Source organism: Microcaecilia unicolor, chromosome 5 (genome assembly GCF_901765095.1).
Source record: "Microcaecilia unicolor chromosome 5, aMicUni1.1, whole genome shotgun sequence".
Classification (NCBI taxonomy): Eukaryota; Metazoa; Chordata; class Amphibia; order Gymnophiona; family Siphonopidae; genus Microcaecilia; species Microcaecilia unicolor.
Window position 1 is genome coordinate 84148432 of NC_044035.1, and position 144179 is coordinate 84292610.

The 144179-nt window shown below is 43.6% G+C and overlaps 1 protein-coding gene across 1 annotated transcript; it reads right to left on the reverse strand.

Moving 5' to 3' along the window:
* Positions 1–32014: 32014 nt before the first annotated feature.
* FAS (Fas cell surface death receptor) lies at positions 32015–101403 on the reverse strand. Its single transcript, XM_030204825.1, has 9 exons — positions 101337–101403; positions 52062–52227; positions 44937–45074; positions 40171–40285; positions 38911–38972; positions 36180–36245; positions 36012–36079; positions 35891–35912; positions 32015–33359 (listed from the first exon to the last, which is right to left on the reverse strand). The coding sequence occupies exons 1-9, from the start codon at positions 101397–101399 to the stop codon at positions 32998–33000; spliced, it is 1062 nt and encodes a 353-aa protein (XP_030060685.1). The 5' UTR covers positions 101400–101403; the 3' UTR covers positions 32015–32997.
* Between the last annotated feature and the right edge of the window lie 42776 nt (positions 101404–144179).

The window sequence follows — 144179 nt, forward strand, 5'->3', positions numbered from 1 at the left end:
TGGCTCCTATGTGGCTAGCCTTTGTAAAAACAGAAAGTGATTTCACAGGTCATTTTCATCTGACCAGTAATCTAAAGAAGAGTTAAAAGTAAGAGGAGCACAGACCTAAGGGAAGTCTACCAAGGAAGACTCAGATGGAGCCTCCCAAAAGAATTCAAGCTGCAGCCAACTGACCAGTTTTTGACTGGCCTGGGCAATTTTTCAAAGAGGAAGCTGGCAGTCAGCATGACAGAAAACCAGCCAATTTAAGAGCTAGTTTTCTGACAGCTGCCAATTACTCCCTAGTCTCTCCCCACTCCCCCCAAGGCCCATTATCTCTCCCTCCCTCTCCTTCCCCCCCCCCCCCCCACCCCCCTGGTGCTGGTGATCCCTGGCAACAAAGGCAAGTTTGAAGGACCCAGGAAGGGCGAGAGGAAGAGGGAGAGATGCTGGACCACTGGATCCAGCAGTCCAGCATCTCTCCCTCTTCCTCTTTCCCTTCCTGGGTCCTTCAAACTTGCCTTTGTTGCCAGGGATCACCAGCAGCAATTAATACACACTGCCTCCAGTCAGCCCCAAGGCCTTGCCTCTGCTTTGTCATGCCTCCTCTGACTCAATTTCCTGTTTCTGCATGGGTACGACATGGCTCAGAATGCTGAGAGCTGACAAGTGTGTGAACCAAGCAGCTCGCTGGCTCACAGCGCAGTGAGCATGGAAATGTATGCTGATGAGGTTATTCCCTATTCCTCACCGATGCACAGTGGACAGCACACCAAACAAGGGCACTCTTACCACTGTAAACCCTATGCCAGTTCAGAGGGTGTGAAAGGCAGGAGAAGCTTGTTTTCCCTTCACTCTCACCAAAACTGTACGCACTGTCATAGAATTATGTCAGACAGATCCCTAAAGAGGTGAGGGAAGGCAATGTGGAAGCACAAACTGAGCTCAGGTATTGTTCTGCTGGTGCTGCTATTTCACCTCTGAGCTAATGTATTAATAATAGTTTAAACTGGGGTTTACATGCAAAGCGGAGTAAGCTTCCCATCATGTAAAGAGCCCATTATTACGCTCTGGTGGGTGCTGCATTACTTATTGTGTTGATGCACTTTTTTTTTTTTTTTTGCAATGTCTTAAGCTTTTGGCAGAGACCATGTACAAATCCCGGCAGGAAAGGCTTGCCTTACCTAGAATTGTGTAACTCAGAGCTGGGCAACCATCACCTCTTCCTCCTCCTTCCCTCCTCCTCCATTAACATTGAGCATTAGGGAGCTGTGTTGCCCTGCTGTTGTGGTGGTATTTTTCCTGCACTGTTCACTGCAGTACTGGAGTTTTGAACATCTGTGCCTCAGTTACTCACTCTGCCCTGCACTTTTCAATGCTTCACTTTTTTTTTTCTGTATCCCAGATCCTGAACTTCACATCATGCATCTGATGAAATGGAAGCTGGTTTTTGAAAGATCATGTCTCAATAAATTGGCTAATTTATATGGTGTCACCTGACTCTGACATTTTTGTTGCACATAGACAAAGCGGTTGATGAGAAAGCCACCCATTAGAACCACTGACTGCATGACTTCCAACATGAGCATTCTGCAAATAATTAGCACTGGGATGCAGCAATCTATTAGCATGCAAATTACTGCCACATTAAAACTGCAGCAATAATCCATTGCAAAAATGTCCCCCTTCTTGTTAGTGCATGAGTGGTGACTAGCTAACCACTGACAGGAAAGGAGACATTAAAATAAAAATCTCCAGGTCTGCATCACCATAATTCTCTAGTATCTAATAGCACCCCCCCCCCCCCCCCCCATCCCTTGACCTGACCTCCCCTGAATTAAAAATAAATATTCTCTGGGGTCTAGCGACACCCCAACTTCTCCAACCCCTCCCTCAACTTAAATAAAACTTTCCTAGTATCCAGTGGTACCCCTCACCCCACTGACCTGAGCCCTGACACCCCCACACACCAGGGTACAAATTATATTGCAGTGATAGGGTGCATTGAATTGGTGGAGGTGTAGCATTATATGTTAAGGAGGGCCTTGACTCAAATAGACTAAAAATTCTGCAGGACACAAAACACATCTTGGAATCCCTACGGATAGTAATTCCATGTGTAGAGGGGAAAAGGTTAGTGATAGGAGTGTACTACCATCCACGTAGCCAGGATGAACAGACAGATGCAGAAACGTTATCAGCAATTAGGGAGGCTAACAAACTGGGGAACACAATAATAATGGGTGATTTCAATTACCCTTATGTTCACTGGGTAAAAGGAACATCAGAGTATACTAGGGAGGTAAAATTCCTTGATGAAATCAGGAACTGCTTTATGGAGCAGCTGGTTAAGGAACCAACAAGAGGGAGAACAATTCTAGACCTAGTCCTTAGTGGTGCGCATGATATGGTGCAGGAGGTAATGTTGCTGGGGCCCAGGGGCATAGCTAGGTGGGGCCATAGGGGCATGGACCCCCACAAATTAAGCCCTGGCCCCCTCTATTTTTGACCCCCCCCCCCGCCACTGACCCTCCCCCACCACTTTGGATCCCCCTCCCGTCGCCGACCCTCCCCCGTCGCCACCAGGTACCTTTGCTGGCGGGGGTCCCCAACCCCCGCCAGCCAAAGTCTTCTTCAGCGCCGGTCAAGTCCTGCGCCTTCGCTGATGATCTGTTTCTGACTCCTGACATCTATGCACGTCCTGCACGGGGCTACATATAGGACGTGCACGCAGGACGTCAGGAGTTATAAACAGATCATCAGCAAAGGGGTCAGAGTCGACCGGCGCTGAAGACTTCAGCTGGCAGGGGTTGGGGACCCCCGCCAGCAAAGGTACCTGGCGTTGACAGGGGAGGGTCGGTGGCGGCGGCGGGAGGGGGGTCCAAAGTGGCGGGGAGGTTCAAAGTGCGGGGGGGGGGCGGCGTCTGGGGGAGGCAAGCTAAACTGTGTCCCCCCCCCCACCTCGGGCTCTGGACCCCCCTCCTGTCGAGGTTTGCCTATGCCCCTGCTGGGGCCACTTAATAGTGATCATAAAATTATCAATTTGATATAATCTCTGGCGTAAACACACACAGGAAATCCAATACATTAGCATTTAACTTTCAAAAAGGAGATTATAATAAAACTAGTGGAACCCAGCCCGTTTCCTCAACAATGAAACAGGCCCTAGAAAGGCTCTCGTAAGCAATTTTTTGTTTCTCCCCTGCCCTCCCCTCCCCTCCATGTCCAGCGATTCTTCCCTTCCCTCCCCTCCCCTCCCATCCCATCCCCTCCATGTCCAGCGATTCTCCTCTTCCCTGCCCTCCCATCCGTGTCCCGCGATTCTGTTCTCTCCTGTCCTCTCCTCCCATCCCATCCCATCCATGTCCATCGATTCTGCTCTGCTCTGCCCTGCCCTCCCCTCAATGTGTCGTGATTCTCTCTTCCTTTGTACCTCATCATTTTCTGGCTGGCCTGGCTGGCTTCCCTTCCGTTGGTAACATCCTGACATCAGCTCGCCTCCAGCGTTCCCTTACCTCTCACTGTTCCGCCCTCTGACGTCATTACATTTTGACGCGAGGGCGGGGCAGTGAGGGGGAATGGAACAAATCTGTCATTCACCCAGGAGTGCATGGTTCAATGTGGAGTATCCTCAAAGGATACTGTTGAAATAGGACATTTAGGGAATCCGAATAGACAGGTTTATTTATTTATTTGGATTTTGCTCACACCTTTTTCAGTAGTAGCTCAAGATAAGTTACCTTCAGGTACACCAGGAGCCTTCAGAAATGGGGCACAGTTCTATTTATTGAAAAAATAGGTATTCCAGTATAGGCCCGACACGGGCCATGTTTCAGCGCACAGCGCCTGCGTCAGAGCTTAGTCCATGTGTTGAGGTCATGAAATACTTCTATTTCCAAACAAAGAATGTGTGTTGTCAGACAGTTATGGATGTAAGCCCCACTCCTGGCACCACCCCTAACCCTGCCCCCTTTAGCCTCCCCAAACAGTTGGGCCACTGTCCGCCTATGACCATTGCTACCTACTATGATACTTGGTTAAATCTGTTCTTGCTTTTTCAGATGACACTTTGCATACTACACTTGATCTTAGCCAAAACGCCGAGAAGCGATAGACGACACTTTGGAAAGTACCTTCCTCATAAAACCATAATTCATGTGCTGTAACACTTTCAAAGAATTACTTTATGTTATCCTGAGATTTATATGACTATTCTGGATTCCCTTTTTTTATTGTACAAATTAAAGTCTGACTAGAGGTAAACTTTCAGTTCTTGTTTCTCATTCCTTTGGTGGGTTCTGCTTGTTGTTTGTGTAGGCAGTTTTGTTAGAAACAGAGCCATGCAAGTATTCCTTTCTCCTGCTCTTACATGCTGAAATGTTTTTCTTCCGATAAAGATGTGATACTTGAATTACAAAAGCCCCTTAATATGCAGTGAAAGTGGTTTTGGACAAATCCTGTGGGCATGTAATAACGTATTATTTCTATGGTTTATTTGTTGTACTTTCCCTGAGATTTCCATTTTAACTTTCTTTTCTATAATTTCATTTCTTTCATCACAGTGGCGTAGCCACAGGTGGGCCTGGGTGGGCCAGGGCCCACCCACTTAGGGCTCAGGCCCACCCAACAGTAGCACACGTTTAGCAGTAGCTGGTGGGGATCCCAAGCTCCACCAGCTGAAGACTTCCTCCTGATGGTAACAAAAATGTTACTGTCCACGATACCAGCACCTACGCATGCTTGGTGGGGGGGGGGGGGGAGAACACTTGGTGCCCACCCACTTCTTGCCTAGGCCCACCCAAAATCTGTTGTCTGGCTACGCCCCTGTTTCATCACTTCCCAGATGGCAAAAACTTGCAAACCTTGTACTGAATATGTTGAGCACAATAGCAATTGGTTAGAGATTAATGGAATACTGCTGTTTCCGTTTCAGAATCCAGAACTTACCTTCACTTTTTAATATGTCACATGTATTTCAGATGTAGAAATCCAAGATAGGGCTACTCAGTGGTAGGTGAGATACTGATGGCGACAGAGCAGGAAAGAAACTTTAGGGTGATATCTAATGATTTCACAGTAAATGCTTGTGCCTCATGGGTTGCCAGATGGGAAAAAATTTCCCAGCCGAAAAGAAGCCCAAGGATAGCTCAAGCTGCCCAGTGGCTATCTGAGAAGTGTGGGGGGTGGAGGAGAGAGGTCCCAACCATTCAAGCGCGCTTGCTCTGCCTCCTCTCTTCTTCCCACGTGGATGGCTGGCTGGCCTCCTCCACGTGTGGTGCTGCTGCTGCTCAGTTGGCCGGCCCTCGTTCTGCCTCACCTTTCTACTCCTGTGCCTGACTCGTGTGCCTGACGAATATGATGATGATGATGACATCACGAGACTCACCTACAACATTCTCTCCTATTGGAGCCCTAGAATGGCATTGGACAATGAGAGAAGCTATTGGAGCTCCAGAATGAGGCTTGAAATGCAGAGGGAGATAGAGCTGGAATCGAAAAGAACATCCTTGTTTGAATATTGCCCCAAAATCCGCACACATGCTAAAAGTGGCGCAAACACCCACAACCAACGAGGAATTATCTACAACCAGCTTTAAAAACCAGCCCAAGTGGGTAGGAAAACAGCTGACCTGACAACCCCTTAATTGTAGGCAGCTAGGCATGTAACTGATTTGTATTCTATAACTATTGTGCGTAACTCCAAGGCATTCCGCTTATCAACCTATGTTACTCCCATGTCTACACTCCCTAGAAGTTGTGCACAATTGATTTTGGGTGTGCAACTTCTAGAATACTAACTAAGGGCAGTTGCATGCCTAATTGGTACCAAATAGCACCAATTAAGGTCATATATGGCTATTGCTTGTTGATAAAGAAAAAGGAGGAGGTGGAGTCCGTATGAAGATGAGGTCCAAAATACACAAAAAAGTAGGGAAGGATCGCCAAAATATTAGTGAAAAGAAGGATCCCCAGAATTAAAAGTATAAAAGTTAAGAGGCTAATAATAAGACTCGACACGGTGCCATGTTTTGGCAATCAAATGCCTACGTCAGGAGTCTGTATATTTACAAACATACATAGAAAACATAATGTTACAAATAATGTAACAACCAAAAGAATAACATGGATTGACCAAAGTAACCACCCCCAGACCAGTGTATCCCAAGGTTACTTATCTTCTCATGACTCCCCATAGTATGGCCTGTAGATGCTGTTCTTACAGAGCCCAATCTAATATTTCAGCAGTGCTTTTTTGTAGGAAAAAAGGTACCGGTACTCATTATGGGTGGGGCCACCACCTAAGGCTCCGCCCCTATAATAGCCACACCCATGCTAGCTACACCCCATTGGTGCATATAAATAGGCATCATTGAAAATATTATACCAGAATAGGAGAAAAAAATAACTTGAATTTTTTCATTATAAATAATTTCTGTAAAATATTACAGCTGCAGTATACCCAGTGCAAAATAAGATAGCAGATGTAAATTCTCAAATTGGACATATTGGTGACTTTGTTTTTTCTGATCATGTCGGTCCCAGTCTCTGATTCTGCTGCTCTCTATCTGTTCCCTTAACTCCGTTTCCAGGGATTCCTTTCCATTTATTTCTTTACTTTCCTCCTTTCCTCTTCATTTCTTGCTCTACATCCATAGGTAAAAGCTGGATCCTCTGCAGACTTGACTGGAAGAGGTATAGAGTGGATCCAGTTTTTGCCTATTTTCTCCATCCATGTGCACTTTTCCTCCTCTTTTCCCTTTCCCTTATCTTCGTCAGTATGCATCTCCTTCCTATTCTTCTCTCCCCTCCATCCATATGCATCTCCTGTCCTTCCTCTCTCTTCCCTCTCATCCATCCATGTCCAGCATTTCTCCTCTCTCCTTCCCTCCATCCATGTTCATCTCACTTCCTCTCTCTTCCCTCCCCTCCATCCATATCCAGCATTTCAACTCTCTCCCCTCCATCCGTGTCCAGAATTTCTCGTCTCCCCTAAATTCATGTGCATCTCCTCCTCTGTCTTCCCTCCCCTCCATCCATGTACAGCATTTCTCCTCTCCCCTCCCTCCATCCATGTTCATCTCACTTCCTCTCTCTTCCCTCCCCTCCATCCATATCCAGCATTTCAACTCTCTCCCCTCCATCCGTGTCCAGAATTTCTCGTCTCCCCTAAATTCATGTGCATCTCCTCCTCTGTCTTCCCTCCCCTCCATCCATGTACAGCATTTCTCCTCTCCTCTCCCTCCATCCATGTTCATCTCACTTCCTCTCTCTTTCCTCCTCTCCATCCATGTCCAGCATTTCAACTCTCTCCCCTCCCCACCATCCATGTGCATCTCCTTCCTCTGTCTTCCCTCTCCTCCATCCAAGGCCAGCATTTCTCCTCTCCCCCTCCATCCGTGTGCATCTCCTTCCTCTGTCTTTCCTTCCCTCCAACATTTCTCTTCCCTGCCCTCCACTCCATCCATGTCCAGCATTTCACCTCTCTCCCCTCCCCTCCATCCATGTGCATCTCCTTCCTGTCTTCCCTCTCCTCCATCCATGTCCAGCATTTCTCCTGCCCTCCCCTCCATCCATCCATGTCCAGCAACTCTCTTCTCTCCCCTGCCCTCCCCTCCATGTCCAGCAATTCTCCTTTGCCCCTATTCTTCCCTTCCATCCATGTCCAGCGATTCTCCTCTCTTCCCTGCCCTCCCCTCCCATTCCTGTCCAGTGATTCTCCTCTCTCCCCTGCCCTCCCATCCCATCCATGTCCAGCATTTCTCCTCTCTCCTCTCCATCCATGTGCATCTCCTTCCTGTCTTCCCTCTCCTCCATCCATGTCCAGCATTTATCCTGCCCTCGCCTCCATTCATCCATGTCCAACAACTCTCCTCTCTCCCCTGCCCTCCCATCCCATCCATGTCCAGGATTCTCCTCTGCCCTCCCCTCCCATCCATGTCCAGCGATTCTCCTTTGCCCCTATCCTTCCCTCCCATCCATGCCCAGCGATTCTCCTTTGCCCCTATCCTTCCCTCCCATCCATGTTCACCGATTCTCTGCCCTCCCCTCCATGTCCAGTGATTCTCCCTTCCTCCCTATCCTCCCTCTCCCTTCCATGTCCTGTGACTCGCTCCAGCCTCCACCTGCCCCAGAGATTGTTCCAACCCCATCCCCACCTGCCGGTCCTCAGCTCACCAACTTTACGTTCTGCCCCCTGCAAATCTAATATTTACCGAAGTTGCAGAGCGAACCGGCAGTAGTGAAGACAGCAAGCAGGCAGGCTCACCTCCTCGTCGCTTCCCTGCCCTCTCAGCACAGCTCAGGCTCAGCGTCCCGCCTTCATTGTTTCCCTGCCCTCTCAGCGTCCCGCTGTCCTCTGATGTAATTTCCTTTCCATGAGGGCAGGACGCTGAGAGGGCAGAGAAGTGACAAAGGCGGGACGCTGAGCCTGAGCTGTGCTGAGAGGGCAGGGAAGCGATGAGGACTCAGGCAAGCCTGCCTGCTTGCTGTCTTCACTACCGCACCGGTTCGCGCTGCGACTTCGGTAAATATTAGATTTGCTTGCAGGGGGCAGAACGGAAAGTTGGTGAGCCAGCCCTCAGAAAAAAAAGGTGCTAGTACACTGTACCGGTGCGTACCGGCACAAAAAAAGCAATGCATTTCGGCTAACCAACTATCTACATTTCTCATACTCCAAATCTCCAACATCTTTTGCCAAGATCTTCTGGAACTTCTCATTATAGTTTAGCCAGGTCTACCCACCACATGTACACTCTCAAGAATACTGGAAAACAAAATATTAAAAACCAGAAGCTATTTCTGAATTGCTTAGGAACTTTAAATTTCCTCTTTTTATTATCATCTTTACTTTCTTCATCAACAACATCCTGATCATAGGCTAAAGCAAAAAACAAATCCATATATTTATCCTGTACAATCTTTCTCTTTAATTTTTGTGGAATTTGAATATCTAAAGGGATGACAACACTAAATATGTGACCTTGCCTAGAATATCTCTGCATCTGACTGAACACTCATCACATCCAAATCTGAGTTGTAGGAAAAGAGTGATTCAGAAGAATGTAAAGACTCTGAAAACTCCCATACTTGCATAGGATCCAGCCCCTCCCCCCATGTACACATGCCTTTCTTCCTGTTCTAGTTGCTTTACAATCCTCAATGAATTATGCAAAACAATTCTAGAACACAGATCCCTTTTGCTTTCAATCCCCCCCCCCCCCTCAACCTCCCGTCTCCCACTAAAATTCTAAAACACTGCAAGGTAAAAAACCTGCCAAAGCTTGCAACCCTTTTGACAGACCCCCAAGTCATGAGCCTCAAGCCTCATCTATCATTACCTTTCACACTCAAAATTTTCCTCCAATCCCAATCTCCTTCAGAATCTGCCTCTTACTTCCTGGTGGATCAGCCTGGTTATGTGCCCATCACACACATGCACATACTTATGCCCTCATGGGGGCTTATTTTGAATCACCATCCTATTTGGAGGGTCTTTTGTGATTGGCTCTAGAAAATCAAGAGTGGGGGGAATGGGTAAGTAGAAAAGGTTGTTTACCCTTTCAGTAGTACTGCGACCAGGGAACATGCCATGAAACTGACAAGAAGCATATTTTAAACAAATCAAAGTTGTTGTTGTATTTTAATCAATGCGCAATCAAGCTCTGGAATTCAGTGCCAGAGGATGTGGTCAAGATTTAAAAAAAAAAAAAAAAAAGGGGGTTCAGACAAATTCTTAGAAGAAAAGTTCATGCAGCTTTAAGGTGGACTTGGGGGAAATTCACTGCTTATTCTTGGGAGTAAGCAGCATGGAATCTATCCAGTTTCATGCTAGTTATCTGTGACCTGGATTGGCCACTGCACTGTCAGAGACTAGATGCTGGGACTGATGGAACTTTAGTCTAACTCATTATGGACTATCTTATGTTACTAGGTTTCATACCATTGGCCTTGAAGATAAATTTCTCCCACCCCCCGATCAGTGAACAATGTAAGTCCAGACTTGGTCTAGCATCAAGTTCTTAATGTTGAGTAGTAGTTATAATCAGATACCATATACAAGTTTTACAGTGAATGGTACAACTTATCTTCTGGAGAAGAAGCTTAAAATATTGGGTATTATATTTGACAACTATCTCATTTTTGAAGCTCAAGTAAAAGCCCTCTCTTTTAAAGTGTTTAGGGCATTATGGAGATGAAGGAGAGTACAATCTAATTTCACACCTGAAGTATTTCAGATTGTTGTTCAGGCTTTGATTTTAAAACACTTACCCCTCCCCCCCCCCTGTTTACTAAGCAGCAACGCCGACACAGCCCATTCAAAGAACTAGCGCACCACCAGCCGCTAGTGCAGCATAGTAAACAGAGGGGTTAGACTACTGTAACGTGGTTTATGCATGTTGTCATAAGTATTTACTAAGAAGGTTACAAACACTGCAGCACGTCTAATCTGTCAGGCATCGAGATTTGATCAGGCTTTTGCCACGCTTAGCAAAGTTCAGTAGATGGAGAGCAAGGCCGGTGTTGGGCAGACTTCTATGGTCTATGCCCTGAGTGTGGCCAGACAGATTTGGATGGGCTGAAGTGAGGCTTCAATGACAACTTCAATAGTTGGAGAACAAGGCCAATACCAGGCAGACTTCTACTGTCTGTGCCCTCATTGTGGTCGAACAGCAAAAAGAAGCACCAAGAGCCTTCAAAATCGGGACACAATTTCTTTAATTGTATAACTTGAATGTCAATTCTTCCCTTAATAACCCGACATGGGCCATGTTTCAGCGCTAAGCGCCGCATCAGGGAACCAAAAAGTTGTGACATCTAAGGAGCAGCAGAATTTGCTGCGTTCGGCACCTAACCCTTACCGTTCAGTGAATCCAGACTGCCCCAATTTGACTGCCCCTATCGGACCGACTGTTCACTTATCTATTAGATTGTAAGCTCTTTGAGCAGGGACTGTCTCTCTTTGTTAAATTGTACAGCGCTGCGTAACCCTAGTAGCGCTCTAGAAATGTTAAGTAGTAGTAAGTAGTATATGCCATAGAAATACACTTTGTCATTTGGTAAAACTAAAGCAAGGACGATCCTTCTTGCTCGAGATCAAAAGTCAAAACCCAGATTATGGCCAGACAGATTTGGATGGGCTGGAGTGGGGCTTCGATGACAGCTTCAGTAGTTGGAGAACAAGGCCAATACTAGGCAGACTTCTATGGTCTGTGCCCTAAAAATGGCAAGGGCAAATCAAGATCAAGTACACATATGTAATACCATATCATACCTTATGTTATGAGTGGGTTGGGCAGACTGGATGGACTGTATGGGTCTTCATCTGCCACCACCTACTATGTTACTATCGGGCTCATTTTCGAAAGAGGACGTCCATCTTTCGACATAAATCGGAAGATGGATGTCCTTCTCCCAGAGACGTCCAAATCGGTATAATCGAAACCCGATTTTGGACGTCTCCAACTGCATTCCGTTGCAAGGACGTCCAAAGTTCAAGGGGCGTTTTGGAGGCGTAGTGAAGGCAGGACTTGGACGTCTTTGACCCATAATCAAAAACCCCCCCCCCAAGGATGTCCCTGACGAACACTAGGATGTTTTCACCCGGACGTGTTTTTTTAACAAGTAAGGCACAAAAAGCTGCCCAAAATGACCAGATGACCACCGGAGAAAATCAGGGTTGACCTCCTGCTATTCCCCCAGTGGTCACTAACCCCCTCCCACCCTCAAAGAACATGTTTAAAAATATGTCGTGCCAGCCTCAGATGTCATACTCAGGTCCATGACAGTGCATGCAGGTCCCAGGAGAGGTTTTAGTGGGTGCAGTGCACTTCAGACAGGCAGACCCAGGCCCATACACCCCCCGCAACCTGTTACATTTGTGGAGGAAGCAGCGAGCTCTCCAAAACCCACCACACACCTACTGTACCTATATGTAGATGCTCCCTTCACCCATAAGGGCTATGGTAGTGGTGTACAGTTGTGGGTAGTGGGTTTTGGGGGGGTTTGGGGGGCTCAGCACACAAGGTAAGGGAGCTAGGTTCCTGGGAGCATTTTATGAAGTCCACTGAAGTGCCCCCTAGGGTGCCCAGTTGGTGTCCTGGCATGTCAGGGGGACCAGTGCACTACAAATGCTGGCTCCTCCCACATCCCAAATGGCTTGCATTTGGACGTTTTTGATATTGACGTCTTTGGTTTCGAAAATCGCTGAACGTCAGAAATGTCCATGTCTAGGGACGTCCAAATCTAGGGATGTTCAAATTTAAGGATTTGGACGTCTCTGACGGTATTTTCGCAACGAAAGATGGACATCCATCTTTTTTCAAAAATACGGGCTTCCCCTCCCCTGGATTTCGCCGTTTTGCAAGGACGTCCAAATCACAACTTGGACGTTTCTTTCGAAAATACCCCTCTACGTTACACTGGGCTACCAAAAGAGGCTAGGGTGATATTTAAAATTTGTACTACTGTGTTTCTGATTTTACACGGTCAAGCTTCTGAATATATGTTGCTTGGTTAGTATTTTAGCGAAAAATTATGATACTTCTTCTAAACATTACTTAATGCTGCAGTACCCTAATACAGCAAAAATCAGGTACAAGAGGCAATTTGCCACATCATTTTTATTCTTGGTGGTTAGGACTTGGAATGAACTGCCTGTGCTGCTGAGACATATGCACAACTTAATTGGCTTAGGAGTTCTTTTACCAAGCTGTGGTAAAAAGGGCCTTGCAGTAGTGATGGGGGCCATTTTTGCCATGTGCCAGGGCCAATTTTACCACAATGAAGCTCCTAAAAAAAGACATGGCCACGCCGTAAGATTACTCTTACCGCGTGGCCGCGTGGCCATGTGGGGGGGGGGGGGCACTTACCGCCACCCATTGAAGTGGCAGTAAGGGCTCCCGCAGCAACCTGGTGGTAACTAGGCAGTGATTACTGCTGGGTTAGTGCCGTGCTAGAAATTATGCCATTATTTTTCATAGCGCCAGAAATGGCGTGATATATAGAATTTAGCCCATGATGGATTACAAACAGTTCTGAAAATATCTGTGGTAAAAAGGGTCCTAACACATGGGAGAAGCAGTTCCTGCCATTACTGCAGGGACCTTTTTCCTGCAGCTTTGTAAAAGGACCCCTTAGTTCTTTTTGAGCCAGCACTATCTTGATTTTGTGCTTTGCTCTCAGAGGTGCAGATTGATTGAAAAATAGACTGTGAAATGATATTCTAGAAGATATCAGGAGAGAGCATTTACACAGCAGCTCTCTACTGCCCCCATCTTTTATTTTTCTATTTTGTTCTTAAGGTTTATATTTCTTCTGTTATCTCTCACATTAGGATTAAGCCTTTGATCTTGACATTCAAATCTTTACATCAGATGGGTCCGTTCAGGTAAGAGAGCAGTAATTAAGAGTATCGCTATATTGAATTGTATACTCTTGACTTAATGTAAGCCGCATTGCGCCTGCTTATGTGGGAAAATGTGGGGTAAAAATGCACCAAATAAATAAATACATTTACAAAGTCAAGCGTTTGGCTTCCAAGGTGGTAATTATTTGGCAGTACCTTTGTTAAAATCTATAAGATTATCTAGGACCTGGACTTGTTCATCATCATTAAGTGCAGGTCCACTGTGGTGGAACAGGCTTCCAGAAAATGTACAGCAATGGCCTGAGCTTCTGGCTTCTAGACATCCCTTAAAAATTTCAGTTCTGCCTAGGCTTCAGAATCTTTCTATACTTTACCACCACCAGTTGTTGCGTTATTAGTCCGGTTATATTTCAGTGAATTGATTCAGGTTTTTATTTTGTAATTATCATGCCTTATTGTGTTTATTTACCATCATACCATGATCGTTCTGAACACTTCTGAAGTATACTGTAGGATACAACACTGAATAAATGTTGCCTTAATAACAAGGGCAAATCAATATCTTCACTGATGTTGGGTTGCACAGGAGCACCTCAAATTTGAAATCGCTCCTTGTGTGACATGCCCCATAATGACATGCCTTGCCACTGTGCCACAGCCACTGCAGGGGAGACCATGGATGGGGAGTGGCTTTTGCACCCATCTCCCTGGCACCCTGTGAAGCCTCACCTCCTACACAGTCCTTGGGATGGCCCTGGATTTGCAGCTCATGATTAAAAAAAAAGTGCTTTAGTAAGAATAAAGTACCTGTAATAGAAATTGTAAACTGCATAATCACCTCAGAAATCACTTGCGGCATTATCAGGTGCTGAAAATACATAAATAAATGTTCATATTATAGCACGGCCGTACTGAGGGCCGTGGAAGCAGTGAGGATAGCCTGTCAGCGAGCCCCAGGTAAAACACTATCTTGCAAGCCAGATCATTTAATAGAACAGAATATAACTGGGGCTGTGAATATTGTATCTTCTAAGGGGGGAGGGAGGAGGAGAAAGATGGGTACAGATCATTGTGGACTGAGGAACAGAGTGCGGTGAAACAAAGTCATTTCGTGGCAAATTGTAAGGGGTTGCTGAGAGGACGACCTCAGGGAAAGCGAGAGCAGCCCAGGAAGGAGCTAAAGAGGCAGGCACACATCCCTTATAGGCGGGAAGCTCACCCCCTGGTGGGTAAGAGATTGATTAGAATGAGGATTAAGGCTAGGGACTACCATCCCCACAATGCACCTGACCCACTACAGGACTCACAGGAAGTGGAGGGGGAGGGGCAGGATTGGGAGATGGTTTCCAATTAGGGGGATGAGGAGCAGCTGAGAGAGCCCTGGGTGGAGGAGGAAGAGATGGAATAGGATAAAATGGAGGAGGCAGAAGGGAATAAGGAGGAGAGTACGAAGGTGTCTGCATTCGCCCAGGCTGCCGGTGCTAAGGTGAGGTGTTTACTGGCTGCTGTATTTCCTCAACTGATTAAAATTGGAAGGAGAGAATTGAGGCAGCTGGGAAAGAATCTGTGGCAGCGAGTAACCCAGAGCATTAAGGGAGCAGGAAAGTAAAACTGTATGTTGGAATGAACTTTTGAGCAGCAGGACAACTGGTAGCTACCTGAAGAGGGATAAGGTGGCATTAGAGTGTGATGAACTATATTCAGCAAGGTTTGAGAGAAACCTCAATTGGGTATTGTGAATGTGAACAAATGTCAATGACTTGAGATGAGGCAGTATCAAGTGCTATGGAAATGGTGATAACTGAGCTGTGGAAAATAAAAGAAAAATCCTTTTTTATGAATGATGGGAGTTTCTGGTCAGTTGGAATGCCGCTTAAGTGCAACCTCAGGGAGCGCCTAAACTGAGGGAGGCATGGATGTCTGAGGCAGGTGCCAGAGGAAACAAGAGCCTGCATTGAAACATTCCCGCTAAGCAGGGTCAACCCAGGCTGAGGAGTGAAAGAGAGACCTGCTGACAAGAGGGAAGTTTCAGTTCATGAGTGGCAAAAATTGCTTCCTGTCAATTATATCCTCTTCTTGTCCACAGCACAGTGGGTGGAACAGGGGTGCAGGAGGCATGCTGCACAGGACATAATTCCAGCTCAGTACAATCCTGAAAATTGTGCATAATAAGAAAGGTAACCAGAAAACAGGGAACTATTCATGACGGAAATTGTAAGCCACATTGAGCCTGCAAATAGGCTCAATGCAATAAATAAATTACATTTTTTCAAATTAGTGATGTAGCTTCCTTCTCTCTGTGACTACCTTTCACCATGTTTACAAAATAGATTTGCCCATTTCCAGAGTCATTTTATAAAGCTTTTTCTAAGGTAAAAGTAGAGGTAGTAGCAAGAAAGCACAAATGTTTACACAACCTGCCTGCAGGCACCTTTGGGGATGTAGTCTGGGTAGGCATGGATAAAGTCACAAAGTACACATGCACATTACACGTGCATACATTTTCACCAACTCTTAAGCGGGTGCAAATCTACACAGGTGCATTTTTACCCACGATGTCTGCAGGTTTTAAGTGGTTGTTTCATAAAGACACATAGCTGCCTAAGTGGTCTTTAGAAATAGCCCCAAAATAGGTATCTACTTTGACTTCTTATGTCAGCGACTGTTAATAAAAGTATCCTTTTTATTAGCACACCTGGAAGATGAAGTGATTACTGGCAAACATTAGTCATTTTTCAAGTGGGAAAAAAAAAAATCCATCATTCTTTAGCCTACACACTGTGATTAGGGGAATTACCAGTAGTCTCATTCATTCCTGTGTGTGGGTTAAAGTGTGGGTGGGGTTATACTGAGATGGGCAGAAACACAAGACCTCTGGCTAAGAAGCTGACCGCACCTCAGTGCTTTGGGGAGGAGCAGAAGAGGCTGACATTTAGATGGGGTGAGACAAAACAAAAGGAAGAAAGGGTGGGGGGAAGAAAATTGCTTTCAGAAATCATATTCAAACACTTTTCTTCTCACAAGACAGATGTTTGTTTAAAGTGGAAATACACCAGCAAGAGGTCTTCTTGTTACTTAATGTAAGGCTTGTGACATTTTGCTGTAAAATAACCACCTGATGTCTTGACACTTATGTTAACTATCAAGTACTGCATGAATAAAGGAAGCTAATGGCACAGGGGTCCTTTTACTAAGCCACGTAAGCGTCTACACTCCAAAATGGAGTTACCGCATGGCTACTGTGTAGCCCTTGCAGTATTTTTGGCGTGTGTCCACTACACGTGCCCCCAAAATGTTTTTTTTTAATTTTTTTGGCACATGTCAGCTACGTGCACCAAGTGGCATTTGTCGCGCATAGGTCATTACTGCCCAGTTACTGCATGAGACTTTACCGCTAGGTCAGTGGCTGGTAGTAAGGTCTCAGACCCAAAATGGGCATACGGCAATTTTGATTTTGTCGCACATCCAGTTTCAGCAAAAAATTTTTTAAAAAGGGGCTTTTTTGCAGGCGCGCTGAAAAATGAATTGGCGCACGCCCAAAACACTACCGCAAGCCATTTTTCAGCGCACCTGAGTAAAAGGACCACCATAATTTATTAGTAAAGCAACAGGTTAGTTGATAAGGGCTGTCATACCTTCTGCATGTGAACAATAGGAATCCTAACAATTCAAATGAACTTTCTCAGAAAATATCCAAATACAGAAAGTTTACAAAGTTTTTCACATATTAAAGAAATACTTACAAACTTAACACAATTTAATTTTATTATATATCAAAAAGACAGCATGTATTAAAAAGTGCACAACCCCCTTAAATTCACATAGATGCTACCATAGTCCATATATTCAATTATTATTCTTGATACCATGTACTAGCTCATTATTTGTTCATGGATTATTTATATAAATCCAAATATGTCTCTCATACTGAGGTCTTTCTCTTCCTCACTAGTGCATTGTTGTCATCCATTTATGAGCTTTACCAAATCTGTTAATGGCATGATCCTCTGTTCTTCCAGACTATTCTGCATACTCACAGAGGTAGCTAGCTAGAAAGCTGCATTTTACTGTCAAAAAAAACAAGCCAAACAAAAAAGGGAAACTTCCGACTCATATTTCAAATGATTATGGAAATTGTGTGGTGTCAGGTGCCTGGAGTGTGTGAAAGTCAGACCAGCCTTACCTCAGACTGAAATTTCCCCGTGTGGTTTTTATGACATGCTGTGAAGAAGGTGTGACTGTCTCTCCTTACAAAAGCTGTTCAACCTGTTTACCATTCACTTATTGTCATGAAAAGGAAAGTTTCATCACCCTAGGGAGCAAACTTAATTGTCCTAGCTCAGTACCTGGCTTTCTGCCAGGGGTGGGCTTATATTTCTAGTCTGAAACTAAATTATACATATTCTCCCAAATTCATCTGACAGATGGGTAAGCAGCAAACAAGATCATCGAGCCTCTCTTTATGTCTCTTATTAGACGATCATTGACATATTAGTAAAATTGGTGCTCCTGTGGTGAATGGTCCCTATTGCTACTGTAGGCTGTGAAATTCTACACACTGTTTCAGTGTGCTAGAGAACTCCCCACAAACTCTGCCAATCACAAGAATTGTGTTTGCAGTGATATTACCTTTCACTATGAGACACAAAGCTCTGATGATCCCCTTTCTTTGGGGAGGGAGGGGTTAGGGAGTCTAGTACTAAAATTAAAGGAAGGGTCTTTTGGTATAAACAGGGTAGGCTCAAGGGATTATGGTGCCTTGAGCCAACTTCAGTGGTGCCCCCTGCGGGTCTGCCCCCCCCCCCATTCCAGAGTCTCTTCCTACTCCCATTCTGGTCTCTCTCTCTCTTCAGCTGCCTCCCTCGCTGTGGCTCCAGCATCACATCCTCTCCTCTCGCCCCCGCAGCCCTGTAAACGTTACCCTTCCCGGGACTTCCCGAAGCTGCATCCGTCCTCCTCTGATGTTCATGCTGCTCCTACCAGCAAGCAGTGTAACATTTACAAGACTGTGGGAGAGAAGGGAGGGAGAGAGAGAGAAGGGGAGCGATACGGAACCCATGGGAAAGGGGGGGGGGGGGTGAAGAGAAATCTTAACCTTTGGAACAGGTGAAGCACTGGCAGTGAGGTCAGAGGCTGGGGCTTTCTCTTCTCAACACCTTCAATGGTGCCCCTGGCCAGGAGAAAACTTTTCAGCATTACAGACTATCATTTCCTTCTGTGCATCTCATTAACACCCATGTAAACATAGTTCAATAGTTTGCTAGCATCTTTACAGTACATTTTAACACCTGCTCTCGAGCCCTCTGAACAGAATAATTTGAATACAAACCTGGCATTAATTGCACATTTACGCTCACGGTAGCTTTCGGCATCAGAACCTCAGTAAACCATAAAAAAAATAGTTAACAAAAAATATATATAGGCGTCAGGTTCTGGGTAATCGTTATCAATAGTTCTCCAGAAGATTATATTTTTTATATCAAAATTTTTACCTTTAACAACAGTATAAATACAATACGAGCCTTAAAATCATCAATCTTCATAACTCATTCAACCCACATTAACATACTTCACACTCATTCATTTCATAGTCAAATCACAACCTGCTCTCCATAGGACTGCTAGTACTTCTGTAGCATAACTCATACAAGCTAATTTTGCAATTTCATCTGCTCACAGTGTCTTCTATCAATATTCGCTGGCTCATAGACTTCCTTAGGCTGTAAAAGTTCTTTCAAAGGATGAGGAGATAATGTTCTCAATGAAATATTTCAGCACTTAAATAATCTCTTATTCCCTTGTATTTTTTCACCCGATGGCACTCTTGCCTTTATATATTCAGTGGTGAAAATATTCCACTTTCAGGTGATAACACAATCCTAGTCCTCAAAGAGAACGCAGGGATGGATCTCAGCTCCAATCATCGATTGTCTTTAGGCATCCCGACTGCATCTTTCACATAATCTTTCAAACGCCTGAATTACTCTGCTTGTTCCCCAATACGAAACCGTATTTCAATATCTTCATCAGGAGGAACAAAGTATCCTTCTACAAATGAAGGCACATATTTAACAATACCGAAACCTATACCAAATGTAATTTCAAACAGGTTACAGAAAAGCATAAATCATAGGCTGCTTACCGAGGGGGACCCTTGTCCAAATCTTGCCCCCTTCACTTCCGGTTAAACTACCAGAATACCCAGATTTATATAGGCTGGACCTGTTCCCTTAATTAGTATTTATTAAAAACCTACCGGAGAAATTACCACTCAAGCTCCAAGTTTAAACCAGGGGGAGCCACTATGCGCCATGAAAAGATTAATCTTTGTTCCTGCATTCTCAATGCTTCACTGATCTCCAGTGGTTAGCCAGAAGGCAATTTTTGGGTGGGCCAACAGGTTGGATAGATGGGCACTAGAGAAACACCTGCCACCTGATATGCCCTGCCCACGCCCCTACTCCTCCTACCGCACACCTACCCCACTCCCAATAACTTCAATGGGAGTAGCAGTGTTAGCCTCAGTGGCTGCAGGCCACATTGAGAGCTAGGGGAAATATAAGAGGGTGCACTCTTCATCCTCCACTGAGCCACGGTGCTCCAACACACATATGCTTCCCCCAAATATGCCCTAAATATTACAGCGGGGCACTAAAATATCAATACATCTATCCAGAAAACTGAACAAGCCAAAGTACTATAGAATACTACATAGAAAATTCATGCTAACAGAATACATTGGTCACACACACAGAACACAAATGCCAATTACAGAATAAGTGACCACAAACCATAAACAAATTAAATTGAAATCCCAAGAGGTCAGACCTTGCATGTAGCGCAGCACAGAGAAATACAAAGAGATGCATTTTCGCCTATACTGTGCAAAATATGGTAATACATGCAAGAGACAGTGTTAGGAGAGGTACAACTAGGGCAACTGCTTTTGGCCCCCTAGCCAGAGAGAACCCCAGACCAGCTGAAGAAGGTGCAGCCTGTTAGTAAGCTTTTGTGTACCCTCCTAAATTTCTGTCTTGGACCCCAGCCATAACTAGCAGGATGTACATTTCAAATCTGACATATTCTAGCCACAAAATAGAAAAATAAAACTTTTCTACCTTTTGTTGTCTGCTCATTTTATTTTTCAGTTCATGTTGGTCCCAGGCTCTAGTTTCTACATCCTTCTGTCTCCTCGTAACTCACTCACCCAGTACAGATGCACCATATGGGAGGGGAAGGGGGACTCGTATCACATTCCCTTGACAGAACAAATTTTTTTGGTAGAAGAGCCAGTGGCGTAGCCAAGGGTGGGCTCAGGTGGGCCTAGGCCCACCCATTTTGTGCTCAGGCCCACCCAGTAGCAGTACACTTATGATGAGGCTGGCAGGAATTCCCAAGCCCCACCAGCCGAAAACTCCCAACTCTCTCCTTCATACCTTGTAAAGAGCAGATCTTCGCCTGCAGCGAGCAGCAACTGATACATGCTGTGGAGCTAACAAAAGTAGTGTGTATTAGTTGCTGCTCGCTGCTAGTGAAAATCTGCTATTTAAAAGGTATGCGGGGGTAGGGGGACTGCTTGAGAGACCATATGGTATGCAGGCGAGAGAGGAAGAGACCAAATCACTTGTGGGAGAAGGCGGAGTTCTTTTGCCCACCCATCTTGGGCCCAGGCCCACCCAAAATTGGGTGTCTGACTACACCCCTGAAAGAGCAAATATTATAAATAAAAAAAAAAGCTAAAAGAATGCTCATCTCATTAGTTCAGAGCAGAAATCTGGTGAGAATTCATAAAGGTAGTTGTTAATCTTTAACTTTCACAAGCAGTAGCAGCATGATTTCCAATTCGTTTTACCGATAATTAGTAAGTTAAAAAAATAATATCTAGAAAAACGCTTTTAGATTTTTTCCCTCCCATATTTACCATGATTAAATGCCCGTTTCTCTTTCCATGCCGCTGAAACCTGCCCTTTTTATCGCTTCCTAACAAGGGACGAGAAGCCCACAATCTCTTCCCGTTTTTCCTTCTTCCCCGCTTTCCCACGCGAGCTTACATGCTCTGCATCTCTCTCCACCACCCCTGCGTCCCACCGCGGCTGCAAAACAAAATGAAAATGTGCATGCAAACCTTGGTTCCTGCAGCATTCTTTTCTTCACCCGTCGCCGGCAGCACTGCCATTCATACAGGCAGCTCCGCTCCCCTCTGCCGCGTCCATCCGGTCCTATGTAAACAGGAAGTGCATCAGAGAGGGCCGGATGGACGCGGCAAAGGGGAGCGGAGCTGCCTGTGTGAATGGCAGTGTTGCCGGCGACGGGTGAAGAAAAGAATGCTGCAGTGACCAAGGCAGCGCTGGCGGGGAGGACAAGAATTTCTCGGCAGGCAAGTTGAACGCTCCTGGACTGCCGGAGCCACGGGAGAAAAGGCAGCAATATGCGAGGGTGGGCGGGCCTGGAGGAAAAGTGGCTAGGCCTGGGCCTGTCCAGGCCTGCCTGTGGCTACGCCCCTGCTGATATCACCCCACGTCTCAAAGGCACATGTATTAATGCTGTAAATCATAAATCATCTATTGAATGATTTGCTTCCTGCCAATGGGCCACTAATGGGGCTTCCATTCGCTGATTTCTTATGCTACTTAAATGTTCAGCTATATGCTGTTTCAACTTTTTTCTCATTTGTCCTATATAATATAGCTGACATGGGCATATAATACAATACACCACCCGCTGCATCTCACATGTAGTGCTATATCTAAAGAAAAATTTTTTTGTTGTACCTGGAATAAATACATAATCAGTAGTCATTGAGTACATACAACTGCCACAAGGGGAGTGCATCCCGTTGGACTTATCAAGTTGAGGTCGCTTCAAAAGCTCCCCAATGTTAGCGCTACACTTGGGCGCTCATGTAATGCAGCATAAACTGCTAGCACATCCCAATGTTTATGAACTATTTTAGCAATAACACCCAGCCTGGCTTACACTAGCTGTGCTTGTATTTCCATCAGCCTCACCATCGTAGGCAGCACTGGCCATGGCCTCTCCATTCCATTCCAACCATATTCCTTTTCATGGTTAATCCTGCTGTGTCCTCTCTGACTCACCCAAACTATGAAAGAGTGACCCACAATTCACACCTCATTCAATAGTGCCCCATAGTTATTAATGTAGGGGTAGTAAAGGATTGCTTTGTTTGTCAGGGCAACAGGATGCCTAGGCTGAGGATTTCCATATTCCACTCCTCTGAATAGTGGCCCTGGGCAATCCCCAGTGAGTGAACATGGCCAAGACTGAACTTATTGTTTTCCCACCCAAACCCACTTCTCCTCTCCCTTCACTCTCTATCTCAGTTGATAACACCCTCATCATCCCCGTCTCATCTGCCCGCAACCTCGGTGACATCTTCGACTCCTCCCTCTCCTTCTCTGTGCATATCCAGCAGATAGCCAAGACCTGTCGCTTCTTCCTCTACATTAGCAAAATTCGCCCCTTCCTCTCTGAGCACACCACCCGAACTCTCATTCACTCTCTCATTACCTCTCGCCTTGACTACTGCAACCTACTCCTCACCGGCCTCCCACTTAGCCACCTATCCCCCCTTCAGTCCATCCAGAATTCTGCCGCACATCTTATCTTCCGCCTTGACCGATATACTCATATCACCCCTCTCCTCAAGTCACTTCACTGGCTTCCGATCAGATACCGCATACAGTTCAAGCTTCTCCTACTAACCTACAAATGCACTTGATCTGCAGCCCCTCCTTACCTCTCTACCCTCATCTCCCCTTACATCCCTACCCGTAACCTCCGCTCTCAAGACAAATCCCTCCTTTCAGTACCCTTCTCCACCACCGCCAACTCTAGGCTCTGCCCTTTCTGCCTCGCCTCACCCCATGCTTGGAACAAACTCCCTGAGCCCATACGCCAGGCCCCCTCCCTACCCATCTTCAAATCATTGCTCAAAGCCCACCTCTTCAATGTCGCTTTCGGCACCTAATCACAACACCTCTACTCAGGAAATCTAGACTACCACAACTTGACATTGCGTCCTTTAGATTGTAAGCTCTTCTGAGCAGGGACCGTCCTTAGTTATTAATTTGTACAGCGCTGTGTAACCCTAGTAGCGCTCTAGAAATGTTAAGTAGTAGTAGTAGTTGTGTCAGATGTCGCACCTATACAGAAGGAACATATTCCAAAAGCTCCCAGCTCAAGCCCCCTGAAACTAATCTCCATCTTGAATACTGCCATGAACTGGAACCTAGTAATAGGAGATCCATCTTTGTGTACCAACATATCCCCATCCCCCACCAGTGTCTGATTGCCATGTAAGCCCGAACATGGGTTACTGAGCAGGTGATTAGCAGGGATGACCTCTGCATCACATATACCTCTTTACCCTCCTGATCTATTTTGGACACGTATCTTTATCTTCATTTTGTCACCTATAATAACCATATTACCCACAAACAATCCCACTGAACCTGCCTCTCTTCAAACAAATCCAGTTTTAATCGGAATCAATAAAGGCTGCTAGAACCCTGCCATGACCAATATGAACACAAAGCAAACAAAAGATGAATAAACGCCAATATTTAACTTACAGGCGTTAACTCCTTAATGATCAGTAATTCTCAGAAGTTTAAAACCTGTGCTAGCTGAACCCCTGTGGGTACATATCTGGTAACATTAGGTGACATCAAAAAAGCCATTCAGTATGAAAAATGTAAAATCTAAATAGTATCCTAGAAAAGAAATCAACAGCAGCCCATAGGTCATGACTCTTCATTTTCTTAAAAATACTAGAACAGAAAACTTAGTCATGTTCCAAGGCTTGTATTACTCTCAGTCCCTGTAGTATAATAAGTAAAATATCTATATATTCCATCTTTGCTTATACCCTTTACTGTCAGTTAAAATGTTCTATTACATATTGTATTGACATTGTAAGTAGTATACTATGCCATATTTTGTATCGTTATTTGAATATTTTTACTGCTGTAATTGCCTATTGCTGAAGTTTGGTTTATTCTTACTGTACACTGCCTTCAGCGAATTCCTTCAAAAAAAGCAGTAAATAAATCAAAATAAATAAATTCTAATAAAAATGCTGCCATCCTAGCCCCTTGTCTATTAAGTCTCACTTTTGCCTAGTTGCTGGAACCACAGCACTGTGGACTACACAGAGATCTTCCTCCCACTGGCAGATAAACACTGCCATCTGGTGGTCATTTAATCCAAGACTGTATGAAGTGGCATTTGCATTTGTAGCTACGAAATAGCATAGTTTGAAACTTCTGAGCAGTAGCAACATAGGAAATGATGGTAGATAAAGACCAGTATGGTGGGTGGTATCTGCCACTCTGTACAGGTTACACCTTGCTATGCCTTTATTTAGAGTTGTACCTGTCACTCTGTGTAGGTTACCCCCTCTATGCCTTTGTTATGGGAGGGATGTATCTGCCATTCCGCGCAGGTTACCCCCTCTATGCCTTTGATAAGGGGTGTGTCTGCTGTTTTGTGCAGGTTACCCCCCCCCCCCCCCACCCACCCATGCCTTTGTTTAGGGTTGACTCTGTCAAGGCTTCGGTCTCCGTTACTGACCTCTCTGACATCTTTCAGAATTATTCATAACTCAACTGCCTTAAAAAATACAGTTTTATTCATTCACTTGCTCATGTTGATAAATTAATGCAGAAGCAGCAGATATTTCCCTGTCCAAGACAATGGAGGCTGAAGTGGTTTGCCCCAGGCCACAAGATACATTAGTGAATAAAGCAGAAGTTGAGCCCTGCCCTCTGTGGTGTTTAGCCAGTTACTTTAACCACTAAGCCACTTCACCATGCCGTCTCTGGGTTTTTAAGGCATGCTACAGGAAATGATACATGTCCACTGACCCTGCCTCTTATATACAATGAACTTGTGTAATTCTGGTTAGGGTTTTAGGATGTCAAATTTATTTAAAAATACATTTCTGGAGATTCAGCGTCTTTTTAAAAACTTTTCATTTAAATACAGAAAGGAAAACAACATTGTTTATTTTGCATATTCAAGTAGCTTGGCAATACAGCTGACCAAGATGTGATCTGAGTACATTAACAAATAGGCCACAAAAAACAAAAACCAGACAGAAGAAATTAAAGCATTACCTATATTACAGTATATGAAGTCAAATGACAGAACCTTAGAAATAGATTCAAAATCTGCTACAGTAGACTAGCTTTCTATATAGGCAATTTCTATAGTCTGAGGGGGAGCCTTTCAAAAAAAAAAAAAAAAGCTATTGTAAACCAGACCATAAAAATGTGTAGGCCCAAAAGTGAAGTTAACTGGAAAATTCAAAACATAGAAACATGATGGCAGATGGGGGTCAAATGGCCCATCCTCAGCAACCACTCTCTCCTCCTTTCCCTAAGTGATCCCATGTGCCTGTTCCACGCTTTCTTAAAAATCACAGACCTTTTCTTGACCACCTCCATTGGGAGGCCATTCCATGTGCCCACCACCCTTTCTGTGCAAAAATATTTCCTTACATTACTCCTGAGCCTATAACCTCTTAACTTCATCATATGCCCTCTCATTCCAGAATTTCCCTTCATTTGAAAAAGGCTCAACTCCTGTACATTAATGCCACAGAGGAATTTAAACATCTCCATCATATCCCCTCTCTCCCGCCTTTCTTCCAGGTATACATATTGAGATCTATAAGTCCGTCCCCATACATTTTATGACAGAGACCACTGACCAACTTTGTAGCTGCCCTCTGGACCAACTCCATTCTGTTTTTGTCGGTGCAGTCTCCAGAATTGCACACAGTATTCTAAATGGGACCTCACCACAGACTTATACAAGGGCACTATCACCTCTTTTTTCCTGCTGGCCATTCCTCTCCCCAGGCACCCGAGCATCCTTCTGGCTTTGACCGTCGCTTTTTCTACCTGTTTGGTCATCTTAAGATCATCAGATACAATCACCCGCAAGACCCACTCTTCTTTGAATACAGAAGTACTTCACCCCCTATACTGTATCATTCCCTTGAAGTTTTGTAACCCAAGTGCATGACCCTGCACTTTTTTTTTAGCATTAAATCTGAGTTGCCAATTTCTGGACCATTCTTCAAGCTTCATTAGATCGCTCCTCGTGTTATCCACCCTCTCTGGTGTTATCCACCCTATTACAGAGTTTGCTATCGTCTTCAAAGAGACATACCTTACCAGACAGTCCTTCTGCAATATCACTCACAAAGATGTTAAAGGCGGTATATTAAGTGTGGAATAAACATAAACTTCAACCTAATTAACTTTGAGCTGGCTAAACCGATTCATCTCTTTAAAAATCTGCCATGAAACCAAAGAAAGGACAGCAGTTTCTCTAACATTAATGAGAAGTGCTAACTTTGAAATCATGGGTCTTCATATCCACTAAATAAATATGGATTTCCAATTACGTATTAACCATCTAACCCAGTGACAGAGACCAAGAGAAGGGTCTTCATACATCTGGTCTACAGCACATAAATAACAGGACAAACTTTTATCACTGTGTAATGATATTTTCAGAGGATGGACCAAGATTTATTTATTTTTGTTACATTTGTACCCCGCGCTTTCCCACTCATGGCAGGCTCAATGCGGCTTACATGGGGCAATGGAGGGTTAAGTGACTTGCCCAGAGTCACAAGGAGCTGCCTGTGCCTAAAGTGGGAATTGAACTCAGTTCCTCAGGACCAAAGTCCACCACCCTAACCACTAGGCCACTCTTCCACATATAAATGTATATGAAAAATGGTTTTTACCTCTTGTGTTTGGCTGATGGCTTAATCAAGAGAAAAGTAGCTGTTAGGCTTCTGAAGAATAGAAAAAAACAATAAGATTAAGGCATTTAAAAGTGTATATCTAGACAAACCTGAATGTATCAAACTTAACGTGCAGTGAAACTGTAGTGGTTGATGCCAAAGTTTTGAAAGAAAACAAATCAACGTGTCTGTAAATAAAACGCTGAAAAGTATGGCTGACATTAATTTATGAAAGAGAAACGATGGTGACAGTCTTACCAAAGTATGTGACGGTCTTTGAGTCACGTTTTAATACTGCGAAGACATATGCCTAAATGTATTGGAATAGACGCAAATGTGCCTTGGAGCCGAAACACGGCCGTGTAGGGACGATTTTCTAGCTGCTATATTAAAGACCCCCTGACACCCTCCTCCAGCCGTCCCCCCTCTTTTTTGCTCTATTGTCTACAGTAGTTAATAGGTTTACAACGGCAGAGGTATAGATTTGTAGTTTATAGAAGAGATATATATAGCACCAGGGGCGTAGCCAGGCCTCGGCGTGAGGGGGGGCCAGAGCCTGAGGTGAGAGGGCACTGTTTAGCCACCTCCCCCCCGCCATTTTGGACACCCCCCTGCTGCCGCAACCGCAACCCCCCCCCCCCCCCCCCCGCCACTGCTGCCCACCCACCCCATGCCCCGCCGCCACATCAGGCACCCTGCCCGCCGGCGGGGCTCCTCTCCTGTTTGACCCTTGAATAGTCCCATGTATTTGAACAGATAGGAAGGTAGGTGGCAGAATTAGTCCTTTGTTCTTTACAGTTTCCCTGAGTCAGCAGCTGGCATATTCACTGCAGGCACACGCATTACCTACAGGCAAAGGTTTTTTGCCTGAAACCTGCTGAGTTATGTGGCATTCCAATGTATCAGCCTTCTATGTTTGTTTTATCAAAAATCCGTCTCATTACCTAGAGGAATTTTTTTTCCAGTAAACTGGGAAAATAACTTGTGTAATTAGTAGTTTACAAAATATATTTATGACACGGCAAACTTTTGAAAAATTCAATAAAGAATCTTTTGAAATAAAAAAAAAAAGAAAGATAACAGCCCCAAGGAAAAGTACTGCAAGTAATGTGTTCACAGGAGCCAATTTATGTTCTTGTTAGGGCCCTGAGGGTGGGCCTCTATGAGGGCAGGGCCTTCAGGCCTCAGCCAAGAAATGTAAAGACCTCAGATTGTAGGTTACCTGGGAAAGAGAATACCATGGTTCTAAGCAGATATGGCTGAGTCAGATAAAGAGTTTGTTTGTTCACCTACTTAAGGAACCAAGGAGGCTTGGGAGTGTGGAGTCTTCAGTAGTGTTTCTCTTCAAAGCTAAATGCCCCGCTGTTATCACATACAGCAAAAAGGATTACCTAAAAATTAGGCTTGTGTCATAAATACACAGGGGGCAAGCCTCTTTCAGTTGAAAGGAAACAATGGATTGTTTGCAGCACTTACTCAGGGACAGATGCACTAAGGTCCTCGGAAGACCCCTTCCCTTACCGATTCCATAGCGAATCGGTAGGGAACGGCCATGCATCAAGGAAAGGGAATGCAAATGAGCTGCTCGTTGTAGCTTACTTGCATTCTCTACTCCCTCGTAAGCGGTCGAGCATGCGCAGAGCAGCAAAGCGTTATGCTGGCTGCTCTGCGCATGCCAAGGACGTCCTTTATGGAGGTCCTTCACTCAAAAAACAAAAAAAAAAGGACATCCCTGACCAGCAGGAAACTTGTCAGCAGCCTGAAACCTCAGAAGAGAAACAGTGCGGAAAAGAGCCCCAGTTAATTTAAGTGCTACTGCTCTTAACATTTCCATTGTTTACTGTTTTGCATGTTAAAGGCAGGCTTACATCAGGCAATTAGAAAGGACTTCTCTGAAGAAAAAAAAAATCCAAGTGCTTGTCAGGGACCTCTAACGAGAGCTGGACATCTTCCTGCAGCTTTTGTGATGGGCGTCCTTCTTGGAAGTGTTTTTCTTACCTGCAATTAGGAAGGACTTCTCTGAAGAAAAAAAAAAAAAAAAAAAGGACGTCCCTGTTTTTCTTACCTGCCTGAACTGACCACAACCACAGTTCTCTCAAAAGTCCCCTCCAAGGTTGTTTTCATCTTGCACCCCCCCCCCACCCCCAGGATCGGGACATGCAAGGACCAGTGTTGCCATATAAAAAAAAAAATTCCCACCCAAAACAGCCCAAAACCCGCACACACCCCACCCCCGCTGTCATCACCCCCGCCCCTGCCGTTATCAACCCCACCCCTTCCGTCATCACCCCCGCCCCCGCCGTCATCATCCCCGCCCCTTCCGTCATCACCCCCACCGTCATCAACCCCGCCCCTACCGTCATCGCCCCGCCCAATACGTCACCTCGCCCCGCCCAATGTCACCAAACCCCGCCTCTGTCGCCGCTAGCCCCACCCCCCGCCGGCCGAAAAACCACCCAAAACCCGCGCGAAAAAAAAAACAAGCCCAAAAAACTGCAACCCGCCACGGGCAAAAGTTTCCCGCGGCGGGTTGCGGAAAACCGCCCATCTGGCAACCCTGGCAAGGACTTCCAAATCAAAACTGATACTGGTAACAGCTAAATGCGCTGTGATTGGCTGAGAGAGACCTGGAGGGAGGGACATCCAAAAGTTTTGATTTGGACGTCCTCACACGTCCCGATCTTGTGTGGTGGGGGCACAAGCTGAAAACAACTTTGGAGGGGCCTGTGGAAAGAACTGTGGTTGTGGTCAATTTAGGCAGGTAAGAAAAACAGGGACGTCCTTTTTTTTTTTTCTTCAGAGAAGTCCTTCCTAATTGCAGAGAAAAACACATCCAAGAAGGACACCCATCACAAAAGCTGCAGGAAGATGTCCAGCTCATGTTAGCACTTGGACGTGGCTAGGCAGTGAAGGACGTCCATAGAGGATGTCCCTGACGAGCACTTGGATGTTTTTTTTCCTGATTTTTTTTCTTACATTTACAGAAGTTTTTAGAGGCTGCGCAGCCCCAACGAGAGGTACAGACCTCCCATTAGATTTTTCACGGTTAGACAATCGGAAAACGGTATCTTTCGAAAATCTCCGAAAACATTCTTCTTCAACAAGGCCTACAATGAGCACCTATAACCTCACTAAGCCACCTCACCAAACAACTTAATTATGAAAGCTCACCTTATACAACTATCCTAATAACTCCCTTCCTCGATCGCTACACATTACTAACTGTATCTGATATCCTGATATGACAATGTCAATAAATCTATGTAAGCCACATTGAGCCTGCAAATAGGTGGGAGAATATGGGATACAAATGCAATAAATAAATACAATGTGATTTATACACATTGGGGTACTAATTTCCTCATCTGCATTCCGTTTTTGTTAGCTGCTACCGTGATCAGAAAATGGCTCGGAGAAGCATTTAATGCATGCCACGGTTTACTACCTGCTCGTTAAGTTTAGTGCATCTGGTCCTCAGTCTGCATAAGTTCCTAGAGTTAAAGCAGGTGTATATTGGTCTTTTTCTCTTGATGTGATCTTTTTCTGTGGACATCTATGTAAATTCTGGGATCTAGTATGAGAAAGAATCTCTGCAGTGTTTTCTTTACAAGAAGACCTCTAAATAATCATACTACGATCTTCTGCAGTGTTTTCTTTACAAGAAGACCTCTAAATAATCATACTACGATCTTCTGCACTTGGACAAGCTACTACTCAGGAACATGCCAAGTAGTTCAATATAATGATACCTCTTGCCATATTTAACATCCTCTCACACTGGAACGGTGATGCAGAACTTTCTATGTACGAATGGTGGGGGCAATTTTGTCTCATGAGGAAATACTAAGAGGCTTCTGAATGTAAAAGGCATACATATGGCTTTGGTGAGAGACAACCGTTAGACAACTTCTGTAAGGAGTATAGTGTGGTTACTGATAGAATACAAAATCTTCATTAAATGAAGTGATTCTGGATTATTTTTGAACAATATTGATTATTTTGTTTTATGGTGTTCTCTGCTATAAAAATCTCAATAAAATGATTGAAGAAAAAAAAAAAAGCTATGGAATTAGAGGGCATAGGATGAAGGTGAAATCTAAGGAAATACTTCTTTATGGAAAGAGTGGTGGATGTGTGGAACAGTCTTCCAGTGGAGATGGTGGAGACTAGTGGAATAGCTAGGATAGAATGGGCCCCAGGCAGAACAATTACGATGGGCCCCTATAACGCCATCTCTCCCAAGGTACTGGGGACTGTTTGGGGGAGGGGGAACCTTTAGAGCTCCAGGACCCAAACCTTGTCAAAAACAACACATTCCAGACCTCTATAGAAAACCTGTCACAATAAAGCAGAACTATGTCCAAGATTCAAATAGAAACAACTCTACCTTTCAAAAGGCAACACCCTATAATACTTCCTGCAGGTAAAACAGAACAAGTTAGTCTGCTACAGATCCCTACACAGAAACTAAACACTGGCAGAATATTTCACAGAGACTACATGCTAGCAGAATATCGCATCTTGGTCATATGTGCAAAACGCAGACAGACACTGAACAAATAGGAAACAAGGGACCACTGACAGGAATAGAACTGGAAAGTCAGACTCTCCATATGTACAGTGATACTACACAAAAATAAATTGAAAAGCAAGATATCAGAGATGCACAATTCCCAAAGCAGGCAATTAAATATGGAAGGGGCATTTCAATATGATGTCTAAATCCAATTTTGGACATTTTGGGAAAACCGTCCAAAAATCCAGTAGCAAACATGGCCATTTTCAAATCAGAAAAAATGTCCAACTTTTTGTCTCGAAAATGGTCATTTGCTAGATGTTTTTGTGCTCAGTATGTCTATCTTTTTTTCCTGCCAGTAGGAGATTGTAGCCACAAGTGGAGCTACATGGGTGGTGGCAGGTAGGCAGGCCAAAGCCAGGCTTAGCTCTAATCTGAATCCTTTTTGTCTAGGTTATTTGTTTGAGCTAATGGTGCAATTGTTATGAACATTTTTCTTTTTGTTGTCCATACTTGAACCACTAACTATTTAGACTTATGCTGATGGATGAGGAGCTTTGATTTGGACTGTTTTGGGATCTGCAAGGACTCGGACTAAGTTTACTCCAAGTTATGGCGATGGCCCATCCGACATTTGGTCTGTGCTTACCGGTGGACGGTGTGCACAACTGGAGACTTGGCCCAAGCAGACGGGTGGGCGGCGAAATGAGAGGAAACTTGGCCTATGTCCCAAAGTTTCAAGTATTGGAAATGCTTTCCTGGCATCTCAGCAGTCCTTTAGAGGCCACAAGGACAAATTCAGTCCACAAGATGGAGTTGCAGGTCTTGTTTTCAAGCTGTAAGCAAAGCCCTTATGGCTTATTTAGCTCCTATTTATCAGGGTCACTCAAAGGTAGAGCTCCACTGCTACGCCCTGGAAATCCACTGGCTTCGGGGCAGTTTTTATAACTAAGAAGCCATGCAGTGTCACATTAAAGGAAGAGGTATTAATTAAAATTAGGTTCTATCTACTGTGTAAACATTAACTAGATGATGGCACCTTTGGCAACAGAGATGCCACCTCTAGACCAGCATTAATTCTTAGGCTCTTTTTGGCCAATATCTAAGGCTTTAGTTAAGAGATGATAACAGTTCTTCCTTGACCTTCTGAATGAAAAAGAGCCAGTAATACATTCCCAATTATTGAATACAACTGATAAAGGTCCAACTATGGGAACTGGGATGGAAAACAATCCATATGACTAAACAAAATTGCATTTCAAATGTAGCCTATTTATAATTTCATACTACCTTGAAATGCATAATTAAAATTTCTGTTTTGTATCTCCTGCTTCCGGATTGTGCATTTCTTCAAAACTCTTCTTCCATGTTCTGGAGCTCCCTTTCATTTCTGTCCTCAAATGGTATACTGGAAGAATCCACATTCTCTTGACCACTGGAAATAGATACAGTTCCTTTGATATCATCGACAAGAATATTTAATTTTAATGTTCTCAAATTGCTGATTAATGTGCGATATGCTCCTGTCTTTCCATGGCTCTGATACCACCTCTCCAGTAATTTGAACTTCTGCTCCTCTTCTTGGTTTTGATTGTTATTAAGAATTGCATCTATCTCGGGTTCTCTGAAGCCATTCTTTCGAACAAATTTCAGCATCTCTTCCTTCTTGAATTTCTCAGATATCTCAGAGAGATGAGGTTGTAAGTCAACATCTATAGAAAGAAAAGACACAAATACTGTTATACACATGCATGACACCAGTGTCTCATCTGCTTCAAGTGTAAATAGCTGCCTGCCTTCCAAAAACAACAGATGCTATTTTTGTATCAACTTTTCAAACTCAACTCAGAACCAGCTATTCAAAATCAAGAAAAAGCTGTACAGCATACTGCGTTTTATTAACATCTGTTTTGAAATTAGAAACCATACAGATTTCACCAATTATACAGATTCACAAATTTCCCTAAACACAAAAAGGTGAGCTTTTAGCATGAGTTGAGCATCCAACCTATCCAGCTGAACTTTGGACAGCTACATTTAAGGCAGTTGTCAGCCCAAATCTGAAAATTACCCTAAATGTAGATGGTCAAAACTTGCCTTTTTTTTGTTCCGTACTTAGGTCAATCACGTAGCTGCCTTGTGCTGAAAACTATCCAAGGAAGGATAACTTTGTAGCAGACCACAGGTACGTACATGAGGAATAATAAGAGCCAATATTCAAAGCAATTGAACCGGCCAGAGACAGTTCCCGTCCGGTGAAATTGCTTGTTTGGGGCTAACCACTCATATTTAGTGGCACTTAACCGGTTAGCGCGCTGAAAATGTCCAGTTAGCGCTCAACTCAGAACCGGCTATTCTAAGGGCATTCCAGAAGTGGAGTCAGCACTTGGCCGGTTAAGTAACCGCATAAATATGATTGCATAACAGTCAGTTCTATCTTTATGCGGTTCACTGTAGCTGGTTAAGTGCGGAATATCGCACTTAGCTGGCTATAGTTTCACTGGCTTTGGAAACCCAAAAATTCAGGGGTCCTTTTACTAAGGTGCACTGAAAAATGGCCTGCGGTAGTATAGGTGCTTGTTTTGGGCACACGAAGATCCATATTTCAGATCACCTTCAAAAAAATGCCTGTTTAAAATTTTTGCTGATAATGGATGGGCGGCAAAATCAAAATTGGCGCGCATCCATTTTGGGTCTGAGACCTTACCGCCAGCTATTGACCTAGAGATAAAGTTTCATGTGGTAACCAGGCGGTAATGACCTACGTGCGTCAAATGCCTCTTGGCGCGTGTCCTATATGTGCATCCGAAAATAAAATGTATCTTTCGGCTTCGCATATCGGACTTGTGCCAAAAATGAAACTGGCACAAGAGCCACATGGTAGCCGGGCAGTAACTCCATTTCGGCGTGCATTGGGTGCATGTAGATGCTTATGTGGCTTAGTAAAAGGGGCCCGAGTATAACGTGCCAGTTGATTAGCGCTTCTATGCCCAATCTCCACCTACTCCCAGAAATATATATTTTTTTAAATTAGTAATGTGCAGGTTAGCGTGTATAAACAGGAAAAATACTGCAAAAAGCATTTATGCAGTAACTTGTTTCTGCATATTAACCGCACATTAATGGCTTAACGCCCTTTAGTAAAAGGTCCCCTTATGATTAAAATAAAATGGCATCAAAAATCCAAGGGCATCAATTTATTTTGAGGTTGAAAAGGTAGCCAAGATGTTGCAACTCAAAGCCGAAAGCTAAAAGGAAGTATATAATAAGGCATTCTTTCTATGCATTTTTTCTTTGAAATCTAGTATTTTACAGCAATGGCAAATGTCCAAACATCATTTACCCAGTAAATTGGTACTCTGAAACCCAGTTCTTACCTGGCTTCAAATATCCATGAAGGATGAACAGCACATGTACTTCTAAGCAAGTAACAGGTTGGCAGTTTCAAAGCTGTGAACAGTCCCTCAAATTCTATAAATGACGTCTTAAGTAGTGCACACTAATTTGGCAACACGGTCAAATAATGTGTGCACAACTTAGTTGATTAACAAGACATTTACACAAACAACTTTGGTGTATTCTATAACGTGGTGTGCGTAAATTCTAATGTGCACAGTTGAAAAGGGGGCGTGGCCATGGGCTTGGAATGGGCAGCTTGTGGGCATTTCAGAAAACTATGCGCACTATTATAGAATACACCCAATCTGCGCCTAACTTAGGTGCAGGTATTTAGGCCTGCTTTTAGGTGGCCTAAATGGGTGCACCTAAACCTTAGGTGCAAGAATGGTGCATGAGCGTATTCTATAAACAACATCTAACTTTAGGCGTAGTTTATAGAATCCCGCTAGCCGCATGGTTTTATGGCGCCAAGTTTTAAAGGTGCCGTATACAGAATTTCCCCCACTAGTTCAAGGAAAAAAGTAACCACAGAAAAACGCAGGTGCAAATTCTGTGGCTACATTTTCTCAGGATAGTTTTCAAAAAGAAAAAGTATTTTTGTATTTTTCAATTAAAAACCGGCATAAAGAACTTTAGTAAAAGTCCCCACTGACTTTGCATTCATGTGGGTACTTCTGAAATCTTTCCCCAATATGTCTGGCTTCTCCTATATTTATTTTCTTTTCCTTTTAAATTTGACATTCTTCACTTTCCAAGTTCTCTCAATCGCCTCAGAATGTGACAACATCTTTAACTGAATATGATCAGAAACGTTATGAGAAGATACATAGATGCAATTTCATACCATCAGGCAGAAGCTCAACTTCCTAAGGAAAGAGAGAGAACATATCAGAGAATCAGTAATGGCAAAATACTATGGGTGCATTGTGCACAAACTTCTGATGGCAGAATGATAAACTATTTACTTCTGGATTTGTATCATTTCTGTGTCTGGAGGTGTCTTCTGTAATACTGTGTTTATTCCTGTAAATACCTGTGAAACAATGCAAAACACATGGTTTCACAAACTGTGTTTCTGCTACTCTGTCCACTCATAACTAAGACACCAGATACCATGCAAAAATTGAACTTACAGATAACGCCAAGGATTATTACTATGAGGATCACAGGCACAGCTATCCAACCCAAGTTTCTTCCTTCTGTAAAACAAAGTGTCGCTTGTTTTTATTCAAGAACAACATGTTCACTTAAGATTCCAAAAGTCTTCTCATCCTTGCACTTTTTTCACATTCTGTTGTCCAAAAAACAATACAATTCAAAATACGATAGCAGGAGTTTGTTTCACTAATCTACACAACATACTCTACACTTTCTACATAAAAGAATAATGAATGAAACAACCTAAAAAGTCATTTTAATTTATTGCACTGTACTTCGTTCTGAAATATGTACGTAAGTGAATAATCAACCAGAATGATAAACTACACTAATTAAGAATAAGAAAGCAAAAAGCCCTGACTACACAAGTCTTCACACCCTTGACTCTAAATTTGCTGGAAGGTATTTTCAGATCAGTAACAGCCAGGAATGGTTTAGGTGTAGCCTCCAATGTCTGAAGCAGAAACAGGAAAAAAAGTCTCTATGGAAATCCAAGGAACACCAGGCGAAGAGGATGACACAATGACTTCCACATGAGGAGTAGTGACTCAAAGTAACTTTATTAAAGCACAAGGATGAGACCCGACATGGGGCTGTGTTTCAGCAGGTACAGTCACTGCTTCAGGAATCACAAAAAAAACTATACATAAAAAATGCATAAAATACATATATATTGAAAATGTCAATCAAATCAAAGTCATACAACATAATTAAAAAACAATATTGTTACTTTAAGTCACTACTCCTCATGTGGACGTCATCGTGTCATCGTCTACTTCTCTGGTGTTCCTTAGGTGTAGCCTCCATCAGCTTTTGCTCATTCTTCTTGGCAGAATTGCTCAAGCTCTTTCACGTTTTTGGACCAATGATTGAAAACGTTGTAAAGTGAGTTAAGCCACTGATTCCCATGGCTTATACCGCTACTGAGGTCCTATTCCTCCATTATAATATAGTATAAATAGTGTGGGTGTATATGTATAAAGATTTAAACTAAAAATATCAAAAGGGAACTGGTTCCATTCAATAACTGTACTTATAAATACAGAACACAGTTATCAATATATAAATCAGAGTTCTTCCAGACAAGGAGGAAAACGCCTCAAAACAAGCCCCTCCCACAGATGTAAATGGGATAAGGGCTACAAATTCATCATCACAGGCGCTCCAAAAACCTCCTAATTTTAAAATATTTTTTGAAAAAGTTTTTTTTCTTAATACTAAACAACAAAAGTGCTCTGCCAGGTAAGCTGTAAAGTTTTACTTAACTTCGGCAGGCTGCAAACTGTCTCCTCCCAGACCGTGATTCAACTGTGGTCAACGGGTCCCGTTTCACATTGCGCTGCTTCAGGACCACAGCAATTCAATCAACCAATTCAACGGTCATATGTCCACCTCGCTTGTCCGGTGATTGTGATTAGGAGGTTTTTGGAGCGCCTGTGATGATGAATTTGTAGCCCTTATCCCATTTACATCTGTGGGAGGGGCTTGTTTTTGAGGCGTTTTCCTCCTTGTCTGGAAGAACTCTGACTTATATATTGATAACTGTGTTCTGTATTTATATGTATAAAGATTTGTCATTATTTTAAAAATTACAAAAAAGAAAAAGTTCTTTCTTGTCCCTCACTGAGGTGTGTGGTTGGTTCTCTTTTTTAAGTTTGGGGACATTTTCATTCTCCTGTTGTATGATTTTGAGCAGTTTAACACCAGCCATAGAGCTGGCATAACTGCTAACATGTAAATGTGTTAAAGATGCATATTTACTGTCTAGGTTATGCTGCTGCTGGTTATGCCAGTCCTGCCCCTCAGAAAAAAGAATTCCACATGAAAAAGAGCACAAGACCAGTAGAGCCAGAAGCAGTGCAGCCTACACAGCAGCTATGCACCTTTATATCATTTTTTTGTTTCACCAGGAAGCAGTGAAGCTGGGGGGGAGGGGGAAGGTAAGGAAGACGCTAGACCAAGGGAGATAAGTGAAGAGAGGGAAGGAAGCTGCTTGACCAGTAAAGGGGAGAGGAGAAAAACAAGATGCTGGACCAGAATGGGTCCTGCACTCAGGGTCTCTTTTATCTATGTGCCTTCTGTAAATCCATTTGTGCCCAATGTTCCCATAATAAGCCACCATATGGGAACGTTGGGCACTAATGGGTTAAGTTGGGCCTGGGACAGCTGCCCCTTTGACCATACGTAAAAGTGACCCTGACTTAAGCCTTGCCTGTCCACTGCTCTAGTCTGTACTTACGTGTTGCCTGATCTTTTTGTTTTCCTGCTACTCTCTTGATCACGAGTCCCTGTTGCTTCTTGTTTTTTTTTTTTTTATCCAGACTTGGCTTTTGCTATGGCCTGCTCTGGTTTCCAAAGCGACCATCCTTTAAGCAGCCATCCTTTTGTGAGTGTGTTCAGTTGTAACTGCCTTCGTGACAACATTTTTATTGTGTCCGATACCGCACCAAGTGCCAACCTTCTGCAGCCAGATCTCGGTGGCCGCCAGCAGCCAACAGCACCTGAGGAGGAGGACAGTTGCTTCAGGGTGACAACCACATTGTCCTCATTTGGGTGCTCGGGGTCTCCTATACTTTGACTTTCTTGCCTTATCCCTGAGCTTTGGTCAGTTCCTCATCCCAGAGTCTCTCTTCCTACTGATGAAAATCATCTCCTGCTTTTATCATGTCATATACCAGCAGAAGCAAAGCAAAGTGGAAAAGTTACCTTTAACTTTACAGACAGTATTGTGGGTAGGTGTGCATTCATGTTCAACTCCATTTTCACATCTTGGAGAAAAATGTAAAAGATATATATATATATATTTAGAAAAGATTATCTTCTGTTAAGAAATTCTGAATTATAGCTATCCATTTTTAGAATATATAGAATAAATAGTTGCAAATATTTTTCCAACAGTTTATGTGCACCAGAATTCCATTTCTTGGCAGAAGTAAACTCTAAGTAATAATCAGTTATGTACTCAAATCTCAGACCACTATGAGTTGACAAGCTGCCCTTGTAAAAGTTTTGTGTGTCAGTAATTAGGTAATACCTATAGTACCTTACCTTGTGCAACTACTGAAAAGGCATGAGCTAAATACAAGAAATAAATACTCTGTAAGAAAAACAAGTATTAAACAAAGATGGTTCAAAATACATAAAGGAAAATTGTATAACTGGGCATGTGCATTTACCCTTTGAACATGTGAATTTAGAGCAGGAGGTTCTCAACCCAATCCTGTAGACACACCTAGCCAATCAAGTTTTCAGGATACCCACAATGAATATGCATGAGATAAATCTGTATACAATGGAGGCAATGCATGCATATTTATCTCACCCTTAAGAAAAGTCCCTCTCTAACTTGCCTGGCCCACCTTAAGAGCACTGATCCCGCCCCTGGAGAGGTGGAGTCAATACCTAGACGTTTAAGAGCATGCTAATCTTTTGTGCATGCTAAAAACGCTAATGTGCCCTTTTGTGTTGCATAGTAAACAGGGCCCCAAGTTTCAATGCTACATAATCTGGAACTCCTTCTCTCACAGAAATGCATTTGGACATATTTTTTGATGGGAGGTGGGGATTATTTCTTTTTGTCTCATTTTCCAAACTTGTATCTTTTTACTGGTTTTTTTTTCCCCTCATGCCAAGTTTCATCCCACTCCGTTAAGTTTTCCAAGAATTAATTTGACCCCAGACAGACAAACCAACATTCTTAATTCCTTTTGTATAAGTTTTTCAACTTCCATTAGGTTGGAAATAAAAAGTAAATAAAGATAAGTGGATAACCCTGAAACCCATGCCTGACAATATTCAGAAGTTTACTACAACTTTAATATTAAAAGCAGATGAGCATTTGTTTGGAAAGTTCCCTTTCTGGAATCCACTGGAAGTAAACTGAATCTATATCCTCCTTATGAGCTTCCTATGTAATAAATAGACGGCTATATGTGTTTAGCGCTTAAAACTGCAGTTCTTACTTACTTATCACATGGTTGACAGTGTCTATGACATTCCGCAGTGGAGTTGCAGAAATAGCTCTTCATACATTGGCATTTTGTATTCTGAACTTCAGTACAGTTTTCGAACACTTCCAAGCCTGAAATGCAAAATCAATAGTACGGAATCTTTAATTAGTTCCGAAGCAATTGTTGTAATAACGGGCCTCCTTTGGACATATTCAAATGAAGTTATATATTCACTGGCTGCTGGTGAATGTATAACCTCACTCTCCGTGTATTTTTCTTTTTAAAGATCAAACAAATAGCAACTGACCAAATGACCCAATGCTATCCATATAATATGGGCCCAGATTTGGAGTGGAGCAAAGGCAGGCTTTGAAATGATCTGAGTATATTCAGCTACCTTCTGGATAGTGCCAGTGCAGATAATACAAAATTATTCAAAGTTGTTAAATCACAGGCAAGCTGTGAGAAATTGCAGGAGAACCATACAAAACAGAGACAACAGCAGATGAAATTTAATGTGCACAAGTGAATGAAACGGGCGCTAGCAAGGTTTCGTGCCCCCCCTCCCTCCCTACCTCCCTCTCTCCCTCCCTCTCTCCCTGTCTGCCGTCCGAGTTCCAGCCCCCCTCCCCTCCGAGTTCCATGGCCTCCTCCCTCCCTCTGTCCCTCTCTGTCGTCCGAGTTCCAGCCCCCCTCCCTCCCTCCGTCTCCTCCGAGTTCCAGGCCCCCCTCCCCTTCGTGTTGCAGGGGCCCCCCTCCCCTGCTCTTCAAATTACACGGCCCCCTCCCCTTCAAGCTGCAAGACACCCCCTGCCCTTCAAGTTGCAAGATGCCCCCCTCCCAAGTTGCAGGACGCCCCCCCCCCTCCTTCCCTCCACTCCCCTCCGAGTTCCACGTCCCCCTCCCCCCCGGCCTCCTTCCCTCGAAGTGTAAGCAGGACCTGTCCTCCGGCAGCCCCTCGCCTTTTGATATTAGAAATTCACTACCATATACAGATGAGGAGGTGGGTGTATAATTCTCGCTGAATTAATACACGAATCAGTGAGTGACACCACTGAGGTTTGTGGTATAGTTAGTGACTTTGGGATATCAGTTGTTTTGATATTTAGAGTATTAAAGTAAGCACATAAATTAAGATAATTTATAATCCATATGCATACTTCATGATTCTGCCTGTGTTCTACCCAAACTGCGACCCAGCAAGGCCTACAGTAAAAATACACAAATCCATAAGAGCAATTTAAATACTTATATTGCCACACACACACACAAAAATTACTTTATAAAAATTACCCCCTAGGAGTCACCACCCAGGAAAAGGATCTAGGCATCATCAAGGACAATACATTGAAATCCTTCACTCAAGGTACAGTGTTGGTCATAAGTACATAAGTAATGCCACACTGGGAAAAGACCAAGGGTCCATCGAGCCCAGCATCCTGTCAATGACAGCGGCCAATCCAGGCCAAGGGCACCTGGCAAGCTTCCCAAACGTACAAACATTCTATACATGTTATTCCCGGAATTGTAGATTGTTCCCAAGTCCATTTAGTAGCGGTTTATGGACTTGTCCTTTAGGAAACCATCTAACCCCTTTTTAAACTCTGCCAAGCTAACCGCCTTCACCACGTTCTCCGGCAACAAATTCCAGAGTTTAATTATGCATTGGGTGAAGAAACATTTTCTCCGATTTATTTTAAATTTACTACACTGTAGTTTCATCGCATGCCCCCTAGTCCTAGTATTTTTGGAAAGCGTGAACAGACGCTTCACATCCACCTGTTCCACTCCACTCATTATTTTATATACCTCTATCATGTCTCCCCTCAGCCGTCTCTTCTCCAAGCTGAAAAGCCCTAGCCTCCTTAGTATTTCTTCATAGGGAAGTCGTCCCATCCCCACTATCATTTTAGTCGCCCTTCGCTGCACCTTTTCCAATTCCACTATCCTTATTTTCGAAAGAGAAAAACGCCTATAGTGCGACCTAAATCGGGAGATAGACGTTTATCTCGCAAAGGCGCCCAAATCGGTATAATCGAAAGCCGATTTTGGGCGTTTCCAACTGCACTCCATCGCGGAAATGAATAAAGTTGACGGGGGCGTGTCGGAGGCGTGGTGGAGGCGGAACTGGGGCGTGGTTATCAGACAAGGAGAGATGGGCGTCTTTAGCTGATAATCGAAAAAAAGGCGTTTTTACCGCGATTTTGGGTCACTTTTTTTGGACCCTTTTTTTTCACAAACAAGTCCCAAAAAAGTGCTCCAACTGCCCAGATGACCACTGGAGGGAATCGGGGATGACCTCCCCGGACTCCCCCAGTGGTCACTAACCCCCTCCCACCAAAAAAACCCCACTTTAAAAACTTTTTTTCCAGCCTGTATGCCAGCCTCAAATGCCGTACCCACCTCCATGACAACAGAATGTGTTCTATCCTGTGACAGCCTTTCCCTGGGTCAGATGTGGCTCTCGGGTGCACTACAGGGTCACATCAGCATTGCATTGTGGTGGGTGTAGGGTATTGGGCTCCGTGATTTCATTAGCTTGTGTTACAGTCTTACGATGTTGGTAGTTGGCAGGCTCTTCTCCCATGGTGCTTTTCCCCCTGCCTACTGGGTCAGAGTGTGCCCTGTTGTGTTTCCTGTTGTAGTCCATGCAGCAGTGGCCATTTTTGTAAGCCAGTTTTAGTTCCCTTTCCCGTGTTAGCCACGTTACAGAACTTAGTTCTTCCCTTGAATGTGGCTGAAAGAGGGCATTGTACAGCATTCTGCCAGCTCTGACCTACTGCTCATCTCAGTACCAGGGAGACTCGTTGCCAGTGGGGCACAACCTCTGATCTTCAGATAACTGTGAGTAAACACGGTTATTCCAATAAAGGACGTTTTCGGAGAGATTAGTCTTCAGGTGTCAACTGGTGTGCCAATGTTATACAGCAGCAACAAGTCCTAGAGGCCTGCGTGTATGCAGGTCTCTGGAGCACTTTTAGTGGGTACCGCCGTGCACTTCAGCCAGGTGGCCCCAGGCCCATCCCCCCCCCCACCTGTAACACTTGTGCTGGTAAATGGGAGGCCTCCAAAACCCACTGTACCAACATGTTGGTGCCCCCTTCACCCCTAAGAGCTATGGTAGTGTTGTACATTTGTGGGTAATGGGTTTTGGGGGAGGGGGGTTGGGTGCTCAGCACCCGTGGTAAGGGAGCTATGCATGTGGGAGCGTTGTCTGAAGTCCACCGCACTGGCCTCTAGGGTGCCCAGTTGGTGTCCTGGCATGTCAGGGGGGCGAGTGTACTATGAATCGTGGCCCCTCCCACGACCAAATGGCTCAGATTAGGACGTTTTTGAGCTGGGCATTTTTAGTTTCCATTATCGCTACAAAAAAACAAACGCCCAGCTCAAAAACGTCCATTTTTTCGAAAATACGGTTCGGCCCGCCCCTTCACGGACCCGTTCTCGGAGATAAACGCCCATGGAGATAGGCGTTTCCGTTCGATTATGCCCCTCTATATCTTTCTTGAGATGTGGCGACCAGAATTGAACACAATACTCAAGGTGCGGTCGCACCATGGAGCGATATAACGGCATTATAACATCCTCACACCTGTTTTCCATACCTTTCCTAATAATTCCCAACATTCTATTCACTTTCCAAGCATCAGCAGCACACTGAGCAGAAGGTTTCAGTGTATTATCGACGATGACACCCAGATCCCTTTCTTGGTAATAAAAGCAAAACAGAATGTTAAGAATTGTTAGGTTATCAATAGAAATCAAACAAAATAAAACATGGAAAAGAAAATAAGAGGATACCTTTTTTATTGGACATAACTTAATACATTTCTTGATTAGCTTTCGAAGGTTGCCCTTCTTCCTCAGATCGGAAATAAGCAAATGAGGTAGCAGATAGTATATATGAGAGAAACATCAAAGCATTACTTTGACTGTCTGACAGAGTGGGAGGGTGGGGGTATGCATGGAGACATCAAAGCATTTCATTGATATTCTAACAGAATGGGTGTTGGTAGGTGAGAGGAGGGTAATAAACAGAGAAATAAACAGAGAAATACAGCTTTATGTTTTATAATGATTTAGAAAACCCAGATCCCCATGCATACCCCTACCCTCCCACTCTGTCAGACAGTCAAAGTAATGCTTTGATGTTTCTCTTATATATACTATCTGCTACCTCATTTGCTTATTTCCGATCTGAGGAAGAAGGGCAACCTTCGAAAGCTAATCAAGAAATGTATTAAGTTATGTCCAATAAAAAAGGTATCATCTTATTTTCTTTTCCATATTTTATTTTGTTTGATTTCTATTGATAACCTTTAAGAGTGGACTAACACGGCTACCACACCTCTCTACTTAAGAATTGTTAGGAAAGGGATGCAGAATAAAACAGAGAATATCATATTGAATACTGCCTGCAATTCTGGTTACATCTCAAGATACAGTGAAATTAGAAAAGATGCAAAGAAAGTTGACCAAAATGATAAAGGGGATGAACCAACCCCCTGTTAAGGAAAGACTAAAGTGGTCAGGGCTGTTTAAGCTTGGAGATATGACCGAGGTCTATAAATCATGAAAGAGTGGAACAGGTCAACGCTCTGGAGTTTAAAATTCAAATTCACATGGGTCCAGGTCAGAAATATATTGAGTTAGTCCAAGAAATAGTATCACCTGCAGTTCATACAGGTTGCTTCCAAAATGCCTTCCAACTCTTTCTTAGTTTATACTATCCATCAATACTAGTATGTGTTCTGGGACTGATAATGGTTTTTGAAAACAAACCTTGTCCATGGTCACAGGAACTGCACCGTTCGCACCGTATTAAATGATTTGGATGGTCCATGTACTCTTTCCCTCTTATGCATGGTTGACAATCTGGTTCACCATGGGCCTCCACACAACTTGAATTTAAATATGTGCCTATAAAATTATATGTTTAAAAAATTAGACAGCATACCATTATGATCAAAGACAATTCATTATAAGAAATCTCTATTTTAAAACTAGGGCTCATATATTTATTTTTCCTACATAATGTATTTCAACACCTATGTGTTTAGCTCCGAATAATGAAAATAAATCTATTCTATCATATTTCTACATAATACTCCAGTTCAGGCCATATTAAGCCATCAGGATCTGAACCACTGATCTAGATCGAACAAGCACTTCAATCCTTTACCAGGATAGAATAACAACAGGATCAACTAATTTATATATTCTAGGTATATTCAATAAGAATATTAAAGAATACAAATCGGCAAATCAGTTTTCACCGATAATCGTTTTAATTCTGAATTATCTATATTTAGAGTATTCAAATTTTGAAAACTCTGACTACATAACCGGTTTCAGTAGTCATGGGAGGTCATTTTTGAAGCTAGCTTGCATAAAGTACAAATTTAGAAAGCCACTATTTGCACATGTATATCCCCCAGGATACAGGGATTTAAGGGGGGCATAGCAGAGGTGTGACTTGGGCATGCCACAAAAATAGGCATGTATATTTGATAAAAACATGGGCATCAGCTTTTGCACCTGCCTCAAAGCACATACAAACACCAGCTCCCAATTCAGATTTCAGATCTAAATCAAGGGGTCGTGCAAAACCAAATACCCCCCCCCCCCCCCCACCCCCCGAAAAAAAATCTCCTGATATTATACATACCTACTGGACCTCTCCCAACATCTGTAGTAAAAGTCTGCACCTTCTGCTCCCCCCACCCTCCAGCTCTTACCACCACTATTACTACTACTACACTGTACAAAAATACATACGAGACAGCCACTGTAATGGTATCAGTTTAAATTATCAGGATTATTGATTATGCTGAATCAGATATACCAATATAAAAGTGCAGCTTTTAAAAGATTTATTGAAACTGCATTTCAATACCTTCTTTCCCCTTTTTCCTGGGACCCTCTGACAGCAGGGCCAGTCAATTACAAACCCTTAACAGAGACAAAAGCTGGCTGGGAGGGTCACCAAGACATCTCTAGAGAACAAAACACTGAAGCAGACAGAGTCTGGGAAGGTATAACTCCAGCTATTGACTCAGAATGAAAGAATAAACAGGAAGCCATAAACCACTTGCCACAGAGGACTCAGTGCTCCGCCCCCTTCAGATAAGACTTCAGCACATGTAAAGACAAAGGGCTGATGGCATGTGACCCCTTGCAAACTACAATACCCAAGATCCTCTGCAAGCTTCAATGTCCAGGACTCGGGGAACATTATAAAAAGCCTGGAAACAGCCCAGCTCTCTCTCTCTTGGGACCTGCCTCCTCTTGGGACCTGCTGCTCTCTTTGGGATCTGCTGATGCCTTGCTCCTGACCATGTGCTCATCAATCAGCTGGACCACAGCATGCTTGTAACAAGGACTGTAAGTTAACCTATAACCTTAAGATTTGGACCTGTTACTTTGTTCTATTTTATGCACAAATTCTCTAAGATCCTTTTAAAAGCTATCACTCGTTTGCAATAAATAAACCCTTTTGAAGCTAACAATATAGTCTCTTTGTGTTCTGAGTATATGGTACCTTTTAAAGTTATACTGATAGCGTATGGTCACTTTTAAAATTTAGTGCCATACTCTGAGTACATACTTTTAAATCTTGCAGTACCTGCTAGTGAAATTACAAGCATATAGCATTTAATTCCTTGTATTCTTGCAATTGTAAATCATTCTTACCTTGTAGGTAAGTGGTGGAGAAATTTTAGCGAGTGCTCTTAAAATATTCCCCTGCTCCTTGTTCTTAAATATCATATTAGGACTGTGACAATTTTGTAACATTTTTAATGGATATTAAGAACATTTAAATTATTTCCGGTAACACCACTGCTTGACAGAGCTTACAATCTATTCTTACTGGGGGCTTCCCTGGTATTCGATGGTCCTGCCCCATTAGTGCTGGGTGCAAAATGATGCCTCTGACCACCTAGCACCCATTATTTGATAGCATGAACCCAGCAGTACTGTAAGACTATCGCTAGAGGTTCAAAGGCGCCATTTTATATCTGAGCGCAAATGGAGCACAAGCATCGAGGGATCACACCTCTCCTCCACCGAAGACACACAGGAGACCCCTGTTAAGAGCCAGAAGTTCAGGAAGATTGGGGAGTAACTTGATCCCACCACTGGCCCTTTAACAGACAACAGGCCTGACTTGGGGCCCACTACCCCCTGGATTCTATATATGGTGCCCAAAGTAGAACGCCAATCCAAGATGCAACTTAATTGGCTAACGAGTCATTAATGAGCAATAACAAAGTTAACCAATTATTGACATTAATTGGCACCATGCATGCTATTCTATAACGCTGGACGCCCAAATCCCATAGCATGCAACCCAAAAGGGGACATAGCCACTGGAGGGGCATGGGAGGGTGTGTGCCCTTTATAGAATGGTGCTTAGCAGCGATTATTTCTGGCACCAAATTTTTTAAGATCCAAAAGGAAAACAGGAGAAATTATTAAATAAACAAATGGCAAAAAATACATAATATGAGTACCTTTTGCATTTTTTATATTTTAATATATTTTTTTATTTTTTTCTATTATGTGTTCATATTAATACCCCTGTTTACTAAGCCATGTGTCAATGCAAACATAGCCCATTCAAAGTGAATGGGTTGTGTCGGCATTAGCGCACCACAGCCACTAGCGTGGCTTTGTAAACAGGGGGTATGTATTTTTTAGCATATTTTTAAACACATGGTAAAAAATATATAATATGAATACACAAAAGAAAAAAATACAAAAAATCAAAAAATATATATAAGGTGTAAAAGGGTAAAAACTGTACAACAGGCATGGACACTGTTCAAAAATACTATCCTGGAGGCCCAGGTCAAACATATTCTGCGAATTAGAAAAGAAAGACGGAAGTCCAAAAGACAGCCAGCATGGTTGAAAAGTGAGGTGAAGGAAGCTAATAGGGCTAAAAGAAACGCCTTCAGAAAATGGAAGAAGGAACCATCTGAAAATAACAAGAAGCAGCATAAGGAGTGTCAAAGCAAATGCAAGGCGCAGATAAAGAAGGCCAAGAGGGATTACGAAAAAAAGATAGCATTAGAGGCAAAAAAACATAGCAAAAAATTTTTTGGTATATTAAAAGCAGGAAGCCGGCAAAAGAATCGGTTGGGCCGCTGGATGACCGAGGGGTAAAAGGGGCGATCAAGGAAGATAAAGACGTAGCGAAGAGATTGAATGAATTCTTTGCTTCGGTCTTCACCGAGGAAGATTTGGGTAGGATACCAGTGTCGGAAATGGTATTTCAAGCGGACGAGTCGGAGAAACTTACTGATTTCACGGTAAACCTGGAGGACGTAATGGGGCAGTTCAGCAAACTGAAGAGTAGCAAATCTCCTGGACCGGATGGTATTCATCCTAGAGTACTGACAGAACTGAAAAATGAGCTTGCAGAGCTACTGTTAGTGATATGCAATTTATCCTTAAAATCGAGCGTGGTACCGGAAGATTGGAGGGTGGCCAATGTAACACCAATTTTTTTAAAAGGTTCCAGGGGAGATCCGGGAAATTATAGACCGGTGAGTCTGACGTCGGTGCCGGGGAAAATGGTAGAGGCTATTATCAAAAACAAAATTACAGAGCTCATCCAAGGACATGGATTACTGAGACCAAGTCGGCATGGCTTTTGTGTGGGGAAATCTTGCCTGACCAATTTGCTTCAATTCTTTGAAGGAGTAAACAAACATGTGGACAAAGGGGAGCCGGTTGATATTGTGTATCTGGATTTTCAAAAGGCGTTTGACAAGGTACCTCATGAAAGGCTACAGAGGAAATTGGAGGGTCATGGGATAGGAGGAAATGTCCTATTGTGGATTAAAAACTGGTTGAAGGATAGGAAACAAAGAGTGGGGTTAAATGGGCAGTATTCACAATGGAGAAGGGTAGTTAGTGGGGTTCCTCAGGGGTCTATGCTAGGACTGCTGATTTTTAATATATTTATAAATGATTTAGAGATGGGAGTAACTAGTGAGGTAATTAAATTTGCTGATGACACAAAGTTATTCAAAGTTGTTAACTCACGACAGGATTGTGAAAAATTACAGAAGGACCTTACGAGACTGGGAGACTGGGCGGCTAAATGGCAGATGACATTTAATGTGAGCAAGTGCAAGGTGATGCGTGTGGGAAAAAAGAACCTGAATTATAGCTACATCATGCAAGGTTCCACGTTTGGAGTTATGGACCAAGAAAGGGATTTGGGTGTTGTCGTCGATAATACACTGAAACCTTCTGCTCAGTGTGCTGCTGCAGCTAGGAAAGCGAATAGAATGTTGGGTATTATTAGGAAAGGTATGGAAAACAGGTGTGAGGAAGTTATAATACTGTTGTATCGCTCCATGGTGCGACCGCACCTTGAGTATTGTGTTCAATTCTGGTCGCCGCATCTCAAGAAAGATATAGAATTGAAAAAGATGCAGCGAAGGACAACTAAAATGATAGCGGGGATGGGACGACTTCCCTATGAAGAAAGACTAAGGAGGCTAGGGCTTTTCAGCTTGGAGAAGAGACGGCTGAGGGGAGAAATGATAGAGGTATATAAAATAATGAGTGGAGTGGAACAGGTGGATGTGAAGCGTCTGTTCAAGCTTTCCAAAAATACTAGGACTAGGGGGCATGCGATGAAACTACAGTGTAGTAAATTTAAAACAATTCGGAGAAAATTTTTCTTCACCCAACGCATAATTAAACTCTGGAATTTGTTGCCGGAGAACGTGGTGAAGGCGGTTAGCTTGGCAGAGTTTAAAAAGGGGTTAGACGGTTTCCTAAAGGACAAGTCCATAAACCGCTACTAAATGGACTTGGGAAAAATCCACAATACCAGAAATAACATGTATAGAATGTTTGTACGTTTGGGAAGCTTGCCAGGTGCCCTTGGCCTGGATTGGCTGCTGTCGTGGACAGGATGCTGGGCTCGATGGACCCTTGGTCTTTTCCTAGTGTGGCATTACTTATACACTTATATATTACGTATTTTTTTACCATGTGTTTAACAATTTAAAAACATTTTATATATGTTTTTATACAGTCTTGGGACACCAGAGGCAGGCGGCAATTCTGCCGAAACACGGACCCTTGACGAGTTTTACTTTTGTTGCCTTAATGAAGATTGTGCATTTACTACTCCCGTCTTCAGAGTCATAAGTCACCCTTTACTTTGTGTTGTATCTACCAAAGTTTAAGAGCCATTTATAGAATTCCCCCCCATATGTGTTGCTGCAGCCAGAAACCTGTGATGTTTTTGGCTGTAACAATGCTCACTGAACAGCCTGGGTTGCTCTCTTTATCTTGAGTTCTTTTTCTTTTAGAATGGCTGCTCTCATTGGAAGTGTTGAAGTGTCTGCAAATACCCTTGTATTTGTCAGAGTCTAGTATTTTACAAAAGACTCCACATCCTCCACAGGGGAAATTGAGTACAACTCAACCTCGACATCTCTAAAATGGGCTTTATAATGTTTTGAAGTCAAAAGGTTGCCCATTTTATATGAAAAACAAAACATTCAAAATGACTAAAGCTCATTTGTCTTATTTTCCTTCTCAGTGCCAATGAGGCAAGAGCAGAAAGGGAGCACTCCTGCCCAATCCCACTACAGTAACAAGTACTACTTCCAGGTAAATCCCAGGAGTGGTGGGGACTGGAGGAAGGATGGGTTGGGGACAGGTGAGCAGAGTGGATAGGAATCAAGGCAGGGGAGGGAATTTGCAAGCCAGGTAGGCTTGAGGTGGGATTGGGATTGGTAAAGAGTGGAAATTTGCAAGAAGGATTAGCCCGGGGGGGGAAGATTGGAATTGGGGGAAGGAGGTGTTTGAATGTAGCACCGGTTTGGGGGGGGGGGGGGGAGTTTCCAAGAAGGATCAGCCATGAAGGGTTTGTGGGGGGGGGGGGGGGGGGATCTGACAGATCCCCTTCTGGGGACCCCACATAAGTGCAGGCAGCTGGCTCCGGGTCAATCATGCCCGGATATTCAATACTGATGCCTAGACATGGCCCAGCATTGAATATTTGGCTCTAATTTGGCTGTCAGCAATTAGTGCTTAAAAAAACTCTTGACTGCTATCGGTTGAATATTACCCCCATAGGGGGGATTCTATATATGGTGCCTAAAAAATATGCGGGGAAAACATTTTTGCCTGAGCATATTCTATAAGCGGCACCTAGATTTAGGCGCAGTATATAAAATATGCATAGTTGATATCCCAGTGCCTAAAACTATGTGCATCCATTTACACCAACGAAAATATGGAGTAAATCCCGGAGTGTAGATTTGGACACAGAGGGCCATATTCTATAACTACGTGCGTAAATTTCAGAACACCCTCGAAATGCCCATAACCATGCCCCTTTTTGTCTGTGCGCGTTAGAAGTTAGGCACAGTGCATTATAAAATAAGCTTAGTGAGTTGTGCAGGTAAATTCTAATTATTGCTAATTAGTGCTCGTTATTGCTTATTAAGTGCTGTTATCAACACTATTTAGCTTGTTAAGCCAATTAAGTTATGAGCGTTCTTATAGAATCCGCCTGGATTTTGGCGTTGATTTCTAGCTGCACTATATAGAATCCATGGGATTGAGTATTAACCTTGTTCTATGTAAAGGCTGTGCCAGGTTCTGTTCACTAAGGATTCGCTGAAACATACAAACACAATTGTATTGCCTATGTATATTCTAACTTATGGCTTGATAATAGACTGTAATTATATTTGTCAAACTTTCTGAAACCCGATGTAATATACAGAGTGATATGATTTCGAATTTAATTCTCATAGATCTACTTTATGGCAAACATTTTTAATATGCAGTATCATTTTTATTCTCCTGTCTTCCATAATCTATTCTTTTATCAAACATACATAAAAATATAGCTGAGAAACCTACCTTTGTGGCACATTTTGCAACAGTGGCTGCCCGCAAAATATTCATCTTGAGGGCATTCAATGTTTCTTTTAAAAATCCTCCTTTTCAGACCGGCCTGTCTGGAAGTGTTTTTTGTCAACAATGCATCATGGCTTTCAGAGGTAGACTGAACAATGGTTAGAGCTAACTGCAAGTTAAAAAAAAAAAATTTTAATAAAGGTCAATGATTTAATAAACACAGACTGATATTTTGCCCACTATAAGTTTTAATATCAGTCATCCAGGAAAGTTAAATCTATCACAGAATTTAGATCAAATCATCCATTCCTCCCACTCTACACTACAATCAACATCCTTCTTTCCATAGCTGTACACTCAATCTGCCACATGTGGCCTAAGGTACATAGAGGAGGCCTACAGGGACGTTGTAGAGAAGTCCCACCTCCAGTCTGGCAGCCCCTATACTGCCATGGTGGAGGGAGGTCTTTTAAAAGGAGAGTATCACCCCAGTGCAGCTGGAAGTAATCCTGTAGCCAGGACCAGCCCAGCATGGGATGCAATATCCTCTCACAACGAGAATGTGTCTCCAGGAGTTTCTGCTCAGGAGGGAAGGGTTAGGATGGCTGTTGCAGTGGCGTAGCCAGACCTGAGATTTTGGGTGGGCCCAGAGCTAATATGGGTGGGCACGCACTGTCTATATAAGTTTGAGTAGCGTCTCTTGGGATCCTACAAAATAATGCCTTAGAATTCACTTGATGCCCAACAGCTACCCTGCATCAGTATAACCACATACATACTTAATGGAAAAATTGATATTTTTAAATATAATTACATTATCCCACAATCTCTCCACTGCAAAATGCTATACACAAACTTGTGCAAAAACACACTCATATCCTTACTAAACCATAACAGCACTAATTCCAAGGACAGGACGAGCTACAACCTTATGCTTGAAAAGGCAGAACTGTAATTACACTAGGCTCTAAAACACCAATACACTACTTCGTGAAAAAAAAAAAGCAAAACAAAAAGGGCTGCAAATACTACATGCTAGCAGAATACTGCACCTTGATCACACATGAAAAACACATGACACAACAGACATGACACAAGGAACTAGAAATCAAAAAATATGAAGCCAAAATACTGAACTGGAAAGTTAACTCAAGAAGTCAGACTCAGCATGCAGCAATACCAGAAAAATTGAAACTTACATGCAAAATATCACAGATTCACATTTCCAAAAGCTGACATATTCCAATTAATAAATTCTGAATAAAATACTTTTTTCTACCTTTGCTGTCTGATCATTTAGTTTTTCTATTCGCTTTGGTCCCAGTGTCTTCTGTTTTATGCAGTGTCTTCTTTCCATCTGATATTTTTTCTCTCATCATGTCCACCATCTCCTGTGTCCTATGTGTCCTGTCTACCATCTGTAGCCCTGTCCCTATCCTTCCTCGAGTTTTAGTATCTGCCCTCAACATGTTCCAAACCAGCCCTTAAACTCAGCAGTTTCCCTCCATCCATATCCAGCATTTCTCCTTACTCCCCTCCATCCATGTGATTCTACTTCCTGTCTTCCCTCCCTCCATCCTTGTCCAACATTTTTCCTTCTCTTGCCTGCCCTCCACTCCATCCATGTCCAGCATTTCTCCTCTCTTCCCTCCCCTCCATCCATGCGCATCTCCTCCCTGACTTCTCTCCCTTCCCTCCATCCATCCAGCAACTCTCCATTCTCTCCTGCTCTCTCCTCCATCCACCCATATCCAGCAAATGTCCTCTGTCCTCTGCATTCATCCATCCATGTTCAGCAATTCTCCTCTCTCCTCTGCCCTCCCCTCCATCCATCCATACCCAGCAAATTTCCTCTCTCCCCTTTCCCCTCCATCCATCCATGTCCAGCAATTCTCCTCCTTCCCCTGCCCTCCGCGCCGTCCAGCAATTCTCCTCTCTCCTCTGCCCTCCCCTCCATCCATCCATCTCCAGCCAATTTCCTCTCTCCCCTTTTCCCTCCATCCATCCATGTCCAGGAATTCTCCTCCTTCCCCTGCCCTCTGCTCCGTCCAGCAACTCTCCATTCTCCCCTGCCCTCTCCTCCATCCATCTCCAGCCAATTTCCTCTCTCCCCTTTTCCCTCCATCTAGCCATGTCCAGCAATTCTCCTCCTTCCCCTTCCCCTGCCCTCCGCTCCGTCCAGCAACTCTCCATTCTCCCCTGCCCTCTTCTCCATCCATCCATCTCCAGCCAATTTCCTCTCTCCCCTTTTCCCTCCACCTAGCCATGTCCAGCAATTCTCCTCCTTCCCCTTCCCCTGCCCTCCGCTCCGTCCAGCAACTCTCCATTCTCCCCTGCCTTCTCCTCCATCCATCTCCAGCAAATTTCCTCTCTCCCTTGCCCCCTCCATCAATCCCTGTTGTCTGGCAATTCTCCTCTCTCCCCTGCCCATCCTGTTTATTTTAATCCCCTTCCCCATTTTATCTGACATCTCCCCTGCCCCCCCCCTCAAAAGAACGACAAAGTGGATGCAGCAGCTCACAGGTTTGCTTGCCCTGTGTTTTGAGCGAACGGCGATGGCTGCGCGGAAGAGTGGAAACCAAATCGCTTCTTTCTGGCTGGCTCACTTCCACTCCCGAAGTTGCAGCTTAAAAGCAGCAAGCAGCAAGCCAGTCTCGACTCCGTCCTTCGCTTCCTGCCCTCTCTCTGTGCCGTCCCGCCTTCCTCTGATGTCATTTCCTTTCAGGCAGGCGGGATGCTGAGAGGGCAGGAAGCGAAGGACGCGGAGTCGAGACTGGCTCGCTGCTTGCTGCTTTTACGTCCGCTGGCCGCTGCGGGCAAAAAAACGAAGTCATTTTCGTCGTGGTAGGTGAGGGTCCCAAAAGACTGGGCGGGCCCAGGCCGAGATTGGGCACCCATAGCTACGCCCCTGGGCTGTTGTAGTTGGTGATTTGATTATTAGGCATATAGATAGCAGGGTGGCTGGTGGACGTGAGGATCACCTGGTCACTTGCCTGCCTGGTGCGAAGGTGGCAGACCTCACGCGTCACCTAGATAGGATTTTAGACAGTGCTGTGGAGGAGCCGGCTGTCTTGGTACATATAGGTACCAATGATATAGGAAAATGTGGGAGAGAGGTTCTGGAAGCCAAATTTAGGGTCTTAGGTAGAAAGCTCAAATCCAGAACCTCTAGGATAGCATTTTCCAAAGTGCTCCCCATTCCACGCACAAGGCCCAAGAGACAGGCAGAGCTTTGGAGTCTCAATGCGTGGATGAGGCGATGGTGCGGGGAGGAGGGTTTTAGATTTGTAAGGAACTGGGCAACATTCTGGGGAAGAGGGAACCTATTCTGGAATGATGGGCTCTACCTTAACCAGGGTGTGACCAGGCTGCTGGCATCTGCATTTAAAAAGGAGATAGAGCAGCTTTTAAACTAGAACCTGGGGGAAGGCTGAAAGTTGTTCCACAATGCATGGTTCAGAACAAGGTATCTTTCAAAGATATCTCACCAAAACAGGGAAGATAGGGTATCCCGGTAGCGAGGTTGCAATACAGACCATAGTAGATCTGGTGTCTTTAAATAAAAAGCAAACAAAAGATTGCAAATTAACACTGTCAACTGCTAAGATGTAAATAGGAACAACAAACAGTTTGAAATGTCTATATGTGAATGCCAGAAGCCTAAGAAATAGGATGGGAGAATTAGAATATATTGCACTAAATACAAAATTAGATATAATAGGCATCTCTGAGGCCTGGTGGAAGGACGATAACAAGTGAGACATTGTCATACCAGGGTACAAATTATATTGTAGTGATAGGGTGAATCAAATTGGTGGAGGGTAGCATTGTATGTTAAGGAAGGCATTGAATCAAATAGACTGAAAATTCTGCAGGAAACAAAACATATCTTGGAATCCCTGGGGATTGAATTTCCAAGTGTAAAGGGGAAAAGGATAGTGATAGGAGTGTACTACTGTCCACCTGGCTAGGATGAACAGACAGATGTAGAAATGTTATCAGAAATTAGGGAGGCTAAGAAACATGGCAACGCAATAATGGGTGATTTCAGTTATCCTGATATTGACTGGGTAAATGTAACATCAGGGCATGCTAGGGAGGTAAAATTCCTTAATGAAAACAAGGACTGCTTTATGGAGAAGCTGGTACAGTTGCCAACAAGAGGAGGAAAAATTCTAGATCTAGTCCTTACTGGAGCACATGATCTGCTGCAGGAGGTAATGGCGCTGGGGTCGCTTGATAACAGTGATCATAATATGATCAGATTTGATATCGGCTTTGGAGTAAGTACACACAGGAAATCCAATACGTTAGATTTAACTTTCAAAAAGGAGCCTATGATAAAACGGTGGAAAAAAATAAAAGAGGAGCAGCTGCGAAGGTCAAAAATTTACATCAGGCATGGATGCTGTTCAAAAATATCATCCTGGAAGCCCAGGCCAAATATATTCTGTGTATTAAAAAAGGAGGAAGAAAAACCAAACGATAGCCAACATGGTTAAAAAGTGAGTTGAAGGAAGCTATTCGCGCTAACAGAAAATCCTTCAGAAAATAGAAGAAGGATCCAAGTGAATGGAGGAGTGGCCTAGTGGTTAGGGTGGTGGACTTTGGTCCTGAGGAACTGAGTTCAATTCCCACTTCAGGCACAGGCAGCTCCTTGTGACTCTGGGCAAGTCACTTAACCCTCCATTGCCCCATATAAGCCACATTGAGCCTGCCATGAGTGGGAAAGCACGGGATACAAATGTAACAAAAACAACAACAAAAAATAACAGCATAAGGAATGGCAAGTCAAATGCAAAGCGCTGACAAGGAAGGCAAAGAGGGACTTTGAAAAAAAAAAAAAAAGACTGTATTGGAAGCAAAAAACATAGTAAAAAGTTTTTTTTAAAGCATATTAAAAGCAAGAAGCCGGCAAAAGAATCAGTTGGACTGATAGATGACCAAGAGATAAAAGGGGCACTCTGGGAGGACAAAGCTATAGCAGAAAGATTAAATTAATTCTTTGCTTTGGTCTTCACCAAGGAATGGTCTGTGTGAGTTTTGGAAAAGTGCTCTTCAATTACAAGGACTTTCATCTGAGAAAGACCCCTTCCTAAAAAAAATAACCAGAGGTCTCCCAGTCTGAAACCATCATCTACCAAAGCCAAACTTTAGCTTTCTAGGAATTTAAAGTGTGCTTTTAGGGTCTCAGAGACCCTCCTCCTGACCCCAAGGATTAACACATGGCTTCTGTCCACTTCATCCATGCCGATAAGATATGCAAACCCTGACCACCTGACCAACCCCTTAAAAAAAGTTTTAGAGATCTTCATCAGCAGGAGGCAGCTGGGCAAGATTTATGAAATTTTGAGAGAGATGACTTGAGACTGGAGGTGAATAGAAATGGAAGAAATACAGGAGTTCAGCTGCCCATTTTGGTTTTTTATGGTAGGTGGGGCAGAAGATTCCACATGACTGAATGATTGATTTAACACTGCAGAGACGCACTTTCATATCTGGAGCTACATTAACATTATTGCAAAAATGACGCAGCATTAGAACTTCTTAAAACTGCAGAACTTCATTAAACATACAAAGGGGTGCATTTTTCAAATAGACGTTGCTTCCTAAACTCAGTGTCCTACTGTAAAAGGACAATTGCTTAACTTATGGGCCGATGATCAGAAGCAAACGCAGCTGCTAGAAGCTTTTAGCACCATACTAGTGCCTGCATTTGCTACCGCCCTATGATCAGAACCCCCGAGCGCGTGAAACAACATACTTGCGGGCTCTGAACACAACTAGCATGCAAATGCATGCAAAATAGGGCTCTTAGCGCAAGTAGCATGCAAATGCATACTAAACCTATTCATCCCCAATGATCAGCAACCAGTGGGCCAAAGATTGGCCTGCTGGCTGCGGCAAACCTGCAGCAAACCTATATAAGTTGTGAAGCCCACCCCAGCACATCCCAGGATGCACTGGGCAGGGCTAGGCACTGCCAATTTGCAGGCAGCACCGATGGAAGAGGACGGAGGCCATCTCCCTTCTCCAACTGCAGGTAGGGGGGTGGGGAAGAGCCGCTAAACCACCAGGTTGGGGGGGGGGGGAGATTTACCTGCAGCCCACTAGGGACATCAGTGGGAAGCTAGCAGGGGTTGGAGGGCTAGAGACCCACCGGATCTCCAGCCACCCCTGGACCTGTGTCGGGGGGAGGGGTGCATCAGGTCGAGTCGGGGTTCCTTACTTACCTGCGACCCACTGGGACACCAGGGACATCAGAGGGATGCTGGGGGTGGTCAGGGGGGTTGGAGACCTGTGTCAGGAGGGGTTTGGGGGACTGGACCTCCAGCCCCCATTCCGTTTGGCTCAGGTGGGTGTAGTTGGGGTCTGGTGGTCCCATGGACCTCTAGCCCCTGTGTTTGACAGGTCTGGGCTTTTGACAGCCCAGATCTGTCAAACAAGTGCAGGAGGATTGTCTCCCGGACTTCTACCCCATGATTAGAGAGAATTATGTGCTTAAATTTGAATGCAATTATCTCTGATCATAGGTCCGGTAAAGCCCCGCGCTGTTCCAGCGCTATTTTTAGAGCACTGTTTGGAACAGCATGGGGCTTTTGATCATCTGTCTATAAGTGCCTATACTTATGTACATTATCCAGCTTATAATCGAAAGTGATCGCCGTCCATCTTCCAACACAAATCGGGAGATGGCCGGCGATTTCTTAAAAGCGGCAAAATCGGTATAATTGAAAGCGGCATTTTTGACAGCATCGCTGCTTTCCCGTCGCTTCGCCGGCGAAAGTTCAAGGGGGGCGTGTCGGTAGATTAGCGAAGGCAGGACATGAGCAGGCATGGGCATGGCTACCAGATGGCTGGCTTTCGCCGATAATGGAAAAAAAAAGTGGCGTTAAGCAGTATTTTGCCGGCTTTACTTGGTCCTTTTATTTTCACGACCAAGCCTCAAAAAGGTGCCCCAACTGACCAGATGACCACTGGAGGGAATGGGGGATGACCTCCCCATACTCCCCCAGTGGTCACCAATCCCCTTCCAAACTAAAAAATTAAAACTAAAAACCTTTTTTGCCAGCCTGTATGCCAGCCTCAAATGCCGTACCCACCTCCATGACAGCAGAATGTGTTGTATCCTCCGACAGCCTTTCCCTGGTTGCGATGTGGCTCTCGGGTGAGTGTGACACCTTTTCTGTTAGGTGCCCTGCAGAGTCACATTAGCAATGCATTGTGGTGGGTGTAGGGTACTGGGCTCTACTCCCATGGTGCTTTCCCCCCCTGCTAACTAGGTCAGAGTGTGCCCTGTTTTGTTTCCTGTTGTAGTCCATGCGGTAGTGGCCATTTTTGTAAGCCAGTTTTAGTTCCCTTTCCTGTGTTACCCACGTTAGAGAACTTAGTTCTTACCTTAAATGGTGCTGAAAGAGGGCACTGTACACCATTGTGCCAGCTCTGACCTACTGCTAATCTTAGTACCAGGGGACTCTTTGCCAGTGGGGCACAACCTCTGATCTGCAGTTAACTGTGAGTAAACGTGCTCATTTCAAGAAAGGACTTTTTCCGAGAGATTAGTCTTCAGGTGTGAACTGGTGTGCCAAAGTTATACAGCAGCAATAAGTCCTAGAGGCTGTATGCAGGTCCCTGGAGCAGTTTTAGTGGGTGCAGTACATTTGTGGGTAGTGGGTTTGGGGGGGGGGGGGGGGCTCAGCTCCCAAAGTAAGGGAGCTATGCACGTGGGAGGTTTTCTGAAGTCCACCGCAGTGACCCCTAGGGTGGCTGGTTGGTGTCCTGGCATGTCTGGGGGGCCAGTGCACTAAAAATGCTGGCTCCTCCCACGGCCAAATGCCTTGAATTTGGCTGGGGTTTGAGATGGCCGACAACTTTCCATTATCGCTGAAAAACAAACCCAGCCACCTCAAACCCGGCGAACTCCACGGCATTTGACCGGGCTAAACCGTATTATCGAAAAAAAAGATGGCCGGCCATCTTTTTCGATAATACGGTGCCGGCCAGCTGTAGCGCCGCCGCTGCCAACATAGATCGCCGGCGATCTATTTGGCCGGCGACGTTCGATTATGCCCCTCCAAGTGTACCTGAATGTAACTCACCTTGAGCTACTACTGAAAAAGGTGTGAGCAAAATCTAAATAAATAAATAGGTGCCAACATTTGCTGTTACATGCATATGTGCACTAGGTGCTATTCTAGAAAGTAGCAAAAAAGCGTTATAAGAGGGAATTCTATAAATGGCACTCAAAATTCAGCACCAGAATTCTATAAATGATGCACACCATTTATAGAATAGTGCGGAGCACCAAGTCCCACACCTAACTTTAGGCGCCAGACTTACACCTGCTGAAATCTGATGTAACTGCTGATGCCCAAGCTAGACACACTAAGGCAGCATTCTACACCCGCACAACTTTTTGGAATTCCCCTGACACGCCCATGGCCACACCTCTTTTTTAGTTATGTGTTAGTAGTTAGGTGCCATAATAACGCACAGCCACATGTGCGTGCAAATTTTAATGAGCCCCCATATAACTTCATTAATTGGCTGTTAGCACCCCATTATTGAGTTAAGGGCTCATTACTCAAGGGGTGCGTACCCATTTGGATATGGAAATCTGGCCACCGTATATAGAACAAAATAGTACTGTGTTTCCAAAGGACAGTCACAGACTCACTGGTCTTCAAAGTTGTCCAGGCATATAATCATAGCACGACTCTACTTTTTGAAAAAAATGCCTCTAAGTGCCACAAGTAACATTTTTGTACACTCAATTCCGTGAAACTTTTACTTAGCTTAAAGAGTAAAAACAGGTCCCGACATGGTCCATTTTTCGCCGGAGCTGTTTCAAGACACCCACTGATTGGTCTTTATATCTCTAAGTAGAAAGCGTCTGGAAATCAAAAAATATCTTCAAACTTACAATACTATTTATTTATTTATTTGTAGCATTTGTATTCCACATTTTCCCACCAATTTGCAGGCTCAATGTGGCTTACATTTACCATAATGGCGACTGCCATTTCCGGTTAGCAGAATTACAAATGGTACAAAAAACACAAACTTAATTCTATTTTAAACTAACCTGATTATAAAGCTAGAAAGGCTTGAGGGAATGCACATATCGGGACCTGTTTTTACTCTTTAAGCTACGTAAACGTTTCACAGAATTGAATATACAAAAATGTTACTTGTGGCACTTGGAGTCATTTTTTTCAAAAAGTAGAGTCATTCTATGATTATTTGCCTGGACAACTTCGAAGACCAGCGAGTCTGTGACTGTCCTTTAGAAATACATGAACACGTCCCTATACACATATATACGTGGAGGAGCATAATTGAACGCGAACGCCCATCTCCATGGGCGCCTATTTCCGTGGGCGGGACAAACCATATTTTCAAAAAAAGATGGGCGGCCATCTTTTTTCGATAATACGGGTTGTGCGGGGCAAATGCTTAGGAGTTGTGCGTTTTTCAGCTGAGCGCCATCAGTTTTCAGCGATAATGGAAACCGAAGGTGCTCATCTCAAAAACGAACAAATCCAAGGCATTGGGTCGTGGGAGGGGCCAGGATTCGTAGTGCACTGGTCCCCCTCACATGCCAGGACACTAACTGGGCACCCTAGGGGGCATTTTTACAAATTAAACAAAAACAGTAAAAGAGCTCCCAGGTGCATAGCACCCTTCCCTTGTGTGCTGAGCCCCCCAAATCCCCCCAAAACTCACTGCCCACAAGTCTACACCATTACCATAGCCCTAAGGGGTGAAGGGGGGCACCTACATGTAGGTATAGTGGGTTTTCGGGTAGGGGGGGTTTGAGGGCTCAGCATTAACCAGCACAAGTGTAGCAGGTAGGGGGGATGGGCCTGGGTCCGCCTGCCTGAAGTCCACTGCACCCACTACAACTGCTCCAGGGACCTGCATACTGCTGTCAGGGAGCTGGGTATGACAATTGAGGCTGGTATGGAAATAAAAAGTTTTAAAAGATTTTTTTTTTTTGGTGGGAGGGGGTTAGTGACCACTGGGGGAGTCAGGGAAGGTCATCCCCAATTCCCTCCGGTGGTGATCTGGTCATTTAGGGCACTTTTTTGTGAAAAAAAAAGGGTCAAAAAAATGTGCCCTAAATTCTCGCTAAAAACGCCTATTTTTTTTCGATTATCGGTGAAAGCCGCCCATTTCTGTTCGGCCAATAACCACGCCCAGTCCCCGTCAACTTTGGCCGTTTCCACGACGGAGTGCAGTTGAAGGCGCCCAAAATCGGCTTTTGATTATACCGATTTGGGCACCTTTGTGAGATGGGCGCCCATCTCCCGATTTGGGTCGAAATATGGGCGCCCATCACTTTCGATTATCAGGCGGATAGGGAAAAAAACTGTTTAAATGTTTATTGAAAGGCATTTGTCAGCATTATGTATTACAATTATGTTATAGATGGGAATTCAGTACTATTTTGTTTATGCTTCTTTCTCATCCAATTTATATTTTAAGTATTCCCATTTTGCTTTTTGGTGGTTTCCCTGCATCATATATAGAATCCAGGGGATGAGTAACTGCAAAGGGGAATACACAGTGGCAAAAGTACAGGCAGGCCATGGGCAGGCCTCCAAATGTGTAACTTATAGAATACTATCACAGTTATGTGCTTTATGGGCCAGATTCTATATATATATGGCACCTGAAAACTCCGCGTGGAATAAATTTCCACCTAAGTGTATTCTTTAAGCGGCGCCTATATTTAGGCACTGTATATAGAATATGCTTAGCTGATATTACAGCGCTTAAAACTACGTGCATCCATTTACACCAAGGGAAACATGGCGTAAATGCCGACATGTAAACTTAGGCGCACAGGGCCATATTCTATAACAGTGCACGTAAATTTTGGAACGCCCATAACCATGAGACGTTTTGGAATTTGCGCATTAGAATTTAGGCACAGTGCGTTACAGAATACGCTTTGAGTGTTGTGCATGTAAATTCTAATTATTGCCAATTACTGCTCATTATTGCTTGTTAAGACCTGTTAGCAATGCTGATTAGCTTGTTAAGCCAATTAAGTTGTGTGTGTGTTGTTATAGAATACACTTGAATTTCAGCACAGAACACTAGGTGCGATATATAGAATCCAGGGGTATATGGCGCACTTTGGTGTGGCCATTTACGTCTGCCATTGACACTGCATAAATGGTTGCACCTAACATAAACTGTGCCAATGCTGATTTAGCTAGCAGGATCTTGGCATCTAGATGCCATTATAAAATAGGCATTCAATGCATGGCATTCAGACACCTAAAAATGAGGCGCCAATTCATAGAATTATCCTTTAAGGGCTGGATTCTGTATATGGCAACTAAAGTTCCATCTGCGAATCAACACACATAGCCGATCTGCACTTGCAACTAAATTGCTTAAGAAGCCAATCAATACCAATATCAATTATTGGCACTAATTAGGATTTATGCGCAGATTGCCAAAACCTGTTGTTTCTTTCTCATCAGCAAAATCCGTCCCTTCATCTCGGAGCACTCTACCAAAACCCTTATCCACACTCTTATCACCTCTCGTCTTGATTATTGTAACCTGCTTCTCACCGGCTTCCCTCTTAGCCACCTCTCTCCTCTTCAATCAGTCCAAAACTCTGCTGCGCGACTTATTTTCCGCCAAAGTCGCTATGCTCACATTAGCCCTCTCCTTAAGTCACTTCACTGGCTCCCTATCCGTTTCCGCATTCAATTCAAACTTCTCTTATTGACCTATAAGTGCATTCACGCTGCCGCTCCCTAATACCTCTCCACTCTTGTCTCTCCCTACGCCCCCTCTCGGGTACTCCGTTCTGTAGATAAATCTCTCTTATCTGTCCCCTTCTCCTCTACTGCCAATTCCAGGCTCCGTTCCTTTTATCTTGCTGCACCTCACACCTGGAATAGACTACCTGAGCCTGTACGTCTAGCCCCGTCTTTGGCCGTTTTCAAGTCCAAACTTAAAGCCCACCTCTTTACCACTGCTTTTGACTCCTAACCACCACTCACCTGCCCTGTCCTTTTATCCTCACTTCTTTATTCCCTTACCCTTATTGTTCTGTCTGTTTACCTGTCTTACCTAGATTGTAAGCTCTTTGAGCAGGGACTGTCTTTCTGTGTATGGTGTACAGCGCTGCGTAAGCCTTGAATAGAAATGAAAAGTAGTAGTAGTAGATCATATTCTATAACAGTCTCCATGTAAATCCTAATGCATGTAAATTTTGGAGGGTGTGGCTAGCGGGTGTTTCAGGGGCATTCTAAACTATTATGCTTGTTAATAGAGAATTCAGCCAGATCATGCCTAAGTTAGGCACCAGCATTTAGACCTGGTAATTGGTGGCACCTACAGTTAGGAGCAGTTTATGCCTAAGTGCTACTCTATCAAAGACGTGTACCCTTTATAGAATAGCACTCAGTGCGTAAACTCTTTGCTGCCAATTTTTAGGTGCCACTTAGAGAATTTAGCCAAAACAAAAGAGTAGGGGTGGACCAAGAAATCTCGTCAACCGATGGTAGGTTGAAGTAACTTTATTCAGCACCAGATGTGTATGTGACCTGACACGGGACCGTGTTTCGACAGATCTACCGTCTGCTTCAGGGGTCAAACACTACATACAAAATAAATATATACATAACAAGGTTAAAAAAAATCATTCAATTTGCATATAAAAACATAAAAATAACAATCATAATAATAAAAGTAATGATAATAACAACAACTCAGAGCGAGGATGAAAACATAATAAAAAAATGCAATGGGATATATGATAAATAGTAGAGGGACTGACCTTGTGATGAAAATCACAGAATTATTATTATGATTGTTATTTTTATTTTTTTATATGCAAATTGAAGGATTTCTTATTTTTGACCTTGTTATGTATGTATTTATTTTGTATGTAGTGTTTGACCCCTGAAGCAGACAGTAGATCTGTCGAAACACTGTCTCGTGTCAGGTCATATACACATCTGGTGCTGAATAAAGTTACTTCAACCTACCATCGGCTGACGAGATTCCTTGGTCCATCTCTACTCTTTTGTTTTGGCTGTTGGTCTATACATGGTGGGTTTTCTTACCTTGACCTGTTGGTTGCTGTTTTGACTTACAGAATTTACCCTTAAGTATTTGCAGTGTTCATTTATAGAGTTATTCTTTACAATAATCTATGACAGTACTTCTGTGAGGCAGGAGTTTGGGAACTAAACAGGTTATAATTAGTACTGGGATTCAAGAATTCATTCATTCATTTAAGCTTAGACCTAAGTGGTTTACAATTTCATTTTACAGGTACTGGGATTGGGACTGTCCCCTAGTGGGCTCACAATCTAAGTAGTACATTGTACTACTGTTGTAGCTGGGGCAACGGAGGGTTAAGTGACTTTCCCAGGATCACACGGAGCTGAGAGGGAATTGAACCTGGTTCCCCAGGAAGGTCAATTGAAAATAAAGGCACATATCAATCTATTAGATAATTTAAATTTATTTTATTGCTTTGGAGTGTTGCTTATGGTCCTGTTTATATCCCCACTTACTGCCTCTCCCTTCCCTTCACTCCTACACACTCTGTATTGATTTAAAAAATAATATCTAGAGACCGCTGGGTTACTTTGCATCTTCTGCAGCTGTACCCCAGGAAACAGTATATAAAAATAAGTTTTTTCATCATAAGTCTCAGTTATAAGCTCATCACTAACTTCAAATGAGGGTATAAGACATTGATATTATATTACTGCATAGAAGTTTCCTATCTTGAGAACAAGGGCTGGGCATTATGAATCCAAACTGATTAAAAACAACAGATGATCAGCATCATAACCCTCCTGAAAGCAGCAATATTTCAAACAATGTTATCCTCTGGTCTGAAAACTCAGGAGTAGGATATTCTGATTCCGGAAGATTTCTACTGAAAAGGAGTTTGTGTTAGTCACTTTCTGAAAAGGAACTAGAAAAGCAGCCAGCCCTGGATTAGCCACAGCTATCATGCCCTTAAATCTTTCACTGCTGTCTGCCACATCCATTATCCAACATGAATTTCAGAATCTCAGTATCTCTCTCTCTCAAATACGTTTTGTGCAATGATGATATATCGCAGCACTTATGGAGTCTTAATGTCTTATCAGCTAAGTCAGTGGTTCCCAAACCTGGTCCTCCTGGATGCACTCCAGCCATATTCATGAAAGAGACTTGCAAGCAGTGGAGGCAGTGCATGCAAATCTCACTCATGAATATTCATTGTAGATATCCTGAAAACCTGACTGGCTAGGATGCCTTCAGGAGCAGGTGTGGGAACCACCGAGTTAAGCAATGGAAGGGCTAAGGGGCACCATTGTTGAGCTGTGCTCAAGGCACTAGTTGGCCTTAATCTGGCCCTGCAGTCAGGCCTATGGTGAAATGAGACAACCAAGAGAAAAATAGAAAGAGGTGAGGAAGAGAGAATTTAGAAAGACAAAAGGGAGGAAAAACAAGTGGTAAAACCATGCAGAGTAGGCCTAATAGAATTGTTTCCAACCCCTGTTTGTCTCTGTCTGTCTGTTCTAGACAGGAAAGCGGAGGGGCGTTTTGAACAGAGTAAAAAAAAGCCTGTTTCTCATTGAAATGAAACAGGCGCTAGCAAGGTAATCACCTTCTGCCATTAATGTTTTTAAGGGAAGTTCCAGCATCCCCCCTCCCTTCTTCCCAGTTCCAGGGTCGTCGTCCCTCTCTCCGAGTTCCATGGTCGTCGTCCCTCCCTCCATTCCAGTTCCAGGCCCCCTCCCTCCGAATTTTAAAAGTCATCCTGACTTACCTCATCGGGGTTACGGCGGCTGGCAGCAGTGGTAAAAAGCGTGCAGGCTCAGCACTTACTTCAGTTTTCCCTTCTCTGTCTCTCAGCTCTGGTCCCGCCCTCATCTCCTGTTTCCGCAAGGGCGGGACCAGAGCTGAGAGACAGAGAAGGGAAAACTGAAGTAAGTGCCATGCCTGCACGTTTTTTACCGTGCGAGGTAAGTCAGGATGACTTTTAAAATTCGGAGGGAGGGGGCCTGGAACTGGGAGGAACGGACTACAACCCTGGAACTCGGAGGGAGAGAACGAATTTCCGGTGGGTGAATATTATATGCAGCCTTCCCTTCCCTCCGACGGTGGGGCACTGAGAGCGAGTGCGAGGCCTGTGGTTGGTCCCTTCTCCTTCTGACGTCACATTTCTTTCCCTGGCAACTATACAGAGTTCCCTCGAGGGCGGGGCAGTGATCGGGAGTGCGATTACAAACCCTACGAACACTACACGGCTTCATTGCCACGGAGTCAGCTTCAGAACGTTGGAGGTGCGAATTATTATATTAGATTCTGTTCATTTGGAAAGAAAAATAAAATTACACCAAGTGTGATAATATATCAGATTATTCAATCTCACTGTCAACAGATTTTAAAGGATGGATCTTACAATGTATGCACAGTGCACCACTGTACCAAGGACACAGGTATTGATGTGCTTCACCACTGGTTGACAGTACATATAGCAACCATTAAGACAGTTACACAGGTCAGTCAGTAAAGCCCTCTTTCACTAAAGAGCATTAGGTTTTTGTAGCTAATGCATGGTATACTCCAAAATTATCACATAACTACACAGTCTTTTGTTAACTGCTGGAGGTGTTTTATCTTCCCAGACAGTTGATGCACTTAACACCAACCATGGAGGTGATGTTCATTACTCCATTCTATGTGCACACATACGTACATATATGCCAATCATCTGCCTAACAGCTATTGTGTAAATATGCATGTAACTTGCATAGCATGTATTTAAATGGAGCAGCATGCAAGAGAGAGAGAGCACAAAGAAGAATTGTTTTTAACCTTGTTATGTATGTATTTATTTTGTATGTAGTGTTTGACCCCTGAAGCAGACAGTAGATCTGTCGAAACACGGTCTCATGTCAGGTCATATACATATCTGGTGCTGAATAAAGTTACTTCAACCTACCATTGGCTGACGAGATTCCTTGGTCCAGTTCTACTCTTTTGTTTTGGCTGTTGGTCTATACATGGGGGGTTTTCTTACCCTGACCTGTTGGTTGCTGTTTTGACTTACAGAATTTACCCTTAAGTGTTTGCAGTGTTCATTTACAGAGTTATTCTTTACAATAATCTATGACAGTACTTCTCTGAGGTATATAAACAATAATTGGTGTTAACAAGCACGTAATTGGCAGTAATTAGGAGTTATGCATGGATCTGCTCTATACCCCTATAACATGCATGCCTAAATTTCGTAGGTTACAATTCCAAAAGGGGTGTGGCCATGGGCAGGTCAGAGGCATTCCAGAAATTAGGTGCGATGTTATAGAATACCTGCATTTGCACTCCTAACTGCCATCAGTTGAGCATGAGCATTCACACCAGCTGTAAATACTCACACCTAAAGTTAGGCATGAAATGCACTCTAAACTAGTATTCTGTAAAAGTCTTTCTGCACAGACCCTTTACAGAATATTAGCTTAGTGCGCATCCTTTCAGCGCTTATCTTTGGGTGCCATTTACAAAATCTAGTCCCAAGTTTCTATGTATCCGAGTTCTATGCTTCAACAGCTGGAAAGACTTATTCTTTAGAAATTCATTGCACCATTTTTGAGGGAGCTAATTCTCTGGAACCACTGGTACAGTCTGGCCCATTTTATTAAACCGTGTTAAGTGGTTAGCACATGAAAAGTGGCTAGAAGAAAACTGTGGTAATGGGTCTCGTGCAAATTTTGCACTTTGCGAGCATTAAACCAGTCAAAGTGGCCGGGGCACAGGCAGAAAAAGGGCATACTCAAGATTTGGTGTTACCGTATAGGAAAAACCCACCCTAACTGCCAGATCGGATGTTAACTGGGCGCTAGTGGTTACAATCTAATTACAATGTTAGCACGTGGCTGAATAGCCAACATGCTTTGCAGTTAATACTGCTTTTCAGCACCCTTTAGTTAAAAGGCCCCTAAACACCCTCTCACTGGTTTTCCCCTGCATCACCTGTTAAAATTTCGGAGAGACATTTTTGACCCCCTTGTACTTCATTTAAACATCCAAAGGGTTGGAAATTATGAAAAAGAGAAATCCTTGCTTTAGGAAGGGCTACCTTCAAAAGCTAATCAAAAATGTATTAAGTTAGTTCAATAAAAAAAGGAATCATCTTATTTTCTGTTCCATGTTTTATTTTATTTCTATTGATTGCTCTAGGAAGAATCTACATTCAGATACAAATAGGAACCATGCTGGTTTTTACTAGGCAAACATCATATCTTCTCATGAAACTGGATCCAAGTAATACGCCATGATTTCACCTTGCATGTAATAGAAACATCAGGAGGCAGGGGATTTTGTATTAATTTCAAAATGCTGTACAACATTCCCTACTTCCCGATGTCTGCATTACAAGTACAGTAATATTCACCATTTGCTAGTGAGTAAACTAGAGTTGACTCAGCAGCAGAAGTTGGAAACTCCTGGGGGCGATGCATACTCGGTGCTTTGATGTGGTAACAGTGGTTAGCATATCTGAGTTTTTAAAAAGGTTTTCACAAATTCCTAGAGGAAAAGTCCACAGTCTACTGTTGAGACAGACATGGGGGAGCCACTACTTGTCCTGGGATTGGTAGCACTGAACGTTGCTACTAACAGGATTTCTGCCAGGTGCTTGGCCATTGTTGGAATCAGGATACTAGGCTAAATGGACCATTAGTCTGACCCAATATGGCTATTCTTATGTTCTTATGATTGAAAGCAGAGAAAATATGTTCTGTGTCCTTTCTGGACTAATATACAAAACAGGAAAATATTACTAAAAATCATAATTACATTTTCATATACATTTATGTATTTATAATTCCCAAACAAATCATGTATTATACATATCAAAATACCTTATTTTTACTATACAAATGCACAACAATCCCTAACAAAACTATCTAAAACATATCTTCACATCCATCCATTACCCTTATAAGTTCACTTAAAAAAAACTCCTCCGGAATCGGAAACAGTCCGTGATAAATGAATCACCAGTCCATCTGGGGAACCACATCCGGTTCTGCCCATCACATAGTTCCAATTTTAACCATGGAGATCTTCCCGTATTCCGTAATTTCCAAACAAATTTAGAGTCAAACACTCCTATTCCTCCGAAAGATTGTCCAGCCCGACACAGAATTTGTGTTTCGCTCAATTGGCATCCGACACAGAAATTGTGTTTCGCTCAGTTGGCATCTTCAGGAGCTCTCAGTCACAACTCGAATAATACAAATGTATTTGACATACCATAGCTGGAAGGATCAATCAGTCCAACCACAATCAGAACTCTAAACTCTAAGCAGGCGATATGTATAATATATGATTTGTTTGGGAATTATAAATGAATGTAAATGAAAATTTAATTATGATTTTTAGTAATATTTTCCTGTTTTGTATATGAGTTTCAATTGGGGTAAATTCTGATTGTTAGATTCCTGAGGAGGTATTGTTGCTTTCTGGACTAATGTCATATGCAGTGCCTGGCCTGTTTTAAACACGTCCATTAAAGCTGAGGACAGGTGTTTGATGACATTTTTTTTTAGGTATTTTTCTCCCAGTTTTACAAACATGCAAGAATTGCCTGCAGAAGTAAATCTCTTGGGTCTCAGTTTACCACCAGAGGTTTTGGTTACCACTGGGTAAATAAGCAACTGAACACTGGAGTTTCCTGAATACATACAGTCATAACAAGTGGGAAAGCAAGCAGAGTATGACTCATAGAATTCTTTGTAACCTTTCATCATGGGTGTGTACAAATTTATGTGTTCTTATTTGGATATATATATGTGTGTGTGTGTGTGTGCGCGTGCGCACATGTGTATGTGTGATTTCTACATTTGTTAATTGATGTGAAAAAGTAATAATATGAAGTTACAGTTTATTAAAATTGACATATTGCAAGGCGGTTTACAATAAAAAAGAAAAAAAAACCACAAAAACAAAAATCAGAACTCCATAGGCATCAGAGAACAGATCTTACACAAACATTCTAACAAAAAAGACCAAAACACTTGGCCACTCAAGTTGCATCAGTAAATTTTATCCTCCCCTTCTGGCAAAATATTAAAAATGTGTTTTTAATAATTTTTTTTAAAAGCCTTCAAATTTACCTCTGCCCAAACAAACTTTAGAAGATTATTCCACAGTGATAGGGCTACCCAAGAAAAGTTGTCTCCCACTGGACAGTAGAAAAATGTGGAATTACTAACCCAAAATCCTGCAAAGACCTAAGTACCCTCTCAGGAGTGTAAAGAATAGCTAACTTATTCAAGTAAGAAGAAGTCTGCTCATAAAAAGCTCCACGGGCCAAGATCAAAATCTTAAAGAAGATACGAAAGTGTACTGGTAACCAATGAAAAAGGTGATGTATCTAAACATTAGATATCACTGACAAATTTCAAAGAATGCATTCTACATTTAAACTAGAATGCACTGTACCAATGAAACAGGTATTGCTAGGCTTCTCCACCATTAGGTAATAGAACACACCAACTAGTAGGAAAATACACAGTTCAGTCACTAGATGTCACTGTAGAAAGCAACCTTTAAAAAAAGGTATAGAGTTCAGCCACTAGCAGGCTTATTTTCGAAAGAGAAGGGTGCTCATCTTTCGACACAAATCGGGAGATGGGCGTCCTTCTCACAGGGTTGTCCAAATCGGCATAATCGAAAGCCGATTTTGGGCGTCCTCAACTGCTTTCCATCGCAGGGACGACCAAAGTTCCCGGGGGCGTGTCGGAAGCCTAGCGAAGGCGGGACTGGGGCGTGCTTAACACATGGGCGTCCTCGGCTGATAATGGAAAAAAGAAGGGCGTCCCTGACAAGAACTTGGCTGAATTTACTTGGTCCATTTTTCCTTTTGACCAACCCTCAAAAAGGTGCCCGAACTGACCAGATGACCACCGGAGGGAATCGGGGATGACCTCCCCTTACTCCCCCAGTGGTCACTAACACCCTCTCACCATTAAAAAAAAAAAAACAACTTTAAAAATATTTTTTTGCCAGCCTCAAATGTCATACCCAGCTCCCTGACAGCAGTATGCAGGTCTCTGGAGCAGTTTTAGTGGCTGCAGTGCACTTTAGGCAGGAGGACCCAGGCCCCCCCCCCACCTGTTACATTTGTGGTGGTAAATGTGAGCCCTACAAAACCCACCAGAAACCCACTGTACCCACATGTAGGTGCCCCCCTTCACCCCTTAGGGCTATGGTAGTGTTGTACAATTGTAGGGAGTGGGTTTTGGGGGGCTCAGCACCCAAGGTAAGGGAGCTATACACCTGGGAGTAATTTATGAAGTCCATGGCAGTGCCCCCTAGGGTGCCCGGTTGGTGTCCTGGCATGTCAGGGGGACCAGTGCACTACGAATGCTGGCTCCTCCCATGACCAAATGGCTTGGATTTGGTCGTTTCTGAGATGGGCGTCCTCGGTTTCCATTATCGCTGAAAACCGGGGACGACCATCTCTAAGGTCGACCTAAATGTTAAGATTTGGGTGTCCGCAACCGTATTATTGAAACGAAAGATGGATGCCCATCTTGTTTCGATAATACGGGTTTCCCCGCCCCTTCCCGAGGACGTCCTGCAAGGACGCCCTCAGGAAAACGTGGGCACCCTGTTCGATTATGCCCCTCCACGTGTCACAGTAGAATTTAGAAATGGGGAAAGCATGCTTCACGGAATTCCTTCAACCCCTCTGCATGTGTTTGTATCTGTATTGCCTGTGTGGGTATTTCTGTTTTACAGTTATAGTTTATTAAATTTACTATATTGCTTAGCTTTTAAACTTTAAAGATCACAGCGATATGCAAATATAACAAGTTAAACATTAACAACAACAGAAAGGAACTACAATATTCAGATAGGAATGGCACAAACATCCAAGACCATTCATGGTGCTCATAACAATAAAAAAAATAATAAATTCCAGTTACCCAGAGTCCATTTCCAGTCAACCTTCTGAACGATGGACCCCAAATTCAAGAACAAAATAATGAGCCTTCAACAACCTCCTTGAAGTAACTACCTGTTCCTCTGATCCTAGTCGCACCATCTACTTAGCACTGTCTCTCCTACTGTCATCCTTTCTATCGGTCATACCCTCTTCTACTGTCATCCCTTCTATCGGTCACATCATCAATCTTTCACTTTCCACTGCGACTGTTCCTGATGCCTTCAAACATGACAGATACACCACTCCTCAAAAGAACCTTAATTGGACCCTACTTGTCCTTCCATCTATTGCCCCATCTCTCTCCTGCCTTTCCTATCCAAGATACTTGAACGTGCTGTTCACCGACGTTGTGTTGACCTTCTTTCATTGCAAGCTATTCTTGATCCACTTCAATCTGGCTTCTGCCTTCTTCATTCAACTGAAACAGTGCTTGCTAAAGTCTCCAAAGACCTGTTCCTGGTCAGATCCAAAGGTCTCTATTTTATCGTCATCCTTCTCTATCTATCTGCTGCTTTTGACACTGTTGATCACCACCTATTCCTTGATACATTGTCCTCACTTTGATTTCAGGGCTCTGTTCTTTCCTGGTTTTCTTATCTCTCTCATCGCACTTTTAGTGTATACTCTAGTGGATCCTCCTCTACTTCTAACCCACTATCAGACGGTGTACCTCAGGGTTCTGTCTAGGGACCTCTTCTCATCTCCATCTATACTTTTTCCCTTGGTGCTCTGATCTCATCCCATATTTTTCTGTATCACCTTTATGCTGCTGACTCCCAGATCTACCTCTCCACACCAGAAATCTCAGCAGGAACCCAGGCCAAAGTATCAGCCTGCCTGTCTGACATTGCTGCCTGGATGTCTCACCGCCATCTGAAACCAAACATGCCAAGACTGGGCTTCTTATCTTTCACCCTAAACCAACCTCTCCTCTTCCCCCAGTCTCTATCTCTGTGGATAACACTCATCCTCCCTGTCTCATGAGCTCGTAAGCTTGGGGTCATCTTAGACTCCTCTCTCTCTCTTTCTTTGCACATATTCAACAGACTGCTGAAACCTACTGTTTCTTTTTCTACAATACCATCAAAATTCATCGTTTCCTTTCGGAGCATACTACCAAAACCCTTATCACCTCTCACTTGGACTATTGCAACTTGCTTCTCATAATGGGTCTCTCACTAAGCTATCTCTCTCCCCTTCAATCTTTTCAAAATTCTGCTGCACGACTTATATTCCACCAGTGTCACTATGCTCATATTAGCCCTCTCCTCAAATCACTTCATTGGCTTCCTATCCGTTTCCACATACAATTCAAACTCCTCTTATTGACTTACAAGTGCATTCACTCTGCAGCTCCTCAGTACCTCTCCACTCTTTATCTCTCCCTACACTCCTCCATGGGAAATCCATTTGTTGGGCAAATCTATCTTATCTGTACCCTTCTGCTCCACTGCTAACTCCAGACTCCATTCCTTTTATCTTCCTGCACCATATGCCTGGAATAGACTTCCTGAGCCAGTACTTCAAGCATCATCTCCGGCTGTCTTCAAGTCTAGGCTAAAAGCCCACCTTTTTGATGCTGCTTTTAACTCCTAACACCTATTCACTTGTTCAGTACCCACGTTCTATCATTCCTACCTTAGTAATTCCATTATCCCTTATTAGTCCTGTTTGTCCTAATTAGATTGTAAGCTCTGTCGAGCAGGGACTGTCTCTTTATGTTCAAGTATACAGAGCTGCATATGTTCAGTAGCGCTATAGAAATAAGCAGTAGTAGAATTGGTAAGTAGTAGTAGTAGTATACATAATTTCTTTCCAACATTTGTTGGGCTGGAAAGAACTGTAAACCCCCTGGTGGCGGAGCAAAGTATTACAATGATGGTACCAAATATGTCACAGTGTTTTCCCCAAAATGACAACGCCAACCAGGGCGTTTAACAATAAAAAGAAAATATGTTTTTATTATTTGAATTAGATTTAAATGTTATTGAAATTTTACCAACTTGCAAATTTAACATATGTATTTCAATTACAGGTATGCAAAACAAATCAGTTTCGTCTCTAGAAACACTGAGAACATTTTCAGATGAGTATAAATATTAGTTACATAAATCATTTAAGCACATTCAATTTTACAAAACACTAGATTCTTTAAAGTTTCTTTTCTCCTATCTTTCAGATTTCCGGAGACCTTCAAGGATCTCAACAGGTAAGTTTTCCCCTACTCTTTTTTTTTTTTCTTTTAATTATCTCTCATTTATTGTTCAGGTTTCCTTTACTATTTTCTCCTATGTGCACTTTTTTAATAGTTTCAGTCATTAGCTGTTGTCTTTGTTTTTTCTCTGGCTCTCTTGAATGGTGGACGCCGTTTCTTTCAGGTGATGATCTCCATCACCAACTTTCTTCCAGTCTTTTCCTGGTAACATGCTCTCACCAATACAGCTCCCTCCGAACTGCCAGCCTGAGCTGTTTGTCACTTTCCTGAGAGTTCCATCAGCATGCGGAACACTCAGCACATGCACACAGACTACTCAGCTTCACTGCACTGCTCAATGCCTCTACACCGATCTAGAAGGAGCCAGGTAATCTTTTAAAATTTAACCCATAGGGTTACAGAACAAAATGGAAATATTTGGCCCCTACTTTGAAATACTCTAAAACAAACTCAGAAAGTCCTTAAGAGTAAACAGGAGGCAAGCTCTTCTCAGCCTCATAAGTACATAAGTATTGCCATACTGGGAAAGACCAAAGGTCCATCGAGCCCAGCATCCTGTTTCCAGCAGTGGCCAATCCAGATCACAAATAACCGGCAAGATCCCAAAAATGTACAAAACATTTTATACTGCTTATCCCAGAAATAGTGGATTTTCCCCAAGTCCATTTAATAATGGTCTATGGACTTTTCCTTTAGGAAGCCGTCCAAACCTTTTTTAAACTCTGCTAAGCTAACCGTCTTTACCACATTATCTGGCAACGAATTCCAGAGTTTAATTACACGTTGAGTGAAGAAAAATTTTCTACGATTCGTTTTAAATTTATTACATTGTAGCTTCATCGCATGCCCCCTAGTCCTAGTATTTTTGGAAAGCGTGAACAGACGCTTCACATCTACCCGTTCAGCTCCACTCATTATTTTATAGACCTCTATCATATCTCCCCTCAGCCGCCTTTTCTCCAAGCTGAAGAGTCTCTGACCACTGTTCCAAGATGAGTGGGTGTCCTCCAACTACATTGCTACCAGTAGTACTTCAATATTATGTTTTCAATCTCCAGGGACAGGCAGGTTCCCTGGAGTCCTGCAGAACTTGCCCTCCCTCACTATTGAAAAAACACCCCCCACTGGCAGGACTGTAGATGGAGGACTCCTGCTCAGCTTAGCGGGAACAACGCTTCTGACCCTTCCCCTCAGTATACATCTTACTTATGTCCCTCAGACCTGCACACAATACATTTACTTCTGTTCAAAGCAGAAATAAACCCAGTAACCTCCCCAGTCTTCTGATTTCATATGGGAAGAAAATAGCATTTTTTTTCTTTTTCCTCAACCAGCCCTCTTTTCTTTAACTCTATCCAATTCCAGTTGAATGGAATTATTATAATAAAAAAAAAGTCTGAGTAAAGAGTTGAAAATAGAGAGTCAAGGATGGCCCCTCTAGTCCACCCAACAGTGATTTGTTTCAGCATTATTTCTTGCCACTGTTAAGGAGACAAACATGCAATCACCAACTTTGTTAAAAGCGCATTTGACAGTCCTGACACAGCTGGGCAAGCACCCTAACACAGTCATTAATTATATATATTCCCCTCCCCTCCCCCTCCCCAACATTCATACATCATGCTTATGTTCACACTTATACAAGGTCATTTTTACCTATGGGCAAAAGGGTCAGTTGCTCTGGGGGAGGGGGGCACTGAATGAGGAAACGGAGTTCTGCCCTAATGACTACTGCCTAGTGCACGAATTACTCATGGGGGAATTCTGTGCAAAATGTTTGAAGATTCTGTGCATAATATATTAAAAAATTCTGCATTGGTTATTGGTAGTGTTTTTACACAGAATTTCCCCATCCTAAGGCCTGAAATTCTTTCCTGTCTCTTCCCTCCTTAGGCTCCAGTTTCCCCCGTTCCATCTCTCTCTGCAATTGCAGTACTCTCTCCAACTCCAAGCAAGATCCCCTATTTCTTTCTACCCCCAAAGTCTTCTCCCACATGCAATACCCCCCACCTCTCATTCTCTTCCCCTCCAGGCTCACACCCTACTTCTTATTCATCCTCCCCCCAGGCACACATCCCCAACTCTCATTCTTTCTCCTCCTCCTCTCCCCAACTATCACATTGTATACCCTCAAGCTTGATCTCTTGCCACACCACTAGCAAACTGTCAGTGTTCTCTAGAAACAGGGCAAAAAGGATGAAGGCAAAAGTCACTCACTGACCTCCAGATATGTCGGTCTGTACGTACATGGCATGTTTAGGCCCTAAAAAGCTCATAAGTACCCTAATGCTAGTTGGAGTAGGTATCACAGGAGTGGTCTTGAAATGGATCACAGGATTCTTACAACACAGATCAATTCAGACAAAATGGCAACAATCTCTCTCACGCTCTTGGCCCATAAAGTGTGGTGTCCCACACAGCCCCCCATTATCCCCAATCCTTTTTAATTTCTACCTCAAAGGCCTAGAGGTCATACTAAATCCATTTGGGACCAAACGCTTCTCATATGCTGATGACATCATACACCATTTCCATGGTAGGACCTAACTGCAGTATACTTCCTGATGAACCAGGTTTGTTCCCTAAACCTAAAAATCAATCCAGACAAAACCAACATCCTCTAGATCAGAAATGACTCATTAAATCCACCCAACCCTCTACCCAAACTGGCAGGTTCCTCAAACATTAAGACAGAGATAAAACTTCTAGACGTCTATCTTGACTCACACTTAACTATGTCCACATAAATAAATAAGGTTGTCCACAAATGCTTCTACAAACTGAAACTTCTTAGGCATGTTAAGTATCTGCTAGAAGTAAAACATTTCCAAATGGTTGTGCAGGCCCTAGTGCTACCTACACTGGACTACTGCAACACAGCATACCTAGGCATTCAAAACAAACTAATCAGGAAATTACAGGTTGTAGAAAATGCAGCAGCAAAACTAATCGGAGGAGGGCGATGGAGTGATCATACCACCCCATTCCTCAAGAAGCTACACTGGCTTCCCTGCAAAGCACGAGTTGAATTCAAGCTGCTGACCTTAATATTCAAAGGTCTCTATGGACTATCACCAGGATACATACAAAAATCTGTACACGCCTATCAGCCCAGGAGGGCTCTCAGATCTCTTAAAGACATTAAGCTTATCGTACCTAACAACCTGGTCTTCCAGCTGAGTAAACCTTTAACACCACCCTACAAGGCAGCGGCACGGAGTCTGGAACAAATTACCTGTAGCAACAAGACTAACATCTGATTTCATGAGCTTCTGACGATAACTAAAAACTGGCTTTTTCATAAATATTATGGAATGCATCTGACGCCCAACTCTGTGGAACCAAAATCCGTAAAACAATGCCCTTCTGTTTAGTTCAAAAAATAAACAATTCACATCTGAAACTGACCCTTTCTATTTAAGCTCTCAATCTCCTCAAACCAAACATCCAATTCCTTTTGCTCGCATCACTAAACACTCCTGCTCATGGGATATAAGACCCTTTGGGATACACAGCTATTCAAAGCAACTCTACCATTCTAACACCGATTTCTTATCCTATAATCTAACTACAATAGGACCAACTGGCCCATTATTTTATAATGCTGCCTACTCACATCTATTCATATGGAACTACTCTGTTCAAACTATAAAATTGCATATTTATACCTACTATTAAATTCTTGTATATTCTTACTTGTTCAATGGATGGTTTTATATATGACTAGTAAAAAAGGCCCGTTTCTGAAGGCAAGGAAATGGGCGCTGGCAAGGCAATCCCCCCCTCCCTCGCTCTGTCCCCTCCCAGCCTCCCTGGCCTGCCACCCACCCAGTTCAAGGCCCACTCTCGCCCCTCCCACTGAGTTCCAGACTCTGCCCTCCCTCCGTTTTCAACACCCCCCTCCTCCTCCGCGTTACGGACCCCTGTACCCCCCTTCTGCGACCCTGTCGACCCCTCTTCTCGCCGAACACCGTCCCCCGCCGCCGTCGAGTACCTGTGCTGACGGGGGACCCCAACCCCCATCAGCTGAAGTCCTGTTCTGGCCTTCGCGGCGTTGCTTCCTCAATGATCTTCTGTTCAAGTTTCTGTGCGTGTGTCAGCTCTTTCTGTTTTTTTTTTAGTGCGCTCTATTCGAGAGGACGTCAGTCTGCTCAGCTTTTTTTTTTTTTTGTAGGACGGCAGGGTCGGGAGGGCGCTCTGTGAGGCCCTCAGTCTCTGTACTTCGTTGTTTTTTGGAGGGCGGCAGGGTTGTTAGCGCGGCACTCTGGTCATCTGCCTTTTTTTAGGACGGTTGGTGTGCGTGGCAGTTCGCGTGGCAGCTTCGTGAGTGCGGTAGCCATTTTTTTTCTTGTTTTTCCGCGTGCCAGTTCTTTCAGCTGTGTGTTCAGACAGTTTTTTCCCCTTGTTTTGCGTGTGCCAGTTCTTTTGATTCTGTCAGCTGTGTGTTCAGCATGACGTCAAGCTGATCTACCGACGGAAGCAGACCACCTCCGAGGGATCCACGGTCCCAGGCAGCGTTAGAACGTTGGAGGTGAGAATTATTATGTAGGTTTAAACTATAATGTTAACTGTACAATATATTTTGTTTAGACTGTCCTCCGCCTTGAACATTATGGTTAAGCAGAATGCAAATGCCAAAATTAAATAAAATTTATTTAATTACAAGATGAAACATACCAGAATGTGCGTATATTGGAAGAAGGGAGTGGTTATATTTTTACAGCAACTAAAAACAAAGAAGCGTATAGTAACAAGTTTTTAAAGGGGGATCCAATTACTTTAACAAGAAAGAGTTTTGAATGCCATTTACAGTACCACACCTTTCTTTATGCAGAGGGGTTCACAATGTAAACAGGATGTAAGGCCCACACATGAAACATGCAAGAGAAAATTCTGAATAGACTCTCTGCATTTAATTGCTTACCGGGTCATCCTAAGGGTTGTATTACGTTTTTAGGTGCAGTTTATACATTTCATGTATTCCATACTGCTTTGTTTCTGTAATGTGGAATGTACACTCTATTGGATAAAAGGGATCAACAGAAGATCTTTTAAATTAAACTTCAGAGAATATGTCATCCACTGTGACAATGGAAACACTGCCCCCCCCCCCCACCCCCTTGCAGGCTGAAAGGCAAAGACGTAGTGACCAATGTGAAATCTGCTCCCCATTCGGAGGACTCAGCACTGCCAGCCACCGGAACTTTCTCTCTCTTCAATCCCTGTGTTTCTTCTCACTGACGGTTATCAATAGAAATCAAACAAAATAAAACATGGAAAAGAAAATAAGATGATACCTTATTAAGTTATGTCCAATAAAAAAGGTATCATCTTATTTTCTTTTCCATGTTTTATTTTGTTTGATTTCTATTGATAACCTTTAAAAGTGGACTAACACGGCTACCACACCTTCTCACTGACGTGAAGCTTCCTCTACCCACCGCTGGATGGCGGGAGCCAGAAACCTTATATTTGCCTCGGTCATTAGGTGCAATAAGAAAGGGTCCTTCTCTTTCTTCCTACAACAAAGCTGGCTTTCTCAATCAAAACTGCAAGTGATCGTGTTTGTTTGATTGACACAAGATCCAATCCAGCTACTCCCAACCATAGGAGCCAACTTTTCAAAATTATTGGGGGTGCTAAGCCCAATGGAAATGACCTCTCCCTGAACACATATAAGGAATTTTTCTCAATATTGGGGGTGCTCAAGCACCCACAGCACCCACAGAGTCGGCGCCAATGCTCCCAACCGTCTGAAAGTGAAAACCACCACGTGACAAGGTGGTGGTGGGGGGAGCTCGGGAGCAATGTATGTTGTAGACGGCCGTATCCCGTCTCCCTTGCCCTCCTATTGGTCTAGATGATGTCAGCAATTCATACTTGGCCTTTAAATGAAAAGTAGTTTGTTTCTAGCAAACAAATGCCAAGAGAGTGCAATTTCAAAAGCCACTTAACCGGGTAAGTACTAATTTACACACCAAAAGGGCTATCTGGAAACTACCCATTCTTAACTGGCTAATAATACTAAGTGTTGGGCTTCATTAGGAGGTGTTATTTTTATTTATTTATTTTATTGCATTTGTATCCCACATTTTCCCACCTATTTGCAGGCTCAATGTGGCTTACAGAGTTTTGCTATAACATGTTCATTCCAGGATGTCAGATACATGATGCTGCAGTTGGGTTTAAATTGAAGAAGGAAAAGACTACACATAGACAGCATTATACCCTGTACCCGCACTAGTTTTCAGAGTAAACGGACACACAGACATTTCCTTAGAAAACTGGTATAAACTGGGGGTAAAAAGTTAACTGTGGACTTCAAAGCAATGCAAGCAGCTTGAAAATTACCACATACAGCTGATGATTGAAGCAACAAACATCCTTCCACATTCCTTCCGAGACTTCACACACTGACCAATAAAGAAATAGAACATTTTACTTGCTGTGCTCTATCTTCAAGTACTTACTCTGGGTATTTGCCCTTGAACATGGTAGAGAAGCAGAAATAGAAGTCAGAGTTTCCAATTTTACTATAGGTAAAAGTTATTTTTCCTTTTTTCGTTTTAATATAGCACCCTAATTCAGAGCATCATACAGAGAATTTAACAGAGGTTCAACAACCCCAGCCCTCAAATGTTTATAATAAACGGAGACCTAAAGTAGCGGGTGACAAATTCAAGCTCAAATCCTTCTAATGCTTGGGTTTCTCATTGCAAGCCCATTACATTAACCACTAAATCACCCCATCCCAATCTGCACTTGCATCATGATTTTTTACACACACCCCTAAAGAGGTTTGATCATTTTCTTAAGCTTCATTTAATTAAAAAAAAATACAATTTAAAAGGGGAGTGAACAGATGATGTTATTGTTTTGCTCACAGAGGTGTCTCAGTGCCTACATTAACAAGCTTGTTAGAGTAATATGGCGAGCTCTACAGTTACAAACTAAATTATTATAAATTCCAGTTCACAAAGGTGGGGCCACAAGTAGCCAATTCCACAATGTGTATTGGATTTTGAAGGCTACATCTGGGTTTAACTATCTAGGCTTGCATATTGCACCCACGGTAACCCAATCGTTTAGAGCTAATTATCGACCCTTATTGATTAAGACTTCTCTAGCAAAGTGGATTGATATCATTTGCCCATTTCCCTGCTAGAGTGAGCTAATTTAATGACGATGGTGATTTTGCCTCAGTTGTACTTATTTCACAAATTACTTTGCTTTGTTCCTAAAGGACCCTTTTACTAAGGCGTGAGAGGGCTAGCATGTGCCAAATCGGCACTACTGCCAGGCTAGTACATGCGCCCGGTGGTAAGTCTGAGTCTGGCGTGTGCCAAATCCCACAGTAGAAAATAATTTTCAATTTTCTACCACGGGGGCGTTCCTGGCGGTAATCAAAATGGTTACCACGTGGGTAGCGCATGAGCTCCTACAGCTAGGTCAATGGGTGGCAGTAAGGGCTCAGGCTGTAAATAGGCATGCACTAGTTTTAATTTCAGTGCACGCCCATTTCCCGGCCCATTATAAAAAGTCCTTTTTCCCAGACACAGTGAAAAAATGGCCCAACATGCACCCAAAGCACACGCCCACACTACTGCAGGCCACTTTTTACCGCATCTTAGTAAAAGGACCCCTAAGTAAATAAACTAAACCATCCTTTTGGTGGAGTAAGAAAGTGCCCTGCATCAAGATTACATCATTACAACTCCCTAATGTTACTGAAGGCTTAGAGAGATCCAATTTTATCTGGCTGAGAAATTGTTGGGAGTAAGGTCATGGTTTGAGTTGGCAAGAAAAAGGGGTGGACCAATGTGAAGGAAGCACAAATCGAAGGTCACAGGTTAGCAGCACAACTGCATTATGGTCCTGAGACTCATACTACTGTGAAAGGGCTTAGTCATACTAGCCCTATTGTCCAGCATACTTTCAGAGCCTGGCAGTAGGTGATGAAAGAAATTAAGACACCTGATGTGGGGGCTCCTGCCACCTCTTTAGTGACGAGTGTGCAGCTATCCCCAATCACATTTTCAAAAGACCTCCCTGAGTGAGGGGAGAGGCTTTGGGGGGGGGAGGGGGGCAGATGTGGAAAAGGTCAAATCCTTCACAGAGCCTTGTGCCATCTATACTCTCGAGGCCCACACACTATATTTACTTACAATTAAAGCAGATGGTCCTGAGGGTAGAGAGGTCCAGTGGCTGCCTTAGATCTAGAAATATTATTGAGAGGGTCTTAACCTTTCATGAAGGGAAAATTTATCACTGAACTATATTTTGCATTGATGTTTGGGGGGGGGGGGGAGGAATATGATACCGATTATAAACTAATAGAGGGATGGAACTGGGATTTAGGAATGGAATTGGATGAAGACTGGCAGCAGATTTGGTGTCAAATTGCAAAGAACTCCATTTGTAATAAAAGTAGAGAACTTATGTGTACAATGCTTCATAGAGCATACAGGACACCAGTTTTTTCACTACGTTTAGTTTAATGGACCCTAGATGTTGACGGGGTTGTGGATAGTGGAGAGATTATCTTCACACGTGGTGGAGTTGTCCTCAGGTCCAATTATTATGGGAAAAGGTATGTTGGTTGGTTAGAATTATGTTTATGTGTCTATATATTTTACGGTGAGAGGATGAGAATGTCTCCAATGAACATCATTCAGGCAGTGGGTGATAAAATGCTTTTGAATAATTGATAATGGCCTAATTCAGGAAGATGAAGCCTGAGTTGATCTGAATGACTAAGCTTCGAGAAATTATGATCTTAGAGTTACTCACAAGTAAATTAGAGGAACTAAATCACAACATGACAAGCTATGGGCTTGTTATTGGACTTAGGGGTGAACATTCAATTAAGTATAACTGATTCAGATATGATTTTTGGTCTTGATCTATTGGTTTTTTTTTTTCCTTGGGAGAGCAAGGACCTTTTTAAGGACTTTGAAAGTTGCATTTCCTTTGGAAATCATTGCATGCGCAATGGTGTTGTATATTTGCACAATCTGTATGTTGTAGATTGTTGTACTGGTTTAACTCGTATCTCTCTGTCTTACTTAAATAAAAAAAAAAGTTATTTATATAAAGTTAAATAATAATCCAGGAGTCTCAGTTTCCAAGTGCCTGGGGAACTCCCATGATTCAAAACAGCTAATATAGTCATTCAAGTAGGAGAGAACTCAGAGAGACAAAAAAGAGCTCTGTAAAATCTGAGGGTTTGATTTATCAAAGATTCTCTTACACTTGGTGCCTATGGCAGTGGATTCTAAACCCATTCTAATGGCCTCACAGCAAAGTGAGATACCCAACAAAAAACCCTCATATTTTACAGAGCTCTTGTTTGGATAAGAGACCTATTATATACCAACACTAGTGAAAAAGGCCCGTTTCTGACAGAAATGAAACGGGCGCTAGCAAGGTTTTCCTCGGAGTGTGTATGTTTGAGAGAGTGTATGTGAGATTGACTGTGTGAGAGTGAATGTGCGAGTGTGTGTGTGTGACAGAGAGAGTGAGACTGGGTGCGAGTGTGTCCGTGAGAGAGAGAGAGAGAGAGAGAGAGTGTGTGTGTGAGAATCAGAGTGTGTGCTGGGGCCCCTCCCTCCTCCGTCCCAGTTCCAGGGTCCCCCCTCCATCCCTCCCTCCGAGTTCCAGGGTAATCCCCCCTCCCTCCGAGTTCCAGGGTCCCTTCCAGTTTCAGGGTCCCCCCCCCCCACCCTCCCTCAGAGTTTCAGGGTCCCCACCCTCCCAGTTCCAGGGTCACCTTCCCTCCCTCCCTCCCAGTTCCATAGTCATCCTCCCAGTTCCAGGGTCCCCCTCCCAGTTCAAGGGTCCCTCCCCTCCCTCCCAGTTCCACGGTCCTGTCCCCTACCTTCCTCCCTCCCTGGGAGGTGCTTGGTGGGGGGAGGTTGCTATTTGCTGTCAACCTAAGGAGACACTGCTTCTGGCGTCCAGCAGCTAAGTCCAGTCCTGACCCACAAGCAGCTGGAGCTCCCCCATACTCTTTCAGTGACACACATTGACAGGCAACGGCGGGGCTGACGCAGCCACGGGCACCCTGGATAAACTTTGTATTGTTGACAAATGATGTGAAAATACAGAGTTTAAAATTGCTGTTTCTACCAGGTAGAATAATTTTTAAAGCTATTTTAGTGATATTTAATTTAGATTTCATGATATTCATATGTACAGATGGGTAGCTTTCAAATAAATTAAAAAGGTGTGCAGTAAGAAACCAAAACCAAAAACCTTTTGTCCTTTACCTGTTAAGGAGCAGTTTATCTAGTAGAAACAGCTTTAGACGTGTTTCAGATGTAAGAAGAAAAAAAACGACAATGTGGATCAGCAGCTCCTAGGTGTGCTTGGTTTTGAGTGTTTTTATTTATTTTATTTATTTATTGCATTTGTACCCCACATTTTCCCACCTTTTTGCAGGTTCAATGTGGCTTACAGAGTGTTATTATGACATAGTCATGAGAGGATCTTAGATATATTCGGTGGTAGGACGAAGATATTTGAAGAAAGAGAAGGGAGTATTAAATAGGGTGATGTAGGAGGTGTAATTAGCGGTTTGGGTAGGTTGTGTGGTGATTTGTGCCTTTAAGGGTTCTTTTTGTAGGCTCTATTGAAGAAGAGATGTGTCTTCAAAGATTTGCCAAAGTTGCTTAGATTGTCCATAGTTTTTAGGGCTGGGGGTAACGCAGGGAATGACGGCTGTGTTGGGGAGTGGAAACAGAGATTAACCAATAGGCTTCCTTGCTTACAGTGTAGTTGATTGGGTCACTTCCACTTGTGTGTAGTAATCATCCTGCTGCATGGCCAGAGTTGGAGAGGAGAGGGGGTGCGGCGGAACGGTGAGCGAGCGGCTGCGGGAGGGTGGGTGAGGGGGACAGTGGGCGGGGGGACGGGGTGCAGCGGCAATTTTGTTTGGTTTTGCGTGTATGGGAATGACGGCTGCGTTGGGGAGTGGAAACAGAGATTAACCAATGGGCTTCCTTGATTCATTGAATGTCTGTGCTCCGCCCTAACGTCATCATGTTTGACGTGAGGGCGGGGCAGACACTCATGGGATCTATACAACTACAAATTTAGAACGTTGAAATGTTGGAAGCTTCATTAGAACGTTGGGGTTGTGAATTATGTCTGGATAGGGCGTGGCTGAGGGCGGGTCTATAAGTGAGAGTGACTGGTGCTGACAGCCTAGCCTACCAGCAGTACAGGGCTTCAGTGTTTCCCTGCCACAGAGTGAGCTTCAGAACATTGGAGGTGAGAATTATTTATATAGATAACTAATTAATTGTGCCTATCTTGAAAAGCCGATAGACTATGGGGCCATAGGACAGGTTAAGGAATCAGTGGCCTCTGATAACACCTTGGATAAATTAGGCAGTTGTTCTCAAACTTATTTGGAGAGTGCATACTCAATGAATATGCATGAAAGAAATTTGCATACACTGAAGACAGTGAAAGTCAAATCTGTTTCATTTATATGTATTGCTGATATACTGAAAATCAACTGGCTGGTGCTGTGCAAGGACAGATTTGTAAACCACCGATTGCTCAGGTGCCAAGATCAAACAGCCTGGAAGTCTCCCAGAAGGAGTGAGTTCACATAAACAGCCCTTGTCCTTCTTTCTGCCCTCCTGCTTCACAGTAGGGATGGGCATGGAGAAAACGTTTTGGTTCATTTTCAAGTTTTGGGCCCATTTTCAGACAATAATTTGGTTTGTTTCAAGATATTTCAAGCTCAAGAGCTTTTTAATGTGCGTAATATCACGTGGAAATCAACTTTTCAAACATTTATTCTTAGGCAAATGTGTGTTTAAATTGATTCCGTGCATTGTGGGGCTCATTTTTGAAACAGAAAAATGTACAAAAAGTGTCACAAAGCTGTATTTTGATGTTTTTCTTGCCAAAACATTCAAATGTTTTGATATGCAGTTCGTCAGCAGTGCGTGCAAATCACATGGGGGTGTGTCGAGGGCAGGATTTGGGCATTACTAACACTTGGATGTTTTTCTGCCATAATGGAACAAAACAAAAATGTCCAGGGCTACAATCTAAACGTTTTGGCACAGATGTGAAACAGTACATACAAGCCTTTATGACAGCCTCAGATGTTATAACCAGTCCTAATAGAGCAGCACACAGGTCCCTTGTGTAGCCTAGTGGTCGGTGCAGGGCACTGTAAAGAAGGGGATCCAGGCCCATATTCCACTCTACATGTTACACTTATGGTGGAAAGTGTAAGCCTTCCAAATCTCACCAAAAACCTACTGTACCCACATACAGGTGACCCCTGCAGCCATAAGCCATAAGTATAGATGCCCATAATATTCCTATGGGCGCCTACATGGTTAGCACATGCTAAAAACGCTAGCTCACCTTAATAAACAGAGCCCTTAGACTTTTCGTTTTCAGAAAATGGACCAAAAAAATAAACACACTAGGCACAAACACAACTAGCAAGTGACCATTTTCGAAACAAAAAGCTAAATGTTTTTCTGTTTCGAAAATGGCCATGTATTTCCTATTTGACTTTGGGACATTTAGAGCAAAATATCCACAGTTGGATTTAAACATATCAAAAATACCCATCCACATTAATGAAATTAATGAACTTATTGTAAGCTACCCCAGAGGAACACAGGAGCAAATCTATTAGAACATAAGCACGACGAGCAGGAACCTCTGTGGAAAATAAAAGCACTGCACTTCTGTCTCCACAGCTGCCTGTACCGCCTCCTATTAGAATGGAAACACAACTAGTATAAGACAGAAGAAGGCAGCAGCAGTGACAAGAAGTTATTTACATAACATAGTAGATGACGGCAGAGAAAGACCTGTATGGTCCCATCCAGCCTGCCCAACAAGATAATCTCATATGTGCTACTTTATGTGTATACCTGACCATGATTTGTATCTGCCATTTTCAGGGCACAGACCAGCATTAGCCCCGCCTCCCACCACCGGCTCTGCCACCCAATCTCCGCTAAGCTTCTGAGGAGCCATTCCTTCTGAACAGGATTTCTTTATGTTTATCCCACGCATTTTTTTATTCTGTTACCGTTTTCATCTCCACCACCTCCCGCGGGACGGCACTCCAAGTATCCACCACTCTCTTCGTAAAAAAATACTTCCTGACATTTTTCTTGATTCTGCCCCCCTTCACTCTCATATCATATCCTCTAGTTCTACCGCCCTCCCATCTACGGAAAAGGTTCGTTTGCGGATTAATACCTTTCAAATATATGAACGTCTGCATCATATCACCCCTGTTTCTCCTTTCCTCCAGGGTATACATGTTCAGGTCATCAAGTCTCTCCTCATATGTCTTGTAACACAAATCCCATACCATTTTTGTAGCTTTTCTTTGCACCGCTTCAATTCTTTTCACATCCTTAGCAAGATATGGCCTCCAAAACTGAACACAATACTCCAGTTGGGGTCTCACCAACGACTTATACAGGGGCATCAACACCTCCTTTCTTCTGCTGGTCACATGTCCCTCTATACAGCCTAGCAACCTTCTGGCTACGGCCACCGCCTTGTCACAATGTTTCGTCACCTCAGATCCTCAGATACTATCACACCAAGATCCCTCTCCCCCTCCACACATGTAACATTTAAATGGGGGGGGGGGGGGGGTCACGTGATGCCGTTAGGCTGACTGGATGGTCGTCGGCTCTGCTCCCTCTTACCTGCATTTTAATCCGCAAATTGGAGGGGCCCCCCCCCAGACTTCTTCGGGAGCTGTGAATGGGTCGATTTGTTGCTTCAGGTACCTGCGTCGGGCAGGGCAGGTTTTTATAGTCACCAAGCGCTGTTGACGGGATATGACAGTGAAAACTCCCAGGCCTAGCAGAGAACGCGTGCCAGTAGGGAGTCCCAAAATGGCGGTGCAACAGAATAGTGCCTCAGTGTTTTTATCTTGCAAGAAGAAGCGATACGGGAGCTCACCATGGTATTAGACCAGACTTAGGTTGACGAAATAAAGGAGAATTTTGAGGGCCTAGCATCGCGACTTCAGCTGGCGGAGGAGCGTATCGGCATGCAGGAGGACTAATCAGAGGAGGTGGCGGGTTGACTAGCGGCAGTGGAGGCACAAGCTAAGCAACTAATGCAGCTAACAGACGACATGGAAAATAGGAGCCGGCGTAACAACATAAGAATTATTGGTTTACCAGCTGTGGTGCAGGATAAGGAGCTCCAGGAGTTCCTTGAAAGCTGGCTCCCATCTCACCTGGAAGTGGCCTTACCGCATGGGCTGGTGCACGTGGAGAGTATCCATCGGGTGGGTGTTGCTAGAGATGGAGAACAGCGCCCCAGACCTGCGATTGCAAGAGTTCTAAACTACGCCAATAAGGAGCGGTTGATGCAGGCGTTCAGAGTTAAGCGCTCTGTGGAATACAAAGGAGCTCGGATTCTTTTGTTTCAGGATTATTCTGCTCGTGTGTCTGAACAGCGGAGGCGGATGGGACAACTCTGTAAAACCCTGTTTACCAAAGGCATCCGCTTTGTCATGCTTTACCTTGCGAAGGTCCGAGTGACCCATCATAATAGCACTATCTTTTTCACAGATCCTTCAGAGCTTAAATAATTTATGGATAAGCTGTAATTAGATTTGTTTCAGCTGATGGATTTTGGCAGAAGAATTTCATTTATATTAACCGTTTAACTCCCTCGTTGGGTGAGTTGAGGTTACTGGATTAAACTAGAGAGTCCTGTGGTCACACTGCACAGTGAGTGGAGATCTATAGGGGTCAGTGTTGGCGGCCTGTGAGGGCGGTTTTGAGCTGAAATGCCTGGATTTTTTGCTGTGGTGCTTTCTCTTGTTAAAATTGTGTTTCCATGAGACACTTGTACTATCACCATATACCTGTTCATTTGCCTGATTGCTAGTTGTATTGAAGCTGTTAGATATGTTGAGGGGTGAGAGGAAAGCGTGGTGCAGGTGGGAGGGAGGGAGAAAGGTTGGTGTGAATGGGTTGGAGGACGGGAGAGAGGATGTTGGTCTTGGTGTGTTGGGTGTATGTATGGCTATTGGAAGGGGTTATACTTGCTAAAGGGGGGGTGCTGTTCGTACCCTGGGTCTCCACTCTGGAGTATCAGTGAATGGGTTACCTATCCTGATAGGAATAATCAGGGGAGAAGAAGGCTTCCGGTGGGGGGGGGGGGGGGGGGGGCAGCTGGGAGGCCCATTAGATTTTTTCAAGCTTCAGTGCTTCTGCTGTTGAATTTGATTTGTACAAATATGACTTCGGCTACACTGAGAATTATTTCCCTAAATGTGGATGGGGTTCATTCTCCAATAAAAAGGACAAGGGTTTTACAATACCTAAAACGACTGCATGCTGATGTCACTTTATTGCAGGAAATGCATTTGAACAACATAGAACATGCTAAACTGCGCAGAGATTGGGTTGGGGAAATCTATTATGCTTCTTTCAATGGCCACCAGGGGGGAGTGGCTGTGCTAATCAAAAAATCTTTAGCATTTACACTGCATAGCCTTTACCAATACCCAGAGGGTAGATATGTAGTTATGGCTGGGACGATGCAAGGGTCAAGAGTGGCTCTCTGTAGCTTATATGCCCCTAATACGTACACTCATAGTTTTTTTCACCCAGGTGCGGGCCCGGTTAGCTAGGCTGGATGACTACCCCCTTATCGTAGGGGGAGATTTTAATATTACCAGTGACCGATCTATAGACTGTAAGCCACTGAGGCAGCCTCTTGGGGATCACACTCAAAAAGGAGTTTACATGATCACAGAGCTAGCAGTATTAGACATTTGGCGGTTACTACATGCGGAGGAGCAAAACTTTACTTTTTTTTCGCACCCTCATGGGGTTCACGCTCACTTGGATTATATCCTGATTTCGCCTACATTGCTGCGCTTTGTGGCACAGGTAACCATCGGAGAGGCGGAAGTGTAACCATGCCCCGGTGTGGATGGATGTCGGTTAGGGGGAGGGGGTTAGGTCTCCGCGGTGGCGCATGAATCCGGCCCTCTATTAAAGCCCTGAATTTAAGTCATATCTTAAGAAAGTTTGGTTAGAATACTTGGATGAGAATCGAGTGGAAGATGTGGGTCCACGGGTTTTTTGGGAGGCGACCAAGGTAGTGATTAGGGGTAGGATAATTGCTTTTACCTCAGCACTTTACAAGAAACGGGAACAAGCCACCTTAGAGAGGGCGGATAAGCTGAGGGGAACACAACATCTTTTACTTTCCCAACCCTCAGAACAGCATCGGCTTGCATACTTGGAATACAAAAAGGAGCTGCAAAAATTATTGGATGATCGAGCTTTATACGTTAAGTCATACAAGTATAGACTACATAGGTGGGGAAACAAAACCAGGAAGCTATTGGCCTCTCTGGTGAAGGCCTGCTCTGCTAAAAGTTATATTGCTAAGACCAAAGATTCAGAAGGGAAATATCACCATACTCAGCTTGCCATACAGCAAGAGTTCTCCCGTTTCTATACATCATTATATGATAAGGGTTCTTCCTCAGGGCCGTTGCGAGAGGAATTTTTTCACCATCTACAGTTACCGACTCTCACAGAGAAGCAAGTGGGTGTGCTCAACGCGCCGTTAACCGGGGAGGAGGTCCAAAGGGCAATTAAAGGGCTTAAACTGGCAAAGGCCCTTGGTCCGGATGGGCTAGGCACAGAGTTTTACAAAATTCTTCAGGATCTCCTTATTCCGCTTTTTGTCTGCTTGTGCGAGGATATGAGACTCTCAGGTAATGAGCTCAACTCTTAATCATGTCTATATTACGGTGTTGCCAAAGCTGGGGAAAGATCCTGAATTGATGGGCTCTTACCGGCCTATATCACTAATAAACCAAGATTTAAAGATCCTGGCCAGGGTACTGGCGGCGCGGCTGGGGGGGGGGGGGTCCTCCCCCATCTTGTACATCTTGATCAAGTGGGATTTGTGCTGGGCAGATTTGCTTCAGCTAATATTCTAAAAGTTTGTAGGATTTTAAGGGAGGGAGTAGGGCGCCCAGGGATATGATTTTAGCCAGTCTGGACGCAGAGAAGGCATTTGACAAAATTTTATAGGACTATCTGTTCTGGGTCTTGGAACAGTTCGGTATTTCAGGAGCCTTCTTACAATGGGTACGGATGCTATACAGTAATCCTACAGCTCAACTTCTCATCGATGATGCCCTAACTGAGTCATTCTCCCTGGGTCGTGGTACAAGACAGGGATGCCCACTTTCGCCCCTTCTGTTTGTGCTTTCTTTGGAACCTTTGGCAGCTAAGATTCGACAAGCGGGGGATCTAGAGGGCGTGAGAGTAGGAGAATGTGAATATCGGGTGAACTTATTCGCTGATGATATGTTGCTGCTCTTGAGCAACGCTTCGGTTATGCTGCCCCTTGTCATGAAGCTTATAAGTGCTTTTGGAGATTTTGCAGGATTACGAATTAACTTTGGGAAATCGGAGGCTCTGCTATTAGTGACCCCTGTAGAAGTAATACCATTGTTGACTTCCCTTTGGTGTGGGCTCGAACTGGGATAAAATACCTGGGGGTTTATTTAAGTGCTGATTACGAATGGATTTACAGGAAGAATGTTATAGAGAGAATTGAGCACATACGTCGATTGTGTGTGCACTGGAACTACCTTCCAGTGAATTTCTTAGGTCGGGTAGTGCTGGTAAAAAAGTGCTTCTACCGAAATTATTGTACCCTCTGCAGATGATACCCATATGGGTTCGTCAGCAGGAGGAAAGTTTATACCGTAGTATTATTAGCTAATTTATATGGCATTCTAAGCGACCCCGCATTACTTTTACAAAACTAACGCAGGATAGATCTAAGGGGGGTGTACGTCTTCCAGACCTAAAGCATTACAATGTTGCATTGTTGGTCAGATGGGTACACGAAATCCATACACTGAATGCTAAATATGCTATGCCAGGTTTCTAGCAAAGTTGGTGCGCCCCTCTTGATGCATTCTTTGTTTTGCAGGGTCGGGGACGATGGAAGGGAGGTAAAGTTAGAAAGAATCAGTTTGTATTAGCTTTAAGTAAGGCCTGGAATTGGTGGAGGATCTCAGTGTGGGGTGCGGGGAAGGTTTACCTGTTTCTATCTCTGATCAATAATCCGGATTTTCCTGCGGGCATGGGGCAGGGTACTTTCCAACGCTGGGCGAGGGGAGGTTGTCGTTACTTGGAGCACTTGACAGAGTTGGGGGGGGGGGGGGGTCATCCTTCCCTACCTTTGATCAAATCAAGCGAGCGTAGAGCCTAACTCTCAATTTTTACAATTCAGAGACTACTTTAACTCTGTGGTGCGCTTGGTGGGGTCCCAGGTGGCCTTCACAAAAATTGATAATCTGTTTTTAAACATGCCTGCTCCCTCCAATGGGCTTTCTCAGTGGAGCCGCCTGATAAGAGATCATAGGACTGCAGCTTGTTTGGAGGGATTAGCTGCGGGTTGGAGTATGGATTTGGGTGAAACGATCTCTCAGGACATTATGAGGGGGGCGTTTGAAATAATTACTAGGATTACAGTAAATGCTGCTCTTCAGGTTATACAATATAAAGTATTGCACAGAGTATATATACCTTTACACCCACAGTACTCACACTTCAACAATATAATCAAATTTACATATAAAGTACTGTGGGTGTAAAGGTAGAATATTTGTACTCTAGTAGGTATTATTTACCCCGGAAATTAAATAATTGGTTACACATAGAGTATATATAACCAGATAGAGGGGGAAAGTGTTGGACTTATGGGAAGATAATGGGTGTATAAAATGTCACTCGGCCACGGCCAATTTTATTCATTCGTTCTTGGAGTGCCCGTTGCTTTCACAGTTGTGGCGGTCATTGAGGGCACATTGGGGCGCCCATTTGAGTGGACATACAGAGCGATTTTATTGTGTGATGAGGGGCAGCTGCAGGAAGAAGGATTAAATGAAGCACAGTGTCAGTATTTTAACAGCTGTTTTATTAATAAAATAGTGTATTTTGCAGCAATGGGCAGATCCTACCCCCCTAATGCAAGAAATGGCGCAATGGATCTCGCTGCAATACTCTTTCAATGTCCAGCAGACATAAGATCTATCGGGAAAATTTGGGAAAGGTATTCTAGCATGTATATGAAAGAGGGTGACGTAGCAACTTAGGTGTTCTGGGGTGGAGACCTGGGGGGGGGTTCAAGGGTGGGGGAAAGGGGAGAAAATGTCAAGGGAGAATGGACCCTGTGTTAATCGTTAAGATTCATATTAAATACTCTTGTATGTGCAAAGGATAATGGTGGCTGTATAGCTGCCTGCTGTTTGTATGTATTGCTGCTGTTTGTTTATGGAGGATTGATATCTTTGCATTTGTTCCTTCTTCCATTGACTCAATAAAGAAAATTAAAAAAAAAATAACATTTAAATGTGTGGAGGGGCCTTTTCAAAAGGAAGTTCAAGTTACAATGTCCCAAACGGACATCTAGGGTTACCATATTTGCCATGACAAAAAAAAAAAAAAAAAAAAAAAGACACAAAATATAATTCAACCCCACCCCTTCACACCCCCACATGCCCCTGTCACACTCTTACACAGCAGTGTCAACTTGACCCCCCCAAGAAAGCCAGATTCCCTCCCTCTCCCCCCATTATGTCCCCTCCCCAAATTTCTTCCAGCCTCCCTCCACCCACTTTTTTTTTTTACAGCTCCCTCCCTCCCTCTAACCACATGACTCCATTCACATCCCTTCCCTTCCCTTCCCCTCCTGTACCTTGGTGGTCTAATCAACTCTTTGGGGCAGGAAAGAGCCCCCTCTTTCCTGCCTGGTGCTGCTGGAGACCTCTCGCTCCCGGTGCTGCTTCAAAATGGCAGCCAAGAGTTCAAGCAGAGACCTTGCAAGACTTCTGTGGAAGTATCACGAGGCCACCGCTTGAACTCTCGGCTGCCATTTTGAAGTGGTGTCAGGAGAAAGAGATCATGATCTGAAGCAGTGCCAGGCAGGAAAAAGGAGGCTTCTTCCTGCCCCAAAGAGGCCATTAGACCACCAGGGCACAACAATAAGGTACAGGAGGGGAGGGGAGGACATCCTGCAGCCCACCCACCCGCAAACCCAGAAATACAGGCAGACTGGCAAAACCCGCCCGGGCACCCCGCGATGTCCTCAAAAAGAGGACATGTCCGGGTAAAAACAAACATATGGCAACCCTACATCCATCTCACATGTATTTTTGAACAGGATACAGCCCATTTGAAAATATGTGAGATGGACGTCCATGCGCAAGAAAAACCCAACATGAACAAATGTCCAAATTTTCAAAGAGGGAAAACAAGGGACGTGGATGTCTGTTCTTAGAAAATGGCCACACAGATTATCTATGCAGAGCAGAGGGTCAGCCTAGTGGTTAGTTTAGTAAACCAAGGGACCCAGGTTCAAATCCCACTTTATTTTATTTTATTTTTTTTAAATTATGAGCCTGCCAGCATCAGGGATGATCATGACTGAGTTTAATTATCAAAATTTCAGGTTAAATGATGGTGTGGACAAGGTTATATACCCTTGTGCTGCCCTGTCCCCCCCCCCCCCCCCCAGCCTTCCACCTCTCTTCCTGCTCCCACCAGACATCAACTTTCCCTCACACCTAGCCCTCTATCTCTTCTGGGGTTCAGCTCCCTCATTCTTCTTTATACAATGACAGCAACAGCAGCAGGCACTGCAAGGAATAAATGTGCTTTTTGTTTCATGAATAGATAGATAGTAGATAGATAGATAATGAGACCTAAGCAGAGTTAACTGTTTTTACTGTTTGTCTAAGAGTTTTTACTGAAAAGGATTTCAGTATACAAGAAGAAACTAAGGGCCCTGTTTACTAAGTCGTGCTAGAGGTGTGTTAGCATTTTTAGCACTCGCTAAGCATTAGCGCGTGCTAACCGTGTAGACGGCCATAATATTCCTATGGGTGTCTACACGGTTAGGGCGTGGTAATTTTTAGAATACACTAAAAATGCTAGCACACCTTAGTAAACAGGGCTCTAAAAAAATAACATCTTGTAGAACCATATACTAACAGTACAAATTATAGTATATATTCATAAGATTGAATTATAATGAGCCCCATAGTTTATGATAGAAGACAAAGACCCGCATGGTCCAACTAGTCTGCTCCGTAAGGCAGCCAGAGGAGTGGCCTAATGGTTAGTGCAGCGGGATGTGGACCTGGGGAACCGGGTTCAATTTCCACTGCTGACCGTTAAGATCCTGGGGAACCAGGTTCAATTCTCTCTACAGCTCCATGTGACCCTAGGCAAGTCACTTAGCCCTCCATTGCCCCAGGTACATCTAGCCCCGTCTTTGGCCGTTTTCAAGTCCAGACTAAAAGTCCACCTCTTTGACGCTGCTTTTGACTCCTAACCACTACTCACGTGCCCTGTCTTTTTATCCCCACCTCTTTATTCCCTTACCTCTTAGTTTTTCTGTCTGTTTACCTGTCTTATTTAGATTGTAAGCTCTTTGAGCAGGGACTATCTTTTCGTGTATGGTGTACAGCGCTGCGTATGCCTTGTAGCACTATAGAAGTGATAAGTAGTAGTAGTAGTAGGTACAATATACCTAGATTGTTAGCCCATCTGGGACAGTGCAAGTACCTGAATAGTTATAAGATGTAAACCGTTCTGATTTGCTATGCAAGAAGTGACAGTATAGAAAATAAATAAACGATAAACAAAACGATTCATGCCACTCCTTGCAGATTACACTCCATCATGATCAAATACTGGCATAACAAATACGGCAATCACACAATCATGGAAAAGTTATTCTATAATTTTGGATAGACACATTCATTGTCACTTCTTGAATAAACCAGTATCCAACAACAATTCTCCAGCCTTGCTGCTGGCACTGCCTCCCGAATGGCTATTCTGGTTTATTTTTAGGCTACGCGGCTCTTGGCAAGTTTGAGTCATGCAGCGTTCAAAAACTCCCACGCTATTCGCATTAGACTAAACAGTGAAAGAGTTTGGACACCTCATGGCTCTAAGTTTGAGAGACAATGCTGGAAGAAAACGGATCAGCTGTTATAGAAGCAGCGACGAAATGGCCGCAAGAGTCTGGGAAAAGTGAGGGGGAAATAAACTGGGGAGAGATCCAGATTGGAGGATGATGGCTGGGACTGAAACTAATTGGGATGAGGCTGGGGAAGAAAAGTATAGGGGAGAGAAGCTGGGCTGAGGGGGTGAGAATGAGGTTGTTTTAGCTATGTGTGCTTCTGACACTGACGGGAGACCCGCTCCAGATTGCTGGGTACCAATTACTTTGTCCATCAGTGGTCATTGCTCTAACATTGAAGTCTTTTTGCCAAACTGGCCCTTGCTTGAAAAATAGTGAAGATTACTGGTCTACAGGTTCTGTCACCTTAAGGTTCCTTTCTTTATCTGCAGACATTTCCTGTTACAAGTTCAAATACAGCCCAGGTCGAGCTTAAAAAGGTGGCCTATCTGAAATTAGTTCCAGGGGACATTGCAAATGCTGCTCACATTACAGCCCCCATCATATTCCTACCCATCTAGCAATCATTATGCACACCAATCTGCCACAGAAACAAGAGAGAAAAGAGTGACAAACCAATGCTTTAGGATGCACTGGGCGGATGTATTAACCTTGCATTACAGTCATGCACTAAAGGATTAGGGCATTATTTCCTAATGCACGCATGTAGTAACCAAATAGTATGCAAATACGTTTTGCACAAATTATGTGTGCATACATGGAAGAGCACAGTGGAAGTATGTGCTCATGGGTCTGCATAAGCAGCAGCTAGATTTTGCACACAAAGTTATATTGACATGTATGCTGGAATGTTATTCTGCACATAAAGTTATATGGTTGGTATTTCAAAAAATAGGAATTGCATGTGTATACATATGTGCATGTGCTAGAATTCTCTTCTGTGCAGAAATGTGCAGTCCAATCTCAAGGGATAGTGGCTGCCTGAGCCAACTTGCATAGGTGGTGTCCCCTACACCATTGCTTCACTTCCAGTGCTCCCTCCCTCCCTCCATGGGTTCATCATCTCCCCCCCACCATTCAGTCCAGTCTCTCTCACTCACTCGTTTGTCCCCCTCCCCCACCTCTCTCACTCTCCTCCAGTCCTGTAAAGTTTACGTCAGTTGCTGGTGGCAGCAGCAGCATGACAGTCTGCCTTCGGCCAGCCCCTGGGTGTTCCCTCTGCCATGTCCCACCCACCATGAAATTGCATCAGAGGAGGCAAGACGCAGCAGAGGGAAGACCCAGGGGCCAGCCAAAGGCAGCCTGTCATGTTGCTGCTGTTGCTGCTGGCAACCGACATAAATTTTACAAAACTGGAGGGGAGTGATAGAGGTGACGGAGCAGTGCCGGACCTGTGGGGAGAGACTGGACTGGAGGAGAAAAGGCTATACCTGTAGACCAGGTGAGATCAGAGGCTGGGTATTTTGGTGCCCTTAATCACTGGCGCCCTGAGCCAGAGCCTCACTTGGTCCAATGATTAAGCTAACCCTGAGTCTAGTGCTTTACATTCGTAGCTGTGGCATCAACAAACACTCTCGAATCTTAATGAACGAGCCAGTTTACACATTTATCTATCTATTTGGAGGGGGTAGGCAGGGATGGGTAATGGATATTGATGTGCTAATCAGCCAAGGGTTCCTTTTACAAAGGCGTGCTAGCATTTTTAGCGTGCGCTAAACGTTAGACACGCCCATATATTCTTATGGGTGTCTCTAGCGTTTAGCGTGCGCTAATTTCAAGGGTACTCAAAGAAGTCAAACATGAAATTGCTGATTTGCTGTTAGTAATATTGTTAGTAATAATGTTGTTAAAATCGTCCATAGTACCTGAAGATTGGAGGGTGATGAAATTACAGACTGGTAAGCCTGACGTCAGTCCCGGGTAAAATAGCGGAAAATATTGTAAAGAATAAAATTAGAGAACACGTAGACAAACATGGTTTAATGGGACAGAGTCAGCATGGGTTCAGCCGAGAGAAGTCTTGCCTCACTAATTTGCTTCATTTCTTTGAAGACGTAAATAAACATGTGGATAAAAGTGAGCTTGTTTATGTACTGTATCTAGATTTTCAGAAATCTTTTGATAAAGTTCCTCAAGAGAGCCTCATGAGAAAATTAGAGAGTCATGGTTCTGGTGTGGATTAGGAATTGGTTCTTGGACAGAAAACAGAGGATAGGGTTAAATGGTCATTTCTCTCAATGGAGGAGGGTGGAGTGCCGCAGGGATCTGTATTGGGACCGGTGCTATTTAACATATTTATAAATGATATGGAAATTGGAACAATGAATGCGGTGATTAAATTTGCAGATGACATAAAACTATTCAAGGTTGTTAAAACACATGCAGACTGTGAAATATTACAGGAAGACCTTAGGAAACTGGAAGACTGGGCACCCAAATTGCAGATGAAATTTAATGTGGACAAATGCAAGGTGATGCACATTGGAAAGAACAATCCAAATCATAGTTACCTGATGCTAGGGTCCACCTTGGGAACAGCAACCAAGAAAAAGGTCTAGGTGTTGTCGTAGATAATACGCTGAAATCTTCTGCTCAATGTGCGGTGGCGGACAAAAAAACCAACAGGATGCTAGGAATTATTAGGAAAGGGATGATGAATAAGACCAAAAATGTTATAATGCCTTTGTATCGCTCTATGGTGCGACCGCATCTTGAGTATTGTGTTCAGTTCTCGTTGCCGTATCTCAAAAAAGATATAGCAGAATTAGAAAAGGTTCAAAGAATAGCGACCAAAATGATAAAGGGGATGAAACTCCTCTCGTATGAGGAAGGGTTAAAGAGGTTAGGGCTCTTTAGCTTGGGAAAGAGATGGATGAGGGGAGATAAGATTGAGGTCTACAAAATCCTGAGTGGAGTAGAACGAGTAGAAGTACGTCGATTTTTTTTTAATGTTCCAAAAGTACAAAGACTAGGGGACACTCAAGGAAGTTACATGGAAATACTTTTAAAACAAATAGGAGGAAATATTTTTTCACTCAATGAACAGTTAAGCTCTGGAACTCTTTGCCAGAGGATATGGTAACAGCGGTTAGCATATCTGGGTTTAAAAAAAAGGTTTGGCCAAGTTCCTGGAGGAAAAGTCCATAGTCTACTATTGAGACAGACATGGGGAAGCAACTGCTTGCCCTGGGATTGATAGCATGGAATGTTGCTGCTAATTGGGTTTCTGCCAGATACTTGTGACCTGACTTGGCCACAGTTTGGAAAACAGGATACCGGGTTAGCTGGACCATTGGTCTGGCCTAATATGACTACTCTTATGTAAGGCTCACATTAGATCACACTAAGCCCATTTCTTAAAACAGCTTAGCAAAAGGTTCCCTAAGTTTTTACTCTTCCTCAGACCAGGTGTTAAAGCCCCGACACGATAGAAGTGTGTGTGCTTGCCTTCAGGCCAAACATTTTTTCATATCTGGCTTTAATAGTTAATATCTTCATTACCATGGCATTTAATTGATGTTGGTGGGACTGTTTGTGCATGCGCACACACACATTTTATTACCGTACATTGGCCCCATAGTAAGATCATCACAATACAGCAGCAAACAAGGCAAAGGCTGGCCCACAAAACAACAGATGCTTACTACCACTACGTAAAATTAAAAAAAAAAAAAAAAACTACCCCTTTAGCGTGCTAAGAAACTTAATTGCAAGTAGAGAAAAAATTACAAAAAAGCACGTTAGCTGACTTTGACTCAAATGTAAGAGCCATAGCGGCAAACAATAAACCTAAGAAGTGCAAGGCTACTAATTACGCTGTGGCAGGGGCACTGGAACAATTTTTATAAGAGATTGCTGAAAAAACCGGTTTTCACCCCTCCCTATAACAGAAGCCGCTACCCCAGTTGCAGGATATCTTAAGTAGACAGTAAGGATACTGATCAAGCCTTCTGTTTTGAGACTGCAAGCTCGTTCTGTGTCAGGCCTCCAACAGAACCTTTAGTTAAATTCCACAGTTTCTGGTAACAAACTAAGCACATTTTGCATAAAAGAAAGTTAAATTACTTACCAAGGAAAAAAATACCAAATTCAGAATCTTCAGACGTATCATCATTGTCCTTCTCTCCGACATGCCTGCACTTGTCACCAAAGTGAAACTAAGATTTACAAGAACTCCTCCACCAGTAAGTCAAAGCCACACCCTCAGAAACGCCCCTCTTTAAGGAAGCACTATGGAAAAATGACTTAAGTCACTGTGTGATGCAATAAAGGTCTCTCTTTTTAGGTCTGAGTCCATAATCTCTGAAAAAGTCCCTCCACCAGGAATTTTTAAATCAATTAACAAATATTTTATGCCACATTGAACAAATTGGTTGGCAGGCTTGCAGAGAGACACAGACAGGCCTGGGCAGCACCACTACCCCCACCTGGGCTGCTGCCACTGCGATGCAACCCCCCCCCCCCCCCCCCACACACACACACACACACACACACACACACAGGCTGCTGCCCCCACCCCTTACCTTACCTTCCTGTGTCTGCTCCTCTCTGTCTGCACTAACATGATAACCTGGGTCCCACACATAGGATCAGGAGAGGACAATCACCTGGGTCCTGGCACACAGAAGCAGGAGATACAGACCTAGAAGCAGGCAGGCAGGAAGAAGGTTCTGCTCCCTTGGAACCTTGCCGGCACTGGAGGCCCCCTTGGAAGTTGGGCCCTGGGAATCTTGCCCCCCTCCTCTCTGCGTCTCTGCTGGTTGGCAAAAAAACAAGCTGATGACATGATGATGATCATGATGATTAAACCCAAGGCACCTGAAAAGTAGGGTTACTAGATTTTCATTTTGCAAATTTGGGACACCCAGGTGGGGCAGGGTGGGGCCAGAAGCATAGCCAGGTTGTGACGCCAGGGGGAGCAAAGAGGCATGCATGCACACTGCATGGGCAAGCACACGCACTGTGTAGGTGTGATGGACCACCGGAAAAATAGGCACCATCGCCGTCCGAAGTCTGTTTGGGGGAGCAGTCGCTCTCTTGGTGCCACACCTAGCTATGCCTCTGGGTGGGGCCGCGCATGGGCAATTTTCCACCATAAAAATTTTGTGGAAGCTCATTTTCTAAGCATATAGACTTACAAAGTTACATAGGCTCATTTTCGAAAGAGAAGGACACCCATCTTTTGACACAAATCGGAAGATGAGCGTCCTCACAGGGTCACCCAAATCGGTATAATCGAAAGCCGATTTTGGGCGTCCCGAACTGCTTTCCGTCACAGGGACAACCAAAGTTCACGGGGACGTGTCAGAGGCGTAGCGAAGGCGGGACTTGGGCATGCCTAACACATGGGCGTCCTCGACCCATAATGGAAAAAAAAAGGGCATCCCTGACCAGCACTTGGGTGAGTTTACCTGGTCCTGTTTTTTTTACGACCAAGGCACAAAAAGGTACCCGAACCGACCAGATGACCACCGGAATCGGGGATGACCTCCCCTTACTCCCCCAGTGGTCACTAACCCCCTCCCACCCTCAAAAAAAAACTTTTAAAAATATGTTTTGCCAGCCTGTATGCCAGCCTCAAATGTCATACTCAGGGCCTTCACAGCAGTATGCAGGTCCCTGGAGCAGTTTTAGTGGGTGCAGTGCACTTCAGGCAGGCAGACCCAGGCCCATCCCCCATACCTGTTACACCTGTGGTGGTAAATGTGAGCCCTTCAAAACCCACTCGAAATCCACTGTACCAACATCTAAGTGCCCCCCTTCACCTGTAAGGGCTATGGTAGTGGTGTACAGTTGTGGGTTTTGGGGGTCTCAGCACACAAGGTAAGAGAGCTATGTACCTGGGAGCAATTTCTGAAGTCCACTGCAGTGCCCCTAGGGTGCCCAGTTGGTTTCTTGGCATGTCAGGGGGACCAGTGCACTACGACTGTTGGCTCCTCCCACGACCAAATGGCTTGGATTTGGTCGTTTCTGAGATGGGCGTCCTCGGTTTCCATTATTGCTGAAAATCAGGGATGACCATCTCTAAGGTCGACCTAAATTTCGCGATTTGGGCGTCCCCGACCGTATTATCGAAATGAAAGATGGACGTTTTGCTGTTTCGAAAATGGCTATATTTGCTATTCGGATTCTGGACATTTTGAGCAAAACATCCAAAGTTGGACTTAGACATCATATCAAAAATGCCCCTCCATATAACTTTGAAAACAAGCACCTTGGAGGGGCATAATCGAAAGGGGCGCCCAAGTTTTCCTGAGGACGTCCTTGCAGGACGTCCCTGTGAAGGGGCAGGGAAACCCGTATTATCCAAACAAGATGGACGCCCACCTTTCATTTTGCGAAATTTAGTCAACCTTAGAGATGGTCGTCCCCGATTTTCGGCGATAATGGAAACTGAGGACGCCCATCTCAGAAACGACTAAATTCAAGCCATTTGGTCATGGGAGGAGCCAGCAGTCATAGTGCACTAGTCCCCCTGACATGCTAAGACACCAACCGGGCACCCTAGGTGGCACTGCAGTGGACTTCAGAAATTGCTCCCAGGTGCATAGGTCCCTTACCTTGAGTGTTGAGCCCCCAACCCCCCCCCCCAAACCCACTCCCCACAACTGTACACCACTACCATAGCCCTAAGGGGTGAAGGGGGGCACTTGCATGTGAGTACAGTGGGTTTGTGGTGGGTTTTGAAGGGCTCACATTTATCACCACAAGTGTAACAGGTAGGGGGGGGGGAATGGGCCTGGGTCCGCCTGCCTGAAGCGCACTGCACCCACTAAAACTGCTCCAGGGACCTGCATACTGCTGTCATGGAGCTGGGTATGACATTTGAGGCTGGCAAAAAATATTTTTTAAAGTTTTTTTTTAGGGTGGGAGTGGGTTAGTGACCACTGGGAGAGTAAGGGGAGGTCATCCCCGATTCCCTCAGTGGTCATCTGGTCAGTTTGGGCACCTTTTTGAGGCTTGGTCGTAACAAAAAAAGGACCAAGTAAAGTCGCCCAAGCGCTGGTCAGGGATGTCCTTCTTTTTTCCATTATGGGTTGAGGATGCCCATGTGTTAGGCACGCCACAGTCCCGCCTTCACTGCGCTTCTGCCACGCCCCCATGAACTTTGGTCATCCCTGCAACGGAAAGCAGTTGAGGACGCCCAAAATCGGCTTTCGATTATACCAATTTGGGCGACCCTGGGAGATGGATGCCCATCTCCCAATTTGTGTCGAAAGATGGACGCCCTTCTCTTTCGAAAATAAGCCTGCTAATCTACTTAAAATATATCCTTTTCCTGTATATCTTAAAAGTACATTCTTTAAAAATATCTTGGCTCCTACTTAGGTTGGGTGACATGTCCCACATAAATGAAAATTAATTATGCAATGAAAAATGCAAATCAGCTGACAATATCCAGCATATAAAGTCCAAACAAAAAAACAGCACCACGGGCCTTTAAAAATGGAACACAGTTCTTTAATGAATGAGCCTTGACAAAAAGACCCGACACGGGCCGTGTTTCGGTGACTAGCACCTGCATCAGGGGTCACAGTGATGACGTGGAAAACTTGGGGAATAACTCGAATATATTCCTCTACAATATATTATTCCTTACCCCACGTCTCATATAGTAAAAGCTACAAAGCAACAAGGCACTTTCACTTTCTGTTTGGATACAGAAAGTGCTGCTTTTTTGTTTGGACTTTAATTTGTACTTCGTTCCCTCTCTTTTGTTATATCCAATATCCAACATATAAACATTATGTGAGGCATAGGTTCAGGTTCTGAAACTTTGAGCTGGGTCCCAAGACATTTTATGCTATCAGACAATAAAAAATATCCATACTTTGGTGTCTCTGGCTTGGTTTTATTGTTCAGCATCTCTCTCTTCTCACTATTTGGTCTCATCTGTTTCTTTTGTTTTTCTCTCTGGTTTCTTCCTGCTCCTCCTTTTCAGTGTGATAGAGTACTGGTAGCAATGTAATTGTGTGTTGTTATGAGAAAGCAAGATATAGGAACAGGCTAACAGGGGAATCTCATTGTTGGTTCAGTTAATACGTGGCTAGGAACAGTGGTAGGATTGTATGCTAAGTCTATGGAGGCAAAAAATTCTTGAAGAGATAGGATTTCAATATTTTGTGAAATGTAAGATAGTCAGTTATCCTCCTTATGTTTGAGGGCAGAGTTTCTCCCTTATATGGTGTGAAGACCTACCTAGCGCATCCCAGGATGCACTGGGCAGGGCTGGGCACCACAATTTTTGAGGTGGCGCCGATGGAAGAGGAGGGAGGCCACCTCCAACCAAAGGTAGGGGTGTGGGGAAGGGTCACTAGACCACCAGGTAGGGGGGAGATTGACCGCAGCCCACTGGGCTACCAGGGACATCTGAGAGAATGCTGGGGGAGAAGGGGGGCTGGAGACCTCCAGATCTCCTGCCCCCATTTCGCTTGGCTCGGGGTGTGGGTAATTGGGGTCAGGTGGTCCCATGGACCTTCAGCCCCTATGATTAGAACTGCATGCTTAAATTTACATGCAATTATCTCTGATCATAGGGGCGGTAAAGCCCTGCGCTGTTCCAAGCAGCACTGTAAAAATAGCGCTGGAACAGCGCAGGGCTTTTGATCATCTGTAGGGTTACCATATGTTCAGTTCAGCTCTCAGTGGCCATTTTGAATTGGCGCCGAGACCGTCAGCACTCAGCATTGCAAGGGGAACAGAATGCAGGGCAGCACAACAGGCAGGAAAGAAAAGGGGGCTCTTTCCTGCCCCGAAGAGGTCACTAGACCACCAGGGCAGTAGAGTAAGGTAAGGAGAGGGGAGGCTAGGGCACCCTTAGGGGTGTGTGACGGGGGGGGGGTGAAAGGGGTAGGGCGATACGTGACAGGGGGTGGGGTATGAAAGGAGGCAGGGCGCGGTGTGGCAGGGGCGGGGCACATGTCCTCTTTTTGGGGGACCAAATATGGTAATCCTAATCATCTGCCTATGAGTCTCCTAATTTAACATCGGAAGGAGAACTACCCAGGTGACACAGAGCCTGGGGCAATCACCCTACCCACCCACCCACCCCCATGTTAATCTTTATAGAGTATATCTAGAGCGTTACAACCCACTTTCTGTCTCCTGAGGTCTGATGATGTCCTGAGAATAAATAATTTGAGTAAAAATTCCACTCTACTGCGTGAGTTTCCTTAAGCATAGTTGAATGCAGGAATCAGTGAAATGTTTGAAGTGGAAGAAAGCAAGTGACTGTCTAAGGCTCCTTCTGCCTGTCTTGACTTGGTCAACTCTCTCCAGATAAAAGCTGTTCTTAAAAATGCCTTGCTATGGGTGAAGGGCGGGAGGAATTTCCAGGGGGTCATGAGAGTGTGGGACTGATAGAACCGGCCTGGTGGGTGGTGATATAGGGAGCCTGGCCTCTTATGGCAGGACAAGAAGTAAGCAAAAAGAGTTGTGAATAGGTTGGTCGGTCGGTCTTTGGTTGCCCAGCCCCTGCTGAAACCCAAGGAACTGAGGGGGAATCCCAGAGGGAAACCAGTGAAATTCTGGGGAGGTTGGACCTGGTATAACCCCTGCCAAATATGCAGAGGGGACTGTTGGAATCTTCCCATCAAGGAGACAACAGGAAAGGAGTGCCTGGCAGAAAGGGGCACACCAGCTGGGATGGAAGTGGGTGCAAAGGATCCTCACGCTCAAGAGAAGGAAAAAGTACAGCCCTCAGTGTTGGACCGAAGTGTACTTGGACCGGGATGGGGACAGACTATTGATGGATGTGGTTCTGTCTTCTGCACCTAAACCAATAGAGATGAAGATTGTTCATGAACTGTTGATGGTTTGGAGTTGTTCCAGTAAAAGAAAGTTTAAAAAAATTTTTAATTATTATTTCAATCATAATACACAAGTATCCACTTGCTACATGAAACTTAGAAAAAATACATCTGAAAAATTATTACAATAAAGGAAAAGAAGAAAAAATAAAATAACACATTAATCCCTTCCTTAGACCACCAATGGCGGGAGAGTGGCTAATAAGACAAGAAGATTAAATTAGGTATTCATTAAAATTAAAAAGTAAGGCCCAAGCCTGAATTTCAACCACAGCTATATAATCGTAAACAACCAATTATGCAGATATTACATTACTTGTCACCCTTTTCAGGTCTAGAAAGGTTCTAAGCTTTTCTAGTGCAACCCCCCCCCCCCCCCCCATATTTCACTCCCAAATACCATACCATACATTTATAAGGGTATGCCAGTAAAAAAGTTGCACCCAAAGTCTCTATTTCTTCTCTCATATCCAGGAAGTACTTTCGTCTGTCTTGAGTGGATTTAGTAACATCTGGAAATATCCACAATTTCTTACCACAAACCTTTTGTTGAGCATTCCAGTAAAAGAAAGTTTGAAGTCACTTACTGAGACTGCTGGTCGTTATTTAAGAAGAGAGGACTCTTGTACCCCCTAGGGTGGGCGTATCCTTCGGCCTACCAGAATTTAGTCTGACCCCAGCCTGCGTCCAACTTGACTGAAGTACAATCTGTTTTGTGGACCCTGATCCTGGATACCTGAACTGAAGAGCTTAGCCAGCAGCCCTGACTGAGGGGTAAGAATTTTTTTAAGTTCACCAACTCTGCTCCACACAGTGCAACCATTGTTTATCATCATAAAAATTATTTCATGAGAGAACCCAAGCAACACCCTCCAGCACATCAGAAAATTTCGAGCCCCAGCAAGTACAGCCTGACTCAGAAACCCAGAAGGGGCAAGCGCCAGTTGATAAACTCAAGTGATCAATGATGGGGAAAATGTCCAAGTGAGAAGGTGCCCAAGAAAACCAATCACTTTCTGCAGTGCCAGCAATTTAAGTCAGCAGAATTACAGTAGGTGTAATAAAACACCACCTAGTAAATCATCTGAGCATTGAAGCTGTAAAGAAGTGGCTTATAAAAACAATATAAAGGACTTACACGAATTGTGATCACTCCATTTTTATCATCTCTGAATGTGTCATAAGCATTGGAAAGACACCACTAACAGAGGCAAGAAAAATATTGGTACAATGTACCTTTCATGTTGAAAAAGATTTTGAACCAAGGTTTTGGTTTCATCTCTGACGCTAATGATAAATACTACACATTAGCTTTTCCTGGAAAGGGAGGGTTGACTAAGGCTGCTTCACTGCTGCAGCGGAAAGGGGAATATTTAAAATACCAGAAATATTTTTGTAATATAGTATTGTGCAACAAAATGCCACATCATTAAGGGGATCTTTTACTAAGACTCAGTAGCATTTTCAGCTCCTGGTAGAAATCAGCAGGTGGTAAATGATGCCAAGACACCCATTATATTCCTATGGGCATCTCAGCATTTACCGCCAGCTGATTTCTACTGTGAGCTAAAAATGCTACCGCGGCTTAGTAAAAGACCCCTTTCGAGAATCATTTGAAAAAAACGCTTAAAATAAAAATGAAGAAAATTTTTTTTTTAGTTTTTGAGTTTTACTAATGTTTATGATTATAGCTCGTTGAAATCTGTGTGTTGACTTTTGTAGTGCTTTTCTATCATAAATGGATTTCAGAGTATGTCTATTTACTGTTTTAATGTTATTTTATATTGTAAACCGTTTTGATTTATCTTTGTAATAAGCGACAGTCTAGTAAATGAATAAACAATAAACAATAATAACTATGAAAAATGTAGAAACTATAATATATTTTTTAAAATATGGATGGAATTGATTCCTTTACATAACCATAACCACAAATAACCATCTAAGCCTTCGAAAAAACCTAAAGACTCACCTTTTCAAAAAGGCATACCCCACAGAACAGACAAACACCGAATAATGAAACACAACAATTAAACTAGGAAATGGACAATACTCATTCCCTTGCCGCAGATCTCATCCTTGCAGTCTGCATGGGACAAACCACCCCATATCTAGGAGTCCTTTTACAAAGGCGCGCTGAAAAATGGCTTGCAGTAGGGTAGGCGTGGGTTTTGGGCACGTGCCAATCCATTTTTTAGCACGCCTGTACAAAAGGCCTTTTTTACATTTTTGCCAAAAATGGACATGCGGCAAAATGAAAATTGCCACTTGTCCATTTTGGGTCTGAGACCTTACTGCCAGCTACTGACCTAGCGGTAAAGACTCGCACGGTAACCGGGCGATAATGATCTATGCGTGCCAAATGCCACTTGGTGCGCGTCCGTTATGTGCGCCCAAAAATAAAAAGTATTTTTCAAATGTATGTATCGGACGCACACTAAAAATGAAATTACTGCAAGAGCCACGCAGTAGTCAGGCGGTAACTCCACTTTGGCGCATGTTGGGCACATGTAGACGCTTATGCGGCTTAGTAAAATGGCCCCCTAATTAATTGTACTAACCACTCTGTATTGTTCACACCGGAGTGTGTAACCACCTCTCCGGAACTATGTAAGCCACATTGAGCCTACAAATAAGTGGGAAAATGTGGGCTACCACTGTAACAAATAAATAAGTAGTATAACGTTGTCCATGTGCTACAGAAGAGGTAATGGAACCTCCTGCAATTGGGCAGTACATAGATTGGTAAATTCCCTCTGGCAAATTGCTTTTGTTTTGGCCTGCTGGAGTTCTTGCTATCACAGAAGTTAAACCATTTTTTACAAGTAAGTTTTTATTTTTTTAATACATTTTTGCAAAACAATTTCCAGAAAGGAAACAGAGGAACAGTTACACTCTGTACCGATAATACAAGGACAGAGGGGAAAGAAAGAAAAAGAAGAAAAATAGTTATACAGAGTAACAAGTCCATAGTTGTAGGATGCAGTGCAGTAAACCAAACAGGAACTAATTTAAGAGGAAAAGGGAAGCCCATGTGGTAGCAGGTGAATCTTTATTAGCAGAAATGGAACCAGAGTCCATCTTAGGAACACATATATGTGTCCAAGAGAGACCACACTCTGACAATGCCCAAACTGGCTAAATGTTTCCAGAAAAAGTTAATAACTTGAGAGAGTCATTAGTACATAAGTAGTGCCATACTGGGAAAGACCAAAGGTCCATCTAGCCCAGCATCCTGTCACCGACAGTGGCCAATCCAGGTCAAAGGCACCTGGCACGCTCCCCAAACGTAAAAACATTCCAGACAAGTTATACCTAAAAATGCGGAATTTTTCCAAGTCCATTTAATAGCGGTCTATGGACTTGTCCTTTAGGAATCTATCTAACCCCTTTTTAAACTCCGTCAAGCTAACCGCCCGTACCACGTTCTCCGGCAACGAATTCCAGAGTCTAATTACACGTTGGGTGAAGAAAAATTTTCTCCGATTCGTTTTAAATTTACCACACTGTAGCTTCAACTCATGCCCTCTAGTCCTAGTATTTTTGGATAGCGTGAACAGTCGCTTCACATCCACCCGATCCATTCCACTCATTATTTTATACACTTCTATCATATCTCCCCTCAGCCGTCTCTTCTCCAAGCTGAAAAGCCCTAGCCTTCTCAGCCTCTCTTCATAGGAAAGTCGTCCCATCCCCACTATCATTTTTGTCGCCCTTCGCTGTACCTTTTCCAATTCTACTATATCTTTTTTGAGATACGGAGACCAGTACTGAACACAATACTCCAGGTGCGGTCGCACCATGGAGCGATACAACGGCATTATAACATCCGCACACCTGGACTCCATACCCTTCCTAATAACACCCAACATTCTATTCGCTTTCCTAGCCGCAGCAGCACACTGAGCAGAAGGTTTCAGCGTATCATCGATGACGACACCCAGATCCCTTTCTTGATCCGTAACTCCTAACGCGGAACCTTGCAAGACGTAGCTATAATTCGGGTTCCTCTTACCCACATGCATCACTTGATATTGAAGAGGTTGAGGATTTTTTTTGAACGATACTCATGGAGATATTAAGGGTGATTGGGAGGAATTCCTTCTGGTTTCTATCAAGGATATTCAGAGGTATATTAGAAAACTGAACAGGAGCTTATTTGATTTAAGATTCATCTATGAGTACTGCACATTGGATTGCCCTATTTGTTGTATGGACTCTATCTGAAGGTAGTTTTCCTCTGGAAATGGGTCACACAGAATTAACACCCATTCCTAAAGTTAACTGCACAGATTTGGAAACAGATTCAAACTATCAGATAGCCAGTTTACCTATTTTAGCTAAGTGCTGGATTCACAGTTGTGACCATACTGGACTTAGTGCTTACTAATAGGAAGAGTGTTTCTGATGCTATAGTAGGTGATCATCTACTGTATGACAGGTGTTGAGAGGGTTCATTCAAAAGTGAAGGTTCTAGACTTCAAAAAAACTAACTTTGTTCAGATGGAGGATTACCCCAAGGAACTGTCTGGATGGGAACATCGAGACGAAGTTGAAAAATAGTGGGCAAAACTTGAAAGGAGCTATTGTAAGGACAACAAATCTTTTTGTAAGGAAAATAAATAAAAGTAAGAGGAAAAGAAAGCCACTTGGGTTTTCAAATGTTGTAGCTGAAAAGGTGAGGAAAAAGAGGTTATTTATAAACTACAAGAGATGGCAAAAAGAGGAAGACAGACGAAAAGCTAAGAGAAGCTGGTAGAGTAGTCAGGAAAGCAAAGATGCAAATGGAAGAAAAAAAATCTTATCTGTTCCCGTCTCCACTACTGCCAACTCCAGACTTCGCTCCTTCTGTCTCGCTGCACCCTACGCCTGGAATAAACTTCCTGAGCCCCTACATCTTGCCCCATCCTTGGCCACCTTTAAATCTAGACTGAAAGCCCACCTCTTTAACATTGCTTTTGACTCGTAACCACTTGTAACCACTCGCCTCCACCTACCCTCCTCTCTTCCTTCCCGTTCACATTAATTGATTTGATTTGCTTACTTTATTTTTTTTTTTTCTATTAGATTGTGAACTCTTTGAGCAGGGACTGTCTTTCTTCTATGTTTGTGCAGCGCTGCGTACGCCTTGTAGCGCTATAGAAATGCTCAATAATAGTAGTAGTAGTAGTAAAATGGAAGGACAAGACATTTTTTTAAAAGTTACTTAATGTTCTATGTGATACATTCCATATGATGATGAGAATAAAAGTAAGATCTTTTATATTGCTGACCCAGTTTACTGGAATAAGTTAGTAATGTGAATAAGGAATCAAACATATAAATGGCAAGTGACCGACTCACCTGCAAATGCACAGTAGTAGAGACTTCCCTCTCTGTCCCGCCCTCGTGTCAAGATGTGATGATGTCATAGGGCAGAACAGAGAGGGAAACGGAGTCGGACTGTCGGACTGTCGGCCGCTGCCGCCTGGAAACAAACATCGCGTGCACCAACCTCCACCCTCCCCCCCATCCCTGCCGCCGCTCCCACCCCCTCCGTATCGGGCCCCCTGCACTGACCTGTCAGCGCCTCTCACCTCCGTATGGAAGCGCTGCAGGTGAGAGGCACTGTCAGGTCAGTGCTGGGGGCCCTGCAAGGAGGGGGGGAGGGAGCGGCGCGAGGAGGGTAGCTAGAAATCTCACCTGTTTTAACGAGCTTAACGGCTAGTATTACAGATTTCAAAGAATGCTCAAGGCATTGTTATTTTTGCAAGCTTACAGATGGGGTGGTGAATAATGATTTAATTCCTGTCTCAAGATGTTGACTTTGAAGATGTTTTGCAATGTTGTTTGTATGACTTAGGTTGTTTTTATATTATGTATGTGATTATGTAATCCACAGATAACTTTGGATCTAGCGGAATAAAAGTTTTTAAATAAATAGATATGTTAGTGATAGGAGGAAGTGCAAGAGTGGCATTGAGAAAGTGAAGGCGCAGGAATATGTAGAAGCTGATAAATATAAGGCGGAATTGCTTAACAAATTTTCTGTTCTGTATTCACAGCTGAAGGGCCGGGAGCAGGACTGCAGAAGACAAACACAAATAAGAATGGAGGGGTGGTAGTCCCTGAACGATTATCAGAGGATTGTGTTCAAGAGGAGCTGGCTAAACTAAAGGTAGACAAAACAATGCCAGATGGCACACATACAAGGGTATAGAGGGAACATAGGGAAGTTCTAGCGGTTCCGCTGGCTGACCTTTTCAATGCTTCTCTAGAGTCGGGAGTGGTCCTGGAGGACTGGAGAAGAGCTGGAAGTGGAAGTAAGTGACTGACTGGGTTAGGAACTAGTTGAGTGGAGGGCAACAGAGAGTATTGGTAAATGGAGCTCATTCTGAGGAAAAGGATGCTACCAGTGGTATGCTGCAAGGTTTGGTTCTTGGGCCGGGTCTTTTTAACATTTTTGTGAGCGATATTGCTGAAGGGCTGTCTAGTACGTTTGCCTCTTTGTGGATGATACCAAAATCTGCAATAGGGTAGACACTTTGATGGTGTGGATAACATGAGGGAGGACTGAGCAAAGCTAGAGGAATGGTCTGGAATTTGGCAGCTTAGATTTAATACTAAAAAATGGAGGGTCATGCATTTGGGCTGCAAAAACCTGAGGGAACGGTACAGTTTAGGGGATGAAGAACTTAAAATTTTGTACAGGATGGTGCCAGTTTATGTGGCCACCATATTGCAGCTAATTGCTTTCACAAGCTCCACTAGATCAGCCCAAATTAATACGTTTCTGATTGACTACAAATACTTTCTTCTATGAGAGTACATCGGGCAAATCAATAAGCTTTAAAGCAGTACACAAGTGGAATAACTTATCGCCAAACATTAGGCTTGAAAAACATTACATGTTATTTGGGAGATCAATATGCTGTTGACTCCAACAATTAAGTTTTATTTAGATCTGACTGTGTAAGAGGTCATCTATTACTATAAAGGATACTATAAATGTACAAAAGGTTAATGTCGATAATTTTAGAAGATTCTGTTATATTAGTTTAATCATTTATGATCTCGAGTGGAGGAGTAGCCTAGTGGTTAGTGCAGTTTCACTTAAAGGAGTGTGCAGGACATGAGGAAAAGAGAGCAGGGCATGGAATACGGTGGCGCCGGAAACCGGTGTTGGAGAAGGCTTCAGCTAGCGGGGGTTGGGGACCCCCGCCAGCAAAGGTATTTGCTGCTGTGGGGTGCAGCAGGGAGGCGGGGGGAGCGGCGAGGCGGTGGGGGGGGGGCGAGGTGGCAGAGGGGCAGCAGACTAAAATGTGCCCCCACCTCAGGCTCTGGCCCCCTCTCACCATGAGCTCTGGCTACGCCCTTGTCTTGCAAGGTTCAACCTTGTGCAGAGAGCCCACAAGGGTGGTCCCGAATGCTCCATGGGACAGAGGTTGGAAGGGGCTTCCTTGATCTCAATATCTTCTACTGTGCCTCCGCAACCCGGAAGGGGTTTACTGCGCAATTTGGATGTTCACCCCGCCTGATTGTGGAATGGAGGTATTTTGGCATCAGAGGGCTTGAAGCTCCAGTGCTTGGAGAAAGGAGAGGAGCTTCAAGTAGTATTACTACTTTGTTGGTGAATCCCTCTGAAACATCTTTGCTTCCGGGTTGTTTGCGACAGCTTGAGAAGCCAGCAGTGATCACATTAGACAACTTATGGGAACTGCTGCATATATTGGAATATTCACTTCAGGTACATTCGTCTCAGTTATTTTGCTTTACAGTTTAAGGAACAGGTTCAAATTCAAATCCAGGCCCAGGTGTGAGAGATTCAGAATTTATAGGTGGCTCCAGTTAAGGAGAGGGACTTATTACTTAGAAAATCAGAACAGAAAGAATAATCTGCGATTTTTGAACTTTCCGAAGATCCCTTTGATTACATCTGTATATACGTTAAAGAAATATTTTAAAGAAATTCTGGGTATGCCTAGGACTAATTTATCACCTATTGTGAGGGCTGTATACTTGACTATGCCTGATATATTTATTTATTTCAAATATTTATAAACCATACAGTCCTATGGTACTTGGCGGTATACAAATGAACATGCAAAATAAAACAAGCAAATAAAAATTTCATTAATGAAGAAACACTAGCAGAGGAGCAGCAGGTGGCCGAGAGGAGAATTGAGAGGCTCCTACGAATCTGACTGAGCTCTTGGAGACATTTTTGGAGCTTATAACTGGTAGAACCACACTCTTGGCTATCTTTGCATTTGAACTTGATTGTAATACTGTTCTTAAACTTAAGGCTCATGTCAGATTTGTTTTGAGGGTCAATAATGTGAGCATTTCCTGATATGTTGAGAATGACCCAATCCAGACAAAGAGCCCTGTTTACTAAGGTGCACTAGCATTTTTAGCATGTGCTAATGCTAGAGACACCAATAGGAATATATGGGTGTTTTTAGCGCATGCTAAAAATTAGTGTGCGCTAACGCTAGAGACACTCATAGGAACCCCCCCCCCCATGGATCTCAATGAGGAGGAAAATGTGCAGAGGAGGAAACAGCAGATAAGAAGCACAGCTTGCCCACTTCTCCCAGAGGACAACGTACAGGGACTTGGAAGAATAGATAGACCTCAGTAGCAGTGATGGTTCTGATCCTTGCTAGCAGCTGACAGCAGGATGATCTGCCTTGAGGGTGACTGAATTAAACATCTGATGGGCCCTTAAATATTTGGGCCCTAGATACATAATCATAGGAGCCAACTTTTCAAAACGATTGGGGGTGCTGAAAATTTTTTTTTTACAGGTGGTGCATTTCCCCCCCTCCCCCCCATCTCCTCCGAGTTCCAGGCCCCCTCCCTCTCCTCCGAGTTCCACACCCCCTTCCCTCTCCTTTGAGTGCCAGGCCCCCCCTTCCCTCCCTCTCTCTCCACTGAGTGCCAGGCCCAACCCCAGCCCGACCTCTTCTCCCACAACAGTCCTCCATCCACTCCTCGCCTTCCTGCTGCCCAGAATTTAAAACTCATCTTTCTTACCTCGGGTCCCGGCGGCAGCAGTGAAAGGCGAGCAGGCTCGGCGCTTCAGTCTTCCCTTCTCTCTCAGCTCTGGTCCCGCCCTCATTTCCTGTTTCTGCAAGTGTGGGACCAGTGCTGAGAGAGAAGGGAAGGCTGAAGCGCCGAGCCTGTTCGCCTTTCACTGCTGCCGCCGGGACCCGAGGTAAGAAAGATGAGTTTTAAATTTTGGGCGTCAGGAAGGCGAGGAGTGGAGGGAGGACTGTTGAGGTCGAGGGCGGGCTGGCTGGGAACTTCCGGCGGGTTAAAATATTGGGAGTGCTCGAGCACCCACAACACCCATGGAGTTGGCGCCTATGTACATGATTACTTTGCCTATTCCTTAATCCTACCCTGTTTTCTCTTTGTGACCCCTTGTAGTACTGGGGCCCTGAGCAGTTACCCTGCGGATACCTTAAAACTGGCCCTGCAATATAAGCTGACATCTGGATTTCTACAAGAAATGCCAGAAAAAATGTGGGACTAAATTCCTGTAATGAACCTTTTGGTGAGGGGGTTTACGTGAAAGCTTTCAGATCACTTGAATTTAACTCCTTTCTGCCTCAGAAAACCACAAAACAACTGCAGCTCTTTCCTTTGCACAGTATATAAAGGAAACATTGCTTCCTCAAACCTTCTACACTTCCTATACAGACTGTCATCACGCCTCTCTCCTGGGCCGAGGTCACCTCCACTTTGTCCTATACGTCTCCGCAATTCAACTCTAACACTCCTGGCTTGGTGAGATTCTCTTTAATAGCTCCAAAGTATGGTCCATTTCCAAACACAAATAGTTTATGGATGTTGCAATTCCCCAAGTTCCTTTAAAACAGGTTTCCAAAAATACAGCTTCTTCCCTTATAGTTCAGTACAGTCCCTCTGGATCTGGAGCCAGAAGTCATTGACTCCCTCTAGGCACTGCCTAGGGCAGCACCCAGCAAGCACAAACCCCCCCTTCCCTACAACCTAATGGGTTTAATTTGCTTTTCAGTTTTAGGAATTAAAGTAAGCTCCCCCCCCCCCCCAACCAACCTCAAAGCTCAATGATTCCCACAGAATGCAGTTCTTCTGGAGATTGTTTTTTTTTTTAATACCACAGTTCACTGTTTCAAGCTCAAACCTCTTTTCTTTCACCTCTCATACATACAGAGGTTGAAGGGACCCCCTCCCTCTACCAGCCTCTAACACCTGGATACCACCCATGTGGGTCAGGTTTGAGCCGCGCAGTACAAATACCAGCTTCAGGCACCGCTTCTGTAGTGAGCTTCACCCGGACTCCCCTTTTCACACGTCCAGAGTTTCTGCTATCAAGCACTCTTCCACTTCCCACCCAGGCTAGAAAATATGGCTGTTATAAACCCTTTTAGCCTTTTTCCTTGTACCTGGGCCAGTGCAGAGATATCCATAGGTTCAAACCCAGCCGCTTCTCCCCCTTGGGACAACTCCTCAACTCCTGCCCCTGACTGCCAGTCCATCAGCTCTTCTCCTTGTATATCTCCCAGCTGTCCCAAATCCTCCTGATTAGCCTCTCTGAACCAGTCCCCTCCCTCCTCACCAGGAGCCTGGGACCTGTAGTTCTTACTCCCTTTCCTAATAGGATCTGGAGTTTTATCCAGAGGCTCTTGGGAACTGTAGTCTTCCTCAATCTCTGAGAAGGGGTAGGCCATCTACCCTGGGGAACCTGGGATTTGTAGTTTAAGTTTTCATGGGGAAATCTTCCTTTCCTACTCCTTTCCTTGGCAACTTCCTCACCTATTACCCTGGAATCCTCACAAGACTAAACATTTCTTCAACAGCTATAACACAGGAGGGTAGATTTCTGAAAGGATTTAACAGGATATGAAGGCTGATAACTGGTTAAATCCTTCTGAGCAGCCCTAAATAACATATTCAGTGGCATTTAACAGTGACGCTGAACGTACTCTGATGGGCTGACGATCAAAAGTCAACACGAGCGCTAAAGGCCATTAGTGCTGTTTTCGCACATGCACTCACCAACGTGGGATGATCAGCGGGGTTACTGCCGTAAACAACAAGCACGCCAGGCACGTGCGCAGATGGCATGTAAATGTACTCATTCTCATGTAAATAATGCCATTTCCTATTCCTCCTAGATGATCAAAAGCTAGCGCCGCAATGAACAGAGGTGTTAAACGGCGTTAAGCAGAAAACAACGCCACAAAATAACACCAGGTCCTGGCTGAAATTATTGTCGAGCAGGTCCCATCAGAGCTAAAATTACCTCCTTTCTCTCCTTCCCATGTGAGCCGGAAGTAGTGCCAGAAGGACAAGCCCGGAAGACAGTTTATAGCTCGCTGCTTCTTCCAGGCGTGCTGTGTAGAGTTTTTCGGCAGTTTTGACTGCTTTTATCGACTTTTCTTTAGAAATGTGTGATGGAGGTCTCTTAATAGTGCTTGCAAGCAGTCAAATGAGGTATAAAGCCAATGCAAACACATTAGGGCCACCTATTAAACAACAGGGCAAGCTATCTTTTTACGGTATTTTCAGACAGCATGTTTTGTCACTCTTTACGGCAGGGTGCACTTTATGACACATTGACGAGCTGTCCTATGCAAGGATGCACACAATGGCGCGCCCCAGCTATGCACATGAGCGTTGTTCCTGGCTTCTTTTTAGTGCATCAGATTACTGCGCGTGCGCCCCAGCTGCTTAGCATATTTTATCACGCTGTTTAGAGTGGGTTAGCACTACTACAGCGCTGCTTATATCTGCATATATTAACTCTAATCATGACTGTGTTGCTATTCTGGTGTATCCCTGAATAGTGCCTCAATCATCAGCCCATGATTGCTGCAGTACTATATGGTAGGTGGTGTCGAGGTGGTCAAGGAGCAGAGTCAAGGTGGCACCGGGATTTACCCGCTTCAGTTAGAAGAGATATTCAGTCTACTGTCGGCTGATAATCAGATAATTTCCAGCAGCCTCCTATAAACTGGTGCAACCTCACCTTTATTTTTATTTTATTTTTTATTTGGATTTTGCTCACACCTTTTTTCAGTAGTAGCTCAAGGTGAGTTACATTCAGGTACACTGGATATTTCTCTGTTGTTTGTACCCGAGGCAATGGAGGGTTAAGTGACTTGCCCAAGATCACAAGGAGCTGCAGTGGGATTTGAACCAGCCACCTTTGGATTCCAAGACTGGTGCTCTAACCACTAGGCCACTCCTGCACTGTGCAATTGTGTGCAATTCCGGTCATTGTATCTCAAAAAAGATATATCAGAATTAGAAAAGGTTCAAAGCACGCAGCACGACCAAAATGATAAAGGGGATGGAACGTCTCTCATACGAAGAAAGGCTAAAGAGGTTAGGGCTCTTCAGTTTGGAAAAGAGAAGGCTGACGGGGGATATGATTCAAGTTTACAAAATCCTGAGTGTAGTAGAATGGGTAAAAGTGAATCAATTTTTCACTCTTTCAAAAATTAGAAAAACCGGGGGACACTCAATCGAATTACATGGAAATACTTTTAAAACAAATTGGAGGAAATATGTTTTCACTCAATAAATAGTTAAGCTCTGCAACTCGTTAGCACAGGATATGGTAACCGCATATCTGTATTTTGGTGTGGACAAGTTCCTGAAGGAAAAGTCCATAGTCTGTTATTGAGACAGACATAGGGGAAGCAACTGCTTGCCCTGGAATTGGTGGCATGGAATGTTGCTACTATTTGGGTTTCTGCCAGGTGCTTGTGACCTTGTTTGGCGACTGCTGGAAGCAAGATAGTGGGTTATATGGACCCATTTGTTTGACCTAGTATGGCTATTCTTATGTTCTTATGATATTTAATGCCAGTGGATAGATTAGGCCTTGCATTGAATATACAGGTCCAGTGGCGATCCTTGGCCGGCTGCCACCCGGGGCAGATCGTCACTGTGCACCCCCCCTCCCACCGGGTGCAGCGGCATTCCCCCCCCCCCCCCCAGGAAGTAACCTGTTCCGGGGCAGAGGGAGCAGGGAACCAGTGGAGCCGACAGCTGCGCGGCTGCTCCTTGCACCCCTCCAGCAGCGTATACCCGGGACGGACCACCCCCACCGCTCTGCCCTTGGTATGCCACTGTACAGGTCAAATTCAGCCCATGGCAGTAAGCGCCTTTAGATTTTACTGACCAGTGCAAGCTGAATATCAGGGGGAGTAAATTTACAGAAATAATTGCCAACATTGTGTTTAGTTCACCCAATTAGAGGCTGGAAAGGAAGCTAAGGAAAATTGCTATTTGGATAGACCAGTGAATGAAACAAAGCACTATTTAAAGCTTGAGCTGAGGCTTTACGATAAACCAAGCAGCAGTAAATTTAGCAATAATTAACATATCATGAAGCATTTGCTGTTCAACCAGCTGTGAAAGATCAGAACATATTAATACTGTCAGTATAAAATGAGCCTGAATATCCCTTTCCAAAATGAAAAGTCGCTTAGGTGATGTTGGTCCTCTAAAGAAAAAGGTAGGGGAAAGAGCAGTCAGCTTATGTGGTCTAGGGATGTGCATGAATAACATTTTTGTTTTCTTTTCAGGTCATTATCAGACATTTTCTCCTATTTTTGGCCTTTGGGCCTCTTTTATCAAGCTGCGCTAGTGGTTCCCATGCAGGAATGCAGATGGAGCCCACTTAAAGTGAATGGACTTTGTCGGTGTTACTGCACTGGGAGCCACTAGCTCCCAGTGCAGCCCTTTATTTGTTTCACATATTTGTTTTAATTAAAAAAAAAGTATTAGATCATTCATTGCATTAAGGTATATTTAATTCATAGTTTAGCATACATCAAATTGATATAGCTTGCAGTAAATTTTTTAAGACACAGCAGCAAACCAAATGCATGCTAACGAGTGTACATCCTTAGTGGGCTGGAAATTTGCATAGTCTCTGAAATGCTTATTCACCCCATCTCCTAGCATTCACTGGGAAAACCCCAGGATCATGAAGCGAGTAAAGTACAATGCCAAAATCAGACACCATATGTAGTTTATAGCATATTTAAAATGTGTTAATCTGCTATACATTCATTGACTCCATCATATTTAGCTAATCTTACCTTACCATATTCACCTACACGAACACTTCGATCGCTTACAGATAATAGATTAGTAATTCCACCACCACAAAAGGCTAGATGGGAATCTACTAGAAACTCAGCTTTCTTTTTTTCTAGCTCCCTCTATTTGGAACTGTCTTCCTAAAACCAGTGTATTTTTTCTAGCAAAAAAGGTGCCGGTACTCAAATGCCAGGCCACCCTTCAGGGGTGGGGTGATCACTGAGGGACCCACCCCACAATAGCCAGGACCCCCGACAACCAGCCACAGAACCTATGACAAGGCAGAATTGGTGTGTAGAGCCTGAGCTCTTTCATTAAAACTTGGGGTCCATGGGTCAATTTTAGCAGACAATGGAAAAGGTGCCGGTACTCAGTACCCCCTCAAAAAAAGCCCTGCCTAAAACTGTTAGATTGGAAGAGTCCTATGTTCAGTTTCGCAAACTTTTGAAAACATATCTGTTTCAGGATACGTTTGATAATAATCTGGGATGAAAGGGAAAAAACAGACAGAATGAATATGCAGTAACAAATAATATGCTTTGTTTTGATTGATTGCACATTGTTGTTTATATCTTTTAGAATGGATGTTTTAGTTTGCTGTGCTTTTCTATCAAATTAATGGATTTCTTATATGTTTCTTAATATAATATGTTATTTTTAAGATGTAAGCCATTCTGTTTTGTGAATGCAATTAGAAACGGTATAGTAAATAAATAAACGATATATGTTTTTACACATCTTAGGGGGATTGCAATAAAACTCAATCGCACTTACAAATCTGAGGGAGCCCTCACTATTAAAAGGTTCCCATCCCCTTGATCTTGCAAAGAATTGAAGAGTCCTTTTTCTAAGGTACGCTGAAAAATGGCATGCGCTGGTGTAGATGCGTGTATTGGACGTGTGCAGGTCCATTTTTTCAGCGTACCTGCAAAAAAGGCCTCTTTTTTGGCTGAAAATAGATATGCGGCAAAATAAAAATTGGCATGCATCCATTTTGGACCTGAGACCTTATCGTCACCCTTTGACCTAGCGGTAAGGTCTCACGTGTTAACCGGGCGGTAATGGACTACACGCGTACAATGCCGATTACCGCCCGGTTAGAGCCGCACGCCAGAAAATTTAGGGCGCACTTAGTGGATGCATGTAAAAAATGAAATTACCACCTGGGACACATGGTTGCCAGGTGGTAGTTCAAAATTGACGTGTAGGACACGCATAGGCGCCTATGCGGCTTAGTAAAAGGGCCCCTGAGTTTTCCTTTCCTGGTTGAAGTAAAACCCAAAACTGCTTTCTTTGGGACTCAAGTACAGCCTTTCAGGCAGCTATGGACAAGTTCTGGAGTGGATTTTTTTGAACCAGGTCATTGAAACTCACAGGAAATTGCTGGACTCACTCAGCCCCTCCGAAAAAAAAGAGAGAGTTAACATTTATGATCTGTTTTTGATGCAATTGGAAAAAAAGGTTCAGTGGAGAATAGGGTTCTGAGAGGGAATCAAGGAAGAAAGTGCAGTTGAACTGTAGAAATCCACAGGACATTTAGCCAGTAAACAGATTTGAACTGCTACCAAGCTTCAATGAAAACAGAAAGCTTTGTGCCAGTTTTGCACCATGGAGGCTCTTCTGAACAAAACTTGGAGCCTCTCCCCTGGCCTGAAGCCAGAACAGTCACAGGGATTTCCACAAAAACTCCCCACTAGTTATAGAAAACAAATTATACAAATCTCTCCCAGATTTGGGAATCGAAAGAAATTGCATTTGGAGCCATTCAGCCCAGGAAGGGAGTATTGTCCAAGCAGGGCTCTACAGAGGTTTGTTTCAGCACAGTGACCATGTGGTTGAGAAGTGCTCACCTGAAGTAAAGGTTTATGGGTCAATATTCAGCTGCCTGCAGTCAGTGTTTTTTAAGAACTGGTTGCTGTCGGCTAAAATAGACCTGAATATTCAGTGCCAGGCCATTACGGGCACTGGCAGAATATCCAGGTCTGCAGTAATATCCAGAGGTTATGCAGGTATGCCCGGTATTCAATGCTATACCTGCTTATATAGCCAGGCAACATTAGAGCTGCTATTTAGACGGTCCAACATGCCTGGTTAGGTGTGAGGGCACTAAATATTGCCAGTGCTTTCATATTTCCCAGGACCACCCCAAATGTGCTCCTGAACCACCCTGGTAGGCCTCAATTTTAACTGATGTTAAACACTCAGATTCAGCCAGTTCAGTTGACAAAATTCATTTGCTTTTCAACTCACCTTGTCCCTAGGGAAGGTGTGCCAAAATGGGGCACTTTGTTGGGCCAAGCCGAACATCAGATAAGTCAAATTTTGTGGATATATTTAATTCATATTAAAAAGCTAGCTTATATATTTTTCTAAGCACCTACCACCCGAAATTCAGACCGTGGGAGATAGCCGGGCTGTCACCCGCGGTTTTCGCCTAACCCGGATATTCAGTGCTGAGCCGTTTCCAGTGACCGGCATTGAATATTCGGTTTAACTTTGGCTGGTCCGACTTTAACCGGCCAAGCTGATATTCAGCGCTGACCGGTTAAAATCAGATTGGCCAAAGTTATTCTACCTATTGTGGCGGCCAAACTTGGCTGGTCTGCCTTTATCATACGATATAACCGGCTATTTTTAAGCTGCTAACCAGCAAAATTCAGTGTCAGATAGCTGGCTATTTGGCATTGAATAGCGCCAGATAGCTGCTTAAGTGCTGTTGTAGCAGTCATTTTTAAAAATATTGGGTGGCTAATGTTTGAGAGTATGGTAATGGATAACTGAATTATATTATCTGCTCCGTGAGACTTTCACGTAAGTGCTATTTTTAAAATTTTTGATATTTATTATTGAACAAGTCATTTGGGCACTATATATAGTGCCTAAAAAAATTGGCATCAAACGATACCCACTTAAATGGTATTCTATAAGCTGCGCCTAAAGTTGGGCACGGTTTATTACACACTTAAGCAGAGACTCGTGCATAAATTTAGGCGTGGCCATTTGCACCAATGTACCTACATTTATACACGGAGCACCATTATTCTGTAATTATGAGTGTAACTCGAATTCATGCCCCTGTTCCACCCTGAAACGCTCATGATCCTCCCATTTGCATGCCCCTGTTTTTGGACTGCGCATAAATTTTAGGAGCGGATCACGTGCCTATCTTTACACATGTTGGTTACAATTAAATCTAATTAGTGCCAATAATTGCTTGTTAAAAAGCCAATTATTGGCACTAATTGGCTCATTACGCATGCAAGTCGAGAACATGCGTAAAGTTGCACGTGCAATTTTTGGCAACCTTTATAGAATCACGGGGATGATATGGAGAGAGCTGTTGTGATCAGCCATTGAAAACTAAATTAAGGGCTCCTTTTAGAAAGCGGTGCTACCGATTAGCCTGTGCTGAATACAAAGAAGCCCATGGGAATTGAATAGGTTTCTTCACATTCAACATGCCACTAATCAGTAATGCCACTTTGTAAAAAAGGAGCCATAAGATTGACAGTTTCACAAAGTTTAGCTCTAAGAACCACTGGGTTGGTTCTATATACTGAACATCTTCTCCCTTTCACATTTATCAATATTATTTTGTTCATTTGAGCATATGTTAGGTATAGTTTTTGTATTGTGATTTTGTATTGTTTGCTAGTTCCCTAAGGCAGTGGTCGGCAAACTCTTTAGTCAACAGAGCCAAATATCAACATTACAACGATTGAAATTTCTTTTGAGAACCAAATTTTTTAAACTTAAACTATATAGGTAGGTACATTGTTATTAACTTAATTAGGGTACTCCTAAGCTGGCCTTTGCTAAAAACTCAGTCCTGGCCAGCATTGTGCAGTAGGACTGAACTCACTCAGTTGTCTTGGCTATTTCAAAGTGCAAGGAACTTGTGCAAAGAGTATCTACCATTCACTACTTTTAATAGAATTACAGCATTAAAACCAACCATTCAAGGAAACTGTATAACTCCACCCCCACCCACTCAAACCAGCATGAGTTTGAGGTGCACTGCTACCCAGCCCCGTCCCCACCTGCCCACCATCCTCAGCTCCCCAACAGTCCTCCTCTCTCCATTCCTGCCGGAAGTGGCCAACCAGGGTATAAATCTTACCTTTTTATTTTAAGTCGCAGTGACCGACGGCTCACTTCCAGGCTCCAGCTTTTCCTTTCCCGCTCAGTGACTCCCGCCCGCCCTCGCGGAAACAGGAAATACCTCATCAGGAAGGCGGGGCATTGAGCAGGAAGTGAAAGGCTGGAGGAGGTGAGCCGTCGGCCCGTCGCTGCAACTTAAAATAAAGAAATTTAAATGCTGGGCAGCCACCGGCAGGAACGTAAAAAGGACGGAGGGCTGTCGGGGAGCTGAGGGCGGGCACCTATGGACTGACTGTGAGCGCCAGACAGTGGCGGGGAGAGGACTCGCGGGAAGAGCCGCACTGAAGGGGCCAAAGAGCCGCATGTGGCTCGCGAACCGCGGTTTGCCGACCACTGCCCTAAGGGGTTCACTATTTCTGAAGAGCAATAATGCACAGGTCTGGCTGTGAAATGAATCCAAGAAAGAGATAATTTTGCACAAAGAGTTAAAAAGAGCCCAAGTGTACAGAGTGGACTACATAACATAACATAACATAACATAACATAACATAACATAACATAACAATGCAACTTATATTCCGCCATATACCTTGCAGTTCAATGTGGATTACATCAATAAGAAGCTGGACATATCCAGGAAAATACAGCAAATAATAACTTCTTATCACAGCTTAGTAAACAGGGCCCTAGATCTTTTCATGGTCTTTAAAGTGAATAAAGCCACAGATCTAGTTATTCTAGACTTCTTTTGAAAAATAAAATGATCTAAAAAAATACAATGGAGCCAATTGAAAAAGTACCTTATATATAAAACAAAAACATTTAAACAGAATCCTGGCATATACAGGAAGTCAGTTGTGCTGTTCTAGGCTAGGTGAGTATGGAACTCATTTTCAAAAGAGAAAAATGTCCAAAAAGTGACATAAATCTGCATTTAGATGTTTTTCTCAATTCACAAGGGTGTGTGTCAGGGGCGTGTTAAAGACAGGATCTGGGCATTCCTAACACTTGGACATTTTTCAGCCATAATGGAACAAAACAAAACCGTCCAAGACTAAAACTAAGATGTTTTGAGCTAGACCTGTTTTTATAACAAATAAGGCACAAAAGAGTGCCCTAAATGACCAGATGACCACTGAAGGGAATCAGGGGTGACCCCCCCCAATACTCTCCCAGTGGTCACTGACACCCCCTCCCCCCCCCCCCCCCCCCCCCCACACACACACACACACACAAATGTGAATACAAATATGATTTAGCAACCTCTATGACAGCTTCAGATGTTAGAGCCAGGCCTATTAGAACAGCATGCAGGTTCCTGGAGTAGTGTAGTAGTCAGTGACCTGCATGCTGCTCTAGTAGACCTGGTCCCTATCTCCCTCTACTTGTCACATTTGTTGTGGAAACTGTGAGTCCTCCAAAACTGTAGATAATAAACACAGTTATGCACCCTGGAGTAGAGTCAAAGGGCAAAGGCCATAAATCGTGAGGGCCAGGAACTTATGATCTGATATGATATCCTTACAGGCAAACAGGCCTGGGAAAGGAGGAAGCATAAACAAACATGGGAATGTGGTTTAGCAGGTGAGGGAAACTTGATGGTTTTGAAAGAAGACCAGATGATCCCGGGTAAGATAACTTGTTGAAGCGTTGTAAATCATTGTTAAATACAAAGTGTATAAAAATAGCTGTTTTAGTTCAGTATGTTGGAGTGATAGATACAGAGAGCATATGAATGCAGTAGTTCTATCCTCCCATGAGAAAATATTAATTGTATTAATACTTGGTAAGTAAATAAATTGCTTTTCTCATAAATGATAGCCTTGGTCTTTTATCTCTACAAATTGTGGGTAACTGGTATATGAAGATTTGTAGAGGTGGTAAAAAGACCTAAACATTTATGTGGGATTAATTCAAAACTCACCAGAAACCCACTGTACCCACATATAAGTGCCCCTTCACCCCTTTACCCATAAGGGCTATTGTGTACAGATGTGGGCAGTGGGTTTTGGGGGGCTCAGCAGACAAGATAAGGGAGCAATGGTGAGATGTGTACCTGGGAGCATGTTTTTGAAGTCCACTGGGGTGCCCCTTTTATCTTCTGGGATGTCTTGGAGACCAATCTACTAAAAATGCTGGCCCATCCTACATCCCAATGGCTTGAGTTTCTACGTTTTTCACTTGGAGGTTTTTTGTCTTGAAAATGGACCAAAAACCAAAACGTCCTAAGCACAAAACCTTGTTAGAAATAGTATTTTCCAAAACAAAAGATAGGCGTTTTTCTTTTTGGAAAATGAACTTCTTTCTTATTCAGATTTTGGACATTGTTTGCAAAACGTCTAAAGTAGGACTTAGATGTCATATCAAAAATGCCACTCCACATATAGGAAAACAGCGAAGATGACTCAAAAACTGGCAGGCAATGCTTCAGATGGTCTAAATGTTTATTGTAAAGCAAACAAGACTTGACACATCTGTGTTTCGGCCAACAAGGCCTGCATCAGGAGTCTCTTGATGGTGAAACAATGTGACAAGGCAGTGGCCAAAGCCAGAGGGATGTCAGACTGCATACAGAGAGGCATAATAATCAGAAAAAAGGAGGTGTTAATGCCACAGTATAAGTTGTTGGTGAGGCCCCACTTAGAGTACTATGTTCAGTTTTGGAGGCTGTATCTTGCTAAAGACTTGAAATGGTTCAGAGAAGGGTAACAAAAATGCTTTGGGATTTACACCACAAGACATGAAGAGCTGACTATGTATACTCTAGAGCAGGGGTCTCAACCAAGCCCTCAAGACATACCCACCCAGTCAAGTTTTCAGGATACCACAATGAATATGCATGAGATAAATTTCTATGCAGTACTTCCATTGTATACTACTACTACTTATCAATTTATTTCATTCATTTTCATTGTGGGAATCCTAAATCCTGATTGACTGGGTGTGTCCTGAGGTTGAAGAACCACTGCCCAGGAGAAAAGGGGGGGCAAGGTAAATGCTATACAGATACTTACACAAACAAATATTTCCCAGAGATGGGGAAGCAGTAGAACTAGGTTGAAGTGTGGTAGACGGTAACATCAGGAAATACTTTTTCACAGAGAGGGTGATAGATGCCTGGCCTACCGGTAGAGGTGGTAGGGACAAAAGCAGTGCCAGAGTAAATAAATGTGTGGGATAAATGTGTGGGATAAACACAGAGGATCCCTATATAGAAAGATCATAGAATCAAAGGAAAAGTTAAATGACCTTCATACTTTCAACAGGGCATAGAAGGGTATAATCTGCAGGGAGCAACAGGTGCAACTCTGGCTGTCTTGTTGGGAGACTGCTGTCATTTATTACATTACTAGATATACTTTACATGCAAACATTTACACATTTCCAGCCAGGAATAAATGTGCTTGACTTCTTTCTAGCTGCAATGTCTGTGAATTTGGTTGGGTAATTTTATAAAAACATATAGGCACCTATGTATCTTTATCAAATAGGATTGAAATAGGCACCTGCATGACTTTCAAACATAGGCAACCTGTTATAAAACTATAGGGGTCTTTTACTAAAGCTTAGCTCGAGTTATCTGCAGCAGGGCCCATAGGAATAAAATGGGCCCTGCTGCAGATAACTCGAGCTAAGCTTTAGTAAAAGACCCCCTATTTTCTAAGTGGACAGTTTAATAAATTCATCCTAAAAAAAGAAACAAGTTAAAATACAACTCTAGATGTATTTTGTGGACAAGACGATATAAGACTGAGTGGCATTTTCGATATGACGTCTAAATCCAATTTCGGACGTTTTGCTGAAAACATCCAAAAATCAAATGGGGAACATAGCGATTTTTGAACCAGAAAAATATCTTTTTGTTTTGAAAATGTCCTTTTTCTAGATGTTTATACACATTTTGTGCTCAGTGTGTTTTTCTTTTGTGACCAAAAAAAAAAAAAAAGTCCAAGGGAAAAATGCGCAAAAACAAGCCCTTGGGATGTATGGGGGGGGGGGGGGGGGGGGGGGGGGAGCACTGCAGTGGACGTCACTTAAAAGATTCCAGGTACACATCTGGCCATCATCCCCTTATATTGTATGAAGAGCCCTCCAAAACCCACCAAAAACCTACTATACCCAACTGTACACCACTACAATAGCCCTTATGACTGCAGGTGTCACCTACATGTAGATACAGTAGGTTTTTGGTAGGTTTTAGAGGGCTCACACTTTCCACCACAAGTGTAACAGAGTGAGATATGGGCCTGGGTCCCTTTTTTCTACAGTGCACTGCACTGACCACTAGGCTACCTTCTTGCTGCTCAAGTAAGACTGGCTATAACATCTGCAGCTATCATAGAGATTGGTATGTACTGTTTCTTTCACAAATTTGGGGAGGGGGTGGGAGGGGATCAATGACCACTGGGAGAGTAAGAGGGTTTTACCTTTATCCCTCCAGTGGTCATCTGGTCATTTAGGACACCTTTTTGTGACTTAGTCATGATTGAAACAGGTCTAGACCAAAACATCTTTTAGCCCTGGATGTTTTTGCTTTGTTTCATTATGGCATGCTCCCAATATGCCTCCTTGTGATTTGGATGCACTGCAGATGAACTGCATAGAAAATGTCTTTAAAATGGATTTTGAAAATAGTAATTTGAATGTTTTGGTAAAAAAATATCTATCTGCCGTTTTTTGGACGTTTTTCTGTTTTGAAAATGAGCCCCCTATTTGTAACTGAAATTGCTAGTTATAAGCTTAGGATGCTGTAGTCAGGATGGGAACATTGCTCTGTCCAAAAAGATGTGAGGAACACTTATGCTTTCCTGCATGGTAGGTGACTGACACAGTGCCCTCCCTTCCAAAATATAGGCAGAAGGGTCACTTGACCTCAACACCTAGCTAGAAAACACGTCTGATACACTTCACTTCAAGGACAACAGTACATAATACACTTTAACCTTCGGTAAGGAGTCCAAAGTATAGACCATACCCTCCTAACACACTCTGTAATAATTCTTGAGTTAAGAATTTCACTCCAATTTAGTTGGTAATAAGCTTCTGAAGGGAAGATTAAGCTTACCCTATGTGGAATACCTGATGGGATGTCAACCAACCAATTAATTAACTGATCATTTAGGATGAAAAACATAGGAGTAGTTTGCATGCTTTGTTTGAGGGTTCAAGGGGTAGGGGGATTGGCATTAATTAGCGTTATCTTCCTCCCTTCTCTCTCACACACACACACACACACACACACACACACACACACACACACACACAGAGCAATTGATAGCACATGCACACTTTCATTTGGTGGTTTTTTTTAAACCAACAGCGTTCACTATGGAAGCTTGACTAGATGCGATAGCACTTCTTTCAGTAAGCCTTTCTACTTTAAGATTTTTTAATTGTTCCACTCTGGTACTTTTATATAGAGGCTTTGTTTACCTTCTAACAATTGTGCACCTGATATTCGGCATTAGTAGCCTCAGTAACACTGTATGAATATGTAAAGATACGCTTGACCTTATAGAAGTACTGATGCCTTAGGCATATGTTTAAACCATTTTATAGAGGTATCTTAACTCACTCTCATATATGTAAATTATGGTTCATTGCCAGAAAATGTGGTAAAAGCAGTTAGCTTAGCGGGGTTTAAAAAAGGTTTGGATAGCTTCCTAAAAGAAAAGTCCATAAGCCAATATTAAAATGGACTTGGGAAAATCCACTGCTTATTTCTGGGATAAGCAGCATAAAATGTATTGTCCTGTTTTGGGATCTTAAACAAAAAATAGGACAATGCCACTACGTTTGAAACAAATGAAATTTTACCATCCAAAGTGGCTCAATCAATAAACAGTTGCTATTCAACTTTTTTTATTCCACTTTTTTTATATATATAAAAATGAGGAGGAAAAAAGTCTCTGTATTCCCGTTTCAGTACATACTTGTGTCTGTTAAACCGGGATGGAATCTTCATAGGCTAAAAAAACCTCCTTATACCTTTAATCAACCAAACATATCAAACACATCATTTTAGACGAACACTTATCTTTAGTGTCGTTCTTGCAGTTGCAATGTAGCTTCACTCTGATATGCCCACGGGGTCCCGTTTCGCCGTACAGGCTTTCTCAAGGGAAACATCTCATGTTGCGATGTGAATCTTTTCTCCTCGAGTCTGAGCCAATGAAGATTCCATCTCTGTTTTGGGATCTTGCCAGGTATTTGTGACCTGGATTGGCCACTGTTGGAAACAGGATGCTGGACTTGATAGACCTTCGATCTGTCCCAGTATGGCAACAAGTATGTCAGCTCCTAAGTAGCAGTAGATTAAAGGTACTTTTTAAGTTTTTACTAATAAGATGCTATATTACAGAGGTCTGCTTTGACTTGCCTCTATTTGTTTTAGATTATGGTTCCATTCTTGCTTTTACATCACAGTAGATCATAGATACCCTCCTTTTTTAGCACTTTTTGTATCTTTTGTTAATGAGCTATTATACTATGGAGGCTCACTCTGACGCTCTTTCAGCATTTAATTTAGTAGACATGTCGTCTCAGAGTTTGAGCTGTGCTTCTCATCCTTCTAATCAGTTAGCGATATACAGTTTGCTTCATGCAATTTTTGGTTGATGTTGCATTGACTTTTCATTTTATATCTTTTAATGTATGCACTGTTGCCCAACCTATTTCTTTACACTCAATAAACAGCTGCCCCCTTGGTTTTTCTTTTCTTTTTTTATCGGCAGGAAATATTACTACTGAAAGGAACCTGCTTTCACAGTGTTTCCTTTTTCTGTACTTTTAAGAGTTTTGTGATTTCAGGTAAGACAGATGGATTCCTTTTGCTCCTTTTTCTTCCACCTTCTTTTTCATGGCATAGTCTGCACAGGATTGGTTTCCTTCACATTTCAACATTTTGAATTAATAAAGTGTATACCATAAGGGGGATCATCGAACGGCGCCGGCCATCTCCATGGCTGGTCATCTCCGAGGACGGCATTGCGAAGGGGCAGAGCCAACCGTATTTTCGAAAAAGATGGCTGGCCATCTTTTTTTTTGATAATACGGTTGGGGCCGCCCAAATGTCAGAGGTGGCCGAGTTTGAGATGGTCGGCCTCAGTTTTTGCCCATAATGGAAACTGAAGCCAGCGATCTCAAACCTGACCAAATCCAAGGCATTTGGTCGTGGGAGGGGCCAGGATTCATAGTGCACTGGTCCCCCTCACATGCCAGGACACCAACCGGGCACCCTAGGGGGCACTTCTAAAAAGTAAAAAAATAAATAAAAATAGCTCCCAGGTGCACAGCTCCCTTACCTTAGGTGCTGAGCCCCCCCAAATACCACTCCCCACAACTATACACCACTACCATAGCCCTAAGGGGTGAAGGGGGGCACCAACAAGTGGGTACAATGGGTTTTGGGGGGTTTGGAGGGCTCCCATTTACCACCACAAGTGTAAAAGGTGGGGGCGGGATGGGCCTGAGTCCGCCTGCCTGAAGTGCACTGCACCCACTAAAATTGCTCCAGGGACCTGTATACTGCTGCGATGGACCTGAGTATGACATTTAAGGCTGGCATAGAGGCTGGCAAACAAAGTTCTGAAAGTTGTTTTTTTGAGGGTGGGAGGGGGTTAGTGACCATTGGGGGAGTCAGGGGAGGTGATCCCCGATTCCCTCCGGTGGTCATCTGGTCAATTCGGGCACTTTTTTGGGACTTGGACATGAAAAAAAAAGGGTCCAAATAAAGCGGACCAAATTCTCGTGAAGGCCGGTTTTCTTTTTTCCATTATCGGGCGAAGCCGGCCATCTCAACGTACACCCCCATCCCGCCCCCTGTCCTGCCTTCGCTACCATGCCGACATGCCCCCTTGAACTTTCGCTGGCCCCGCAACGGAACGCAGTTGAAGCCAGCCAAAATCAGCTTTCGATTATACCGATTTGGCCGACTTCAGGAGATCACCGGCCATCTCCCGATTTGTGTCGGAAGATGGCCAGGGATCTCTTTTGAAAATCAGGCCCCATATGTATCTCAAACTAGACTGATTCCTCTTATACCACATATTACGACACTTGATTATCACTACTGAATGCAGATCATATTTTAGACACTGATGAAGATATGTATCAATACCACTTGTTTTCTATATGCATGCATACATGTGCAGATTGAACAAGGTGTACAATTCTATCACTTCTTAAACATGTATGTATGCACATGACAGTGTTTTTCATTTCCGTTTTTCTGCCTATATGAATATCTAATTGTCTAGAGGCATGATGTTAGGCACTTCTACATATAGCACATTTTTTCTGTATGTCACTTGCATGGATACCAGCTTTTTTGGCTCAACTCTTTATATACTATGATATCTTTGTGTATATGTTTGTTTTATTTGATTTTATATATATTTTTTTAATGATATTTTGTTACCAGACCCCTGAGGCAGGCGTTGTTACACAGAAATAAGGCCTGTGTCGGGACTCTTGATCATCTCTATATTGAAGGCCCAGTTGTGCTTTTTTTTTGGTCCACTATGAAAGGAGTAGGGTATGGTTCTACCAGTTATGAAGGTAAAAACCTCTAGAAGTCTTAATTATATGTGACCTTTTTATGCTACCTAGTGCTTTCCATCAATTGGGAGAGTTCTCCTTCCCAGTGAAATAATGGTAGGAGGATATCTTGAAGGGAAGGCTGAATGGTATAAATATTCATCCCAAAGGCAGCTTCTAGTCTTTGGTTGGATAAGTCACTGCACCACAGTGTCTACCCACTTTTGGCTCACTAAGCCATAGTACCCTGAATGTAGTTGTCTTTGGCTGGCTAAGCCACTGCCTCACACTGGAGTCTTTGGCTGGCTGAGCCATTGTACCCTACAAACTTGGAGTCTGGGTTGACTAAAGCAGCACATTAGTACTTTCTAAGTATATTAAGGAGTCAAGGGTAATATGAGGTCTCTGAGATCAGGAAAATCAAGGGCTTACTGCTGATCTTTTAAATGAAAAAGAGGATTTCACAGATTGCCCTAGGAGTGGGACCCTGGAGAGCCAGGGTTCAAAGGAAGAGATGCCTGTGATTTGCCTTCAAAGAAAAGGTAATATGAGGAGTTAGAGAGGAATCTGCATTTACTGAGGTGAATACTAGCCATGGAGAGAAGGGGGATATTTTTTCCCTCAATCTATAGGAGGATCAGAAAGGTGACTTACAACTTTTATTATTTTACACTCTCGATTTGGTTGATTCATTTTTTGTCTTAACTATTAAAGACCTTCAGTAAACTTTAATAGTTCAGAATATAAGTTTGTAGAGGTGGAAGCTAAGAAGCAGAATTAATGATTCCAGAGGCCAGTGGCTTACAAGCCTTTGCTGGTCCAGTCCCAGAACCTTGTAAACTCTGAATGGGACACCTAAGTAGAAGTCATGACACCAGCATCCCATTGACTCCCCCCTTACTCCATACAATACTTGTGTGTTTTCTGTGTGTTTATATGTGTAGGCGTGTGTGTGCGCATGAAGTTTATACTCTGGGTCTCCCAAAAGAGTAATTTGTGCTTGGTGAGGGATCAGCCCGTATTATATATACCTCCCCCCTCCCCCACAAACACACACACACACAGTCCCACCCTCATGGTCTACATTCCCTCACCAGGCATGGATTACTCCACCTAGTGTGATGCAGCCTTGACCAGTGTATGGATTTAAGTCCATGAATATAAGATGCAGAAAATCTATACTTGTCTAGAAGAACTACTTCTCCGGAAAGGTCTTTTTTTCCCTTGACTTTCACATAGGAAAAAAAGGAAGAATTAATAGTGCCATTTGTACGGTTTGCAACCAAAATTGCAAAATTGAAAAAAAAAGAAAAAGTGTTGTGATGTGTAGGTGCCATCAGGCTGCTATGGGGCCCTTTTACAAAGCCATATAAGCATCTATGCACGCCCAACATGCGCCAAAATTGAGTTACCACATGGCTACCGCATGGCTCTTGTGGTAGTTTCATTTTTGCCTCATGTCCAATATGCACGGCTGAAAAAGAATTTTTATATCTGCCGCGCATATCAGAAGCGCACCAAGTGGCACTTGGCGCATGTAGGTCATTACCGGCTGGTTACCACATGAGACTTTTCTGCTAGGTCAATGGCTAGCAGTAAGGTCTCAGACCCATAATGGATGCGCAGCAATTTTCATTTTGCTGCACGTCCATTTTCGACAAAAAATTTTTAAAGGCCTTTTTTACAGGTGCGCTGATAAATGATTCTGCGCACGCCCAAAACCCACACCTAAACTACTGCAAGCCATTTTTCAGCGCACCTTAGTAAAAGGACCCCTACCTCTTTTGAAGGGATGAGGAACAATTCCAAACAAGGACTTTTTACTTAGGTGAAACTATGTAGTAAACATGAAGTCAGTTTGTTTCTTTGGTGCTTACAGTAACACACTTTAATGTTAACGTGCATATATGTATCTTAAAGTAAATGTATTCTTGTATTTATAGGAATAGATATATAGATATACACATGTGTGCATGTATGTGGAGATGATTCTCATTTCTTTGTTTTATTTTGTGTTTATCGCCCTGTGCAAAAAAATGGTTTTATGAATAAAACTAGAAAAACAACAACATAGAGAGGGTTTGAATGTAATACATAGAAATAAAAACAAAATAAAATAAAATAAGATGATACCTTTTTTATTGGACTAACAATACATTTTTTGATGAGCTTTGGAAGGTAACCCTTCTTCCTCAGATCAGAAATTCAGAAATGAGCAAATGATGACACATATCAGAATATATATGTGAAGCATAAAAGCATTCCAATGACATGAAGAAAGTAGGAGTTGGGGGGAGGTGAGAAACAGGGAGAGATGGATGGGTGATTAGAGGGTGACAAAGCAGTGTAATTTTATGGATTATAATGTGATAGGAAACATAGATCTTAACAAAGTTCTGTCTGGTGGGTGTCAAAATATTTTATCATTCTAACTTCAAAGCTTTTGCGTTCCTGGATGGTTTTGAAATTTCCTTTTAGTTTTCTCACCATGAAGTCATTCAGGCAGTGCTCTGATCTAACAAAATGTTGTCCTACAGAGATGTCACTCCAGTTAGCACTGTAGTATTTAATGTGGGTTTGAAAATTTTAGATTCGACTCATGCCTTTTTCAGCAATAGTTCAATATGTCACAGACATGTACAGTACATATTTTCCAGTCCCTTGGCGGGCTTACAGTCTAATCCCCCCCCCCTTTTTTTTTTTTTTTTACAAAGCCACACTAGTGGCTTCTGGTGCAGTAATGTCGACACAGCCCATTTTTGACATTTAGATTCTGGATTAAACATGAATTAGGTTGAAACCTAGTTTGGGGTGTGTGGAGGGGCATGAGTAGAACAGTAATTTGTTATAAATCATAATCAGTGTGTCATTTTGAGGGGCTGAATTAGGTTGAAACCTAGTTTGGAGGTGTATGGGGGGCATTCCCCCCCCTCCACATGAACTGCAGTTTGTATTTATTTATTTACTTATTTATGACATTTTGATCCCAGATTAAACATGAATTAGGTTTAAACCTAGTTTCGGGAGGGTGTGGGGGGCACTGCCCCCCCACACAAATTGCATGTCTGGAAGGGGAAAGGGATGTGTAAAAGATAATGTGGGGGGAGGGTGTGAGGGGTACTGGCCCCCCAAATGATCTGGAATAGAAAAAGGAGGGAGATTATTTGTCCTAGTGTCTTTTGTATTTTTTGGTTTATGGGTGGGAATTGTCCTCCCTGGTGTGGTGGGAATTGGTTCAGTGGGAATTGCCCAGATGGGAATTGACCCAGAACCAATTTACAATATATTTCTTGTTCAAAGTAGATCCACAGTGGTAATTTGTTGAAATCAGATTGTACTAATCATTTAGAACCTTGACAAAGCAAAAAATCCAAATGGTAATCATACATGCTAAGGAAATTAACACCTCTATGAGCTTTTGTTTCTTGAGTGCTATTTGAGGAGTCTTTTTATTCCATAAATAAGAGACCAAAGTCAATCTTTTTATATATATATCTGAGGTCAGCAAACATGGAAGCATACTTAATATATAATTTATTTTCGGGGCAATCATCATCTTAATAGCTTCTAGTCTTCCCCACCAAGACATTTTCAAAGGTGACCATCTGTCTGTGAGTGCCTTGAGAGTGTTTAAAATTAGAGCTGAATTTAAGGAGATGATTGGGCTCATTTTCAAAAGAGGACGTCCATCTTCCAACATAAATCGGAAGATGGACGTCCTTGTCCCAGGGACGTCCAAATCGGTATAATCGAAACTCGATTTAGGACGTCTCCAACTGCACTCCATCGCAAGAACAGCCAAAGTTCAAGGGGGCGTGTCGGAGGTGTAGCAAAGGTGGGACTTGGACGTGCCTAACACTTGGATGTCCTTGACCCATAATAGAAAAAAACAAGGACGTCCTTGACGAGCACTTGGACGTTTTCACCCGGAGGTGTTTTTCTTACGACTAAGGCAAAAAAAGGTGCCCGAAATGACCAGACGACCACCGGAGGGAATCAGGGATGACCTCTCCTTACTCCCCCTGTGGTCACTAACCCCCTCCCACCCTCAAAAAACATCTTTAAAAATATGTCGGGCCAGCCTCAGATGTCATACTCAGGTCCAAAATATAGAACAGGAAAAGTTCTCTACGATGACGAATCACAGAAGGCAAAAGTAGAGACTAATAGACGATTCACCACTGGAGACGTGAGTCCAACAATCTTTATTATATCAGAGATAACGACCTGACACAGGCCGTGTTTCGACGCTAAAAAGCGTCTGCATCAGGGGTCAATAAATACACTACAAATCAAAACATATAACACATCACAGCAGTATGCATGTCCCTGGAGCAGTTTTAGTGGGTGCAGTGCACTTCAGACAGGCGGACCCATCCCCATCCCCCCACCTGTTACATTTGTGGAGGAAACAGCGAAAACCCACCACAAACCCACTGTACCCACATCTAGGTGTCCCCCTTCACCCATAAGGGCTATGGTAGTGGTGTACAGTTAGGGGTAGTGGGTTTTGGGGGGGGTTGGTGGCTCAGCAGCACACAAGGTAAGGGAGTTATTTTCCTGGGAGCAATTTATGAAGTCCACTGCAGTGCCCCCTAGGGTGCCCGGTTGGTGTCCTGGCATGTCAGGGGGACCAGTGCACTACAAAATGCTGGCTCCTCCCATGACCAAATGCGCTAAGCATTAGAGACACTCATAGGAATGCATTGGCATCTCTAACATTTAGCATGACCACAATTTTAGCGCACGCTAAAAACATGAGTGTGCCTTAGTAAAAGACCCTCTAGTTGGTTATTGTTTTCTCAAGTAGCTCCAGGAATTTGGAATTCATTGTCAGTTGAATTACAAATGGAAAAAGCATTGAAGATATGGCTTTTTAATAAGGTTTCCTTCTGAATGTTTTAATATTGCTGTAACTTTTGTATGAGAGTGTAGCTTGTATACTGATATGATCTTCATATTCTTTTGTGAACTGGCCACCGCTTCTGGTTCAGAAGGTATACAAATACATGGTTGGTTATTATTTATGATTCAACAGCATCAGATAAAGTAAAAATGAAGAGGATGACAAGGAGAACAAAATAAAAAGAACTCTTACTTTAAGCTGGAGCAGATACATTAGGGAAAGAACCTTGGAGAACCCAACAGTTACTATTGATGGCTAAAGACTGATGAAGGAAAAGAGGAAAAACCCCATGGGGTAGATTTCAGCTGGCAGTACTCAGCATTTTGATGACTGCTGCCAGCCTTATACCCGGATCCGGCACTGAATTTCCAGGTGTACAGAGCTGGCAATAACATAGCCAGTTAAGGGCATCTTTCACTAAGGCGCGCTCAAGTTTTTAGCACGTGCTAAAATTGTGGGTGAGCTAAACGTTAGAGATGCCCATAGGAATGCATTGGCATCTCTAACGTTTAGTGCACCCACAATTTTAGCGTGTGCCAAAATCGTAAGCACACCTTATTAAAACACCCTCTAAATGTGATATTCAGCACTTAACCGGCTATGGCGATCCGCACAAAGATAGGATTGACTTTTATGGAGGAATGGCCTAGTGGTTAGAGCACTGATCCTGACATCCAGAGGTGGACGGTTCAAATCCTACTTCTGCTTCTTGTGATCTTGGGCAAGTCACTTAACCCTCCATTGCCTCAGGTACAAAATTAGATTGTGAGCCCTACAGGGTCAGAGAAACATCCAATGTACCTGAATGTAACTCACCTTGAGCTATTACTGAAAAAGGTGTGAGTGAAATCCAAATAAATAATAAAATATTTATGCAGTTACCTTGACTGGTTAAATGCTGAATATTGACACGTGGAGGGGCATTTTCGAACGGGGACGCCCATCTCTAAGGGCGCCCATCTCTGAAGACGTACCCGTGAAGGGGCGGGGCATCCCGTATTATCAAAACAAGATGGGTGTCCATCTTTCATTTCGATAATACGGTCAGGGACGCCCAAATCTCAACATTTAGGTCGACCTTAGAGATGGTCGACCTAAATGTTGAGATGGTTGGTTTTCGCCGATAATGGAAACCGAGGACGCCCATCTCAAAAACGACCAAATGCAAGCCCTTTGGTTGTGGGAGGAGCCAGCATTCATAGTGCACTGGTCCCACTCACATGCCAGGACACCAACCGGGCACCCTAGGGGGCACAGCAGTGGACTTCACAAATTGCTCCCAGGTGCATAGGTCCCTTACCTTGGGTGCTGAGCCCCCCAACCCCTTCCCAAAACCCACTCCCCACAACTGTACACCACTACCATAGCCCTAAGGGGTGAAGGGGGGCACCTACATGTGGGTACAGTGGGTTTCAGGTGGGTTTTGGAGGGCACACATTTACCACCACAAGTGTAACAGGTAGGGGGGGATGGCCCTGGGTCCGCCTGCCTGAACTGCACTGCACCCACTAAAAACTGCTCCAGGGACCTGTATACTGCTGTGATGGACCTGAGTATGACATTTGAGGCTGACATAGAGGCTGGAAAAAATGTTTTAAAATTTTTTTTTAGGGTGGGAGTAGTTGGTGACCATTGGGGGAATAAGTGGAGGTCATCCCTGATTCCCTCCGGTGGTCATCTGGTCAGTTCGGGCTTTTTGAGGCTTGGTCGTGAAAGAAAATGGACCAAGTCGGCCAAATGCTCGTCAGGGACGCCCTTCTTTTTTCCATTATCGGCCAAGGATGCCCATCTCTTAACCATGCCCCCGTCCCACCTTCGGTACACTGCTGACATGCCCCCATGAACTTTGGTCATCCCCGCAACGGAAAGCAGTTGAGGAAGCCCAAAATCGGCTTTCGATTATGCCGATTTGGGCAACCCTGAGAGAAGGACGCCCATCTCCCGATTTGTGTAGAAAGATGGGCATCCTTCTCTTTCGATTATGCCGCTGATAATCAGCCAAGTGCTGATTTCACCGCTGGAATTCCCTCAAAATAGCCAGTTTTGAGTTGGGTGCTAAATGGACATTTTCAGGGGCACTAACCAGTTAAATGCCACTGAAAATGAGTGGTTATCCCTGAACAAGCCATTTAACTGACCAGGAGCCATTTGTAGTCGGTTAAATCACTTTGAATATCTAAATGTGGACTAACCCTTTGTTGGGAGAGTGTTTGTGGAGTCCAATAATGGCCACATGAAGGGCAATTCTATAAACTGGGCACTTACATTTACACGCATTTTGTGTGTCTAAATGTACAGAATACTGAGGTTTACAAGCTTGTGCACATATACCAGTGTAAAAGTCAATAACTGGCCTAAGCGCTATTTGGTAAACACCTACTTAAGTTACATAATAGACCTTGACAAAGGGGGCATTCCCAGGGCACGTGTATGCACAGAACATAGGCGTGTCCCTCACATGCTGTAAGTCAGTGTTTCCCCAAGTCGAGTCCTGGAGTACCCCTTGCCAGTCAGTTTTTCAGGATATCCACAATGAATATGCATGTTCTGTTTAATATATTTGTGGGAGATATTGCTGAAGGGTTGGAAGGAAAGGTGTGCCTTTTTGCGGATGACACAAAAATAGCCAATAGAGTGGATACCCTGGAGGGAGTAGAAACGATGAGAAGGGATCTCTGAACGTCAGAAGAATGGTCAAGGGTCTGGCAGTTAAAATGTGTGAACAGGAGTTAAAATTTAATGCCAAGAAGTGTAGAGTGATGCACTTGGGATAGGAGGGGAGAGATTAGTAAGTTTGACTCAGGAGAGAGACCTTGGGGTGTTGGAGGATCTGAAGGTGAAGAAACAATGCGACAAGGCGACGGCCGTGGCCAGAAGGATGAGAGGCTGCGTAGAGAGGGGCATAACCAGCAGAAGAAAGGAGGTGTTGATGCCCCTCTACAAGTCGTTGGTGAGGTCCCACTTGGGAGTATTGTGTTCAGTTTTGGAGGCCGTATCTTGCTAAAGATGGAAAAAGACTGGAAGCGGTGCAAAGAAAAGATATGAAAATGGTATTTATTTATTTATTTATTGCATTTGTACCCCACATTATCCCACCTTTTTGCAGGCTCAATGTGGCTTACAGAGTAAGGTTATGATAAAGTCAGTACATGATTTAAATACAGTTGATCATAAGCTGAGGTAAGAGAGGTGATAGATGGGCTGATGTTGGGTAGGTTGTATGAGAAATGTTTTAGGTGTGTTTGGGTGATTTGGGGGATGAATTGTATCATTGAGGGTGGTTATTGTAAGCTTTGTTAAAGAGGTGTGTTTTCAGAGCTTTGCGGAAGCTGGTTAGATTGTTCATGGTTTTCAGTGTTTTGGGTAGCGCATTCCAAAACTGTATGGGATTTGCGTTGCAAACTGTACGAGTAGAGACTTGCTGACCTGAACATGTATACCTTGGAGGAAAGGAGAAACAGGGGTGATATGATACAGATGTTCAAATATTTGAAAGGTATTAATCCGCAAAGAAACCTTTTCCGGAGATGGGAAGGCAGTATAACTAGAGGACATGAATTGAGGTTGAAGGGGGCAGACTCAGGAGTAATGTCAGGAAGTATTTTTTCACGGAGAGGGTGGTGGATATGTGTAGTGCCCTCCCGCAGGAGGTGGTGGAGATGAAAACGGTAATGGAATTCAAACATGCATGGGATAAACACAAAGGAATCCTGTTTAGAAGCAGTGGCATTCCTAGGGGGGGCGGTGGGTGCGGTCCGCCCCGGGTGCACGCCGCTGGGGGGAGTGCCACGCGCCTGTCAGCACCACTCGTTCCGTGCTCCCGCTGCCCCGGAACAGGTTACTTCCTGTTCCGGGGCAGAGGGAGCATGGAACGAGCGACGCCGACAGGCGCGCGGCACCCCCCCCCCCCCAGCAGGTAAAAATGCACCCGGGGGGTGTCGCTTCACCGGGGGGGAGGTGTCGTTTCGCCGGGGGGGGGGTGAGAAGGCATCGTTTTGCTGGGGGGGGGGGCGCTGCACCCGGGGGGGGGGCGCATCGCCGATCTGCCCCAGGTGTCAGCCGCCCTAGGAACGCCACTGTTTAGTAGGAATGGTTCCGTGGAATCTCAGCAGAGATTGGGTGGCGACACCGGTAATTGGAAACAAAACGAGAGCTAGGCAGACTTCTACGATCTACGCCTTGATTGTGACTGAATAGATAGGGATGGGCGGGAGTGTAAATTTTAAGGGGCTTCGATGTTAGCTTCAGAACTTAGTACAAGAACAGTACTGGGCAGACTTCTACGGTCTGTGCCCTGAAAAAAGGCAAGGACAAATCAAACTCGGGTATACATATAAAGTATCACATACCATGTAAATGAGTTTATCTTGTTGGGCAGACTGGATGGACCATACAGGTTTTTATCTGCCGTCATTTACTATGTTACTTGATTTGTATACCCTGCCTCCATTATATGCAAATCTCTTTCATGCATATTCATTGTGGATATCCTGAAAACCAATATTCAGCATTTAACCAGCCAAGGTAACTACATAAGTATTTTATTATTATTTATTTATTTGGATTTTGCTCACACCTTTTTCAGTAGAAGCTCAAGGTGTCCCTGGCTATTGTAAATGTGGGCACCTAAATATTAGGCATGCCAATATTGGGTTACACTGTTATTCTATAATGGAACTTAGGAGGAGTGGCCTAGTGGTTAGAGTAGCGGGCGTGATATCCAGAGGTGGCTGGTTCAAATCCCACTGTGATCTTGGGCAAGTCATTTAACTGTCTATTGCCTCAGGTACAAACTTAGATTGTGAGCCCTTTAGGGACAGGGAAATACCCAGTGTACCTAAATGTAACTCATCTTGAGCTGCTACTGAAAAGGTATGAGCAGATCCAAATAAATAAAATTGTAGAATAGGCTCCTACATCTAAATGGTGGTGCCAATTCCTGAACCTAACTTTAGGCACCAGATTTATGGTTGCTGAAAGCTGGAGTAAATGCTGGTGCCCAAGTTAGGCGCGCTGAGACTGTGTTCTATAATTCCCCTGTCAAGTTTTCAGAATGCCCCTGGCACGCCCATGGCCACACCCTACTTTGAGTTATGTGCTAGTAGAGTTAGGCGCCATGTCTTATAGTGTGCAGCCAGATGGGTTTGAAAATTTTTATGCACGCCAATTAACATCAATAATTTGTTACAACCCAATTATTGATAGTTAAGGGCTCGTTACTCAATTAACTTTCACATGCACACAAAATTGAGCACACAAATCTAGGTGCCATGTATTGAATCCAGGGGTTATTCTATAAGTACGTACCAAAATGTGAATGTACTTACTTTGCGAATGGGTATTCACATGGGCAGGATGCACAATTACATGTAAATTATAGAACTCTATTATTTACATACATTCTTCAATAATCTAGCCATGTGCATTTAGAACAGCAACATAACTAGTTTGTGTTCACGCCTAAAATATA

What these genes read in the sequence shown, in the direction of transcription:
- FAS (XM_030204825.1), bottom strand. Translation starts at nt 101,399, where the DNA reads ATGTCGGAGAGAAGGACAATGATGATACGTCTGAAGATTCTGAATTTG. An exon ending in ATTTGGTATTTTTTTCCTTG is followed by an intron (nt 52,228 to 101,336) that starts GTAAGTAATTTA and finishes TTTAACTTGCAG; the next exon opens with TTAGCTCTAACCATTGTTCA. An exon ending in TACTGTCTGTAAAGTTAAAG is followed by an intron (nt 36,246 to 38,910) that starts GTAACTTTTCCA and finishes TTTGTTTTACAG; the next exon opens with AAGGAAGAAACTTGGGTTGG.